Source organism: Megalobrama amblycephala, linkage group LG15, assembly GCF_018812025.1.
Source record: "Megalobrama amblycephala isolate DHTTF-2021 linkage group LG15, ASM1881202v1, whole genome shotgun sequence".
NCBI lineage: Eukaryota > Metazoa > Chordata > Actinopteri > Cypriniformes > Xenocyprididae > Megalobrama > Megalobrama amblycephala.
The window spans coordinates 13,645,744-13,759,907 of record NC_063058.1 but is presented as its reverse complement, the minus strand read 5'-3'; the positions used below and the strand labels follow the sequence as shown (position 1 = coordinate 13,759,907).

The following is a 114,164-nucleotide window of genomic DNA, read 5'->3' as shown; positions in this document are numbered from 1 at the left end:
GGAAACTCGTATTTACGATAATTCCGAGACCACGTGAAGAGCCACATTAGAAAGAATGGCAACTAGTTAGCATGCTAAGCTAACAAGCATAAGACAACAAACATAGGCAAGGTCAAATTTTGAGAGATATTTGTCAAGAATGGTAGTGAATAAAAAAAAAAACATTCAGTCATTTCTGTGCAACTTGGTCCAAAGCGAGCCGATTTTGGACAAAATTGGGCAAAATTTGTAGGAGTAGCGAAAAAAACTTTTTCATTTGCATCAATATGGCGGACAGTCACATTGTTGGAAAATGACAAATTACTCAAAACATTATTCAAAACAAATTTTGAACTATGTTTTCAAAAGTTGTGTTTTTGCAAAAAAAAAACGTATATCTCTGAAACACTAGGTGGCGCAGTGAATCATCATTCAGGATATGCTGATGATGATACTTACCAAATTTTGTGCCAATATGTCAAATCGTTTAAAAGATAATGGGTAACACTTTACAATAAGTTTCATTAGTTAACATTAGTTAACTACATTAGTTAACACAAACTAATAATGAACTGCACTTCTACAGCTTTTATTTATATTTGTTAATGTTAATTTCAACATTTACTAATGCATTATTAAAATCTTGTTAACATTAGTTAATGCACTGTGAACTAACATGAACAAACAATGAACAACTCTATTTTCATTAACTAACGTTAACGATGATTAGTAAATACAGTAACAAATGTATTGCTCGTGGTTAGTTCATGTTAGTTAATACATTAATGTTTAACTAATGAACCTTGGTAAAGTGTTACCAGATATTGCAATTTAAGACAAAATTCAAAATGGTGGCCCGATGGTTCATCCAATCCCGGCAAAATTGGTATCCCCAATTTGGCATGACAAAAGGTATCCATAGACACCAAGATCATGAATTTCTGACAAACAAAAGCAAAAATAGCTATTTTTTTTAGATCTCATGACCTGTATATGGTGCTGTTCCCAAATTTGCCATGGACCCTCAGATCATGGTTCTGATGAAGCGTACCAATTTTCTTTTCAATTGCTCAAAGTTTGGCTGAAATACAGCCTATGAACCAATTTTGAGTCAACTTAGTTAAGTCCGCGACATCGCAACTTGTGAACAAAGAAGAATTAAAAAAAAAAAAAAAAAAAATCTGTTCAGTCATTTCTGTGCAGCTCAGGCCAAATATCATCTGAGCCAATTTTCATAACAACTGGAGAAGATTTGAAGGATGAATAGCAAAAAAGTAAAGAGACTCAATGATTTCATAATTTTCCTATGTTCCATTTCTTATGTTCCGTTGATAGGGCTGCCATAGACTCCTATTGGGGAGGAAGAATAATAATAATAATAAAGCAAACTGATTAATAGAATAGGGGCTTGGCCCCCAATAATAAGAGAATACTAACGGATACAATAGGGGCTACAGCCCCTTCGGGGCTTGGCCCATAATAAGAAAACTAACAATTACAATAGGGGCTATAGCACCTTCAGTGCTTGGTCTCTAATTTCATTCTTAAATCCTGCCCTGGACACTTGCAGTGCATCAGAAATCATATACTGTCTGAGTAGGTACTACATTTAAATTTGAACTTACTTTGTGACCGTACATTCTATATAGTGTGAATGTGTGTGGTATAAATGTAATCTGGGCATAATACATCCGCCATGCTGTCATTATCACGTGACCTACCAGCGTCAGTTGCATCGCTTCAACTACATTCATGGCCTCATGGGATAGTAAAGCATCCATTGAATGCACACTTAAGAATCTCCCTGGAAGTAGTAGGTCATCTGGGGAATCTTCACCTACTGTTTGTCAAATACTATATATACTATGTATATGCAAATACTACTCTTTTGGCATACTGTTTTTCACATACTATATAGTAGGAAAGTATTCGGGCACAGTGTTTGTCTTGGAACATTTTGGCATCTGTTATGCAATACCCTGGCAACCAACCAGAGCACCACAACAAACACCTTAGTAACTTCTTTGCGATACCATGGAAGTAACACCCTAGCAACATGCTATCAGTAGCGACCATAGATATATACAGTATGTATACATAGATGCTTCATTAGCAGCTGTTTCTATGTAAGCCATCCGCCACATTGGAACAGTCAAAGCCAGTCTGTCAACACTCAGGAGAAAGTTGACAGTGCGTCTGCAACCTAGTTATAAGTATGTATGAATATCTATATCTTTAATAGACTTCAGTGGATGCTTTTGCTAAACTACCATAATACAACAAGATCACTTTTTGGCACTTTTCAACTGCATGGGATGGCTCCATACGGAACGGTGTGGCTCGCTTAAATAGTACCACCTCGGTGGAGGTTCCAAGCGAGCCAAACCGATACTAAATGTGATGTGTAAACACTGCAGATTACTGATTGGTCAACGTCATTGGATTTGAAACACGAGACAACAAACCCTCTAGATTTAAATAGTCAGTAACAGCCACCGCAGTATCATTTGTTTGCACAACTGTTTTTATACGACTTGCTTTAAACGACCGTCGCACGCAACCAAAAGAAATGGCTGTATCATGGTCAGTAGAGGGGGTGCAGACTCGTTGGTAGCCGAGGAGTGGATCCACGGCAGTAAAGGCGGTGCAACTATAATTCCACCCATTTTGAATGGTACTAAACTGCAATAGAAAAGCAAACTGAAAGTAAGCAAGCCGAGCCAAGTCGTTCCACCCAGTGGAAAAGCTCCGTTTGATTAGGTATTACATTTGATGAGGAATAAACTTTGCAATCACCCTATACAGCATATGCTGGTTAGGTATGTTTTGAAGCATGGTAGCTGGTTTGAGCTGGTTTATGCTGATCCTTAGTTGGTCATGAGCTGGTTTAAGATAGTCCTGAGCTGGAGCTAGTTGCTTTGGACCACCTTAGGACCAGCACTTGACCAGCTTAAACCAGCTCATGACCAAAAAATCATACCTAACAGGGTAGCAACCCTAGCAATCACCTATCAACTACCCACAAACCCCAATTGCTTTGTGATGGTGAGTTTTGTGCATGAGTTGGGCAAAAAGTTCAAGTTCAAGTTCATTTTCTGCTTCAAATGCTTTTGTGGTTGGACTTTCCTTTTTTGTTGTCACAGCAGGCAGTGCTACAGCTTGTTGGGACATGGTAAAAAGTGTGTACTGTCTGGAAAACCCCCTTCCTTTCTCAACTTCCCTGAGTAACTGCAAGCCTGTAGAATAAAAGTGCCTTAATTATGGTCTGCTGTCTTATCTGGTCAAAGAAAATAGAAGAAATGAGACCTGCCTCAACCTACCTGCAGTTATGTAGGTAAGATTTTCATGGAAACTATGAATGTAGAAAAGGCCTCCAGGCAGAAGTTGGGTGTGGTTTTTTGGGAGCAAATGAGTCAGCGATCCACTTTTAAGCAATACACCATCAAATAAAGCCATAGGTTAGGAGACAAGTTCTATTTTAGTACATCTCATGCATGATTGCTTGATTTAAGGTTATTGCAACATCAAGTTTATGCTGTATCCGGCACAGAAACGCATAAAGATAATTTACTGTTAGCCAACAATTTTTGCATTGAGAAATTTGATAAATGTTTAATTGGTAACTTGGTCTTCATGGTGATCATTCAGATCATTGAGCCATATGTCAACCCATCACACTTGATGGACAAGTTCAGATGGGACAACAGTAGTTGCAACAGTGCCAAGGCCTACAGGCTACATATCTGTGAGTGGGCGCATACACTGGACCTTTGTGCTTGCACACATGCGGGGGAAGACGGAAGCGCTCCTAAAAGTCAAGGCCTAATTAGGTCACATGTGTGCTGGACTCACATCGCACAAAAGAATTCCTTCCTCCTACAGCTGTGTAATGAGCTTTCTGGGACTATAATACATGAACATAAGATTTGATGCCTGAGGACATATGTGTCTATCAAATGGTCAAACCTCAATAGATGCTTTTAGGTGGAAGCAACCCATGCATGATTGACAGTAGAGCGGGCGTGGGTGTTCTGACAGTACAGTATGTAAGACAAGACCCTCGGAAGGATGGTGGTCCTCTTGGGTTCTTACTGTCACACCTTTCTTTGTTAGCGGTTTCTGGATACTCTTGGCATGCCTCCAAGGCCTGCAAAGAGTCTTTGTTCAGCTGTAATGTTCCCAGTGTAGTCATACATTTGGAGATTTGCTTCTTTGGAATGTGACTTTCCACAAGGTGGTCTGTGTTGTCTTCTTCATGTTGCTATGCGTGTACACATTAGGTACACAGTGTCCCATTCAAAGATTGTTGGTGAAGGGACTTGCTCGTGACAGTCGGTAAGACAATATTTAGGGTTGCTAGCTTTGGTAAATGCTATGAAAGGGTACTGTCTGGTAACTCTTCTGGCTGAATTTCTACATGGTGTAAGCCATTTGGGTCTTTGAAAAGTACCATCATTTCAAAAATAACTTTTCAGTTTTTTGGACAACTAGTCAGATTTAAGAAACTCACAAAGCCAAGGCCTTGTAACCCGATTAGGGTGCATATATGCTAGATAAAGCCGAGTTACAATTAGGCAGCGGATATTTACACAAAGTGCAAATAGCTGTAGATACTATGACAATAGGAGCATTATCTTAGCGATATGCTATTTGCTCTAAGTGATTTAAAATAGTGATTTATTATTTACACTATATAAAAAGTATATGAAAGGGTAATATAAAGTATAATATAAAAAGTATAATATAAAGTGTAAATAGTTGTTAGATGCTATTTATATTAAATAGTGGCAGATACTATTTGAACCTCAGTATTGTTGGACATTAACAGGATGCAATAATAACAGAGTGTAAATGATTATATTTATTAAAGTTATTAAATGGATGCCGCCTTATTGGGACAAGAAAGCCCTCCCTACACCTACCTCTAACCCTACCCGATATACTTTATTATTAAACACTCGTTAGGCACTTTATTTCCACTTTTCAAATATTTTCTTCATTTTTTATTGAAAATAAATACCTTTCCGATCTGATATGTGACAGGAAAAGGGAAAAAAGCGATTTTGGCAAAAGGCGGATTCAAACTCGGGTTGATTGCGTCAAAAGCTATTTACATGCGCCATACTCCTTACAGCCTACATTGAGTGGTGTAAACTTTTTTAATCTTGTGTGGCCCAACCAGACGCTGGTGGGTGGAGTTAGTGTAAATAGCCTTTGCAAACAAGACAGGCTATATACTGCGTTTTTTTTTACATATACGCTAGTGTACACAGTCGAATGCACAGCCTTACAAAGTATACTTCATTTGACACTTACGTGTACATAGGCGTTTGACGCATGCGCAGTTTTGAGCAATCTCTCGCCACGAGTTGAGTGTACTTTCTAACCTCTTCACATAATCTCTTGTCTATGCATTTAAGCCTCCATTGTTGCTGTAGCTTGCACGCGTTCCGTTCTGTTCTGTTTATGCAGTTTTTCTTCGACACCCCAGGGCACAATTGCCACCTTGTGGATAAACTAATTACTGCAAAAACATTAAATGTGCATGTGCGACCTGAGAGTACAAAGTATGCGCAGTTACAAAAATCTGACGGTGTACTCTTCTAATGACGAAATTCGCGCAACGGCCACTGTACGCTGACCCTCACATTCGCATAAAAAGTGAAGTATACTTTGGGCTTTAGTGCAAATAGACACTCCGTTACAAGGATCTAGACCTCTTAGTCCTGCACAGTGGTTTAATGGGTAGCACTGCTGCCTTGCAGCAAGAATGTCCTCAGTTTGAGTCCTGGCTGACTCAGGACACCTTTCTGTGTGGAGTTTGTATGTTGTCCATTTGTTGCTATTGGTTTCGTCTGGGTGGGAACTGGAGACTGTTAATTGTTCATAGGTATGCGTCATGTGATGGACTAGCCATTTGTTCAGGGTGTTTTCCTGTGACCCTATATAGGACAAGTGGTTTGGAAGAAGGATGAATGGTTGTTAGTCAAAAAGAAAAAAAAACAGAAGAAAAAAAAAAAACAGCTAAGATTTAGGGATGGGACAATACAACGATGCATCGCAAATCAAAAAAATTATTCTGGATCGATTCTGATATTTTCTGTACAAATCACGATGCATGGATAATATTGTCCCAGCCCTGCTAATAGGATTTCAGTCAGACTAAAACATTGATATGAAATTTTAAAATGACAAATTACACTTCTGCTTCCGAATGAAATGAATCTTTTGAAGCTTATGTGCATGTACTTATACCATGCTAAAACACAGTATGCTGGCAAGCTAAAACCCTCATAGAAGTAGAACTCACTTTGTCAACTCATGGACTACTTGATTGTTGGACAACTGACTACTGAATCACTAGACTAAACATTTAATAATCACACTGTTAGTTTCTCTGGATAAAAGCATCCACTACTTTGTTGGAGTAGTGACCTAGTGTAGCAGAAGTGCACATGTTTTGACAAGTTGAGCCATGGTGCTTCTGCAAGTGATGTGAGTTTGAAGCTGATTTTGTAATTTCCCGATTCCATCCCCCCCTTTTCTCACCAGTATTTGTCTTTCCTTTAATAGAAAGTGTCATAAAAAATTATGTACCTCAACCATGGCTAATAAAGTGAGAGGGTAGGTTACTAATGGTAGACTTAGGTGTGTTGTGAGGACAAAGTGTTGACTAGTTTGGGTTGTTCTTGCGGATGTTTGCCCAGTAATTACCACTCCTGAGCTTCCCCTCAGCTATCTCAGATTACAGAGCAAAGGGAGACGACAAAGTCATGTCTTGACATGTCTACTAGGTCAGAGCAAAGATCGTTTTAATACAGACATGCACAGCTCTGTTATGAATCACAATTTCAGACACATTCATTATATTGCAGACTACAGAAGCCATAAAATAAGTATTGTTCGAGGGGGGACGCATTTAACCACAGTGTACAATAAGCAATACTGAAGTTTCTGTGCAGTATAATTTGGCATAAGAAAGCCATTATTCTTAGGGTTGCTACATTCCTAACCTCCAAAGTATTATACTGTGCTACATCACACAGATATAATATTTTTTTATTATCTGTACTTTTACACTCAGGGAATCAACATTAAATCAACAATATATCTGAATTACCAAATCAAAGCTGAATCAACAACGCTCATTCATTGAATCAATGCAAATCAACACTCACTCAACATTAAAACAACACAGAATCAAATACATGCAATGCTAAATTAATACTAAATCAACTCTGAAATAAAAACTAAACAAGCAGTCAACAGGACATTAAATCTGCATGTTAAAAAAAACAGAAGTGCTATTCTTTTGTGTCTGTCAAAGTGACCTTGAAGTTCTGGTTCGAACAGGCCTATTATATCATATATATTATATTATTCCTATAGTCTTGGAATGTCGCTTGACCAATCAAATTCAAGGACCAGAACTAACTGACCAGAACTAACATTTTATTATCCATTCTGATTATTTTTTAAGAGTTTACCCTTAATGAAACTTTGGTTTTACGACAATAACTATTGGCGTAGAGTGTTTATCTGAGTAGTTAGTGCCATAAATAAATACTACCTGTCACATATTTCCTGTAACTTAATAAACATTTTTTTTTTTTTTTTATCTTTTAAACTCTAAATAACGTTTCTACAAAGAAATGTCATGGCAAACATGATGAAGATGGCAGTGGATTTATTATGTAATAATTTTAATATGGTTAAAATTGCCCGTGTGACAGAAAGGAAATGATTCATTAGCAGTTGAAGGTTTGAACTCTTCTGTTTGCAGGTGTGGTGGAGCTGTTGTATTCACAGCCCAGCCAGTATTTTTTTTTCTTTTTTTTTTTTCCAAGTACAAATATCTAAACACCCTTAAAACAACACACATTTACTTAAGAAGCAAATTTTCACAGCATATATCTTGAATTACATCTATTTCCATATCAAAGAAATCAGAAAGGGAACGTCCACCTTGCTCAGCTGGGAATCTAAACTTTTTTTTTTTTTTGGCAGTGTTCCTCCAAGTCAAATTCATTGCATCATGTTGGAAACCAATTTGTCAGCTGCCCATATTTCAAAGTACAGGAAGATGAGATTCATGATAAACAGAGCCCCATTTGTGTTCTTTTGCCATGACGCCCTACCTGTCTTTTTCTGACATACTGCTGTGACCTGTTTTGAAAGAAAAACTGAGCCTCTATTAGCAGGGTGGGTCATGACTGACTGAATTGAGCTTGTCAGGTCTTGTTGACGAACAAATGACTTAAAATTCAAAGCGACCTACTGTGATGCCTGCAAGGAAAAAGCACACCCACAACGAAAAAGTACTTTTTTGTTTTGACGAGCACTTAAGGAGGGACGTGCACAGGAATTTTGAGGGGCAGTTGCTCTGACCTAAAAAAAAAAGGGCACCCCCCCAAAAAAAAACAAAAAAAAACAAAAAAACCTCATGGGCTATATGAAGGACTGAGAATAACCGCGGTATAAGCGGAATAATTGACTCCGCTTCGAGTCGTGACCGAATCACGACCTCAGGTGTGCATTATTTTTCTAATAATTCAACGGCCCGTCGTCAATTATTCCTTACTTGAATCACAGCTTAAATAGTGTTTTGACATCGACAACCCTTGCATTTTACCTGCGTCTAGTTAACTTTCTTTCGCTTCTCGGGTCGACATTAACACACTGACAAAATTATATTCAGAATTAAAAATATTTTTATACCACTTTTTAATGTGTGATTGTGTAAAGGTTTTCACGAGATACCAACCTTTCCAAACTTGCTTCCAACACTCGTTCTCATGGAGGCGCGGTGTGCACGGAGGGAGGGGCTGTGCGCGCGCAAGTATGTGAGAGAGACGCGTGAGTGAGAGACGCAGGGAAATGAAATGCAGCTGAACGTTTGCTCTATGAAAGACATTGACAAAGACGAAAACTAAGTACATTTAATCTATAATTTTATTCTATTTTAGTTAGTTTTGCCAAACACACATCACAGTTTTGGTTAGTTATCGTTTTTTGTAATGCCTCGTTTTTATTTTTATTTCAGTTAACGACGTTGTTTTTCCCCACCTAGTTTTCGTTTTTTCGTTCGTTTTCGTTAACGATTATAACCTTAATCACCTTTCCGACAACGTTAAGTCGTCTCTCCCGACAACCGCGACAATCTCCTTCTAGTGCCGCTCATGCAGGCTCAGCTCAGGTGCCGGTCGCGTGCAGCGCTGCAGCCACGTAAACAGAGTTTGCCCTTCCCCTACTGACTTTCACTTTAAGACGGGTGCCCGAATATGGAAGTGAATGAGGCTTTGCGATTTTTATATTTTTATTTTTTATTTTTTATCTAGGCCTACGTGAAATTCTGCATCCATTGTACGATTTTTTTATTTATTTTTTTCCACCTCGGAAGGGCAACGTGAGTCGAGAAAGGCATATGGGCAGTTGCCCGGGCAACCTGAGCAACCCCCCTGTGCACGTCCCTGCACTTAAGTGTACTTCAAAAATTGTTGTGAATCACATTTTGACCGAGTTCTGAGAAAACGTTTGGTGGTTTTGAAGAATTTGCGAATCCATGGCTCAAAAAAAAAAAAAAAAAAAACCTCTAGTCCTATTAATTGAAGTGTTGTAATCCATTTAAAACCTGTTGCAGATTAATTATAAATAAACTAAGGGTACGTTTACATGACACTGATGTACTAAAAATGGAAAAGTTTTTCCTTTGCTTTTTGTCGCATATGATACCACTCTAAAATGATCCCCGTTCACACAGATCCGCGAAGAATGACTAAAACGCTGTATTCTGCTGCCTGGCCAGTAGTTGGCAATGTCACTTTGTAAAGAAACTACGCACCTATAGACTGAACGCCTAATGCGCATGCACATGATGTCACCGTTTTCACAAATTCACATTGTTGTAGTTTATACGGAGACGATAACGGTATCAGTTTCAAAAACTTGCAATTTGAAACCCATTTTCAAAAGTTTGCATTTTCAGGCCCCCAAAATGGCATTATTGTGTAAATGAACGGCCAAAGCATATAGAAAGTTTATATTATATAATGTATACATTTTTGTTACTTGAATTAAAATAAATGTTAACTGAAATAAAAAATTTTAAAAATTCAAACTACTGATAAATTAACAATTATAAAATAATAGTAGTCAGTCATATATTGAATAAAAGCCTGCTATTTCATTGCCTATTTTCGAAATAGATGCCTATTCAGCAATGTGCCGCACTGAAAGAGATATCAAAGGACCGCAGAAGAAGCTGTGGAGGACTTGAAAGGGTTTCTTAGCACTTGGTCCTTGATAAGTTGACAGGATGATTTACAAATGAATGAAATTCAATACTGTTACTACTCTCTTAGGTATTCTACATAGAGCAATGCAAGGACATGCCACGGAGTCTTCAAAGAAGTGACCATTGAAAGAGCCCTGCGGGGACATCTAAAAGTCTGCTGGCATCTCTTACACTTGATAAAGTTCAGATTCTTGAATCTACCTCAAAAAGGAGTTTACCACAAGCTTCTGTAATTATACTGCTGCCTATCTATCAGGACTGCTAAAGACTTCCTGTCTGAAACCCATTCAGCATGTTCCTGTTTCAGTAGCATGTGGGGCTAGATTTCCAGAGAAATCATGAGATAATAGTGTAAAAGCTTCACTTTTCATACCAACAGAAAAACCACACCCCATTGTGGAGGAAGTTTTCATCTAGACACTTTTACCATGGTATAAAATGGGGAAAGTTATCAACTATACACTTTTACTAAAAGCAACTTACAGCACACTTATTTTACGGACAATCCAACTGGAGTAACCTGAGTGCCTTACTCAGGGACACAGTGTTGAAAGCTCAAGGATTGCATCTTGGGGGACCTTCAACCCTTTGTTGACAGCCCAGACCTGAACCCACTGCACCAGGATGTATCATGTTGTGGGACTGAGATATGATTTCCTGGGTGTATTCAAAGATGCAGCATGTCAGAACAGGCCTGTGAACTCAACATTCAGGTGATATTAGATTATATAACATAAGACAGGAATATAATAACATGATTACCTAATCAAGAATTGGCATTATCAGTTGGTCCAGCTCAGGGGTGCATTTTCCAAATGCAGCGTCAGTCAACTATGGTCGCAAGTCTTATTGAACTCTATTGGTAACGATGGAACTTGTGACCATAGTTGGGTTTGGAAAATGCACCCCAGGATAGTAGTTCTTAGACTGTGTGTATTCTTGTGGGGCCATTAGCCAATGAAGCCAATTGTCATGATGTAAATTTCCTAAAGCTCCAGAATGACATTTATGGCTCATGTGATTGACTCAAAAATTGCAGGATTTTCAATGACATAAGGCTTGTTCGACTTCATGTGGTGCTGCAAAGATCGGCTGCCACCTGACAAAAGCAATGCATTCTGGTTAGAAAATTTGTCCAGCTTTGATAGGCGCTGCAGCTGCTTTACAATCACGTGCCATCAAAGTACTGCGAGAGCAAAACGGGACCAGCTGCCTAGGTCAGGCGCCGCAGTTGCTCAGAATCGGCTGCGAAATCCTTGATGACGACACACTTTATTCTCATTGGTCAGATTCTGTGATGACAAGGACGACATGTGTTGTGTGTTTTCCTGTATTTAACCAATCTTGATATGAAATATCTGATATTCAAACAAAACGCACAAAACATTAACAAAAATTAAGAATACGCTACCTAGTAAATATATATTCTTATTTTAATTGCATCCACTTCTTCAGCTACAATCAACGCAAAAATCGATTGGTCTACCATGAATGACGTTGGTTAAGCACACTACGGGAAGCACAAAGTGTCCGACTTGACGGCTGTCTGTACTCCACCCCCACCTGCAACCGGCAGATCTTGCCAGGTGATGGCAGGCTAGTGTAGTTCATCTCAAACAAGCCTATTCTCATCATACAAATTCACGTATTGTGCTGCATTTGATGAACTTGCAATGTCAACATTCGCCATGTTGACATTGTCATGTGACCTATGAAATTAGCCATGTCATTCTTCTCTGCCATTAATGAATATGATGACTCCTCTACCATGGCTTCATGGGAAAAGTCTCTGGATGTGCACTTCAGAATCTTGGTAGATGTAGTTGGTTATCTGGGTATTTTGCGTCTACTGTTTTTTGAATGCTGCCATTGAGATTACTGGATGTGCTGACCTGGCCTTCGTCCACCATCTCAGACTTTCTTTTGTCAGAGCTGATAGCCTTGTGGGCAGCAAACTCACACATAGGGCCTCATTCATGAAACTTTCATAAATATATGAGTAAATTCGGGGTAATTTGCACGTAAATCTGACATTCCTGAAAACTTTCCTCCAGATTCACAAATGCTTCGTAAACATCAGACTTGATAGTTAAACGTGTGTATGTTAATGAATTCCAATTAGGGATGCAAAGGTGTGGAATATTTCCGGTAATTTTCCAGGATTTTTGGAAACTTTGCATGCTCATTCACAATTAGCATAATCCACGTCTATGAATTACAACTAAGCAAATTACGTGTCCAGGAACGCTGGGGAATCTTCCGGACTCCCTTATCAGGTTTGGCAAACCAGCAAACATCTCCATTGTTTTTTAGTCGTTGTACAAGTAGAATGGTTAGTCGGTGTAGTATTTGTCCCACCCCTCCTCCATTGTGATTGGACGGCTGGGTAAAAAAATGTGACAGTGACAAGCGTTGCATTTTACCCAAAGTTGAACAGTTTAAAAAAAGACAGGGCAAACAAACTTGTGAAATATTATTATGGTACATAGTGCATCAAAATGCAGTGTCATCAGTTTGCCTAAACAAACACAGAACGATCAAATGTTTTACGCACCATTTGCACATGGTAGGGAGCAGGTTAAGTTTCTTTCATACCAAATAACAGTTTGAAAATACAAACATTTTCATGAAATTTTATGCCAGATCAGCTTTACAAATGATTTACACAAAAATTTGTTCTGGTCATGTTTCATGAATGAGGCCCATAGTGTGGATGTACTTTGAACAACCCAAACTCATGTCCTGGCTTGTCGTACTTTCTGATCCTTTCCACTCTCTGTAATGTCCTGTATGAATAATGGGGGAAAAAACTTGGTCTTAGTCCCATCTAATAGGGTAATTTTGTTGAGAAAGAGAACATTTCTTGCATCCATAAGTGAGAATAAAGGAACTAGATTTCACTCTTTCATATTGCTTCCATCACATTTCCTCCTCCCTGCTACTTCTTGTCTTCTGTTTAATCCTCCGCTGGCAGTTGCCATCATGGACAGCTGCATTGGGTATGATAAACAAGACCCTGCCGCCTCAGGCACAGCTGTGGGGGTGTAGTACAAAAATGTATGTGCTGGGGGCAGGGATGGTGGACTGAGCATGTATGTGTTTGTAATACAATCTTATGTTTTTTTCTAAGACCTAAGACATGAGCGGATGGCAGCAAAGAGGTGTTAGAAAGTCAAGACTGACCCTGACATTGCCCAGCCTGTTGAAGTTGATCCCCAACCCTCTCCTGGATCCTCTCTGAGCTTCTCTTGGCTTATTAACACTGTCTTTCAAATGAGGTTGAGGATTTGACTTGATCAACTAGAGTCAACTTGCCAGCAAATAGATCATGCATGCTGGTGAAATATCCAGTGTAGGCTCCAGATGGTAGACTCATCTAGAACTGCCATTGGCTATCAACATATCTGAGGATGAAAGTGCACCTTGATGTTATTCTTGAAGTATATGTAATGGAGGCCAGATGGTAAAGGCTGTGCAGGTAAAAAAAAATACTTCTCTGGCCTAAAAAGGTGAGGTGTACTAGCGACTGATGTGAAGTCTTTAGTGTCCTTGCTAGTGGCCGCCTCCCACGCTGGCTATCACTTTTTTGAGTGGAACCGGTTGAATTGAATTCAATGTAATGAAGGTCAGCTCATAAGATCTGTGGAGATAAAACCTCATTCCCCTGGCCTCATAAGAGGTGCACTAGTGACTGATACAGAAAGCTACAGATTTTAGAATCCTTGTAAGCGCACCCGTATCCAATGCTGGTTGAAGCTGGCTTGAATCTCACTTGGATTAGGACCATTTACATATACCTAAAGGCCCAGATATACTCACGGTGAAGTTCTTTTTCATTCTTCACTTAAGGGTAAAAAGAAGCTTGAAATACATGAGCAGCGGTATACTGTTAGCAGACATCCTGATGCTGTCCACGCTGCTGAGAGCGACGTTTAGATGAATATATGAATATATACCGCACACTTTCCCCCTCAATAACAAAATAAACACATAACAAAAATGACAGCGGTGAGAAAACAGCAGTTGAGAAAGCATCTGATCATAGCTCTGCAAATCAGCAATCCAGTCAAGTCACATCGTTTATTTATATACCACTTTATACAATAGACTACTTAATAAAAGTAGCTTTATACAAACCCGATTCCAAAAATGTTGGGACACTGTACAAATTGTGAATAAAAAAAGGAATGCAATAATTTACAAATCTCATAAACATATATCTTATTCACAATAGAATATAGATAACATATCAAATGCTGAAAGTGAGACATTTTGAAATGTCATGCCAAATATTGGCTCATTTTGGATTTCATGAGAGCTACACATTCCAAAAAAAGTTGGGACAGGTAGCAATAAGAGGCCGGAAAAGTTAAATGTATATATAAGGAACAGCTGGAGGACCAATTTGCAACTTATTAGGTCAATTGGCAACATGATTGGGTATAAAAAGAGCCTCTCAGAGTGGCAGTGTCTCTCAGAAGTCAAGATGGGCAGAGGATCACCAATTCCCCCAATGCTGCGGTGAAAAATAGTGGAGCAATATCAGAAAGGAGTTTCTCAGAGAAAAATTGCAAAGAGTTTGAAGTTATCATCATCTACAGTGCATAACATCATCCAATGATTCAGAGAATCTGGAACAATCTCTGTGCGTAAGGGTCAAGGTCGGAAAACCATACTGGATGCCTGTGATCTTCGGGCCCTTAGACGGCACTGCATCACATACAGGAATACTACTGTAATGGAAAACACAACATGGGCTAAGGACTAAAGGGGACAAGGACAATCCATGTTGTTATCAGCACTCAGTTCAGAAGCCTGCATCTCTGATGGTATGGGGTTGCATGAGTGCGTGTTGCATGGGCAGCTTACACATCTGGAAAGGCACCATCAATGCTGAAAGGTATATCCAAGTTCTAGAACAACATATGCTCCCATCCAGACATTGTCTCTTTCAGGGAAGACCTTGCATTTTCCAACATGACAATGCCAGACCACATACTGCATCAATTACAACATCATGGCTGCGTAGAAGAAGGATCCGGGTACTGAAATGGCCAGCCTGCAGTCCAGATCTTTCACCCATAGAAAACATTTGGCGCATCATAAAGAGGAAGATGCGACAAAGAAGCCCTAAGACAGTTGAGCAACTAGAAGCCTGTATTAAACAAGAATGGGACAACATTCCTATTCCTAAACTTGAGCAACTTGTCTCCTCAGTCCCCAGACGTTTGCAGACTGTTATAAAAGGAACTTTTTTGAGATGTGTTGATGCCATGAAATTTAAAATCAAGTTATTTTTCCCTTAAAATTATGCATTTTCTCAGTTTAAAAATTTGATATGTCATCTATGTTGTATTCTGAATAAAATATTGAAATTTGAAACTTCCACATCATTGCATTCTGTTTTTATTCACAACTTTTTTGGAATCGGGTTTGTAGTATTAAACATGAAAAACAGTGTCAGTGTCTCTTTCAAGTAGAATTACAACTTCAATTTCTACTATAAAGCGACTCTCCGGTGTGTTCATGTTTTTACTTGAGGATGTCTGACCTCGAAGGACTGAACAGAAGAAATGAACCAGGGAAGATTTTCATGTCAAAAAAGGCGGAGTCTCAGAGCCACACCTACCAATTACATCATCACAATGGACCAATGGCAGTTCGAAGGTGTTTACCAGCTGAAGCAAACTTTTCCCGAAAGATCGCTTTGGCAGGCTGTTTCAAACTCCCAAAACAACACCAAATGAACTTCGATTTGCCCTGATTTTGTTCGAAATGACGTCACACCAGTTCGTTCTTCATCTTCACTTGAAGTATGTCGGGGCCCTAAGTCTCAGAGTTTCTTCAAAATCCATGGCATTTTGTATTTTGAAAGGGCAGTAAAAGAAAAAAGAATAGTTTCTCAAAATTCTCTGGTTTGAATTTAAATTAAATCTAAATGTGAGATCCTACAACTCAAAAACAACAACCTATTCAATGTGTGTAATATTCCTGTTAAAAGTATAGTAACCTATTTGGGAATTAAAATATCTAAAAACACTGATGTAATGATCAACTCTAACTTTATGCTGTTATTGAAAAAATGGAAAGGAAATATAACTCATGGTTAACAAGAGATCTTTCTATTCAAGGGAGAATTCTATTGAGTAAGGTAAGGCGGAAGGTCTCTCGAGAGCAGCATGCCTTTTATCTTCTCTTAGTGCTCCAAAGGATATATGCTCACAAATGGATAAATTACTCTTTAATTTCATCTGGAGAAACAAACCTCATAAAAAAATAAATAAATAAATAAATAAAAAAAAAAAAAAGTCCTTCTTAATAAATTCTCTGATGGCGGGTTAAATGTTCTTAATTTTATTATTTTCAACCAAATTCTAAAAATTAATTGGCTTAAAAACTTTTTAAAAAATCAAACAAGTATTTTCAATATATTCACATATTTTTTACTTGAAAAACTTGGGGGTTTAAATTTTTTGTTGCAATGTCCTTATATAACTGGTAAATTTCCTATTGCTTTGGCAAATTATCACAAACAAGCATTACTCTTCTGGTCACTTTTGTACAAACAATTTTTCTCCCAGCAGGTGCTTTATATGGAACAATGGTAATATTATTCATAATAAGAAGTCATTGTACATGGATAATTGGGTTCAACACAGCATTTTAATTGTTAATCAGCTTATTGACAAGAATGGGCAATTATATACATACCCTAACTTTGTTTCAAAATATGTTTTTTTTTGTTTGTTTTTTTGTGAATGAAAAAGAATTTAACATTGTAATTAAGGCTATCCCCAATGGCATAATAATGTTAACCAAATTCTCAGACATAGATGTTAATAATACAACCTAACATAATCCTTTTAACGTTTTAATAACAATTTTATTTAATGTTGGATCAATTCCTTCTTTTCAATCAAAATGGCTTAAACCTGATTGTATGTCTTGGCACATCATTTGGACCTTACCATATAAATACATAATTTCTAATAAAAGTAAAAGAAATCATTTACAAAATTATTCATAGATGTTATCCTGTAAATGCAGCCATTAGTAGATATCATATATACATACTGTTTGTGATAAATATATTTTTTTGTAACACATCATCTGAAGATATTGAACATTTATTTCTTTACTGCCTTTTTTCTTTTTGGACTGACTTTCAAAATAGACATGACAAAAAAATTAAACATAACTCTTAATTTAGAACCCCATGACATTTTACTTTGTTTCCAAAACCCATATTTTTCTCAAAAACAAAATTATGTCATTGATCTTTTAATTATTTTGGCAAAGTTTATATATATATATATATATATATATATATAGACAAAAATAACTCAAAAGAAACCCTCATATATTACCTTTTATAACACCGTTCTCACATTGTATTTTGAAACTCTTTCAAACATGAGATCACAAAACAAAAAGCTTATAAAAACAATACAAATTCTAAAGTTTTTCAAATTCATGTAACTGCCCTAATAATATGTAGCACTTTTTATCCTATTACTTCTCTTTTTTTATGATTATTGTTTTTTTTTTTGTATTTTAGTTATTGTTGTTACTCTTTGTTTTATATGCTCTGATATGTATTACAATGTCTTATATTTGTCTTGTAAAATAAAAATTAAAAAAAATTAAAAAACCAACAAAAAGTAAAAGAAAAAAGGCAGGAAATCAAGGGAATAAGATCTTACTCTAACCACCAGCTCTGTGGCCTAGTAGCTTTAGTTATAAAAATAATAAAAATGCTAATTTTAACACACCACAGGAGTTTGAAAAACTGGAAATAGTTACTGCTTCTCTGCAGTAAATAATGTTAATTGCTCCATTCAAGACAACAGGGCTGCGTTTACACTGGCACAAAAAAAAAATCCGTTCTTTTGCTCACATCTGACACAGATCAGAATTATTTGCACACCTGTAAACACAAAAACAGTTGTAACAGTCGGGGTGTACGTAACAGTCGGGGTGTACGCCCCCAATATTTGCATATGCCAGCCCATGATCAAGCCATTAGACAAGGGCAAAACGTCTGGATGTGCACAGCAGAATCATCAGACTACTGTAGGTAAGCAAGCAAGAACAATAGCGAAAAATGGCAGATGGAGCGATAATAACTGACATGATCCATGATAACATGATATTTTTAGTGATATTTGTGAATTGTCTATCTAAATGTTTCGTTAGCGTGTTGCTAATGTACTGTTAAATGTGGTTAAAGTTACCATCGTTTATTACTGTAGACTGTCGTTATTTTCATTTTATAAACACTTGCAGTCTGTATAATGCATAAACACAACTTCATTCTTTATAAATCTCTCCAACAGTGTGTAATGTTAGCTTTAGCCACGCAGCATAGCCTCAAACTCATTCAGAATCAAATGTAATACATCCAAATAAATACTATACTTACATGATCCAAAGGATGCATGCAGTATGCATGACGAACATCTTGTAAAGACCAATTTGAGGGTTATATTAGCTGTGGGGGCAGGGAGCGTGCGATTTAAAGGGGCCGCAGCCTGAATCGGTGCATAGTTAATGATGCCCCAAAATAGGCAGTTAAAAAAATTAATTAAAAAAAATCTATGGGGTATTTTGAGCTGAAACTTCACAGACACATTCAGGGGACACCTTAGACTTATATTACATCTTTTAAAAAGAAGTTCTATGGCACCTTTAAATCCGATACATATCCGAACTCTGAACATTCGACCTATGTCTAAACACGCATATCTGATTCCCATTGGAATTCCAGGCCATCACACGGCGAGAGCGGCACGTTTGCTCACTAAAAGATAGCTTCAATGTTGTATTATGAAGCAGACATGCTTGTATGCACTCACACTGAAAATTCGCAGCTTTATTATTGAGGAGGGAACTTTAGAAGTCTAACGTCATCTATTTTTCGCGAAAGAAATTGCGCGCGCGCACACACACACACACACACACATACATACACACAGCAGCTGAATTTCAACCTTTGCCCGGTTAATTTAAAAGAGACCGCCGTGTTGTTGTTTTTCTTATAAGCAAAAAGCTTCACTGTAGCTGCTCTCTCCTTATAGCTCGCTCGAACTCATTAAAAAAATGGAATTCTGAAACTGATAACTAGATAAAATATCAAACGCAAATTACCTTTATTTTCCAGTCTATATCCGTTCAGTCAGAATTCGCGCTGCATTACATCCATGTCACTGACAGCTGTTAACTTCATCTATCCATTCTGGCAGGTAATCATGACCACCCGACGTGAAATATAAGTAATTTTAATAGCACGGACATTCAAAACCCGAAGGTCTGCTATGTGCATGTAAAACTATCAATGCCAATCATTTTGGGGCAGGAAGTAATGTAAACAAAGATATCGGATACCAGTCGCGTCTAAAGCAGGCCCGGTACTAGGCTTGCTGGACTGGGGGGGCAATCACAAATTTTGGTAGGGCAGCATTTTCTAGGCTAATATTCATAGCTAACTTATTGTAACTGTTTTTTTGATTCATCAAGAATCGTCTTGTGGCTAACATATTATAGGCTATAGCCTAATTTGTACTGGCTATTGCTTAGTAGGCTATGTGACATGGACATAATCAGGGGTGGAGCCAGACAGTGTAAACTTTCGTGGCTTAGCCAAAATCTATATTTGTCCAATGACATTTTAATTTACTGACATGAAAGGAGCTTTTTTGTAGTATTCTTGGTTAAAGTTCATAAAATGTACATTATTTCCCACTGGAATTAGTAAAACTATGTTTGGTGTAACTCATCTAGGGGGTCTGGGGGCATGACCCCCCCCGGAAGAAATTTTTGTATATTTTAAGGTTAAATGCATCAATCTGGTGCACTCTGGAAGCTCAAAACTGAGAGCTTCAACCCATGTACAGAGTGCAAATTGACCAAAGAAACAGCATTGTACCTGGTCATGAAAGAGGGCTCAAACATCTTTTTAATTGTGATATAGAGTCTCAGTCTACATTGTATTTTAGGATGCCAAACAATTATTACAATAATATAATGTTTTAGGCCTATATAATTATTCATATGACAGTATTGTAACAAATGCACTCTAAAATAAATTACAATTTTTATTAGTTACTTTACACAACAGGGAAATTACAAAACTTTTGTCCTAATTTCTAAGATAAAGCCCTGTGCTTTTATTTTGATCACACAGATCACCAGCTGATCGTGTGAGTAAATGTGCGCACTTCTCTTTAAAACACACATCACAGAAACCTCAAACCTGAAAGATTCGGGGCTCCAGCCCCTTTAGCCCACCCCTAGCGCCGCCCCTGGACATAATGTACGAATTATTCATTGTTAACGAAATTACTGAGGAAATGTTTGCTGACAGCTATCTCAGCATGCAGAAAATATGTTCGGCTGATGCAGATGTGATCCTCATCGTGACATTTTTTTAGGCTACTTGCTTGAAGATTATGTGTACACTGACGTATTTTCTGATTAATGTTCGTTACTTCCCAGTTCGCATGTTTTTGGATTTTAAGTCCATTTTTGTGAGATTAAATATCATTATAAGCATAATATTCACTTTTTTTCTGTGAATAAAGTGGCCGATCCTTATTCAATAGATAAGACGTTTTTAATGTTTATGTATGCCTATTCATTTTTATTGTTGGCTGCACATTTCTGGGGGGGCACAAGGAAATTCTGGGGGGGCAATGCCCCTCCTAGCCCCCCCCTAAACCCGGCCCTGGTCTAAAGTGAATGTAAACACACTGGCCAAAAAATCGGGTATGGTCAAAAGATCGAATCTGTGCATTAAGACTTGCAGTGTAAATACAGCCCACTACTCTTCTAAAATTAATCCACTGGGCAGCTTTTCTCTGGGTTACCCTCGAAGTCCACAGTCCTGCAGAGTTTAGCTCCAACCCTAATCAAACGCAGCTGAACAAGCTAATCAAGGTCTAATAGAAAGTTACAGGCAGGTGAGCTTTATTAGGGTTGAAGTTAAACTCCACTGCAGGACAGTGGAGCATGAGGGTCAGAGTTTCACTAGACACAGTACATTTTGTTTAAGGTAAGTGAACATTGTATAGTACATTAATTGGTAACACTTTATTTTGATGGTCCTTTTTGAACATTCTGATAACTTTGCAACTACATGTCAACTAACTCTCAGAGTATTAGTAGACTGTCTGCTTAATATCTGCTAACTCTTTATTGTGATGTTCCCCCAACAGACATTCTACCGACTATAAGTAACTTTGCAAGTACATGTCAACTTATTCTAACCCTACCAGTCCATTAATACTCTACTAACACTCTAATGGGAGTTGGTAGACATGTAGGTGTAACGTTACTTATAGTCAACAGAATGTGTTAAAGGGACCATCAAAACAAAGTGAAACCCATTATTTGGAATGCAAGTATTATAATTGTATGAATAACAGTACTTGCTTAGCACATACAGACTCTTTCATCTTTCAGTTAGAGCTGTGAGAACATATCTGTCTGAGTCTACTGGCATAGAGAACAAATAAGTGAGTGATTTTGTGTTCGACCTTAAAATTTGACAGAATTTACAGTCTGGTGAGGTCGTGTGGTCTTAACGCCCATACAGACCTCACAGTGATAACTATATTTAAGAACAGAGGTCTTCAAACTCAGTCCTGGAGGGCAGCTGTCCTGCAAAATTTAGCTTCAGCCCCAATTAAACACACCTAAACCAGCTAATCAATGTCTCAATATAGGCATACAAGAAACATTCAAGCAGGTGTGTTGGAGATGGTTGGAGCTACACTTTGCAGGACAGTGGCTCTCCAGTAATGAGTTTGGAAACCCCTGCTCAAGAGCTTTTAAGTTTTTTTTCTCCATTCCTTTCAATCACCTTCAGGTACACCAGAGAATGTGTATGTCCTGGATTCCATTAAATCTGGGTGGAATATGAACTTTTAAATGCTTGATTTTTCCGGGTTTGATTTTACTATTGACCATGGGAAGGATCCCTTTTCTGTTTCCCATGCAGTCCCTTATATCACATAACAGTCTGTTTTTGAAAAGTCTCCCATAGGAGGAATTTCATTGTCTGCAAACTACAGTGATTGTAGCAACCGAACAGCGCCAAAAAACCCATTATAGTCTCTTTGGGGAGTTTCACAGATAGCCATGTGGAAAAGAGACATCTATACTCGTATAATCCTAAACGTCCATCTGAGCTGCATTTTAATAGATCTTGAGATCATGTATATTGATTTACAGATCCAGGATCACTTGACATTTCAATTTAACAACCTTTCCAGACCTTCATTCATTTTCAATTCATCCTGCCAAAGAATAGAGATAAATAGACGGGCTATTGTATCACGGATACAATGGAGCACATCCTCTGCGGCTGGACCCCTAATGTGCAACTCCTCCTACGCTTTCACTGTTACAGCCCAGCCGAGCCCAAGTTAAACACTGGCAACATAAATCATGGATTCATAAGAAAAGGCACAGCTGCTCCTATCACAGGTGCATGAAATTCCCAAACTCAGAACAGGACAAAGTGTCGGAAAAGGAAATGAGGTAGTGGTTTGCTTTCTTTTTGCATGTGGGTGAGTCCACATGTGCATTAGTCTGCGAAATAGACAATTGCTGCCCCAGGTAATAATACATAACCAAAATCTGTGCACAACCAACTCATTTTCTGCAATATCATTGCATTTTTCTCAAGACTAGAGTCATCAGTCTTCAAAGCCATGATTATTTGTGACATTATGTCTCAAGCAATTGATCAGAGGTTTTCCATGACTAGGTAACACCCTAAGATTTTCCTTTGAAGGTTTGCTTTACTTAATTTACAGAAAGCAGGACACCGAACCGGTGGTGGAGAGATGTGAATGAGTAATAAGAGGTCAAACATATTGAAAAAAGCTTGTGCCAGGGACTTTCCACCCAGAGTTTTAATGTGTTTCTCAAAAAACTTGAGCTAGGCTGTGAAAGTGCAAATGTATTTAACTTTACCTTAGAGAGATTCTGGTTTACTTTCATTCCCTCTCTGTGGCTTTCTAGACAGCTGCAGAATATGATACATTTATGCTGTAGTTTTCAAACAGATGTTATTAAAAATGTCCACATTTTCAGACACAGGATAGAAACTGTAAAAACTAATATCCATATATCTAATATAAATATATATATTCTATATCGTGTCACGAGATCTCGCAAGATTAAATTGTGACGAGATTTCTCGTCGAGGCGAAAAGCAGTATGGTGATAGTGTGAGGGTGAAATTAGGAAAGAATATGCCACCGCTACGTTTACATTACGCCTTGTTTTGCTTTTTAAAGAAATAAAAAAACATTTCAGTTGGATAACGGTCGCCGCCTCTCCCTATTCACAGAGTATGCGCAAAAGTAAAAGTAAACGCAAGCGCGTTCATTCACGATGTCAATACCCTGCATTTGAAAGCGGCTCCCTGATGCATGCAAATATCTTCCAATATGAAAGCTATCTTAGGCTGGGATGTGTAGTTGTAACCATCTCTCAGCTCTGTATCATGCTTAAAGAAAAATTTGGTCTCTATTTGCACTTTTAATATTGAGAGAGTGCTTTGATTATGTTTGCACTTAAGTCTAAAAGAAAACTGTTATTTATTTTTATGGTAACACTGTACAATAAGGTTTCATTAGTTAATGTTAGTTAACTTTACATGAACTAAGGAAGAAAAATACTTCTACACCATTTTAGTTAATGTTAATTTCAACATGTACTAATACATTGTTAAAATCAAAAGTTGTATTTGTTAACATTACTTAATGCACTATCATGAACTAACCATGAATGACTATTTTTATGTTTAACTAACATTACAAAGATTAATAAATACTGTAGCAAAGATATTGCTCATTGCTGATGTGGGTTAATACATTAATGATAATAAATGAGACCTTATTGTAAAGTTTTACCATTTTTATTTATACTCTTTATTTCTATGGTCAATTTGTGGAAAGGAGTTCAGTTAGGAGGTCAAAAGTTGTAGAAGCTCATAAATCATGTACAGCAAGGTCTGAAGAGACTCGTATGAAATCATACAGGAGAGAAGCCAGTTTGCGGCAAAACGTTTTACAGTGCTTGAATATTGTTGTCTTTTACTGCATATGATAATTCACACTCAGAATTGTTGCTGTTTGAGCATAAACAACATCTGCAAAGTTACAACACTCAAAGTTCAATGTAAAGGGAGAAATTTCTGTTTAAGGACTACAACAATTGGCTGGTAGGGACTACAAGCTTCTTCCTGGGTTAGTGACATCACTAACCCTAAAATTTACATTAACCCTGCCCCGAAAACAAGCAACAAAGGGAACGAGGCCATGTTGGGCTGCTGTAGAAATGAGAAAGTTGTTGTAGTAGAGTGTTGTTCTCATGCCGTCATTTTACGCCGGACTGATTCACAAATGAGTGTCAATTCAACACTGAATTAGCACAAAAGATTAACATGACGGCGTATGCTAGTCGATGAGTTGAATCAACTCCACAGCAGCTCTTACTGTTCAGAAATGTTCAGTTTCGTTCTAAAAGTTGTAACTTCTTCCTGAGTCTCTCCATCAGTGTCTGACTCCGGTTTGAACAATGTAAGGCTGAACACCATTACTGACAATTGTCATTTTGGCTGTGTGAGATTCTCCAGTTTTGTTGTTGTTGAAAAACTGAAGCGCAAGCTGTTAAAGCTCCGCCCTCTTCTGGAAAGCGGACTGGGAGCATCAGCTCATTTGCATTTAAAGGGACACACAAAAACGGTGTTTTTGCTCACATCCAAATAGGGGAAAATGTTGTGAAAGGGGCATTATAGGCCCCTTTAATAAATAGAAACTCAAAATATTATGTTATCTGAACCACATTATCTAAGTTAATTTGACAAAAGAAAAATAAAGTTGTGATAAATCATGAAAATTATTTTTATGAAAGTGATAAAAAGTGTATGTGTGTGTGTATATATAATATTGTAACACAGTTCGTATGTACGGGAAGAAGGAGGCGGGAACCGGCGAACGTTGAAACAAACTTTAATATAAAATAAACAAAGAACAAAACGAAAGTAATGCCGGCAGACCCTCGCGGACGTCTGCCGGCCACACAAACATAATAAAACATAACGTAAAGTCCAGGCCTGGTCCTCTCTCATCCTTCACGGTCGTCGCTCCTCCTTTTATGCTCCCGGAGCTCCTCCGTGAGAGACTCAAGGCCGGTGCGCCTCCCAGGTGATGCTCGTTATCACTTGCGTCACCGGCCTCGCGCCGTTCCCTCACGGCTCTCGCCCGCCCTGCTCGTCACAAATATATACTTTTTATAACTTTCATAAAAATTATTTTTTCAATACACACATTTTTATAATACACACACATACACACACATACACTCATGTTAGGTTTTTGTGAATTGTGGGGACTTTCCATAGGCCGCAATGCATTTTATACTGTACAAACCGTACTTCCTATCCCCCTACCCTACCCACACACACACACACACGCACACACACGCACACACACGTTTGTGTGAGAAAAATAATATAATTATTTAAAAAACTTCCTGATTTCTTTTAAATTTGATCTCACAGGAAAGAACTTGTCAAGTCTTTGTCAAACCGAATTTAATTATCAGGTGGCATCTGATTGTGTTTTTAAATGTTTTAAATGTTTGAAGCCAAACATTCAGGTTATTTATTCACAGACATGTACGCCCACAAAGAATTGAAGGGCTGCTAAAAAAAATAAATGGACATAGAGCATTATAACTAAAGGAAACAATACCTCAATACACACAAACATTTCACAAATACAATAGATGACTGACTCCATTTGTCAGCACATTTGAATGCCACTTTAGGAGTGACATTCTTTCACGGGGTCTCTGATTGGCTCTTTTTTTACTTTGTGCGGTCACAGAAAAAAATATGTGAGGTATGACTCAGGTGAGCTCACCTGACTGTGAGGCCAAATTCCAAAAAATGATCAAATATGATACTGACACAGACATAAGGTATTTTACAAGTGGGATTGTTAATGAAAAAGTACAACTATTTACAAGTAATTGCCTAAAAATTGTGAAATAATATTTTTTCAACTTTACTTTTTTTTTTTTTAAACCCTAGATGTTTGTGCTCAATTTGGTATTGGTATTCTGAGAATATTCTTGGACATTATTTTATTTTGTAATTTAATAGTGAGTTCTAAACTAATGTTGTGAGGACTGTTGTAGAGATAATGAATACCAATGTAATATTTTTGTAAAAATGAAATTAAAACGTTGGAAGTTAAAATGATTATCAAAACTAATGGAAGGTAAAGTCTCAGGAATCAGTCATATGTTTGAGCACAATGACTGTGAACCTTTTTTGTTTAGTACAGTAATGATTCATAAGGCAGTGATGATTCATAAGGGTATGTCAATTTTAAGATCAAACAAGTGACTTGGTGGGTGCAGCTTATCTTTTAGATATGGGACGAAAGACATATTTCCTCTATAAACCCAACCCTAAGTATACAACATTCTCAGGTTCCACCTGCATGACTGTGAAGTTTGATGAGCTCTCACTACTTCAGAAGTGTAGTTTGAGACATAAAGTAAATACTGTCGATTCCATTGTGTCTCTATATAAAACAAACATAACATCTTACTGAAGGATTACACTTCATGAAATCCTTAAAATATATTGTGTCCTGTTTTTATTTTTTTTATTTTATTTAAATAATCTTAATAAAAAAAACTATTTATAAAAAATGAAAATTTGGTATTTAAAAGTTTAAAAAAAATTATTATACTTAATAAAATGCTTAAGAAATAATAATTAAAAAAAAAAATTTAAATGTCCTAAATATGTTTTAATAAATGCACGTAATGAAATACTGTCCTAATTTTCCTACATATGCTAAAAAAAAGCTTAAAAAATTTAACAGAAAAAAGTCTAAAAAAGTTCAACTAAATTTATTAAACTAAGTGCTAAATAAATACATTTTTAAGAAATATGTAAATAAAAAACATGTGTACTGAATATTTGTAATTAAATCTTAATAAAATTCTTAATAAAAAGAATTTCCTTCCATTAAAAGGAAATATTTTTTAAATACACTAAACTGCTTGATAAATAATAAAAAAACATTTAAAGGAATTTTTTTTGTCCTAAATTTTCCTAAAATGAAATGCTTAAAAAAAAACATTTAACTGAAAAATTGGTCCAATTTTGCTTTATTAATCTAAATGCTTAATAAATTAATAATAATAAAAAACATAAATGAAAATTTGTTTCCTAAATATATTTTTTTTTAAGTTCACGTTAATTAGGCCTAAATACTTCATAAAAATTGGGTCCTAAAATATGCTAAATGAAATGATTAATAAAAAAATTGTCCAGTTTTGTTTTATAAAATATACTTAATGACCTAAAAAAAATAAAAAAAATAAAAAAAAACGTTTAAATGAAAATGTGTGTCCTAAAGATTAAAAGCAATACGAAACTTGAGGCCAAGCTCTATTGTGAATGTAATTGTGGCTTATAATAATTGTGGCCTAGTTTATGAGTGATTAAGCCTAATCTGAAATCAGTGAATTTATATTTCATAAAAAGTATCATAAAAAATATTTCATAATCTCAAGTCTTAGTTGATATAAACAAAATTCATTGGCATATCAAGCCAAAAATTTGAATCTTCAATATTCAAAACCTGTCATGAGAAAGAAAAAAATATATAAATCTTTTTTCAAAAATGACTCATAAACAATAAAACTCAATAAAATGACAGGGAACTTTAAATAGATATGATAAACGCAGGGTGTATGGTATACGGAGTTATAAATGTCTCCATCCAGATATCCGGACACTTCCAGACCTCCAGGCCCCAGAAGAGAATACAAAGTGAAACTGAGCCGCCAAGCCTGTCAGGAGCCCATAGCTGAGGGGGCAGAAATGAGCCAGACATATTTCTTGACTGGATGCTGCTCCTTAGATCAGCTTGTCCTTTGATCCATATAGCAGCTAAATACAACTTCAAAGCCCAGCGCTCAATAATCTATAAAGCTGTGTAATACCACCGAGAGCTTTAGTTTTCACACTTGCTCCGACACATGCACTGACTTCAACCAAACCTAGTTTGACACCTGAAGGCATTATATTGAACAAGAATCAATGAAAATATATTTTTGGCTATAGACGGTTTCAATGGCAATAACATAAACAAACGTTTTGTGGCCCAAACTTAACTTCCGGTTGATTTCCACAAAGAATCAATAACAGAGTCGCTAGACTATTATTTCTGATAACAAGCAAAATAAATAAAAAGTAAGCTTACTTCAGCTAACCAGTATTATTTTGGGTTACCAGTCGAAGAAAATAGCCGTTACTGGGCCAAAAATGAATGCGACATAGTTACTACCAGAACGGAAGTTAACGTGTAACCGTGGCAACGCGCGTGCGTTCGATAAAAAGGTCTATACAAACATACGTTTTTAATGCTGATTGAACAAATGACACACATTTATAACGTGTAATGATGAGCGGTTTCATCACATGATTTTTGCTTGATAAGGCGGCAGCATTTATTGTATAGGGTGGATCACATAGTTTACAATCTTATCTATACACCTACACCTGTTCAAAGGGCAAATGTGAAGATTATAGCCTCAATAAAACACCCAAATTATTGTCTCTTATCTTGTTTTAAATTAAAATATTGCAGTAAAATAAACGTTTTTTAGCATTCTCATTGGGTGTGGCTCATAACATAAGCGTAAAGCAATGCTATACAACAGGTCTATTGAGCTATTTATCTGACGTACAATCAATGACACCACATTTCTGAATGAACAAGTCACTTCCACTATAAGGGACTTTCCACTCCCTCAAGAAATGCCTGGTTTTCTTTTAGACAAAAGCCACTATAATAACGGCAATTAAAACTTCTAGAAACGCTGAAATGCCATATTGTTTTTTTTTAAAATTAGGCCTAGCCTGATGTAATGACTACAAAACCACATTATGATATGAAAAATTGTGAGATATTATAAATGATTTTTGGTAACACTTTATAATAAGGTCAGTTTGCTAGTATTACAACTGGTTTAGGTCCATTATATAATATTAACAGATATAACTTTTGATTTTAGCAATTGAAATGAATATAAATGCTTTACAAGTGTTTTATTCAATGTTAAAAAACCTAATTGTAAAGTGTTACCTGATTTTTTTATACTAATAAAAATAATTAATTCATTATAAATGAAGTCCAAATGCAAACTCAGTTTTATGTAAATTTATTTAAATAAATACATACATCATGAAATAACTTAATACAACATTGGTATTTGCAGCATTCCTTTGGAAAAATAAATAGATACATTTACATGTACATATCCAGAGCCTTATGGAGGCCGTTAAGAAAGTTCAAGGATTCAGTCTTTTTTGAGGGTTTTGCTTGTTGAAATCATTGCAGGTTTATTCCGAAGACCTTCACAGACCAGCTCAACCACAGTCCTTATTCTGAGCACATGGGCTCCTTTCAGACATGCTGACATGCTTCGCTTTGGTCCAAACTTCAAGATTCAGTTCGCTGTATCTCTAAATGAAACAAAAGGGGAGAATAAGTTTTCCTACATTCAAACCATAACATTACTCAACCGTTAAGTCTACTATTCAATTGATAGCTTGTATTCAGATCAACTTATGTCAAACAATGTACTCGCTAAGTATAGCATAATTTATTTCTCACCATGTATGGCTTGAATTTGCAACATCTCAAGGTGCTCTAGCCTTGCATCTCTCTTGCTGTCCCAGAGAAGAGTTCTCCGATTCCTGTCGTGTTTTAAAGTCCTGAATGGCTTTTCTGTTCTGAAAGTCAATCAGAGCCATTGTGATCACGGCATTCCAGCAGTTCTCCTCGCCCGAGCACCTAAAGTCAATCTCCTTATTGTCTGTAGTCACAATAGTGAAGTACACGAACTTCCCGGTGCGCTCCACACAATCCACTTTCTTAATGGACTGCAGCTTGAGCTCTTTGGTCTTGTTCTTCTTCTGAGTGTCGGTGTAGATGTTCAGGCTGTCCGTGGTGAGAACGCACGTCTTCCTCTTCCAGAACTGGAGGAGATTGTCGCTCCTCTTTTCCAGCTCTCCTTCCTTCAGGACGTGGGAAATATCAGAGCCCGTCATTTTGCTAGCGTTGTGAGTAATTTTTGGGTTATTGACGAAAAGACAAGAATACGAATGTCCCAGAGCTTCGTATAATCTCCGCTGAAGTCGCCGACCGACGCTGTGTTTCTTCATGCGTGCGTAAAATCCAGCCAGATTTGAGTAGGTTGCGACGGAGATCGACACCTTTTTTAAGACTGTATGTAGCCCCTCCCACGTGACGTCATGTCAACTGTTGCTTGAGTATCAATGGAAGCGAGTGGGTGGCATTCTGGCACTGGGATCTGTGGAGGACGAAGGAAACTTTATGGCTCTAACATGTCAGAACTCAACGAAACGATTAAAACGATTTCTGTAGAATCTGAATCAAACTTATTGTCAAAAATATTATATTTTAAAGGATTAGTTTACTTTAAAGTGAAAATTACTCCAAGATTTACTCACCCTCAAGCCACAATCAGAGTTGTATTAATAAATATCCTGACGCATCCAAGCTTTATAATGGAAGTGAACGGGACCAACAAGAATGAAACTCAAGAACGTGCATTCATCAATTATAAACGTACTCCACATGGCTCTGGGGGGTTAATAAAGTCCTTCCGAAGCGTAGAGATAAAAATATCCATATTTAACAAGTTATAAAGTACAATATCTAGCTTCCGCCAGACCGCCTTCCGTATTCAGCTTAAGAAAAAAGCGTAAACTGATGTTGCGTCAGTTAAGTTTTTTTGTAAGTTGCATAAGGAAGGCGTAGGACGTAGCGGAAGCATTTTGAACTGCGAGAGGCGTTACACTTTCTTCGTAAGTTGAATACAGAAGGCGGAAGCTAAATATTTTACTTTATAACTTGTTAAATATGGATATTTTTCTTACACAAATGCATCACATCGCTTCAGAAGGCCTTTATTAACCCCTCGGAGTCCTGTGGAGTACGTTTATAATGGATGAATACACTTTCTTGAGCTTCAAACTCACTGGTCCCATTCACTGCCATTATAAAGCTTTGATGCATGAGGATATTTATTAATATAAGATTAAGATTATGTTCATCAGAAAGAAAAAAGTCATATACACCTATGGCTTGAGGGTGAGTAAAGCTTGGGGTAATTTTCATTTAAAAGTGAACTAATCCATTAATAAATAATAAATCATTATTTGTATAGTTATTATTTACAATATTATAATACATTTATTTTATTTTATTATTTTATAGATAGATAGATAGTCATGAGATTTTATTTTTAATTTTATTTGGGTTAAATGTTTATGGGTCAAAGTATTGCTTATTGCATATAATGATGGTTATAAATATGCATATTATGAGCATAGTTTTGTAAGGGATTTAAGGGCGTGATACATTGACATTTACAACTAGTGAAGTTGAGTAACTTATAAATGAAGTAATATAAAGTGTGACTGTTCATTTTGATGAAGTGTGTATTATATTAAGTCCTTTTGTCTTTGAAAACAGCAGTTCAAAAATCCAATGTGGTTTAATAGACTGATAGTGCTATCAGACATCCTTTGATGAACCATCTTACCCTTTCCTTTCATTTCCTCCAAAGTGGGATGTATTATGGTAACGGCCAGGGTGTGTTTGTGTGTGTGAAGTGTCATCAAGGAGAGCAGTAAAGAGATGGGCATGTCTGCTGGATGACTCATATTAGTGATTACAGAGGGAGGAGTTCTGCCAAATAAGGAGTTCTGGGATTTTGATCTGATCTTAGCCATATAAAAGCCTGACCTTAACCACATATTCTAGTATGATCCATCATAACTGATCTAAGATCAGAGGAAAACATATTCCTTAGGTGGAAAACTTGGGGCTTTTTTTCTGGTTTATCATCTAACCTCATATTCCAAGAAAGGCATTTTGTCCTCTATAACCCAATCTGGTTGCCAGTGGGTGTATTTTGATTCCAGGCAGTGACCTCATTATCTGTGGGAAGTCATATCAAGGTTTTGGGACATCAGTGGGATGATGGTTGGGATCTGAGAAAGGAAGTTTAGACTGGTTTAGAAGAAGAAATACATTTCCAAAGAAATGAAAGAAGGATTATTTTGTTGCCTCTAGACTTTGACAGAATGATTTGCACTTTGGTTTAATCAATCAAATCTGTTGAAGTCTAGTCCAAGGCTGTCCGGTATATGAATAACCATAATGATGTGATTCATACTGTAATCAGCCTCCACCTTCACTTCACAAAAGCTTCTTAAGTTGTTTTAATTTAATAAATCAAACCACTGTTGCAAAACTATGTCACTGTGTAAAGTGCGAAAAAAAACAATCTAGTTTAACCCTATGCATAAAGGGGGTCAAATTGACCCGGCAAGCTGTGTGTGTGTGTGTTTTTTTTTTTTTTTTTTTTTTTTAAGTATCATTGAAAACATTTATTTATTTGATATTCCATGAATTCTTATATATATATATATATATATATATATATATATATATATATATATATATATATATATATATTATCACTACCCCAAGAATGCATAAAGGAGGTCAAATTGACCTGTATTCATTTCCTATGGAATTTTGACTCAACATAATATTTTTGGATACATTTTTGTCAATAATAATATTTATTTTCTATAAACTTTATGGATTATTTAAAAATCTGTTGACTTTATTTGCTCTGAGCCAAGAATTTGACACCATCCCACTGTCTAAATATGCATTTCTCCTTGCTATGGTGAAAATCAGCATATGAAAATAGTATAGGCAAAAAAAAAAAAAAAAAAAAAAAAGTATCCCGGATGACCTACTACTTCAGCCATGATTCTGAAGAATCACATCCACTGGACACTACTGTTCATAAACCATGGTAGAGGAGTCATGAATGGCAGGGAAATTACACAGTGACACATTGATAATATTCATAATTTACACATAGCAGTCATGATGTTCTTCATCAAATGTACAGTATAGACTACTCAGACAATATATGTGATTTCATATGCAGTAGATGAATAGAGATAGACTATAGGAAACAGCTGAAGGCTCAAACAAAGGAAGAGATGCAAACTCTGCTGAAAAGGCCATTTGTGAGAAATGTGGGAAGTGAAGTTTAAACTTGAATAAAATCTACAGTACAGTAGATCTAAATTAGTTTATAGTTTAAGAAAAAGTACAACCAGTGTTGCCAAGTCTGCGGTTTTCCTGTGGAATTGGACTACATTTACACTGTTGCCGCGGGTTGTTTTTCATGTCCGCGGGTTGAATTGACCCAAAATAACGTAGTCCCTGGAATGCAGATTTTACCAGGGGAGCCCCACCAAAAAACACGTATTTTACCCCCCGGAACACAATTTTTAAGTTTTTAGCCTAGTTTTGGGCTAGTTTTGGGCTAGTTTTAAGAATATATACAAGGAAAGTGGACAAATAAACATGTTTGATATATTAAAATTTGTGTATCATTAATTATTTGAATTATTTCATTAATAGGAGAATTATTTCATTATTTAGTTTTTGAAGAAAATCATTAATTCCAATGATTAAATCCTTTAATCAAACTCAAAAGAAGACAAAACAAAGTCTTTTTTCTTTTAGGGGTTCAAGTGTGTAGCGGTCTAAAGTACGAAATGGCTCATAACTCCTGAAGTGTCTTATATAACTCCTGAAGTGTCTTATGTCATTAGAATCCTTGGCTCAAGATGGACAAAATGTATGGGATTCAATCGTCGATGGAATTTTCGGGTATTTTGGATTTTTTGAAAAACCTACTTTTGCGAACTAGTCCTAGGTTTTTGGCCCGATTGGAACCGAACCAGTGCAGTGAGATTCTCCGGAGTCTGATTGTCAATAATTATCAAAAAAAAAAAAAAAAAAAGTTGAAATTTCAATTCACGGCCCCTAAGGGGCGCCAAAACTTTCGAAGTGGCCGGAGCCACTTTTACGAAAATGGCTAGAACTCGATAATGAAATGAGATTGGATTGGACACTTGGTGGCACTATAATGTAAAAACACACGAAAACAGCTACAAATATGCAACCATTAGTCCGATTGACTAGAAAATGTGCATGCAGTGTCTTGGTCCAAGGTGCCATTATAGTCATTTGAGGACATTGACGTATCTTGACAAACATGGCCGCCATCAGCCAATGAAGTTTGAGCACCTATTAGACAAGGTTAACGGAGGCCGATCGGAACGAAACTCGGTGGGCATTTTTGACTCATGGTCCTAGATGGCTGTAAGAATTGTGAGAGAAATCATCCACTAGCTGGCGCTAATTCACACAATATTCATATCATTTGATAAATCTCGTTATGCTGAACAACTTTGCCTTAAGAACCACTGCTGTCAATCAAATCGTTCATTAAATATTTTGGGTGTAAATGGTCTTTTCCTTCTATGATTTAAGTGGTCACATGCTTGCTAAATAAAACATAATATCTTTTGCTTGAACCCCGATAATTGCTGCTCGCAGCTATATTTTGTTTTTGTTTTTATAATATAAAAGAGATCATCGTTAAATATGCAGAAATTTGTATATATAATAAATGTGAAATAGACAGACACCAGAAAAGGTTTTGTTGTTGTTGTTGTTGTTGTTGTTTTTATAAAATATTTTAGATAATTTAATGCAATGTTAAATATTTAAATATAAAAATATATGCAATTGTAAAATGTATATAATATATTATTTAAAAGTAAATAATTTATTAATTAAAATTAAAAAACTAACAGGAATAATAATAATAATAATAATAATAATAATAATAAACCTTCTTACAAGCAAAGTAATTTAAGAGGCAAAATCCAAAATATTGTAAATATTATATGAGCAAAAATGCTAATTATCGAAATTCTTGGTGAAGGTAATATAAAAACATTAAAACATTTATACATTTCACCAGATGTTTTCAGAATGTTTGGCACTTGGTGTTGCAAAATATAGAATTATGTCCAACACAACACAAAAAAAGTACATCTACAATAGTTTATATCAAAATATACCATTACCATTTGATACATTACTGTACTACAGTATCATTGCAGTAATTGTCTTAAAAGAACCAAAATTAGAAAATATGCCAGTGAAACCAAGCTGAATGGAATGAGAATATAGGTTGGACACAGTTATGAGATGGTATTATTTATGATGAAACCAGGCTGCAGTGAAAGGCCTGACCACCACAGTGCCACAACAACACTGCAGCTGTTACCTGACGTTTCTCCAGCAGGATTCCATGCCTGTCAAACCCCTATCTCTGTCAAGAGCTCTCCTCTCCAATTGTTTGGGAGACCTATTTTTGGCACCTTGATCTCCAAGCTCTCACAAAAAAAGCTTCAGCTCTTTCCTCACACTCATAAACGTATGTAGCCCTCTTGGCCAGAATGCACAGCGATGAGTCCCCATAGTTATTTGAAGCATTGTTCAGATAAGCCAGGTCTGACGAGGCCAAAGCAAGTGCTACCATATCGTGGGAAAAAGAACAAATGGCACAAACGTCTAAGAGAGGCATGAGAAACTATTGTGAAACAATGCACAGGGATGAGAAGTGCTGACACATATGTGTCAAGAAGCCAAGTTCCATAACAAAGCCTGATACCCTTTAATATAACCTAATTCACCATAAACAATCCAGGAAAATGACTGAATAAATGATAATAGCACTTTTAAAAAATCTATACATTGAAATTTCATAGGTTGGACCTACTGAATAGATACGACCTTTATTGAACAAATTGCTTGTTTGTGAATGAACTTAATGAATGAGGCATCTCGTTCTGAACAGGGATCTACTAACTGAGTGAACAAGAGTGGACATGTCATTTGTTTAGATCAGCATGTGAGTCAATTTAATAATTAAAATGATATAAAAACATTATGGAAAATCATTGTTTATTTGTGACCCATGCTGGAAAAATTTTGAGCTACAGGCTACAAAAATTAGTTCATAAAGCTCTCGTCTAGCGATCCCAATGATCCAAACAGCAATTAAACATCTAAAAGTATTAGGTCTGGGACAATAAATTGATTCATCTCGATTTGTGGATCACAATTCTTACTATTATCTAGACTAGAGTCTTGGGTAGGTCTAAAAGAAAACGCTCTGAAATGGTTTCATTCCTACCTATCTGACAGAAAATTTTTAGTGAAACTGGGTAATTTTTCCTCTTCCCCTGCTCCTCTGACCTGTGGCCTTCCTCAAGGCTCTATTTTAGCTCTGTCTCTATTCTCTCTGTACATGCTCCCTCTGGCATCTATTCTACGAAAGCATGGTGTGTCCTTTCATTTCTATGCAGATGACACTCAAATCTATCTTTCAGTCAAGAAAAACAATTCCACTGCGATCACCTCTCTTCTCCAATGTTTAGAGGAGGTTAAATTATGGCTAGCCCAAAACGTCCTCTTCTTAAACGAGGACAAGACTGAGGTAATTGTTTTCAGTCCTAATGAGAACTTTCAGTGTATAAGCCCTGAGCTAGAAAGTTTATCTGCTTTTAGATCGACACGGGTGCAGAACCTATTATTTTTGACCAGCATTTAAAATTTGACAGACATATATCCTCTGTTATTGGACCCGCTTTTATCAGCTTCGTTTACTGTCTAAAATTAAAAACTTTCTCACCCCCAAAACTCTCGAAATGGCTGTTCATGCATTTGTTACGTCGCGTCTAGATTACTGTAACTCCTTATATTGCGATATATATAAATCTCAAATTGCGCAACTTCAACTTGTCCAAAATGCTGCTGCCAGACTTCTTTTAAAGTGTCGTAAACATGAACACATCACTCCTATTCTTAGATCCCTTCACTGGTTGCCGATTTGTCAGAGAATAGACTTTAAAATTCTCCTCTTCGTTTATAAATCCCTACATAAAAAAGCTCCCGAACTCCTGAACTCCTTCACTCCTATACTCCACCCAGAAGCCTCCGTTCTTGTGATCAGGCTTTGTTGGTCGTTCCACGCGCTAGACTAAAGCGTAGAGGGGAGCGTGCATTTGCAGTGGCAGGGCCACAACTTTGGAATACCCTACCTTTAGAGATTAGGCTGGCCCCTTCCTTATCTATTTTTAAGTCCTTGCTAAAAACGTTTTTATTTTCCTTAGTGTACTGATTACCGTGATATGTTAAACTCTTAAATAGGTGGTTTTATATTTTCTTCTGGTTTATTTTTATGTATGTGTGATATTCTTGCTCTTCTGTAAAGCACTTTGGTCAGCCTGGGGCTGTTGGAAATGTGCTATACAAATGAAAATTGAAATTGAACTTGAACTTGAATTCTCTCCTGAATTGATTCTGAGCTTAGTTTTTAACAGCAGATGGCACTCTAGGCTAGTTTGGCACTCTAGGCTAGCACACTCTAATGCTCATGAAGAAGAACGCTCGTGCATTCGGTCGAGTCTGAGAATGTACTTGCACCTCAGAATGCTTTTATGACGTGAGATTAATGTAAACAGCCCACTACAAACACCCTTGTAATACGCTTAAACCTTTTCGAACTTTATGAATGATTATTTTATAGAAGGCTCAAGTGGTGTGTTTAAGGAACTGGAAGCAAGCAGAGTACAGCTTTTTCTAAAGCACACAGTGCCACCTGCTGTTAAAAACTAAGCTCAGAATCGATTCGAGAGAGAATCACAATGCATTCGGAAAATCTCAGAATTGATCAAGAATCATTTCTCGATTCACGATGCAACGATTTTTTTGTCCCAGCCCTAAAAAGAATCTTTATTTGTACGTCTTGTGAGAGGAGTAGGCTACCTTTCCATGCTGTTTTTCTCTGCTCGCTTCTCGACCCACTGGTGCTTCCCCTCCCCTTCTAAAACGAAGTTTGGGATCATTTTAAAGCTCAACATTCCAACTTTGTGAATATTAACAGCAAATTCTCGATGGCATGAGTCTGAACCAATGAAATGTGATTTTCAAACTCATGCAGACTTAAAACAACTTTAAAAACGATCCCGGACGAGCCCCCATTAAATGTTACGAACTTTAAAGGTCTAGGGGTTAGAATGTAACATTTAGTTGTTAATATTGCTGGGTTGGTGGAGGCAGTGGAGAAGACCAGGCACAAAGAGCATTTAAGCCAATTGAATTATTTATTTCCTTCAAGCTGAAGCCACTAAACAGTGTGCTATTTACAATGCATGATTTAGAAAACAATAATAAAGGAAATACAATAAACTAATGGGGAAAAGAAATGATGGTGGCAGCAAATTAAAGAAAGAAAAAAAAACTAAATAGTTCAAAAACTAAATCCCTAAAACCCTTTAACCTTACCAACCAAAGAAAAATGTGAAAAACAAACACAAAATCTTTGGCGCATACGACGCCACAAACAATCTACACTGAATACAAACAAATTAAAAAGAGGGCACTCACCCCTTACCTAGTGTGTCTAACACTTGATAACTGTGGGCAATATGTATATCGTGCGACCTGCTTACCTGTTCTCTTTTTCCAAAAAAAATAAAGAACAGTTAACTCTTATCAACTCTCAGCATAGAGTCTGGATAGTACAAAATCAAGTGTTGGATTCACACGTTCACAACAAAAGCATACAAACTCTAAACACAGGTTTCAACTCAAAACACCTGAGCACACATACTGAGCTACTCAGAGCGGTACGCCGAGAGATCTTTAACCAGCAAGGCGGCACCGGATTGGTTGCAGAGACGACACCCCTAATGATGACCTAGAGAGCAAAATGGTAAAGACAGAAGAGGAAAGAAATCTAAAACACACGTAGCACATAACACACGCTGACTGACATCCCTCCTGGCTTCCTCTGCTCTAGCCCTGAAGCCCCCAGAGTCTGCTCCGGCCACGGAGGCTGTCCTAGAGCCCCCCACTCTCCCTGTCAAGGCCACGGAGACCATCACAGAGTCCGCTCCAGCTCGCCATAGTCTGCTCCAGCCCGGGAGCCACCAGAGTCCCAAGTCCGGTGGTCCCTCCAGTGTGTCTGGTCCATATACACATCCCTCATGGCTTCCTCTGCTCCAGCCCCAAAATCCCCAGAGTCTGCTCCGGTCACAGAGGTCATCCAAAGAGTCCGCTCCAGCCCGGAAGCCACCAGAGTCCGCTGCAGCTTAGGAGCCACCAGAGTCCACTCCAGCCCCGGAACAAAACAGGTGAGATCACTAACCCTAAAATTTACATAAACCCTGCCCCCGAGAACACGCAACAAAGGAGGCAAGGCCATGTTGGGTTGCTTTAGAAAAGAGGAAGAATTGTTGTAGTAAAGTATTGTTAGCATGCCGTCATTTTACGCCAGACTGCTTCACAAACGAGTGTCAAAACAACACTGGATTTGCACAAAAGATTAACATGATGGCACATAGTTGATGAGTTGAATCAACTCCACAGCAACTATATAAATTTATCCTCTAACCATCCAGAAACATCCAGTTTCATTCTATAAGTTGTAACTTCTTCTTGAGTCTCTCCATCAGTGTCCGACTCAATGTCTGAACAATGTAAGGCTGAACACCATTACTGACAATCGTCATTTTGTCTGCGTGAGATTCTCCAGTTTTGTTGTTGTTGAGCTACCAAAGTGCAAGCTGTTAAAGCTTCACCCTCTTTTGGAGCAGCAGCTCATTTGCATTTAAAGGGGCAAACACAAAAACGGCATGTTTTTGCTCACACCCAAATAGGGGCAAATTTGACAAGCTATAATAAATGATCTGTGGGGTATTTTGAGCTGAACTTCACAGACACATTCTGGGGAAACCAGAGACTTATATTACATCTTGTAAAAAGTGGCATTATAGGTCCCCTTTAAAAAACATGGGGAAAAAATGGACATATTGAACATTCAGAAAAAAAAATAAAAATCATAAATTAATGGAAATGTTTTGAATATTCTTAGAACATATTTTTGTTGGGAATAACCACCCCAAACTTGCATCTGTTTGTGCATATGCTATTGTTTTCGCAAAACCAGTTCAATAGGAAAAATTGTTGTAAAGGTGTTATTATGCAAAATGCAGAGTAAAAAAGGAATGTCTCCATTTGCAACCAAGCATTACTTAACTTAGGCCTGCTCTAAGACTCATGCATGAATCAGATAAAGTCTGCTCATTCACACACTCCCTGCTCATTCATTTCATGCATGCTCACTGTAACGTTCAGAAAGATTTAAATAGGTGTGTCTCAGTATCCTGCACAAAATTTGACTATACCATGCATAAACTTTAATGTCATTAAAATAAATCAGAGTGCTGCTCATTACATTAAAAAAAGACAATTAGATTAGTTGTACGTGGCAGTTATTATAACAGCATATGTTTATGAAGCTGCATATCTGTTCCTTTTTATCTCTCTTCATCTTTCTGTTCTCCTTTTTCACAATCCAAACAAGGTTCGCATATTTCGCATTTTACATAACAAACAGCAATGACATTGCATGGTGGTTAAAGAAACATTAATTAGTGAAAATATCTGGGTTGATGGTGATTTTTTTTATTTTATTCCCAGGTAAGAGTGATTTATGAACTAGTGTGGAAAACACTTAATCCCTATAAAGCCTCAAAGGCCTGTTCTTTGAATTGTATTGTATGCTGCTTTGTATATAGACCTTGACAAGCAAGTAATACTTAACTATTGTTTCAATATGATCATATAATAAGCCCTGTCATTTTCATGAATGAGCTAACATGACAAACTGACTCAACATTTATATCTGAGATTAGCTGTGCCGGTTTTCTTGCAAGTCATTCTAGCTTCAGTTTTCATTTAAGTCTTTTCAGATATTATGTAAGTCTAATTAATTATATGCCTTTCTAATCCATTTAGGAAAAAGAAAAGGAAAAAAAAGACTGATTAACTAAAGGGAAGATTCACCCAAAAATGAATGCATGTCATTCCAATCCTGTGATTTTTTTTTTTTTTTTTTTTTTTTTTTTTTTTTTATTCTTCTGCAATACACAAAATAGATATTTTTAAAAAAATTTTCAACTGTTTTTGTCCATACATTCTAGAATAATTAGGGTGATTTAGTTGGGAAGTAAATAAAAAAGCTGAAAAATGACTTTTAACTCTGAAGACTTTGTCTATGTGTGTGTATAATTACAAATAACTAACCGTAAACTAAACCCTAACCCTAACTCTATAGTAAGTACATGTAGTTAATTAATATTACTCAGTACTTATCACCTTAAAATAAAGTGTCACCCATTTTGTAAAGTTCTGTTCTAGTTGTGTTTTCATAGGCCACATTCCCAGCATTTTTTTATTTAATTGAATCACAGCCTTCATTACTATATTGCGATATTCATTTCGATATACCATATTGTGCATCCCTACATCAGAATTCAATTGTATGGACAAAAAACAGCCTGAAACTGCCTCCATTGCCAACACAATGTAAACTTTATAATCAATTTCAATATGTCAAACACCCTGGGCTTAATCCAAGGTAAGCTTATGCATTAATGTGGCCCTGGATGGAGACCAAAAAGCACTGAAATAATCAGACAGATGGTTTTTTTTGTGTGTGTGTGTGTGTGTGTGTGTGTGTGTGTGTGTGTGTGTGTGTGTGTGTGTGTGTGTGTGTGTGTGTGTGTGTGTGTGTGTGTGTGTGTGTGTGTGTGTGTGTGTGTGTGTGTGTGTGTGTGTGTGTGTGTGTGTGTGTGTGTGTGTTTAGATCTGTGGGAACATACTGTACACAGTAGTAATGTATTTTTATACCCAGTGACGGTAACTGTCAACAGAGATAAAACAGCGTCATCCGTGGCAGCTGTGTGCGGTAATACAGTGGGATAAAGATTTAAGTAAACTACAAGATGGAGACAACCCGAATAACTGGTATATCATTTTCCATAACAGAGATCTTAATAGCACTTCTTCATTGTGTTCTGTATAACAGTATTGTAGTCATTTCCCATTAATTATTAGTGCAGTTGGAGTTATGGCGCCTCCTTGCATTATCAGACATCTACATGGCACAATAAAGCACTTATTTTAGTGCCGCCCATCCGAGACAGAACACAAATCTCTCTGTTGAGCTCTTAGTGACGGTTGTTTCCGTTGTGGGACATTAAAGGACCTCACACAAGAGGTTCTGTGGTTGTACTGAGGGCTGGACAAGCAAACCGGGCAGCCATAAAAGGCAAAGGCAGTATGACTACAAGAGCAGCTGGGGAAGAACGTAAGGGTTCTTGTAAAGTGTGACTTGAAGGAAGGATTTAGGACTTCAAACTTGAAGCTCTTGAATTTGTGGTGTTAAGTGGTGTTGATCCACTGAGTACAAACACACATAACTCAAAGACAAACACAAAAGCATTGTGGGTCTTGACAATACAAAGGGTTCTACTTTTCATCAATAGGTATAAATTGGAGTTCTATAAATTTGAAGCAATAAAAAACACAAGTAGTGGTGTTTAGAGTTAAATATTAAATGTTAGAGAATTAACATAAAACTAACATAGTATGAAAAATAATCACATAACAATGTTAAAAATCAACCCTGTTACTGCATGGTTCTTCCACCCCTTAATAAAAAATGGATAATTCTGTAAAATTGTGACACACAGGAAGTTTCATAATTTGGATAAACAATTAAAATGAACAGCATCTAAAAGTGTCAACAATAATATAACAATGTTAAAATCAACCCTGTTACTACATGGTTCTTCCACCCCTTAATAAAAAATGGATAATTCTGTAAAATTGTGACACAGGAAGTTTCATAATTTGGATAAACAATTAAAATGAACAGCATCTAAAAGTGTCAACAATAATATAAAATCAACCCTGTTACTGCATGGTTCTTCCACCCCTTAATAAAAAATGGATAATTCTGTAAAATTGTGACACAGGAAGTTTCATAATTTGGATAAACAATTAAAATGAACAGCATGTAAAAGTGTCAACAATAATATAACAATGTTAAAATCAACCCTGTTACTGCATGGTTCTTCCACCCCTTAATAAAAAATGGATAATTCTGTAAAATTGTGACATAGGAAGTTTCATAATTTGGATAAACAATTAAAATGAACAGCATCTAAAAGTGTCAACAATAATATAACAATGTTGAAATCCTTAATTCTATAAAATTGTGACATCCAGAAAGAAACATAATTTGCATAAACAATTAATGTATAAATGAATACAGCATGAAAAGTGGCTTTATCATACTAATAACCGTATTGAATTCAACCCAGTTACTGCACAATTTCCCACTTATTAAAATTTATAATTCCACAAAATTTTGACAGCCAGAAGTAACATAATTTGAATAAACAATTATCTAACATAAAATTTACATAAAAGTGGCAACAATAATTTCACACTGTTAAAATCAACCGTTACTGCATGATTTCCCCCTTAATTCTATAAAATTGTGACATCCAGAAAGAAACAATTTGCATAAACAATTAATGTATAAATGAACACAGCATGAAAAGTGGCTTTATCATACTAATAACCGTATTGAATTCAACCCAGTTACTGCACAATTTCCCACTTATTAAAATGTATAATTCCACAATTTTTTGACAGCTGGAAGTAACATAATTTGAATAAACAATTATCTAACATAAAATTTACATAAAAGTGGCAACAATAATTTAACACTGTTGAAATCAACCCTGTTACTGCATGATTTTCCCCCTTAATTCTATAAAATTGTGACATCCAAAAAGTAACATAATTTGCATAAACAATTAATTCATGTATAAATGAACACAGCATGAAAAGTGGCTTTATCATATTACACTAATAACAGTACTGAATTCAACCCAGTTACTGCATAATTTCCCCTTTATTAAAAATATATCATTCCACAAAATTTTGACAGCCAGGAATTAACATCATTTGAATAAACAATTATCTAACATACAATTTACATAAAAGTGGCAACAGTATTAAAATCAATCCTGTTTCCACATGATTCCCTCCTCCCCCGCCTAATTCTGTAAAAATGCAACACTCAGAAAGTAGCACTTTGGATTAACATTTGTATAAATGATCAAAGCAGGAAAAATAGCTTTAATCATCTTTAATCATCCAGTTACCACATAATTTTCCACCTAATTAAAAAAAATGGGTCATTCCATAAAATGTTGAATGAACCTAGGATAAACAATTATATAAAATGAAACTGACATACATTTAAAGTGGCAACAATAATCTGAGTGCTAAAATCAACCCTGTTACTGAATTCTGTAATATCCAAAAATAAAGTTGTATAAACAATTACTTAACATAACATCAAACACAGCGTGAACATATTTTAATCATATAACAGTATTAAAATCAACCCAGTTACAACATGATTTCAATCTGTTTGAAATAGATAATTCCATAAAATTATCTAAGTAATATAATTTGGACCCCTTCTACAGCATGGGAAGAAGGGGAAGAAAAAAAAAAAAAAATCTTACACAAATGGTTAACTAAGTCCAGCCATTCAAACCTGTTATACCAAAGTTATAATAAGTAATAATTAATACTTTTCTTTAATTAAGGGAAATCAATTGCATCCCAAAAAAAAAAAAAAAAAAAAAAAAAAAAAAAGCCCTTCAACGACAATAGTCATTTTAAAATAACCACACAAATCTAATAAAATAAAATGTTCTTACAGGATTGTTAAAAGAACAACCCCTATATAATAAACAGAAAATAAAACAGCTCAGATAATATTTAGTCTGCTCGTCTGAACTGGATAAAAAACACTTTCTGAAGGCACCTCCTTGTACTGACATGTTGTTATATCACATTATTTAACATATACAGTTGCAAGAAAAAGTATGTAAACCACTTGCAGAATCTCTGAAAATGTGAATAATTTTAATAAAATAAGAGAGATCATACAAATTGCATGTTATTTTTTAATTAGTACTGTCCTGAGTAAGATATTTTACATAAAAGATGTTTGCATTTAGTTCACAAGACAAAAAAAAAAAATAGCTGAATTTATTAAAATAACCCCATTCATAAGTATGTGAACCACTGATTCTTAATACTGTGTTACCTGGATGATCTACGACAGTTTTTTTGTTTTGTGATGGTTGTTCATGAGTCTCTTGTTTGTTCTGAGCAGTTAAACTGAGCTCTGTTCTTCAGAAAATTCCTCCAGGTTCACCAGATTCGTCACATTTCCAGCATCTTTTGCATATTTGAACCCTTTCCAGCAGTGATTGTATGATTTTTGAGATCCGTCTTTTCACAATGAGGACGGTTGAGGGATTCAAACTCAACTATTAAAAAAGGTTCAAACATTCACTGATGCTCCAGAAGGAAAAACAATGCATTAAGAGCCGGGGGGTGAAAACTTTTGAATTCGAAGATCAAGGTTTGTCTGTTGCTTCCGGAGGGCAGTACTAAATGAAAAACAATGATATTTAAACAAAATAAGAAAAATTGTGACGTCTTCATCCTGTTAAAAAGTTTTCATCCCCCGACTCTCAATGCATCGTGTTTTCTTCTGGAGCAATAATAGCTGAGTTTGAGTCCCTCAATTGTCCTCAGTGTGAAAAGACGGATCTCAAAATCATTCAGTCACTGCTGGAAAGGGTTCAAATATGCAAAAGATGATGGAAAACTGAAGAATCTGCATGAGGTGGAGGATTTTTCTGAAGAACAGAGCTCAGATTAACTGTTCAGAACAAACAAGAGACTCATGAACAACCATCACAAAAGAAACAAACAAAAAACAACAACAAAAAAAGTCGTAGATCATCCAGGTAACCACACACAGTATTAAGAATTAGTGGTTCACATACTTATGAACTGGGTCATTTTAATAAATACAGCTATTGTTTTGTCTTGTGAACTAAATGTAAACATCTTTTATGTAAAATATCTTACTCAGGACAGTACTAAACAAAAAATAACATGTACTTTGTATGATCTCTCTTATTTTGTTCAAATTCTTCACATTTTCACAGATTCTGCAAGTGGTTCACATACTTTTTCTTGCACTGTATTCTATTTTGTACAGTTCCATCTACAGTGAAAGTGACATTATAATTTGAGAGAATTTGGGAGGTTGAGAAAGAAAGAGTGTTTACATGTGTGTAATGGGAGGGAGACGAGACTACAATGGATGTGACATTTGAAACTGTGGGGGTGTTTGAACTTTCTCCAAGTCAACAGAGCACACTGGATAACAGATTCTTTGTTCTGTCTTTAATACGGAGTTGTTCGGTCTGTTTTTAAAACATTTATAGATATAAAAATGGAGAAAAGTCAATTTAGTGTAGTGCAAAGTACTACTTCCTTTATGCCCTTACAAACCATAAAATATCATTTTGTAGCTAAACATCCAAAGTCACAAAAATGTAACCCCCATAAAAGTGCAATGCGCAATTTTTATTGTTTATTTCAGTGGTATGATGGGGTCTTACGCCATGTCCTAACTACACTTTTCCATGTTAATCAGAGTTTTTGTCCTAACCAGCCACGACTACGAAACGCAACGATTCTATTTTAGAAAGGGTTTCTATTTCTCCACGACGTTGCGGCAGGAACAGTAACACAAAGTATGGTAATGATAGTATCAGGTACTGTTTATGTGCTTTATTCATTGTTAAAAGCGTCTAATGTGAGTTTGAATATCATTCTGTGTTCCCAGCTTTTTAGCTGTAATGGAAACAACAATGGCTAATTCACCTCAGATCTTAAAAGTAAATAAATGGGAAACGTTCAAACTGTGAACTCATTGCGAACAAACAAGTATTGTTTCAAAGATTGTCTCAGTCACTAGTATGTACATTAAATAATGTTTAAATGGTGAAATATTTATGAATTTGACCACATCCATTTCATTGTGACTGCTGTGCTCTTGCTAGGAAAGCCCGCCCACATGCTCTTCTGATTGGCTGTGGTTTTTGATTGATTTTGTCGAGTCTAGTGTGGACAGTAAAATTGCTTGTCGCTGGAATCTTATCGCATCGTGTGTAGTTAGGACACGCCGTTAGATTTTACACTGACACCTATCAAAAGTTTTAGAAAATAAGAGTATTTACAGCTAGATAAAAACGAATAGTATTCAGCTGGTCATGTGATCCCAACATGGCCGCCACCAAGAGACGGACCACCCCTATATAAAGCAGCCTCCTAAAAGAACTTGAGTCTTCATCAAATGTGAGTTTACATAATTTAAATACATTTACAAAAAGTACTATTCATTTATTTTTTATTATTATTTTTTTATCAGACATGCTGATATTTGCATATTACACCGTGAGAAGATTTTTAACTGCTTTCATGCCCTTAAATATCACAAAACTAGAATGACAATAATGTCATTCCAATCATACCTTGAAGATAAAAAACTGCAGTGAACCATAGAGACAAATGCTGCTCATACCACTCTGAAGTATAGCAACATTTTAAGATAACTTTGTGCAACATCCCCAAACTGCCGAAAGAAACCAGAGCATGAGGTGCAAAAGTGGGAATGATACCACACAGAACCTATCCCGCCTTATGGAATCTAAACCAGTGGATTACACACTTGAGAAAGTACTAAGAGAATGCCAGGAAGTATTTGACACAAAGCCGCCTCACATTGGTGAAGCAGTCGCGCCAGCGCTCGTGACCGCTGTACTAGAGTTGTCAGTGTTGAGATTCCACACATAGCTGAAGCTTCATGGAATCTGGTCTGGTGGGGGATCAGCTTCCCACTCTAATTTCCACCTAATTGCGCTCACATAGTAATTATAGCGCTCCATGGTCAGTTCGAGCATTATATTTCTCTTAAAAGGACAAAATATGGTGTAAAATGAGCTTGTGGAAAATATGTTGCATTCAACATACTTATGTAGAACACGTAGTCGTCTCTTTCTGAAGGAAATGTGAACAGTTTGCCTTTGCAAAAACTGGCGCCATGGTCAAAGCATTGATATTTGGTTGCTAGGGCATTCTGAGTGATTTTAAAAGGTTAGTTCAGCCAAAAATGAAATCTCTGTCATTAAGTACTCACCCTCATGTCGGTCCAAACCTACAAGAGCTTTGTTCGTCTTCAGAAAACAAATTAAGATATTTTTTATGAAATCCCAGAATTTTTTCCTATCTCCCAAAGAAAGCAATGGAATTACCACATTCAAGGTCCAGAAAGGTACAAAAGACATCACTAAAATAGTCAACGTGACTACAGTGGTTCAACCTTAATGTTATGAAGCGACAAGAATACTTGTTGTGTGCAAAAACAAAACCAAAATTACTTTATTCAAAAATTTCTTCTCTACCCTGTCATTCTCCTACACAGTTTACGTTGATGACACATTGCAGAGCTTCCATGTTCTACACCAGAATGCTTCATAACATTAAGGTTGAACCATTTTAGTCACGTTGACTATTTTAAAGGGTTAGTTCACCCAAAAATGAAAATTGTGTTATTATTTACTCACCCTCATGTCGTTCCACACCCATTCGTTCATCTTCAGAACACAAATTAAGATATTTTTGATAAAATCCGATGGCTCAGTGAGGCATCCATTGCCAGCAAGATAATTAATACTTTCGATGCCCAGAAAGCTACTAAAGACATGTTTAAAACAGTTCATGCTACTACAGTGGTTCAACCTTAATGTTATGAAGCGACGAGAATATTTTATAAAACAAAATAAAGTCTTTATTCAACGATTTCGAAACACTGCTTTGTGAAGCTTCAAAGCTTTACAAATCTTTTGTTTCAAATCAGTGGTTCAGAGCATGTATCAAACTGCCAAAGTCACGTGATTTCAGTAAACGAAGCTTCGTTACAACATATGTGTTTCGAAATTTCATTGGTTCACCACTGGGGGGCGTGACTTTGGCAGTTTGATAAGCGCTCAGAACCACTGATTCGAAACAAAAGATTCGTAAAGCTTCATGATGCAGTGTTTTGAAATCACTAGATATTGTTGAATAAAGTCATTATTTTGGTTTATTTTGGCACACAAAAAGTATTCTTGTCACTTCATAACATTAAGGTTGAACCACTGTAGTCACATGAACTGTTTTAAATATGTATTTAGTAGCTATCTGGGCATCTGAAAGTGTTAATTATCTTGCTGGCAATGCCGGGCTCACTGAGCCATCGGATTTTATCAAAAATATCCTAATTTGTGTTCTGAAGATGAACAAAGGTCTTACGGGTGTGGAACGTCATGAGGGTGAGTAATTAATGACAGAATGTTCACTTTTTGGGTGAACTAACCCTTTAACGATGTCTTTACTACTTTTCTAGATCTTGAATGTGGTAATTTTGTTGTTTTCTATGGGAGATAAACATGGATTTCATCAAAAATATCTTAATTTGTGTTCTGAAGATAAATGAAGGTCTTACAGGTTTGGAATGACATGAGGGTGACTAATGACAGAAATTTCATTTTTTGGGTGAACTAACCCTTTAAGCATGCTGCTATGTATTTGCTAAGATGCTTACTGAGAGCCTACCTGCAGGTTTCTATGATTTTCTGGTCCTTAGTTATAGGTTCCCACTTTATCCACCAAGTGAAAATGGTAAGTCAGATTTCAGTTATTTTTAAAAAAAGAGCAAGACTTTGCGGCATCATGTCGCACAACATTTAATAGAATCTTTTTGTCTATTTTGTACAAAAATGGAAACAATGCTGCATTACAAACCAAAGAAGTTCCAGATAAGGCTACGGCTTGCACAGTTAAAACGGAGGGTGAACCTGCAATGGCTTTAAGATCTGCTTATTAACATTCTCAATACTGTAACTGATGCAATTCTGTGCATGAATGCAAGCAACTCGACACATAACCACATGGTGAAATAAAATATGGTTGAAATCCCATGTCAACGTGCATGGCATGGACATGCGTTACGTCACGCAAGCATTGGGAATTCGATGATGCCCAACCCTGGAGACAAATCATGAGTATTTATTACCACAATCCACATCGTTCAGCTACCAATGAGCAGGACGATCCACATCAAAACACTTTAGTAACTACATTGTAACAGCGTTGTCGGACATTTCAGTTATGTCAAATTCCAGAAGACAGCAGGTTCATTTTGTTGGCAAAAAACCCTGAGTGATGCTACACTGGACGTTCATATCATCTGGGGAGTGTCCATAAACCTGCTATGTTGCAAAAAAGGCCATGGTTGCATACAGACGTTAAGAATTCAAAACACATATGGCATCTTTGCTAGATCTCACACACACTAGGCAAACATTTTGAATATAGAAAAGGTTTCTTAGTCAAAAGAAAAATGTAGTACTTTATACATTACGCTAAATTTTGGGGCGCGATATCACACGACTTATGAATGAGAACACTTGAGGTCATCTCTGTAAAAGTAAACAGTAGAGAAATAAACAAACATGCATTTCCTAAACAGCGTTTGGTTTCCTATTGCATTAGTGTAGCGAGTCCACGAGGAAATTAGGTCTGCATCCACATCGTCTAATTGTCTGACGGACAGCCGAGTTGTGCCGTGGCTGTCTGTTCACGAGTCTTACTGCTGTTTGCACTCTGCAGGAGGAGGCTCTTTCTGTAAGAACAAGATGGAGATAAAAGATTGAGAGTATTATTTCAGGCACTGGGGAACAGGAAGTAATGATTTGCCTGATGATAGTTAGATTCATAATACATGCTTTGTTTGGTAAAGGTGAAGTATGAAATTTCTGCGCCATCAAAGTAATTGCAAAAATATTTTTTCCAAAAAGTTTGGGCACCGCCCCTGTATGTCATTGGTTGGAAAGTTAGTCCTGCCCCCAAATCACTCTATTAAAGGATTAGTTCACTTTAAAATGGAAATGAGCCCAAGCTTTACTCACCCTCAAGCCATCCTAGGTGTATATGACTTTCTTCTTTCTGATGAACACAATCTGAGTTATATTAATAAATATCCTGACGCATCTAAGCTTTAATGGGACCAACGAAAAAAAAAGTGAAAAAAAAAGTGCATCCATTCATCATAAACGTACTCCACACAGCTCCGCTGGGTTAATAAAGGCCTTCTGAAGTGAAGCGATGTATGTGTGTAGGGCTGCAACAACTATTCGATAAAATCGATAATAATCGATAATGAAAATCGATAACGATTCTCATTATCGATTATTTGGCTCCGCCCCCCGTGCACGGAAGACTTCCGCCAGTCGCGTCAAATTATAGCACTGAATAACGCATTTCTATGGATCAAAATGCATCTAAAAATAGGAGGAAACAGGGAAAGGTACGAGATCAAAGCTGATCAAAACATTAGAATTATTTATTTTAAGCTTCAAGCTAATGCATTAGCGTAATGGCTTGCCCTGTCAGGCGCTTTGACAGATGCATGTGCGTCCTCAGCGCAAAACGTTCATTCTATGGCTATATCCTTATCTGTAAATGTTACAAACTTCAAACTTTACTGAATGAGCGCCGGCGCGTGCACCTGCATCAGACAGACGGAACGTGGGAGAGAGGGAGACAATTATTATTATCAGCGCAAAAATATTAATTTTGCTGAAATATTGTTGTTTAAAGTTAAATTTAGATTTAAAAGTCAACATGTCATTCAAGAATTTTATGATAGTAGTAACTGTAAAGGGAGAACTAATTGAAAGTAAATGTAAGACGTTTCTTATAGCCTATTTACAGGATAAAGAAATGACAGTAAGAGGTTGTTTTTTTTTTTTTTTTTTTTTTTTTTTTTTTCAGATGCCCAGTTACAGTCTATACAAACTGTTAAGTTTTTTTTTTTTTGGATATTATGTGTGAATATTATTTAGAAACTACTTAGTTGTTTCAGTTTGTTATTTTCCTAATAAAGGGCAAAACCATTTTTGGTTTCAAACAAGTTTTTGATTGATTCCTAAAATATTTGTGTTCTCTCTTTATTATGACAGGTAGTGTAATAAATGACTGTATGTTTTCATGTTTTTTATGTTTTTTTTTTTGTCAGTAAAATAAAAATAAATAAAATTAGGATTTTTTTTAATCCGATTAATCGATTAATCGGAAACAAACAAAACAAACAAAAAATCAGCCAACTAATCGATTATCAAAATAATCGTTAGTTGCAGCCCTACATTTGTGTATATATACTAACCATATTTAACAAGTTGTAAAGTAAAATATCTAGATTCCATCAGACCACCTTCCCTATTCAACTTACGAAGAAAGTGTAATGCCTCTCGCAGTTCATAATGTTTACGCTACGTCTTACGCCTTTCGTATTTGACTTACGCAAAAAAGTGCAACTGACGTGAGTTACACTTTCTTCATTAGTTGAATATGGAAGGCAGTTCGGCGGAAGCTAGATATTTTACTTTATAACTTGTTAAATATGGATAGTTTTTCTTACAAAAACGCATCGCTTTGCTTCAGAAGGCTGTTATTAACCCCCCGGAGCCGTGTGGAGTACGTTTATGATGGATGGATGTCCTTTCTTCAGTTTCATATTTATTGGTCCCGTTCAACCCCATTATAAAGCCTGGATGTGTCAGGATATTTATTAATATAACTCTGATTGTGTTCATCAGAAAGAAGAAAGACATACACACCTATGGCTTGAGGGTGGTAAGGCTTGGGGTAATTTTCATTTTAAAGCGAACTAATCCTTTAAGCCAGAGGTTAATATGTCAAGCTATGTATTTTACTGTGGAAAAATGACGTACTTCACCTTTAAGGTTATTTTAGTGAGCGTGACTTGAAAAGTTTAGTCTTCAATGTCTAAGAAAAACTTCACAAATGTCATTTTCACACTTTTGTTTGTCCAATCCCAAGTATGATTGTCCTACCGGCTGATCTGCTTTCAAACTTTTTACGTTTACAGGGTATTATTGCGAAATACTTTCACCATCAAAGTACTATTAAAGAGTAGGGATGTGCGAGACTATTCGACTAAACGGTATTTCTAGTCATTTACATTACTTTTTTTTGCACATTTATGTTTTGCTTGATATTTTTACAAAGGCTATGTTCAATTAGGCTATGTTCAGGCTGTCAGTTTTTTCGAGTCACAACTGCATTTACTAACAGGTGAGAGTCTTAAAATGTCCAGTTCAAACAGTAGCTTACAGTAGCGTCTTGAATACTGTCTGTATGAACGTGCAATGGGAGTCAAGCCCATATTCTCTTACTAGTAACTGTGGCATTGACCAAAGTAATATCAAAAATGGCGACATCCATAAAACTGACAGGTCTTATCACTTTTGATGCGACAAAGTCTAATCGAGCCATACATTCAACCAATGAATCTTCATATCTGGGTGGAGAGTGGAGCATTGGACTATTTTAACAATGTCTTTACTACTTTACTGGACCTTGAAAGGTGAAAGGACATTGCTATCTATGTGTGGTTCAGAAACCTCTCGGATTTCATCAAAATATCTTAATTTGTGTTCCGAAGATGAACTAAGGTCTTACAGGTGTGGAACGACATGAGGGTGAGTAATTAATGACAGAAATTTCATTTTTGTGTGAACAAACCCTTTAACCCTTGGTCCAAACACAACCCTCTCATGTGAAAGTGACATAAGAGTGAAAGCAGAGGAGAAAGACTATAATAATAAAGGGAAGACTGATCAAAAGATTAATGGGAAAAAGAGCCACATCCCTTCTGGTATCTCTTACCTAGAAATGCATGAAGTGAGAAATGAATTATGCCTGTAAAGGGGAAGTGGAGGGACAAACACACAGGTTTACACATCAGACATGCAACTGATTATGAAGCATCATACAAGTTAATGCTTTCAATCCAGACCACCTCAATCAAACACAGATCAGCAATAAAAGTCTATTTAATGATTCAGAGACAGAATACTACAACTACTACTATTTTGCAGTATGTACTGCAACTGAGCACACTGTATACTGTATCCTACAATGCAAATATCTCAAATTGCTAAAATTTTCACGGAAAAATGGATTACAAATATGAAGTAAACAGTAAGTCATGTATAGCATACTTAGTTTGTGGATGCATATTTTATACTGTTTCCTATCTATCTATCTGTGATTCTATAATTGCAGGTACATTTGGTGTCCAAAGTTATTATTTTTTTCTGCTTTTTTAAAATGGTTATATTTGTAATTTTAATAATTTGTTACTCATTGTCATGGATCACAAGATCGTACAGGCCATAACAATATAATATTTTCTGTAAAAAGTGTCATATATATATATATATATATATATATATATATATATATATATATAGCTGAAAATATTTTTTTGTCGTCAATTTTGATTTCTTGTTGTCTGAATTACTCAGTGTATTTCTTTCTGTGTGATCAAAATATTTTATTTACTTTTCTTTTAGTAGTATTTCAATTATTTTATTCATAAAAGCCTTAAACAGTTATTTTCCTAATAATACAACATTAAATTGTTTGATCTTAAAAATAACTTTGATCTTATAAAAATGTGTCCATAAATCTTGTGCCAATTCTGTTACTGTACCATACTTTTCCTTTAAATTGGTGGAATTATCTCCCGCAACTATGTAAGTTACAGGAAATGATGTCACTTTCCCTCACTGATAAGCACTGTAAGGTGTGTGCAGTCTCTCTGAGAAAATATTTTCATCTAATAAGTTCTTACACTAAGTTATTTTGTAAAACGTCAACATAGTTACCACAATATCAAAAGGAAAACAGAATTTATCACTGATCACACAGTGGGTTGTTTAAGTCTTTTAATCATAATTTTATTAGTGCCATGTGCTCTTAACATTAGTGGAGTTTTTGGCTAAAAAGTTTAAAATTGTCAATTCTGTTATCGTCAAACTCTGTTACCGAGGTTGACAGTAACAGAGTTGACAAACAATATAAAGAAATCTGTTTTTTCGTTAAAAGGGGAAAAAAATGGAACCAACTTGTGTTTGGCAAGCACTGAATTATTAAAATTGAATATGTTTTCAATAAGATACTGGAAAGAATTTCTGTTAATGAACATTTGACCGTTCCGGTACAGGGCTTTCAGTACGGTGCACATGTGTACCGAATGCATTACATTGCAACATTAAGGTCTCCTGTTTGGGAACACTTTCTTAGTGAATTACGACAATGTACAAAGACAGGTGGATAAGACGAAAGCAGTGCATGACGAATACAGCGTTGTAGCCTAGCCACCAATAATCGCAATAAGCTCTGTGTTTTGTTACTTTTGATAAAAATTAAATAAAAATGCCGTTTTGACATGCTTTGATGTGGCGTGACAGATCACTGTATAGGCGCCTCAGTTCAATCGGCAGCACGAGCGCGAGTGAGTGCGATCATCTCTTCCTCTTTAAAGGATTAGTTCACTTTCAAATAAAATTTTCCTGATAATTTACTCACCCCCATGTCATCCAAGATGTTCATGTCTTTCTTTCTTCAATCGAAAAGAAATTAAGGTTTTTGATGAAAACATTCCAGGATTATTCTCCATATAGTGGACTTCAATGGCCTCCAAATGGTTGAAGGTCAAAATTACAGTTTCAGTGCAGCTTCAAAGAGCTTTAAACGATACCAGACAAGGAACAAGGGTCTTATCTAGCGAAACGATCGGTCATTTAAAAAAAAAAAAAATACAAATATGCTTTATAAACACAAATGATCGCCTTGCAAGTGGACAGAATTTGAAAGATGACACTTTGTTTCTTATCAAAAGTAACAAAACATAGCATATAACGTGCTTCCGCTTTCCGTATTCTTCAAAAAGCTTACGCCGTATGTCCTACGCCTTCCCTATTCTACTTATGGAAAAAACTAAACTGGCGCCGCATTCGTTCCTTAAGTTGAATAGGGAAGGTGTAGTACATACGGCATAAGCTTTTTGAAGAATACGGAAAACGGAAGTACGTGCAAGGCGATAATTTGTGTTTATAAAGCATATACAATTGTATCTTTTTCAAAAATGACCGATCGTTTCGCTAGATAAGACCCTTATTCCTCGTCTGGTAATGTTATCAGGAAAATTTTATTTGACAGTGGACTAATCCTTTAATACTAGTTACAGAATAAACATGAATGAACATATGTAGGTATATTGAAAGATAAGAGTACAACTTACTGAAACGGTCATATCTCGTGTAATCGCCTAATCAGTGTTTAATGGCGGAAAGTAATCAATAAAACAGCTTGTAAACAATGTCACGTAGCATTTACCTCAGAAAAGCCATTCAGTGTCCAAAGCTTGTTAGTTCGCTAGAGAAATTAACTCTTTCGCTTAATATATGCACTGTATTAGCCTATATATTCATTATATTTTACTTTGTTATTTGAGCGTTGATTATTATATCTAAAAATAAGTAGCGATTGAATTTAGGCTAATAGTTTAGGCTCTGTTGTTTACCTTTAATATTATAGTAGACTAAAGTTCAAGTAAAGGCTCACTATATAGTTTATAGCATTAGCAGAGATCGTTTTTTTTTTATCCTTAAGAAACTTGTAGTTATAATATAATTTAATATATTTAAAGACAGAGACCCAATTTGTTCAGTAAACCATTATTTAATAATAATAATAAAAAAAGTTATTGAAAAACAGCCTAACATCCTAGCAGAACTTTCCAATTACATGCCGCTTTCAAATTAGAATCTGCACAAAGTCACATTGCTTTTTAATCAATTAATCAATTGCAAACAAATTGGGAAAAGGATTTAAATTCTCACCGTGGGGTCAAAATCTCCCTCATCCTCTTCTTCACCTTCCTCATCCAGGTCCTGAATGACAATAATATTTTTGCTGTTAAATTGCTATTGCCCATAAATAAATGATAAGGCTGTCTATCAATGGATCCTCACCTCCTCCTCTCCCTCTTCAAGATCCTCCTCTTCAAACTGCAAAACAGCATGGAATTACAGAAATATTATAAATCAAATGTACTATTCGATTTCACATGGAAGCTGGGCGATATAGAAAATATTGTAAATATTGAATGTAATATTTTGCTGCCATAGTTTGTTAATGCACTTTTTATTTGTCCATTTATTTGTGATAAAAATCTACTAAATAAAAATAAAAAAGGTGACCAGTACCAGGATCCAAGTCTAAAATAATATTCAAAAATAAATTAAAATAAAATAAAATACTTTATAACCCTTTAAGCCAATGCAGAGCAAATACATACATCAAGATATACAGGTGCATCTCAATAAATTAGAATGTCATGGAAAAGTTCATTTATTTCAGTAATTCAACTCAAATTGTGGAACTCGTGTATTAAATAAATTCAATGCACACAGACTGAAGTATTTTAAGTCTTTGGTTCTTTTAATTGTGATGATTTTGGCTCACATTTAACAAAAACCCACTAATTCACTATCTCAATAAATTAGAATACTTTATATTTTAAACAGAAATGTCAGGCTTCTGAAAAGTATGTTTATTTCTATGCACTCAATACTTGGTTGGGGCTCCTTTTGCATGAATTACTGCATCAGTGCGGCGTGGCATGGAGGCAATCAGCCTGTGGCACTGCTCAGTGTAATGGAAGCCCAGGTTGCTTTGATAGCGGCCTTCGGGTCATCTGCATTGTTGGGTCTGGTGTCTCTCATCTTCCTCTTGACAATACCCCATAGATTCTCTATGGGGTTCAGGTCAGGCGAGTTTGCTGGCCAATCAAGCACAGTAACACCATGGTTATTGAACCAGATTTTGGTACCTTTGGCAGTGTGAGCAGGTGCCAAATCCTGCTGGAAAATGAAATCAGCATCTCCATAAAGCTTGTCAGCAGAAGGAAGCATGAAGCGCTCTAATATTTCCTGGTAGATGGCTGCGTTGACTGTGGACCTCAGAAAACACAGTGGACCAACACCAGCAGATGACATGGCAGCCCAAATCATCACTGACTGTGGAAACTTCACACTCCACTCTTCCTCCAGACTCTGGGACCCTGATTTCCAAATGAAATGCAAAATTTACTTACATCTGAAAAGAGGACTTTGGACTACTGAGCAACAGTCCAGTTCTTTTTCTCCTTAGCCCAGGTAAGACGCTTCTGGCATTGTTTTTGGTTCAGAAGTGTCTTGGTACGTGGGATGTGACAGTTGTAGCCCAATTCCTGAAGGCGTCTGTGTGTGGTGGCTCTTGATGCACTGACTTCAGCTTCAGTCCACTCCTTTTGAAGCTCTCCTAAGTTCTTAAATCAGCTTCGCCTGACAATCTTCTCAAGACTGCGGTCATTCCTTTCACTTGTACACCTTTTCCTACCACACTTTTTCCTTCCAGTCAACTTTCCATGAATATGCTTTGGCAGATCACTCTGCGAACAGCCAGCTCTTTCAGCAATGACCCTCTGTGGCTTACCCTCATTGTAGAGGGTCTTGATGATCATCTTCTGGACAACTGTCAAGTCAGCAGACTTCCCCATGACTGCTGTTGGGATTACTGACCTAAACCCAGTGTTTATACCCTGAGAATGGTAATTTAATAGAACTTGAAATTAAATATTCTAATAATTTCAGATACTGATTTTTTTTATTTTGATGAGCAGCAAACTGTAATCATCAAAATGAAAACAAAAAAGTCTGGAAATATTTTACTTTGTCTAATAAATCTAATATACTTAAGTTTTACTTTTTGAATTAAATTACAAAAAAAAAAAAAAAAAAACTTTTTCATGATATTCTAATTTATTGAGATGCACCTGTATATGGAATATTTTCAGTTTTTTTTTCACAATAGTCAGTCCGAGTTTTTACATTATTAATAGTCAAAAGTGTAGACGTACACTCTCGTCGTCTTCTAAGGCCTCTCCTGTGAAATAAAGCACGGCTCTGGGAATGACCCTCTCCCGGAAGAAATGTCCGACCTCAAAATCTGAAGCTAGAGTGAAGTCCAAGTCTTCATCCTGGACACAAACACATGAACAGTGAGCATATAACGGATTATATTTTACATATATATTTTTTAGACCAAATCATTGAATTACAGGATTGAAAACAGCATCTCCTAATTTCATATTAATGCAATACTTTCAGAATGGGTGGTTTAGAGATGCTAACTGACAAATCATTGTGAAATGACTGTACTTATTTTTAAGTAGCTACGTTACAATATGAAGAGTTGACCGTTACTGACGCAAGAACTCTTGAAATGTTTCTTGTTTGTGACGTGTTTTCTAAACTTGCAGAGGAGGGTTGTACTACAGTATGTGTTTGTGTAGGCCGCTAAAAGACGTGTACTGCATACTTCAATGATTCAGATGTTTACAAACACAACAAAAACACTGAGAACGCAAGGAAGACTCACTCACCATTCCATCAGGCGAAGCTAGAAAAGAAAACAAAAAAGTATTAATATTAGAATGGAACAAGATTTATGTACAGAAGCATGAATACCAAATATTTCAGCTTTGCCATCACAGGAATAAATTACATTTTAAAACATTGAAATGATAAAAAGATCATTTAAATAATAATAATATTTCACATTATTACTTGATATGGTATTTTTGATCAAATAAATGGTGCCTTAGTGAGCATAAGATGGTCTGAGCATTTCAGAAACTGCTGATCTAGTGGGATTTACACTCCACCACCTCTATGGTTTACAGAGAATGATCCGAAAAAGAGAAAATATCCAGTGAGTGGCAGTTCTGTTGGTAAAAATGCCTTGTTGATGCCAGAGGTCAGAGGAGAATGGCCAGACTGGTTCGAGCTGATAAAAAGGCAACAGTAACTCAAATAACCACACGTAACAACCGAGGTCTGAAGAAGAGCGTTTCTAAACGCACAACATGACCAAACTTGAAGCAGATGGATTACAGCAGCAGAAGTTCACACCTGTCAGCTAAGAACAGGAAACTGAGGATACAATTCACACGGGCTCAGCAAAATTGGACAACAGAAGACTGGAAAAGCGTTGCCTGGTCTGATCAGATAGGGGCGGAATTTGCCGTAAACATCATGAAAGCATGGATCCATCCTTGGATGTGCAGCCAACAAATCTGCAGAAACCAATATTGCCACGGGAACCATTTCACAGTTTGAATCACTCCGCTGTCAGCATTCTCACACTGATCATGGCAGACGAGCAAACCCACCATATTTTTAGTTAAGAGTTTTTTTTTTTAGGCAAGAATATAGTTGTTTAGACCTCAGATGTGCAATTTATATGTAAACATATCACCTACTTGAAAATATGTTTAGACATTTTCAGAGATGTGAGCTCCAGGCTGTCAGCGACCGTTCAGTGCTCATGTACCCGCTGAGAACAGCTTCATCTCGGACAGTCCTTCAGGAATTTGCCACTGGCTCTTATGTAGATAGCGTTTAATCATGATGTATAATTTGTTTTGGGTCTATCAAATGGGCAATCTTTGGTCTTATTAATATATTACTTGTTCCAGAGCTAATAGATTTGGCTTAAGGGCTATATTAAGTTTCATAACTTTATATTTACATGAAATTAAATTCTGTACTAACTAGAGCACTCTTTTGTACGTTTGCTTGTGTATACTTCATATTTTACTTCTCATCACTCACTTATCGCTTTCCTCAGCGGACATTCAAACTGATCACGGGATCATGAATATAAGATTGATCTGAAGAATATCAGCTAGATGCAGGTAATGCACTCGCTCAGGTGATCTCTCTCTCATAATACTCTAGATATTACGAGTTTCTATGAAGCCACTAAATTATATCATTTTGTGTAATTAAAACTCAGAGTAGTAAATGCAACCATGATGTATTAATACGTTTTATTTAAATAATAGTTTTTGAATAATGATAATAAGCCATTTTTGCATTGTGTTAATGAGAATTTGGGGTGAAAATGTTCATTTGTTATGATCATAAGGTAATAATGTAAAACAGTCCCAAAACAGGCTTCATTTTCTTTCTATTTCAGGGTGAAATAGAAAGAAAGACATGTTCCTGACAGGTTTTGTGATTTGTGTCAGCCATTCAGATGCAAGACATTTTTTTTAAAAAGACCTGATCAAAGTCAGGCCTAAAGGAGACATTTCTTTTTAGAACTTCATTGAAACACAGAAAGCATTACATCATTCAGTTACACTGAAATGACAGCATTGAGGCTGTAAGTGCCACTCCTAAGACAGGAATGTTGTGGAAATCACCTCAGTAACAGATATATTACAGACATCCGGCGACAAGGTTATTGACAGTAATAGTGGCGCTTTCCCACAGTCTGTGTGCAGGACGGGCGGCATTCTTTACCTGTTGCACAACCAGAGGGGTTGACGAAAAGCATGGCGCTTAAAAATGCAAAGCATTCAATGCTCAGCATTTTTGGAAGGCTGATTGAGGTGAAGGAAACACAACAATGTCATGGCGGTTGAAGATACAAATTCAACTGACATTCCTTGGCTATATTTATACATTTCAATTGCATATTCAATTTCCAATAATTTGAATGGCACTTGTAACAAACTTAATGTGACTCATGTTTGTTAGTTATACATACTTAAGTGAAATAGGTAAGATTTCTGTACTCACAAATGTTTTTATTTAAATAATCATATTTCTGAAATGTATTCATTCAAATTGCTAAGAATTGAACAATGTAAGTCTGAACACCGTTACTGACAATCCTCATTTTGGCTGCGTGAGATTCTCCAACTTTGTTGTTGTTGAGCAACCGAAGTGTGGGCTGTTAAAGCTCCGCCCTCTTTTGGAAAGCAGGTCAAAAGCAGCAGCTCATTTGCATTTAAAGGGACACACACACAAATAGCGTGTTTTTTGCTCAGACCCAAATGGGGCAAATTTGACAAGCTATAATAAATGATCGGTGGCGTATTTTGAGCTGAAACTTCACAGACACATTCTGGAGACACCAGAGACTTATATTACATCTTGTGAAAGCGGCATAATAGGTCCACTTTAAATCTACACTGAATTATCAAACACAACTAGTTTACCATGTAAAGCACTTTGAGAAGCTTCTTTTAAATACGGTATATAAAATAAAGTTTTTTATTATTATGTTGTTTTTGCGGTCCCTAATTGCTCAGGAATTCTGAATGTCAATAATAATTCTCCTGCTTTAACCGTTCACATGTTCAATTCAATGACTATAAAAAATTTGGTCACACTTTATATCAGGTGTCTGATTTACAATGTATTTATTGTGTTTATGTTGCACTGCAAAACACTTTTTCTGCTATTGAGGTGGGATAGAAATAGGTTTCCTGGTATAGTTAGGTTAAGGGTGGGTTAAGGGGTAAGGGATGGGCCAACAGTTTAATTATAGATGTAATTATAGAAATTAATTGCAGCTGTTATTACATTCAGTTATATCTTAAATATAAGTGCAATGTAAAAAGTTCATATACACAAACAAGTGCATTGTATCAAATGATTGATTTAAATGTTAGTACATAGCAGTTCAAGACACCTAATATAAAGTGTGACCAAAAAATTGATTCAGGTGTATTTTTTTTTCCAGACCACTGATGAAGATACATAGATGGTACATGATTACATAGCACTGAATGTTAAAAATCATTTTAAAGAAACTGCTCGGATGGATTTCCATTTCTTTGTCAGAATATCTGTAGAACTGATTAAAATGATTGTACTTTTCAGTGTCCAAGTGTTTCCAGTGAGACAGATTTTAATGGAGCTCAATGCGAGATTCAGCTTTCTGAGCTGTGAAGCGCCCTCTGGAGGTAGTTTGTGTTCCATACAAAATAGTTCTGAGGTGGAAACATTTGCCATCCAGTGGATGGTCCATCTATTCAGACAAACATAATTGTGTGATGCCACCTGCTGTCCAGAAGACACTAAAAAATAAATTTGTACAGAAATATATTCCAGTAGCATCTAATTAAACAGGCGTATCCCATCAAAAATAGAATTTCAGAGAAATTTCAGTTTTTAAGTTTGATATTCCTCATGACATGTACCCCAAACACAAGGTGTGTTCACACTTGGCAGGTTTTTTTTTCAAATAAAACAAACTGTAAGTGTGATTCATTTGAATAAGTGTGAATGCCACCATCAGATCAAGCAGACCGAGACGCACCTTTTCATGAGGTCTCGGTCCACTTCCAGAGGAACTCTGGTGCGGTTCGACTGAAATATGAACACAACATGGACCAAAGACATCTGAACTAACCAAAAAACAGGACATGAGGTCATAAGATGTGACCCTAAAATGGACAGCATAATGATTAATCCAATCTTATTTTACCAAATCAACAAACCAAAGCAATTCACTACCTGACATAGATCATAAGTACACTGAACGAAATTATAAATGCAACACTTTTGTTTTTGCCCCCATTTTTTCATGAGCTGAACGCAAAGACCAGGGGTCCAGGGGGGTCCGAAAACCAGTCAGTATCTGCCTCTATTTGCCTCATGGATTGCAACACATCTCCTTCGCATAGAGTTGATCAGGTTGTTGATTGTGGCCTGTGGAATGTTGGGCCACTCCTCTTCAATGGCTGAGCGAAGTTGCTGGATATTGGCAGGAACTGGAACATGCTGTCGTATACGCCGATCCAGAGCATCCCAAACATGCTCAATGGGTGACATGTCCGGTGAGTATGCTGGCCATGCAAGAACTGGGATGTTTTCAGCTTCCAGGAATTGTGTACAGATCCTTGCAACATAGGGCCGTCCATTATCATGCTGCAACATGAGGTGATGGTCGTGGATGAAGGGCACAACAATGGGCCTCAGGATCTCATCACGGTATCTCTGTGCATTCAAAATGCCATCAATAAAATGCACCTGTGTTCGTTGTCCATAACATATGCCTTCCCATACCATAACCCCACCGCCACCATGGGCCATTTGATCCACAACATTGACATCAGCAAACCGCTCACCCACACGTTGTCTGCCATCTGCCCTGTACAGTGAAAACCGGGATTCATACTTGAAAAGAAGCACCTCTCGAATGTGAGCATTTGCCCACTCAAGTCGGTTACGACGACGAACTGCAGTCAGGTCAAGACCCCGATGAGGACGACGAGCACACAGATGAGCTTCCCTGAGACGGTTTCTGATAGTTTGTGCAATTCTTTGGTTATGCAAACCGATTGTTGCAGCAGCTGTCCAGGTGGCTGGTCTCAGACGATCTTGGAGGTGAAGATGCTGGATGTGGAGGTCCTGGGCTGGTGTGGTTACACGTGGTCTGCGGTTGTGAGGCCGGTTGGATGTACTGCCAAATTCTCTGAAACGCCTTTGGAGATGGCTTATGGCAGAGAAATGAACATTCAATTCACGGGCAACAGCTCTGGTGGACATTCCTGCAGTCAGCATGCCAATTGCACGCTCCCTCAAAGATTGCGACATCTGTGGCATTGTGCCTTTTATTGTGGCCAGCCTAAGGCACACCTGTGCAATAATCATGCTGTCTAATCAGCATCTTGATATGCCACACCTGTGAAGTGGATGGATTATCTCAGCAAAGGAGAAGTGCTCACTAACACCGATTTAGACAGATTAGTGAACCATATTTTAGAGAAATAGGCCTTTTGTGTACCTAGAAAAAGTCTTAGATCTTTGAGTTCAGCTCATGAAAAATGGGTGCAAAAACAAAAGTGTTGCATTTATAATTTTGTTCAGTGTATATTTCAAGAGCCTTTTCATGAAACGCCATGACGCAAGAAATGATGCCAAACCACTCAATTATCTTAATCCCAGGATTAAATCATACCAACAGGAACACATTACTCTGTCAGTCATACTTGCATAATGCTAAACTATGAGATTTGTTTGGGTTGTTTCAAGAACTAAGATAATCTTTTGTTGTGCTGTTAATGGTGGTTCTCTATTCTTCTACACAGGAAACCAAATCCAAATAAAATAAAATAATGCCAAACTACTAAATTCAACCAAAATCGTTATGAATTTACCATTGCAGTGTAACAAACCTTTAACCGGATTGAAGAAGTTGAAGAATGAATCTTGTGGAACCTCTTTGGTGACTGTCCGAATGGTCCCTCTTCCTTTGTGTTTCTGCTTCTTTTTAACAATTTTGACTGTCACATCCTTGCCTTTTTGCCAGTCAATCTTACAACTAAAAAACAATGGAAAATGGAATCATTTCTGGTAGTCCAGATTTACGTAAAGATCTGAATCAAATCATTAGCCAAGCAAAAAAAATCGGAATTCTCTCCCAAACAGGCCACACAAATTGATGTGTAATTCATGCAAAATCAATTCTACATTACCACTGAGAAGTTTGGAATAATTACATTTTTTTTTTTTAATGTGTCTGAAGTCTTTAAAGTTCAACAAGGCTGCATTTATTTGATCAAAAATTCAGTGATATTGTGAAATATCATTTATATAATTTTTTTTATTATTTAATCTTATTTTTATTTTATTTAATTATTAATTATCAATTTAAAAGAATTGTTTTACATTAAATATTTTAAAATGTAATTTCTTCCTGTGATGCCGAAGCTGAATTTTTAAGCATCATTACTCCAGACTTCAGTGTCACATGATCCTTCAGAAATCATTCTAATATGATGATTTTCTGCTCAATTATTATTGGTGTTCAATTTTTAATAATGGTTCTTATTATTATTATCAATGTTAAAAACATTGAGCAGCAAATCAGCATATTAAAATGATTTCTGAAGGATCATGAAGACTGGAGTAATGATGCTAAAAACTCAGCTTTACAATCACAGGACTAAATTAAAATATAAATATATTTTTAAATATATTCAAACAGAAAAAACTCATTTTAATCTCTAATAATATTTCACAATATTACCGTTTTGCTGTATTGTTGATCAAATAAAAGCGGCCTTGGTGAGCATATGAGATCTTAATTTCAAACCTTTGATTGGTAGGGTATATACTTAGTTAAAGACTTATGGTTAGGATTTCTATTAGAAAGCACCATTAACTATTTCTCCATCTTACCCTTCACAGTCCACGATCTCCGGCCCCTCGAAGGAGAATGGATCTTCTGCATCTGGCTCGGATTTCATCTTGTAGACTTTAGTGAGGACCGAGTTACTGAAGAAGCTGTTGGGCTCAAAGTGGAACTCTAACGTGAAACTCTGTTTTTTGACAAACAATTGAACAATGTTAAAAATAATACCTGTATGAACGTGTTTAAATGTTAGTAGTAAGTAAAGAGAGGGTTTGACAAACCATTGGCTGTCCAGGTTCAGAAAATTTCACAGTGATGTCCTGCAAGTGTTTCAGGATTGGCTCATCATGCTCCTACAGGAAACAAAACAGGATTCCAGAATGGTTAAACTAAGCTGGCATGGATTCAACTTCATGCTTTCGGCACTGATTTTAGGTGGAAATCATTGTGTGGAATGGAGGAAACAGGGCGGATGCAGACTCTGTAGTCCAGCTGATCACTTACGTATTCAAATGAAATTTCAAAAAAACAAAAAAAAAAACATTAATTGACAATTTAATCAGATTGCATGTGAATTCAGCATGCACTAATACAAACTTGCATATCCTCTAAGGGCTTCCTGTCACAAAAACCACATCCTGTGTAAACCACATCAACCCTTTATCCAAAAGGTCAAAGCAGTCACTTCCTATAACTCATACATCATAGATTTATGCAATGTGCATAGTAATAATAGTAGAAATTTTAATGACAAATCAGCAGCTGAGGCTATTTTCATCGTAAAAGCAGAGTTACAAAGTTACACAAGAGTTGCATAAATACAAAATAAAAACTACAAATAGAGTTGATTAAAATACAGCAGTTTAAAATTACACAAGATGTTTCAAATGTACATATAAAAATTCTAAACCTTTTTCTGGTAAAATCTTACAAAACTTAAGTGAGCTTTAAAATAACTTTAAAATACAAAAAAACAAAACAAAAAAATAACACTACAATAAAAGCAGGACAGTCCAATAAAATGTTATTATAAAATGTATAGTTCTAGCTCCCTATGTGACCCTACAGTTAAAATATTTATTATTATTATTATAAAATGTATAATAATAATATTAGTATCATTGGCCAATGGTTCATGTTGTGCATAACAAACAGTGGCAAATTCTCTGTAAAGGCCCCAATATACTTCAAGCGAAATCAAATAACTAACTGGTGTGACATCTTTTCGAACAAAATCAGGCAAACCGAAGTTCTTTTGGTGTTTGTTTCGAGAGTTTGGAACAGCTGACAAAGCAAACTTTACAGAAAAATTCTGTTAACCACATTCGAACTGCCATTGGTCAATGGAGATTACGCAATAGGTAGGTGTGACTCTGAAGCTCCGCCTTCTTTGACATGGAAATCTTCTCTGGAGCATTTCTTCTGTTCAGTCCATCGAGGTCAGACAACCACAAGTAAAAACACGAACACACTGGAGAGACGCTTTATAGTAGAAAATGAAGTTGTAAATCTAATTGTAAGAGACACTGACTCTGTTTTCATGTTTAATTCTGTAAAGCTGCAGCTTTTAAACAATCTATTGTATAAAGCAGGTGTCTGTATAAACCACTGTCCTGTAGAGTTTAGCTCCAACTTGCCTCAACACACCTGCCTGGGAGTTTCTAGTACGCCTAATTAGACAGTGATTAACTGGTTCAGGTTAAGGATGGGCATTTCAAGCAAAAAGAATATTCGAAAATCGCTGGGAATTATTCGAATATTATTCGAAAATCGCACCGCTCCCCCGCATGCACGCATGTATAGGCTAATGTACACACACATAAATGGAAAGAGAGAGGGAGAGAGACCATTCACGCTTTCAATCTTTTTTTCTCGGTCATTCATAACGGTGCGGAGCAGACTGAAAACGCTTGCTCTCCGCACCATTATGAACGCCCGTGTGGCCGTGAGCCTTTTACTTTCACTTTCAAATTAGCGCCAATTCGGTAGCGGCGATTGCTTGAATGCTGCATTCATTGTCATTTTTAATGAAAAACACAACAACAAAGCAGTACAATGACAAACCCGCTTAAATGGACGCTTTTACATTTCGATTTGAAACCAAAAATTCCACCGTCGTCTTTCAGAAAAAAGTGAGGCGAAGTGAGGTGAAATCTGACTGACTGACTGTTGCTGATTTGTGCTGCGACTCTCGTTCGGTTAATAAAGGCCTAAGGCCTTCTGAAGTGAAGTGATGCTTTTTTGTAAGAAAAATATCCATAATTATAACTTTATAAAGTGTAATCACTAGCTTCCGGTAACGACTGTACGCGATTCTAGTTCTGGCGGAAGAGTGAACTTTGATCTGACGCATGACGTTTTGACGAAAGCAGAAGCGCAGAGGATAAACAAAACGAAACACCGGTCAGGAATTAAAAGTCTAAAATGAGAATTTTTAAAGAGAAATGTCGGAGGAGCTTGAGTTTGTTGTTTGAACCACGAGAAGTGTCTAACGTTACTCTCACCTAAGCTTACGCTACTCCTACATCCTACGTCATACGGTGGAACTCGACTCGGACGTTACCGGAAGCAAGTGATTATAGTCTGTAAAGTTATAAATATGGATATTTTTCTTACAAAAAATGCATCACTTCACTTCAGAAGGCCTTTATTAACCCCTTGGATCCATATGGATTACTTTTATGATGGATGGATGTGCTTTTTTGGGCTTCAAAATATCAGTTACCATTCACTCCCATTTATATTTTTAAATATAACCGCGATTGTGTATGACAGAAAGAAGTTATTGGATGTCATTTTTGTTGTGTTTACTTTGTTTCTGAGAGCAAAGCACATATTTACATATTCATCTAAACATCGCTCTCAACAGCGTGGACAGTGTTGTGATGTTTTCTAACAGTATACTGCTGCTCACGTATTTCAAACTTATTTTTACCCTTAAGCGAAGAGCAAAAAATAACTTTGCCATGAGTATATCAGGGCCTTAATGCTTAACTTTTTCATCAAATTACTGTTAAAGGTGCTAAAGAGGATCTTTTTGTCGACTGAGAAACCAAAGACTGTTTTTGAAATGAGCGCATGCGTAAGAACACCCCCCTCCTTCACAGCTCATTTCAAGAGAACGCCTCCCAAAAGTTGTGCACGAGTATTGAAACACGAGTGTTTACCACCGGCATTCGCTGTGTCGTGTTAGTGGATTCATTATGTCGGACTCACCGCAGGTAACTCAACTCGCGATGATCGCGTAAACGATTGGCTGATGTTTTTAAGGCCCTACCTCGTGCACAGATGATGTATATTAATATTACTACTTTCAGTGCACCTAATAAATAGTCTTTTATCAGTTAGTAAAGACAGTTTCAAGTAATATTGCAAAAATGTATAAAACAAAACATCCTCTGTAGCACCTTTAAATTCTATATAAAATACAAATTAAAAGCCAATATTTTTCCACACTATTCAATTTCAAAAATACAGAAAAGGACCCCAATCGTAAAACAAATCCAAATGTCATCTGCGAAAGCTTTCGCGAAGATATTAAGGAAAAGTAATGTGAAAGTTCACCTGCAGCATTTCTCCAAGCATATCCACATGTCTAAAGATGGTGAGCCAGAACTCCGGGATTCCTTTCGGATCAACGGCGCTGGCTGAATCTGCCTGCTTCTCCTCCAGAGCAGCTTTTTTCTGCAATTCTTCCTGTGGGCATAAATCAGTTTATAAAATCTACCATTAGCACACAATCTCTAAACGATAAGTTCAGAAGCTCAGGGCTCCCATAGAAAGGTTTGGCAAGAAAACTTGCATGTGTAATTGATATGTTGTAATTTCAGGATTCTCACAAGTATCCACTTACAGCAAGCTCGTCTTCCTCCTTGTCACTTTGCCATTCGCATTCCTCATCTGTGGGTTCAACAGCACCAGTCACAATCTTCCGTCTCTGAACACATGAGCATTGTGTTAGGTGACATCATCATTTCAAGGGCACAACACTTATAGGCCTTTATCACAGTCCGCTGGCGTCACATCTGCTCCTATTAGTAGTGTAAAGGAATTTTCGCCTGCATTGTTGTCAATGGATGCAAGTTTTGAGATGAAAATTCAACTAATTTAGTTGAACTTAACAATAAACGACTGTTTAGACTTACACAGTACCCTACTAGTGTTGTCAAAAGTGCCGACTTTGATACCAAGCTGGTACTGAAATTATAAAAATATGACGCTTTGAGCGCTGTTTAGCGGATTCATAAATGCCTCTGATTGGCCATTGTGTTCACAAGCTCAACAGATATGTCTGTGATTGGCTACAATGATCAACGCTTCAAAAACATGTTGTAAATGGACATCAATGATGCTCTTCACCGAGCGCTTACACAGATACACACGGGAGCGTTTTAAAGCAGGCATTTCAAAACGCTTTCAAATTCAAACACTTCCGTGTGCTTTCAAACGCTCCCATGTGTTGATCATTGTAGCCAATCACAGACATATCTGTTGAGCACAATGGCCAATCAGAGGTGTTTACGAATCCACTTATGTTGACTTATGAATTTGCATGTGGTTTGTCTTAAAGCATATTAAAAACACCACATTGACATATAAACAACATAAAAAATAGATGAGGGGACTTTAAGTAAACCAGCTCCGACCTAACTTGGATACACTGAACATGTTTAAACTGGATGCTTGGTATTACAGAGATTCATTTGCATACCTTGTCAAAGATAGGCTGGTAAAGCCCAGCATACTTCCTCTCTAGCTCATGGACCTCTTCGTAGAACTTCGCCTCTATGTTGGCACTCTGGAGCTGGAGCCTCTTTAGGGCATAAACTCTTCTCTTTACGGTCTTGGGCAGGAGGTTGAAATTCGGTATTCTAGACAGACAAAAGTTAGGCAATAGTTTTACAAAACATTATTAGATGTTTGAGAAACTTCAGAGATGTTTATGAAACACATTTACAAAACTTTACAGACGTTACTTAAGAGTCTCAAGTTTACAAAACACAAGTTATATAAATGTGACATATTTATGGCCTTGTTTACACCTGGCATTAAGATGCGTTTTGTTTGATCTGATCACAAGTAGATGAGGGAGACTCATTCTCGTTTACACCTGGTGTTTTAATCCGTCTCTTTTGTCCACTTTCAACCACTTCTATCCTGAGGGTCTATGAGTGGGTAAATGTATGGGTTTTTTCAGATCTGTCGATCTAATGGATGAAATAAGCTCATGCAATTTACATATGAACGCGCCTGGAGATGACAGAAAAACATATGAGAATATCAGCTTTTGTTTCTGCTCTGACAGCCGCAAGACCAGCTGAACTCTGTGAGTGTGTGTTAGAAATCAAGACTGGTGAGAGAACATTATGATTGGTACATTTTTCATCTTCAAACCAAACTTGGGTCTTCAGTCTACAGTTTACATCCCATGTGGAGAGCGCGCTTTTTACGCGTTAGTTCAGTAAGAGGAGAGTAGACATCTTTTGTGGCTGTTCGAACACATTTGACCACATGACCGTTTACACTACGAAAGCAATCCAGTCAAATGTGTTTTCAACTACCTCTGGAAGTGGTCGAAAGTGGACAAGCTCAAAGCGTTTTAGACCCCGTTTACACCCGTTTTAGTGTCGTTCACTTGTGATCCGTTCGACAAAAACACATCTTAACACCAGGTGTAAACAAGACCTATGAAACAAGTTCATGAAACTTTACATTTTGTTTATTAAAACAGAAATTAAACGAAACAAGTGTATGACACTTTACAGATATTTACAAAACAAAAGTTTGCTAAATTTGACAGTTTTATGAAACAAGTTTACGAAACAAACATTTACTAAAACACGTTTTGGAATTTAAATGACAAAGGATTATAACACTTTATAGATGTTTACAAAACACAAGTTACAAATGTTTAGTAAGTTTTTTTTTTTAAACTTTACAGACATTGTACAAAAGTAATTTAATGAAATGTTAAGTTTTAGAAAATACAGAATTTAAGCCACCAATTAGAAATCTGTGATTTTATTTATCATCTTTGTTTTCTAAAGTCATGAAGATAAAATTGCTTCATACCTTTCTACTTGTAAATAGCCCTCTGGTTTGTCAGACTGAAAAGGTTTATTTCCTCCTTTGCCTTGAAAAAAATGAAAGCAATTATCTCATATTTACAATGGTAATTTCTGGGTATTACTGATTAAAAACGTAAAGGGGTGGTTCACTTTTTTAACTTCAGTTAGTGTGTAATGTTGCTGCTTGAGCATAAACAGTATCTGCAAAGTTACAGCGCTGAAAGTTCAATGGAAACAGAGATATTGTCTTTTAAAGTTATGGCAGTTTAATGCCTACAAAAACAACCGGTTTGGACTACAACAAGCTTCTTCCCGGGTTGGTGACATCATAAACCCTGCAAAACACGCCCCCGGGAACACGCAACAAAGGGGGCGAGGCCATGTGGCGCAGCATAATGGAAGCGGAAGAGTTGTGTACACCGGACGCGAGCGGCGCGACGCATCAAAAGATAACAGAACCCATTATAATCTGTGATATTTTCTACACTGGATGCGGCGCTGAAGACAGCTTCCAGAATATACACGAGTTCAATGCTGGATTTAAACAAAGGCTTTTACTGAAAGATGAAGCAGTTCCCACTTTAAAAGCAGAAGCTGCTGTTTATTGGCTTCAAACTGTAAGTATATTTTATTGTTTGTACATGTATTTTAAACGTATAGTTCTGTTGCTATTTTTGGTTGCATCAAGGACATAAACAAAGACCAACGCGGTTTTGCTTCGCTAGCCAGTTAGCTAAATTCTACAAACGCCAACAAACTTCCATGTTCATAGACAAACAGTTGTTCATGCTATAAATTAAACGCTACCTTTACAAAAATGCGACTACTCAGTCATGTATTCGGCTACAGAAAAGCTTTAATCAGGATAAAACCGTATATTGAAAGCTAACAAACAGCAGTGACAGCATGTCTAAACACTTTGACACAAATACTAAATGAAATACCATTCATAAACGTCCTTTAAAAGCAGCGATTGAAGAGGTTCTGCATGACTCTCTTTATCTGGGTCTGATTTGGGCTTACTTTGATACAGCAATATAGACGCCATTATTTACATTCCCACTGAAGCAACGACTGGTAAGGGGCAGAAGCTTCAGCGAATCCAGAGCCATGAGCGAATCACAAGCCCACTAACCAATCTGAGCACATTGCGTATTTCGGAGGGAGTGGCTTCATAGAAGCAGGAAGTCAAACAAGCCATTCATATGACTGAAGTAAGAAACAGAAGTGTAGAATAAAGATAAAATATATGAAAAATACAGCTTTTTTTTTAAAAAAAATGAAGCATTAAGGGCCACAAAAACACAATCAAGCCTAGAAAAAAAAAAACACTGAACCACCCCTTTAATAAATTATTGTAAATTCTTTTAATTTTTTTTTTTTGGTGAAGAAAAGTTAGCATTTAATAAAAAACATATTTCTTTTTGGGAAACATAAAAATAAAATGATAAAAAAAAAAGATTAATAATTTAATAAATATTTTATATATCTAAATATCTTACTTTTAGAAATTTATTTTTATGTTTCAAAGAAAGAAGTACGTTTTTCATTAAACACTATTTATATATCCCATATATATGAGACCTTGGACCACAAAAGCAGTCATAAGTCACACGGGTATATTTGTAGCAATAGCCAACAATAAATTGTATGGGTCAAAAATATTGATTTTTCTTTTATGCCAAAAACACAAACACCTACCTTTGGCTTCACTCTTTTCATTTTTTCTATCCATTTTCACTCCTCAGCTATTTAGCAAAGAAAAAAAATGAAGACAAGTAAATGTCATGCTCACATAGAAAAGGCATTTACTGTGTACCAGATTATTATGCAAATGACATATCAGTAGGACTTTAGTACAATAAACATCCAGGTTTTTCAAATAAAGTGTTTGTTTGTTTTATTTCTCATATCTTTTCTAAATGGGAAACATACTTAAAGATGTTGCTCCACATTATTAAGCAAGGCACAGTTCTCATGCAATATGAGGAGGAAGAAAGATCTTTCTGAAGATGAAAAGGATGAAATGGAGCAATATCGTGAAAAAGGCGTGAAAACAACTAATATTGTGTGAAAACTGAAAAGATCTTATTGAACTATCATAAGATTTGTGAGTGATTTAGAGCACAGAAGAACTTGTTCAGACTTATTAAGGGAAGTTTCTGTCAAACAATTTAATTGTATTAAAAAGGCAGCTATAAAAAAGGGCAACAAACAGATATTTGGAGCTGTTGGTGTCTCTGGAGTCTCAAGAACCTCTCCACGCATAATAATAATAAACAATTGAACATGTCCTTTCCGTTTCTGTATTTGTAAAACGTAGTAATAACGTCAAAGTATGACTAACACCAGTAGCTGTGGCTAGAATTACTAAAGTAGGCGATGAAGATGATTATGATGAGTGTTTTGCAAAACAAGTGGACCGGTTAGTCACAGCTGTCAATCATCTGACACAAAGTGTGTATCATAGCTAGACATATCTTATGAGTGAGTGACTTAAAATCACCTTTAAATGTATTTATCATTCCTTATGACAAACTGAAATATATATAAATATATATACAAATTTAAATATAATACACTAGAGGAGCTGCATGTCTTGTTGCTGTCACTGTGCTGTCATGCATGTGTTAATGGCAGTTAAATGTCCCATGCACACGTGCAGCATGCTGTCAACACCTCAGCTTATAAAGTCTTGGGACGAAGTCGTTATAGCCATTTAAAACCACATAGATTATTTCCAAGCCACGACACACGAGGCTTCGGCTCTAATCGCGATAAAAATTGTTTTCTTTGACTTACCCCCACGTTACGCTCCAGACCGTCCTCACGCTTCTAGCAGACAGAGAGAAGTGCGATAGCATGTCGCATCATCCGCAACTCTCATTGGACCAGGGGCTGTCATCGGTCACGTTCGCTGGCCAATCAGAGGCGCGCCTCTGTATTCCGAATCTTCATTGGTTGCGAGTTCGTCAGAAGGGCGCATGTTGCAGTATGTACTGTGTAGCGTACTTATTTCGAATAGTATTTTATTACGCATTTTTAGATTCTTGTTAACTTTATGAACTTTAACTTCATAAACTCTTTAGCTTATATATGCATACTAACAGAAATTCGAACAGAATGATTACATGGTTAGTTAGTGTACTGCTGTCATGTAAAGCGGTAGTCAAGTCGAAGTCACTTTATAAATCTTCTTCCTAAAAGTGAACGTCGAATCTGTTTCTGCACTTGTTCTACATTACTCCCACTTGAACAAAGATGTTGTTTGGCTTCTCTATGATTTCGGCACCATGGGGACAGGGTGTGTGCTATTCCCATAAGTAAAAACACTGCATAGCGACCATGTTTTTGAATGCATATAAGGCAAGTTGTCGTCCAATTTTATTTTTTGCTCATATAAAAGTATTTTATACACACGTTTTATAGGCTTGTTGACACACACACACACACACACACACACACATATATATATATATATATATATATATATATATATATATATATATATATATATGTATGTATGCATGTATGGGTCAATGACGTGACAGGTCATTTTTTTTTTTTTGTCCAAAGGCCTTAATAATAATAAAAAAAACAAAGATATAACAGCCAAAGTATGTAAGGCAGTACAACTATATCTCTTTTATTGAATCCAAAAGGTTTTAATTTTATTATATATAAAGGTATTTTAAAGATTTTAAAGTGTCAAAAGGCCAATACAGCCATTTAATTTGTGATTAAAATATCTAAAAATGTAATAAATGTATATATTTTTTATTCTGGCATGATTTTATAACATATATCAACAAAATTATGTGTAGAAGTCGTTGCTTTGTTATGAGAAAGAATGTCTGAAAAAATGAATTTCATTGATGTCATTCAGAGTAACTAATATAAAGGGACCATTTTGGATCAAGTCATGCAGTCAATATCATGTGACAGGATGTGACATCATTCAGACACCTGCGAAGGACCACATGATCATGAAGTAACTAACTCTCTTTTAACTATTTGAAAAATTCATGTTTTCACTTGTTCATACGCATGTCTCGAAACATCAGGTCATTCGGTACAACCGCTATAAAACATGGAAAATGTTGTAATATTTAAAAAAAAAAGTGTACTAAATATAGTGTTTATCAATAATTGTCCTCTTGCTAGCTAGATATCAGACTGTTAGCATTGTTTGAAAATACCGTCATTCGGTATAACCAAAAGTGTCATTTGGTATAACTGAAATTTTGGTTAAACCGAATGACTTTTTTGGTGCAAATTTTGTCCATCTTGGAATAAATGACAAAAGCAGCATTAATTGATTAAAAACACATAATGTCATTGTTAACACTTAATAAAACTTCAAAATTATATCTACATTATATATACATTATATCTATATTATTCGTTGTATATATATATATATATATATATATATATATATATATATATATATATATATATATATATATATAGGCTATATATATAGGCTATATATATATATATATATATATATATATATATATATATATATCTGTCTTTCTATAAATAAATAACATATAGATAAGAGGCTATTAAGTGTAAGCTATATATATATATATATATATATATCTGTCTTTCTATAAATAAATAAAATATAGATAAGAGGCTATTAAGTGTAAGCTATATATATATATAGCTTACACTTAATAGCCTCTTATCTATATTTTATATATATATATATATATATATATATATATATATATATATATATATTAAAAAAGATCTGATATTTCTACGTTTCCCTGTTAATAATTAATAATAGTTCATAATTTGCTGCCACATTTACAATCAGGATCAAAGACTTCATTCCTACAAAGCGTCGCGTGTGCACTGTTGAGCGCGCCGCCGATATCTATACAGCGTGACGTCACGTCGAGGGGCGGGTTTAGTAAATTACCCTTATTACATTCATTCATAGCTTACGCTTTAAGCAGGCGGCGGCAAAACGGTGCGTCTCCTACAGTGAAACAGTAATCCACATCCTTCATATTTCAGGAAGAGACGTAGAGGTAAGAATCCAGAATAAATCAACTGTATATTTAAGCTGCAGCATGAGATTGAATGTGGAGCTCGTTCACCGGTTAAGTAGGTGAAAGTGCACCAGCGCACAGCCTGGTATATTCTTGTCCTATGGTATGGCAAAGACGTGCTACTTAAAACACAAGGTGATACAGGACAGCAACGCAGTTTTTCTTTGAATAAAACAACATTTATGAAGTGCAATATTTGTATTATTATTATTGTTTATAAATGCATGTGTGTTGACATTCTGACACCCAAGAGCACCTGGTGAATGTTGCACAATGAGGTCAGTAGGTGCCCGGGTATGTGAGGGTATTCTCTCGAAGCCAAGGGCGCGCGGCTATTGCGCGCGCGAAACAACTGCTCCGTTGGAATGCGTTTGATTTATTTATTATTTATTTTATTTTTTTGGTCATTGATTGCAATATAATCAGCGGAACTTGTCAAAGTGATGCTCCTCTTGCTTCATAGTTTTGATTTGAGCCAAAACATTTTGTTTACTATTGTGAAATGTGCAAATTATCACAACAAATCTTCAGGCGCAGACAAATTTTTAATGTTGGCTAGATGTATTAATAATACACATATGTCACTGATATAAATAAGGAACAGTACATTCAAAAATTATCATTTACTCACCCTCAGATATTAGGAGATATTAGAATGACAGCAGTCACCATTTACTGTCATTGATGCGATTAAAGTGAATGAAAATCCCTAAACTCTGCCTAATATCTCCTTTTGTGTCCCACTCAAGAAAAAGTCTAAGATTAGCTAGTATGAGTAAATAATGCATTTTCATATTTTGGTGCAGTGTCCCTTTAAGAAGTTAGCTAATAGTTCGATCATAGAGTAGGAACTATGCAAATAGATGCAAATATTTAAATAGCCGATAGTTCCCCTTTCTATTGTAGCCTACTATAATGTAATTCGGTACCCGTTGTAGCAGAATATATAATAAAAGCTTATTAAAACATAGACTGCAGTGTCTGTGCCCCGTAATGTCGTTCAGGGTGACCATCATCAACACAGTCCTGTGATATGAAGCAGCGCGTGACCTTTCCCCTAGTTTCCATCTGCACCGGCACGTCACGTGATCACCGCTGCTGGGGGCTTGAAATATGACTTGCTAATACCAAAGACTGACTTTGCTAATACATAACATACAAAACATGACCTTCATGGTATTTTTTTTTTCTTAGATTCGCGTTATATGATACGGTAGTATCACTGTTATAAACAATTATAACAATGACCTTATGAAAATATGATTGCCTTTATGTGATTGAGCAAGGAAGTCTGTGTATTTGTGCTTTAACACTGTAATATATCAGTCATTTATCATGTTAATTTATTTTGATTATTTTAATATGTTTAAAACATTACACTACACATTTAAACTACACTGTAAAAAGTAATATGCTGTATCTACTATGCAAAATTTTGGCAACAGATTACAAGCAATATTATTAATTAAATTCGACAAATAGAATTGAGTTAGAATAAATTAAATTAATTCCTTAAATTTCAAAATCATCAAAATTTAAACAAAATTTCTGAATAACAGACAGACGAACAAGAAACACAAGAATTAACAGAGTTTTAGATGTTGATGTTGATTTTATTGAAAATGTTCGGTCTAGGGATGTGCAACGATTAATCACGATTAATCGTTTGCAAAATAAAAGTCTGTGTTTACGTAATATATGTGTGTGCTCTGTGTATAATAGTTATGTATATATAAATACAGACACATACATGTATATATTTAAGAAAAATGTTAGATTTATACATAAAATATTTATATTTACATGTACTATAAAATATATGTAAATATATAAATTTATTTAAACATGCATATATTTCTTAAATTTGTGTGTATTTATATATACATAATTATTAAACACAGACCACACCCATATATTACATAAACACAGACTTTTATTTTGCTAACGATTAATCACGATTAATAGTTGCACATCCCTAGTTTGGTCACCATTATGTTGATCAGTGTTTCATCTGGTTGGGTAGTTTGACTCTTTGCCTTTTATGTCAGTTTGTGGTTTTTGTAATGGTGTTTGCTAATTTTACACATTTTAAATGGTTGACTTTTAAGGAATTCATTTGATTAATTTTAACTCAATTCTTATATGTTGAATTTAATTAATCACATTGCTTGTACTCTGATGCCACAATTTTATTGAGTAGCTAGAGTGTATTACTTTTTACATTGTAGCACGCTGAACAGTTAATTAGTTACTGTGCTTTCAAATTAAACTTTTGATTCATGCCTTTTGATATATATTCATATTTGTTTTCCCGAACAGTCCATCGATTGGACAAACAGATAGACCCGCCCCTAATTCACATAAGTGGTTAAAGGGTTAGTTCACCCAAAAATTCAGTCATTAATTACTCACCCACGCTCACCCTCAATGCCCAGAAAGCTATATTTAAAAACATATTTAAAACACCTCATGTGACTACAGTGGTTCAACCTTAAAGGTGCCCTTGAATTAAAAATTTAATTTACGTTGGCATAGTTAAATAACAAGAGTTCAGTACATGGAAATGACATACAGTGAGTCTCAAACACCGTTGTTTCCTCCTTCTTATATAAATCTCATTTGTTTAAAAGACCTCAGAAGAACAGGCGAATCTCAACATAACACTGACTGTTACGTAACAGTCGGGATCATTAATATGTACGCCCCCAATATTTGCATATGCCAGCCCATGTTCAAGGCATTAGACAAGGGCAGCCGGTATTAACGTCTGGATCTGTGCACAGCTGAATCAACAGACTAGGTAAGCAAGCAAGAACAACAGCGAAAAATGGCAGATGGAGCGATAATAACTGACATGATCCATGATAACATGATATTTTTAGTGATATTTGTAAATTGTCTTTCTAAATGTTTCGTTAGCATGTTGCTAATGTACTGTTAAATGTGGTTAAAGTTACCATCGTTATTACTGTATTCACGGAGACAAGAGAGTCGTCGCTATTTTCATTTTTAAACACTTGCAGTCTGTATAATTCACAAACACAACTTCATTCTTTATAAATCTCTCCAACAGTGTGTAATGTTAGCTTTAGCCACGGAGCACCATCAAACTCATTCAGAATCAAATGTAAACATCCAAATAAATACCATACTTGCGCGATTAGACATGCTGCATGACAAACACTTTGTAAAGATCCATTTTGAGGGTTATATTAGCTGCGTGGACTTTGTTTATGCTGTTTGAGGCAAGCGCGAGCTCTGTGGGCGGGGAGCAGGAGAATTTAAAGGGGCCGCAGCCTGAATCGGCGCATATTTAATGATGCCCCAAAATAGGCAGTTAAAAAAATTAATAAAAAAAAAAAAATCTATGGGGTATTTTGAGCTGAAACTTCACAGACACATTCAGGGGACACCTTAGACTTATGTTACATCTTTTAAAAAGACGTTCTATGGCACCTTTAATGTTATGAAGCGAATAAATACTTTTTTGTGCGCCAAAAATAAAAAATAACGACTTTATTCAACAATATCTAGTGATGGTGATTTCAAAACACTGCTTCATAAAGCTTTATGAATCATTTGTTTCGAATCAGTGGTTCGGAGCGTGAATCAAACTGCCAGAGTAACGTGAACTATTGAAGTTTCAAAACACAAATGACGTAACAAAGCCTCTTTTCCTGAAATCATGTGATTTTGGTGCTCTGAACCACTGATTCGAAACAAATAAAGCTTCAAAGCTTCAGTTGTGTTGCTGTGTTGTGTTGTGCTGGTCAGGATGTTAATACAAAACAAACAATGTTTTAATAGCTAAGTATTTTTACTTATAGTAAAGTATTGTTGTTTTTATCACTAGAAAAAATGACACACATTATGTTTAAAGAGTTCAACCAAAAATGAAAATTATCCCATAATTTACTCACCCTCAAGCCATCCTAGGTGTATATGACTTTCTTCTTTCAGTCAAACACAATAAGAGTTATATTAAAAAATATTCTGGCTCTTCCAAGCTTTATAATTGGAGTGAATAGTAACGGCTCCAGGGGGTTAATAAAGGAAAATTATATTTTTCTTGCAAAAACGCATCACTTCGCATCAGAAGGCTTTTTTTTTTTTTTTGAAGCTTGATTAAATAAATGCTTTGTTTATAATGAGGATGTTTTAAGCTTTGGAACTTGCAATATGTTTTAATGCAATATGATTTGTCAATTCATGACCCCTTTATATTTTCACTTTATAATAATTTCTCCAAAAAGTCAGACGCCATTGTGACCTATCAAGCATCCTTGCAGCTTTATTTACATCAGAGTGATGTTTACAATACAAACGCTTGTGAAAGAGTCACAGAGGTCATGAATAAAGCACATTCTGTTATCTGTTCAGTCATGCAGTTAAATGCTTGAGGTCACATTGAACAGTAGAACATGTGCGATTAGATTACGACTAATGTTTAATTACAGCAACATATTGTGTGAGGTTAACATTAGATGGCTTTATGTTACATAATACAATGTTTGTTCCTGTACTTTCTTTAATTAATGATCATTTTTCAATTTAGCTTTCTACTCAAATTGTGACAAACTCATACAATTTGTAATTAATGTTTTGTATTACATTAGAGAAATGCATTTTTTTTTTTTACTAGAGGTCTCATTTAGTACTAAAATCCTTTAAAGGGAGTAATTTCAAGTCAAGTCACCTTTATTTATATAGTGTTTTATACAATACAGATTGTTTCAAAGCAGCTTTACAGTGATAACATGAAAATGATTCAGTGGTGCAAACAAGAGTTCATTTTGGCTGTACAGCAACATAAAAGAAAGAAAATAGTGTCATTGTTCAGCTGAAGTCAGTTCAGTGTTGATTCAGTTTTCGTTGTAAAGATAATTATTTTATCTATAAAGCAGCTCTGCAGAAAACAGCTCATCCAGCTCATCCAATAGTGTCAGTGCAGTCAAATCAATAATATTTAAAGGGTTAGTTCACCCAAATATGAAAATGATCCCATAATTTACTCACCCTCAAGCCATCCTATATGTATATGACTTCTTTCAGCCAAACACAATCGGAGTTCTATTAAAGGTGCCCTAGAACGCTTTTTCACAAGATGTAATATAAGTCTAAGGTGTCCCCTGAATGTGTCTGTGAAGTTTCAGCTCAAAATACCCCATAGATTTTTTTTTTATTCAGTTTTTTAACTTCTTATTTTGGGGCATAATTATAAATGCGCTTGTCCCCTTTAAATGCTCGCGCTCCCCGCCCCTAAGCTCGCAACTCTATAATACATTGCATAAACAAAGTTCACACAGCTAATATAACCCTCAAAATGGATCTTTACAAAGTGTTTGTCATGCAGCCTATCAGATTGTGTAAGTATGGTATTTATTTGGATGTTTACATTTGATTCTGAATGAGTTTGATAGTGCTCCGTGGCTAAAGCTAACATTACACACTGTTGGAGAGATTTATAAAGAATGGAGTTGTGTTTATGAATTATACAGACTGTAAGTGTTTAATAATGAAAATAACGACGGCTCTCTTGTCTCCGTGAATACAGTAAGAAACAATGGTTACTTTAATCACATTTAACAGTACATTAGCAACATGCTAACGAAACATTTAGAAAGACAATTTACAAATATCACTAAAAATATCATGATATCATGGATCATGTCAGTTATTATTGCTCCATCTGCCATTTTTGCTATTCGTTCTTGCTTGCTTACCTGCATAATATCTGATTATTCGGCTGTCCATCTCCAGACGTTAATACTGGCTTGTGTAATGCCTTGAACATGAGCTGGCATATGCAAATATTGGGGGCGTACATATTAATGATCCCGACTGTTACGCAACAGTCGGTGTTATGTTGAGATTCGCTTGTTCTTCAGAGGTCATTTGCACAAATCAAATTTACATAAGAAGGAGGAAACAATGGTGTTTGACACTCAATGTATGTAATTTCCATGTACAGGACTCTAATTATTTAACTGTGCCGAGGTAAATTCAATTTTCAAATCTAGGGCACCTTGAAAAAATATTCTGGCTCTTCCAAGTTTTATAATGGGAGTGAATAGTAACCAAGATTTTGAAGCCCCAAAAAAGCACATCCATCCATCATAAAAGTAATCCATACAAATCCAGGGGGTTAATAAAGGCCTTCTGAAGTGAAGCAATGCATTTTTCTCATGATTTTAGCATTTAGAAACCAAATTTATGAGACAGTTGTTGTCAGATTTTATTGCTGATTTCAAATATGAAATTTAATCGTAAGCTTGAAGAACAGCTTTGAAGAATTTGATGTTTCCCCATTCAGGGAGATAGGAGCTGCACTTGCATGACTGAAATAGATGCCCGAGAGGCGTTTCAAAGATGGCCGCCAAGTTAAAGGGTTGGTTCACCCAAAAATGAAAATTATAGTCTATAAAGTTATAATTATGGATATTTTTCCTACAAAAATGCATCACTTCGCTTCAGAAGGACCCCCTGGAGCCATATGGATTATTTTTTTGATGGATGGATGTGCTGTTTTGGGCTTCAAAATCGCGGTTACTATTCACTCCCATTATTAAGCTTGGAACAGCCAGAATATTTTATAATATAACTCTGATTGTGTTTGACTGAAATAAGAAAGTCATATACACCTAGGAATGCTTGAGGGTGGGTAAATTATGGGATAATTTCCATTTTTTTCACATTAATAATAGCGATTTAGAAAGTTTCAGCTCAATTTTCCAAGTCATTTAGCTAATCTGTTCAATAAAAACAATTTATGACTCTTTTCTAAAGGCTCTTTTACTCTTCACCGTCGTAGTGACAGTGTGTAGTCAGCATGGCAGAAGCGCATCAGGCGGTGGCCTTCCAGTTCACCGTCACTCCTGATGGCATCGACCTGCATCTGTGTCACGAGGCCCTGCGCCAGATCTACCTGTCAGGCCTTCACTCCTGGAAGAAGAGGTTCATCAGGTTCAAGGTGACCTCACAGCTGACTTTCCAATGGAACTGATTAAAGAGTTACTATACATGAATAATGCTATCTAATCAGCTCTGGGTTTGTCACTTTGAAAAATCAAAGTTGAATTGATTTCTTGAGGATAGTTTGTGCTCTGAAAATGATTGCTAAGCCCTTTTTTAAAGTTGAATTTGAACTGTGATGTGTGTGTGTAAGTGTGTGTATATGATATATATGCAGTGTATATATATATATATATATATATATATATATATATTTTATAAATATATGTTATATTATATTATATTATATTATATTATATTATATTATATTATATTATATTATATTTGTTTAATATAACATTATTCTGTGTTTCTGTAGAATGGTGTCATGACTGGAGTCTATCCAGGAAGTCCTTCGGGGCTCCTGGTTGTTTTGGTGGGTTACATGTCCACCACCAAATATGCCAAAATAGACCCATCCCTTGGGATATTCACTAAACTGTCAACACATATACCAATCAGGTATGTCACAAGAACAGTCATCTGTTAGTTATTAACAATGTATTTGGAATCTGTTAATGGGAAAATGTACAGCTGTTGAAGGTTCAAAGTCATGTGCAAACATGAAGGTTTGATAGTTTGCTTTGTAGTACTTTTATTGTTTTTGTTTGTTTGTTTTTTTTGCTTTGTTTTGTTTGGGAACAGTAATTAGTAACTGTTTATAGCAGATGCTGTGGTTATGATGATAAAAACTGCATATTTTATATTTTTAAATTTACGATGCTGATAGCAGGAGAGGATCGAAATCCGTTGGTAATGAAAACACAAGCATCAAACGTTTCTGTTTGTAGTTTTTTAATCTTCAAAACAGATTACAATGTTATATAAGTAACTTCCTGAACAGTTTTTATTACTGTATCACACGCAGTCTGCCAGCTTACTTTATGAGCAGTTACACAACAAACAATCCCATATCTCTGAAATTCTTATAAAAATGTATTATTTTAATAAAATATATTAACTGTAAAATGAATTAATTAAATATATTAACTGTGAATTAATGAATGAATTAAAATTCTAGCTAAAGGGTTAGTTCACCATAAATGAAAATTCTGTCATTTATTACTCATCTTTATGTCATTCGAAACCGTAAGACTTGTTCATCTTCAGAACACAAATGAAGATATTTTTAATAAAATCAGAGTGTAACACACGAGAATGAACCTCATTGGTTCTTACTGAAGCTCAAACGTGCTGCGTAACACGAGAATGAACCTCATTGGTTCTTGCTGAAGCTCAAACATGCTGCGTAACACATGAGAATGAACCTCATTGGTTCTTGCTGAAGCTCAAACATGCTGCGTAACACATGAGAATGAACCTCATTGGTTCTTGCAGAAGCTCAAACATGCTGCGTAACACACAAGAATGAACCTCATTGGTTCTTGCTGAAGCTCAAACATGCTGCGTAACACATGAGAATGAACCTCATTGGTTCTTGCTGAAGCTCAAACATGCTGCGTAACACATGAGAATGAACCTCATTGGTTCTTGCGGAAGCTCAAACATGCTGCGTAACACGAGAATGAACCCCGTTGGTTCTTGCTGAAGCTCAGACGTGCTGCGTAACACATAAGAATGAACCTAATTGGTTCTTGCTGAAGCTCAAACGTGCTGCGTAACACGAGAATGAACCTCAATGGTTCTTGCTGAAGCTCAAACATGCTGCGTAACACATGAGAATGAACCTCATTGGTTCTTGCTGAAGCTCAAACGTGCTGCGTAACACATAAGAATGAACCTCATTGGTTCTTGCGGAAGCTCAAACATGCTGCGTAACACGAGAATGAACCTCATTGGTTCTTGCTGAAGCTCAGACGTGCTGCGTAACACATAAGAATGAACCTAATTGGTTCTTGCTGAAGCTCAAACGTGCTGCGTAACACGAGAATGAACCTCAATGGTTCTTGCTGAAGCTCAAACATGCTGCGTAACACATAAGAATGAACCTCATTGGTTCTTGCTGAAGCTCAAACATGCTGCGTAACACATAAGAATGAACCTCATTGGTTCTTGCTGAAGCTCAAACATGCTGCGTAACACGAGAATGAACCTCATTGGTTCTTGCTGAAGCTCAAACGTGCTGCGTAACACATGAGAATGAACCTCATTGGTTCTTGCTGAAGCTCAAACATGCTGCGTAACACATAAGAATGAACCTCATTGGTTCTTGCGGAAGCTCAAACATGCTGCGTAACATACGAGAATGAACCTCATTGGTTCTTGCTGAAGCTCAGACGTGCTGCGTAACACATAAGAATGAACCTAATTGGTTCTTGCTGAAGCTCAAACGTGCTGCGTAACACGAGAATGAACCTCAATGGTTCTTGCTGAAGCTCAAACATGCTGCGTAACACGAGAATGAACCTCATTGGTTCTTGCAGAAGCTCAAACATGCTGCGTAACACATGAGAATGAACCTCATTGGTTCTTGCTGAAGCTCAAACGTGCTGCATAACACATGAGAATGAACCTCATTGGTTCTTGCTGAAGCTCATACGTGCTGCGTAACACGAGAATGAACCTCATTGGTTCTTGCTGAAGCTCTATCGTGCTGCGTAACACGAGAATGAGCCTCATTGGTTCTTGCTGAAGCTCAAACGTGCTGCGTAACACGAGAATGAACCTCAATGGTTCTTGCTGAAGCTCAAACATGCTGCGTAACACGAGAATGAACCTCATTGGTTCTTGCAGAAGCTCAAACATGCTGCGTAACACATGAGAATGAACTTCATTGGTTCTTGCTGAAGCTCAAACGTGCTGCATAACACATGAGAATGAACCTCATTGGTTCTTGCTGAAGCTCATACGTGCTGCGTAACACGAGAATGAATCTCATTGGTTCTTGCTGAAGCTCAAACGTGCTGCATAACACATGAGAATGAACCTCATTGGTTCTTGCTGAAGCTCAACGTGCTGCGTAACACGAGAATGAGCCTCATTGGTTCTTGCTGAAGCTCAAACGTGCTGCGTAACACGAGAATGAACCTCATTGGTTCTTGCTGAAGCTCAAACGTGCTGCGTAACACACAAGAATGAGCCTCATTGGTTCTTGCTGAAGCTCAAACGTGCTGCGTAACACGAGAATGAACCTCATTGGTTCTTGCTGAAGCTCAAACGTGCTGCGTAACATGAGAATGAACCTCATTGGTTCTTGCTGAAGCTCAAACACGCTGCGTAACACGAGAATGAACCTCATTGGTTCTTGCTGAAGCTCAAACACGCTGCGTAACACGAGAATGAACCTCATTGGTAATTGCTGAAGCTCAAACGTGCTGCGTAACACATGAGAATGAACCTCATTGGTTCTTGCTGAAGCTCAAACATGCTGCGTAACACACAAGAATGAACCTCATTGGTTCTTGCTGAAGCTCAAACATGCTGCGTAACACGAGAATGAACCTCATTGGTTCTTGCTGAAACTCAAACACGCTGCATAACACGAGAATGAACCTCATTGGTTCTTGTGGAAGCTCAAACATGCTGCGTACCACGAGAATGAACCTCATTGGTTCTTGCTGAAGCTCAAACGTGCTGCGTAACACGAGAATGAACCTCATTGGTTCTTGCTGAAGCTCAAACACGCTGCATAACACGAGAATGAACCTCATTGGTTCTTGCTGAAGCTCAAACGTGCTGCGTAACACGAGAATGAACCTCATTGGTTCTTGCTGAAGCTCAAACGTGCTGCGTAACACGAGAATGAACCTCATTGGTTCTTGCTGAAGCTCAAACGTGCTGCGTAACACACAAGTATGAACCTCATTGGTTCTTGCTGAAGCTCAAACACGCTGCATAACACGAGAATAAACCTCATTGGTTCTTGCTGAAGCTCAAACGTGCTGCGTACCACGAGAATGAACCTCATTGGTTCTTGCGGAAGCTCAAACGTGCTGCGTAACACACAAGAATGAACCTCATTGGTTCTTGCAGAAGCTCAAACGTGCTGCGTAACACACAAGAATGAACCTCATTGGTTCTTTCTGAAGCTCAAACGTGCTGCGTAACATGAGAATGAACCTCATTGGTTCTTGCAGAAGCTCAAACGTGCTGCGTAACACACAAGAATGAACCTCATTGGTTCTTTCTGAAGCTCAAACGTGCTGCGTAACATGAGAATGAACCTCATTGGTTCTTTCTGAAGCTCAAACGTGCTGCGTAACATGAGAATGAACCTCATTGGTTCTTGCTGAAGCTCAAACGTGCTGCGTAACACATGAGAATGAACCTCATTGGTTCTTGCACGTCAAGTGAACATGCTTGAGCTTCCATTTACCACAATTAATGTGTGAGTTGATGAATGTTTATATGTGAATAAAAGCTTAAATTAAATCTGTTCATCATATAAAGTGATCGAGTCTCTTCAGAAAATTTTGACTAAACCACTCAGTTCATATAGATTAGTTTTACAATCTCTTTATGAACTTTTTGAAGCGTTAAAGTTGTAGTTGCATAGGCTGTCTATGGAGGGACAGAAAGCTCTCAGATTTCATTAAAAAGATTTTCATTTGTGTCCTGAAGATGAATGAAAGTCTGCGGGTTTGGAATGACACGAGGGTGAGTAATTAATGACAGAATTTTCATTTAGGATGAACTAACCCTTTAAAGGACATCTGGTATTTATTATGATTTTAAAGTAGTGCACTGAAAGAAAATCTGTATTACTACAGCATTGTATAGCAACTACAGTATTTTGGTGGAAACTATGGTACTTTTTGAAAAGGGCATTGCAGATGATTTCTTACCTAATAATTTCCCTGCAGTAAGTACGTAACAGAAGAAGGGCAGCGTATTGTAGGTGGTGTGCTGGTTGGGACAGGATTGTGGATTACTGTGGCTTTCGTTATGAGGAACATCCTTAAGTGCTTGCTGTCCTGGCATGGCTGGATGTTCAATCGCCATGGATCTTTGTCCCTGAAAACAAAGATTTGGCTGGTGAGTTTGGCCTTGATGGAGAATTTCACTTAAAGGAATAATTTACCTGAAAAATATCAGACATTTTGTGATTTTAATATTTAGATGAACTATTTGTTTAACACTTCAACCCAGCTTTGAAAAAATTTCCCTTTGTATATTCAACGAGAGTCCAAAGTCTTAATGCATTTTTTTATAACATAATTTCAGCACTGTTCCAGTAAGGGCATGTTTCTTTAGAAGTGTTTTCCGAGTCATGGTTTTATTTTGGAAAGTATTCATGCTTGTCTCACGTCTGACTCTCGACCCAATGTTATCACCTCAGGTATTGGTGAAGTTATTTTCTGGGCCAAAGCCAATGCTGTACAGCTTTCAGAGTTCACTACCGCGGTTACCAGTGCCTACTGTAAAAGACACCATCAGAAGAGTAAGTCTAGCATTTTCAATTAAATGCTAGTCTTAAAATTATCCAATTTTTTAATAGATCAAATATGACATACTGAATTTTCAACCATTTAAAATTTCAACCATTTCAACCATTTTTTAGTAACCTCACTTCTTCACATCTATATTGTTCAGTATCTTGATTCAGCTCGTCCTCTGATGGACGATGAACAGTACAAACGTATGGAGGGATTGGCAAAGGACTTTGAGAAGAACTTGGGCCCCAAACTGCAGTGGTACGTGAAGCTCAAATCCTGGTGGACCTCCAATTACGTAAGTTCACACTGCACCTACTATTCAAAGGTACTCTTAACTTTTCTTGAGGGATTTAGGGAACATTTTTAAAAAATTTGCAGTCTTATTATAACTATAAAAATGCCTTAGAACCTATATTTCAAGTATGTCTTTCTTTCAAAATAACATGAAGCTTCTTAAATAATGAACCTTAATGTACCTTTATTTGAGATTTGTGCCTTAAAATATGAATATTTAACTTTGTTCTGCTGTCATCCTCTCAGGTCAGCGACTGGTGGGAGGAGTATATTTACCTCAGAGGTCGAGGGCCAATCATGGTCAACAGCAACTACTATGCAATGGTTTGTTTGTTTTTTGTTAAAAATAAATAAATTGTCAGTCAAAAACATATTCAATGATGAAATTCAAAAATAATCCATTAAAATATGAGAGAATTTAACTTTTTTTGCTTGTAGTGCAAACTATTTTCATAAATCTACCATCCGGGTCACGGCACCAATTTTGTGGTGTAGTGATTAAAGGGATAATTCACCCAAAAATTAAAATTTTCTCACGATTTACTTGTCCTCAAGCCATCCTAGGTGTATATGACTATCTTCTTTCTGATGAACACAATCAGAGTTATATTAAAAAATATCCTGACACATCCAAGCTTTATAATGGCAGTGAGTGTTACCAACGAGTATGAAGCTGAAGAAAGTGCATCCATCCATCATAAACGTACTCCACACGGCTCCGGGGGGTTAATAAAGGCTTTCTGAAGTGAAGCTATGCATTTGTGTAAGAAAAATATCCATATTTAACAAGTTATAAAGTAAAATACGCCTTCCGTATTCAACAAACTTTACTTTTTATAAGTTGAATACGAAATACGTATTTTTCTTACACAAATGCATCACTTTGCTTTAAAAGGCCTTATTAACCCCCATGTGGAGTATGTTTTGCTTTGGATGGATACACTTTCTTGAGCTTCAAACTTATTGGTCCCGTTCACTGCCATTATAAAGCTTGGATTCGTCAGGATATTTATTAATATAACTCTGATTGTGTTCATCAGAAAGAAGAAAGTCCTACACACTTGAGGGTGAGTAAAGCTTGAGGTAATTTTAAATTTAAAGTGAACTAATCCTTTAAAAAAATATCCTGGCTCTTCCAAGCTTTATAATGGTAGTGAAGGGGGTGTGAGATTTTGAAGCCCAAAAAAGCACATCCATCCATCATAAAAGTAATCCATACGGCTCCAGGGGGTTAATGAAGGCCTTCCGAAGCGCAGCAATGGGTTGTAAGAAAAATATCCTTATTTAACACATTATAAACTATTATAACTAGCTTTCGGCAGACGGCCGTACACATCGATTTACAGCGAAAGAGTAACTTCTGAACCAACACATGACGTATTGACAAATGTGGAAGCGCAGACAATAGAGCAAAACAAAAAACCCGGTCACGAATTTATTTTTTAAAAGAGAAATGTCAGAGGATTTCGATACAAGAGAAGAGGAGCTTGAGTTTGTTGCCCAGCGCTATTCGTTTGAACCGCGAGAGGCGTTTAAGCTTACTCTACTCCTACATCATGCGTCACTTCAGAGGTTACTCTTGTGGCGCAAGTCGACTTGCGCAGTATCCATACGGTTGTCTCCCGGAAGCTAGTTATTTTAGTTTATAAAGTTTAAATATGGTTATTTTTCTTACAAAAACTCATCGCTTTGCTTCAGAAGGCCTTTATTAACCTCCTGGAGTCATATGGATTACTTTTATGATGGATGGATATACTTTTATGGGCTTCAAAACAAAATGGTACCATTCACTCCCATTATAAAGCTTGGAAGATTTGGGATAGTTTTTAATATAACCCTGATTGTGTTCGTCTAAAAAGAAGATGAGGCTTGAGAGTGAGTAAATCATGGGATAATTTTCATTTTTGGGTGAAATATCCCTTTAAGGCTTAGAGCTGGTGACTGGAAAGTTGCTTGTAACTAATTTAACTCTAGGTTGCTCAAGGGAGATTAGGTGTTAGATTAGATGTTCCTGTAATAAGTTCATAACACTGTTCAACGGTAACATCTCAGGAAAGTCAATCAATGTCACTTTCTCTTTCCTTATCAGGACTTCCTCTATGTGATCCCCACTTCCCTCCAAGCCGCCCGTGCCGGCAATGCCATCCACGCCATCATGCTGTACAGAAGAAAACTGGACAGAGCACAGATCAAACCAGTGAGTCTGTAACATAAACATATTTGTCTGTAGGATAATGGCTTAGTTTTACCACTGATTACCACACAATTACCACACCAGAATATCCACCTTAAAGGCCTGTTCATGCCAAGAACAATGTTTTTATCATTCATCAGCTGGAAAAAATTGCGAAAGCGATTCCTACAGTTTCTCTGTGCCATTATTGTAATAGTTGTGGTGTGGATTCTGCAATTATTTATTGTTACTGTTATAAGGATAAATGTTATTGTTATACTTATCATCCTTGGTGTGCCTACATAATATAGATATTAGACTTAAAGAAACATAGTTTGCCCTAAAAGTAAAACATTTTGCTATCATGTCACCTGCATGAACCATGGAACACAAAGATATTTTGCCGAATGACCCAGCAACTGTTAATAACAAAAACTAGCCAATTTGACTCGTGTCCTTTTGAAGTCAGACAATAGCTTTCTGTGAAACAGGCCACAAAAACTCTCAAATCTTATTCTCACTGGTGTAATGGTGTTAAATGACAGTGGTTTTACTGACCGGCCAGGATTGAATGTCAGTCTGTTCCTCACACAAAGTACTGACTCTTTTGGATGAACTTTTCCTTTAGGTATATTACGTTCTCCTGGATTGTTAACGTTTTATAGGTGTTACATAATGTTACATGGTAATGTATGGGTCAGTGGTGGTAAAGTACTACTCAGAAGTTCAGATGAAACATTAACTTCTGTCAATTGAGCTTCAGTGATCACGAGGTCTTTGATTTCACAGAAGGAAATGAAGAGGCTTGGGCTTGTTGGTTAGTTTATTGCTTTTATTTGTAGATACATTATGTAAAAAGCAATATTGCAGTAGAGGTAGTCACCATGAATAAAATTTTGGTGTGAGTCACTATATATTGCGATAACTGTATATATGTCACAATGTAGTTTTTACATGATCATTACATTATATATTGTATCACATTTTTGCTTGCCCCCTTCCTGATTTATTTTTTGGCATGTTTGTCACACTTGAATGTTTCAGATCATCAAACAAATTTAAATATTAATTAAAGATAACACAAGTAAACACAACATGCAAGGGAAAACAAAATCCAAACCCACATGGCCCTGTGTGAAAAAGTGCTTGCCCCCTAAACCTAATAACTGGTTGGGCCACCCTTAGCAGCAACAACTGCGATCAAGCATTTGCGATAAATTGCAATGAATCTGTTACAACGCTGTGGAGAATTTTGGCCCACTCCCATCTTTGCAGAATTGTTGTAATGGAGGGTTTTCGAGCATGAACCGCCTTTTTAAGATCATGCCACAGCATCTCAATAGGATTGAGGTCAGGACTTTGACTAGGCCACTCCAAAGTCTTCATTTTGTTTTTCTTCAGCCATTCAGAGGTGGACTTGCTGGTGTGTTTTGGATCATTGTCCTGCTGCAGAACCCAAGTTTGCTTCAGCTTGAGGTCACGAACAGATGGCCAGACATTGTCCTTCAGGATTTTTTGGTAGACAGCAGAATTCATGGTTCCATTTATCACAGCAAGTCTTCCAGGGCCTGAAGCAGCAAAACAGCCCCAGACCACCACACTACCACTACCATATTTTACTGTTGGTATGGTTCTTTTTCTGAAATGCTGTGTTACTTTTACGCCAGACGTAATGGGACACACACCTTCCAAAAATTTCAACTTTTGTCACGTCAGTGCACAGAGTATTTTCCCAAAAGCCTTGGGGATCATCAAGATGTTTTCTGGCAAAACTGAGACAAACCTTTATGTTCTTTTTGCTCAGCAGCGGTTTTCGTCTTGGAACTCTGCCATGCAGGCCATTTTTGCCCAGTCTCTTTCTTATGGTGGAGTCATGAACACTGACCTTAACTGAGGCAAGTGAGGCCTGCAATTCTTTGGATGTTGTTGTGGGGTCTTTTGTGACCTCTCGGATGAGTCGTCGCTGCGCTCTTGGGGTAATTTAGGTCAGCCGGCCACTCCTGGAAAGGTTCACCACTGTTCCATGTTTTCTCACTGTGGTTCGCTGGAGTCCCAAAGCTTTAGAAATGGCTTTATAACCTTTTCCAGATTGATAGATCTCAATTACTTTCTTTCTCATTTGTTCCTGAATTTCTTTGGCTCTCAACATGATGTGTAGCTTTTGAGGATCTTTTGGTCTACTTCACTTTGTCAGGCAGGTCCTATTTAAGTGATTTCTTGATTGTGAACAGGTGTGGCAGTAATCAGGCCTGGGTGTGGCTAGAGAAACTGAACTCAGGTGTGATAAACCACAGTTAAGTTATGTTTTATCAGCACTTTTTCACACAGGGCCATGTGAGTTTGGATTTTGTTTTCCCTTCATAATAAAAACCTTCATTTAAAAATTGCATGTTGTGTTTACTTGTGTTATCTTTGATTCATATTTAAATTAGTTTGATCTGAAACATTAAAGTGTGACAAACATGCAAAAAGATAAAAAAAATCAGGAAGAGGGCAAGAACTTTTTCACACCACTGTGATTAATATAAATATATAACCCCCTCTACTCTATCTGCATGACTGTGAAAGAGCCCCCCTCATAAACGATCTTCTGTTTTGTTCCTCGCACCCGGACGTTGCTGCTTTTGCTATGTGCACTCACACACCACATGCACAGTTATACTTGCTGGAGAACCGAGTGCCGCTGTGCTCTGCACAGTGGGAGCGGATGTTTAACACGTCCCGCATTCCTGGGCTTGAGACAGGTAAGAGGAGGGACTCGTCCGCCACGACCCACTGATAACCCACACTCCTTCCTCAGCTCCGGCAGCCTCCGCCTCAGGACAACAGCACAGTAGACAGTAGAACAGTAGTGCGTATTGATTTACAGTGGTCGACTGATACAGGCTTTTCACTGGCTGATTTCTAAAGAGCAGGGTGGACAATGATGGCTAATTCAATGTTATTATGAAATCATACAATTTAATGATCAAAAAGTTGAGACCAAATCTCTCTTGGACATGTCTAGCAGTAGCAGAATACTTCTGGATTCCTTCAATCTAAACATTTATACAGATTTCAGTAGGTTTTGAAACTGACAGGTTACTGGTGGTAACGCCTTTAGGGCAAGTGAGAATGATCATTAGCCAATATCGATAATAATGATACATATAATGAATTAGCCAATTAAAAAAAAAAGTTAAAGGATTAGTTCACTTCAGAATTAAAATTTCCTGATAATTTCAAGATGAGAATTTGTGGTTAAAATTTTTTTTTAGAAAATGACCCTTATTCCTCGGCTTGGATCGTGTAGAGCCCTTTGAAGCTGCACTGAAACTGACATTTTGACCTTTAACCCATCGGTCCCCACTGAAGTCCACTATTGTCACAGAAGGCACTGAGACTAGTAGGTAAGATCCAAGTGCAGCTTTAATAGGGCAATCCAAAAACGTAGTACATCCAGGCAAGAGTCAAAATCCACAGAATCGGTCCACACAAAACAAGAAAACATAAACCAAACAAGAAAATAAGAAACCAGGAGTGCATGTGACCATAGCTTAAGACTCGACAACAAATGACTGAAACAACAGGGTATAAATAGACAGACACTAATAACATGAGTGGAGGACAGCTGGGTGCAATGAAGTGATAATGAGTCCGGGAAGTGGGTTATGGGAAATGAAGTCCGAAGAGGTGAGGCAATAGTCCGGGGTGGAGTGCCCTCTGGTGGCTAACCAAGGCACTCCAACTGGTGATCATGACAACTATATGGAGAAAAATCCTGGAATGTTTTCCTCAAAAACCTTAATTTCTTTCCGACTGAAGAAAGAAAGACAAACATCTTGAATGACATGGGGGTGAGTAAATTATCAGCAAATTTTAATTCTGAAGTGAACTAATCCTTTAAATAGCTGTAAAAAATGCATAATGATAATAATCATTATTATAATAAATAATATATTCATTTGTTCATATTGCTATTATTATTATTTATGAATAAATAATATTGTATTTTTTATTGTATTATATTATTTTATTTTAATAATATAATACTTATTTTTATATAATTTATAATTTTAAATATTATTTTATTATTATTTTAATTTATTCACCCTTGTGTAATTCGTAACTTGTATGACTTCCTTAATTTGCGTTTTGGGTACAATTTCTTTATATATAATTTTTAATTATAGATCATTATTAATTATTTTAATCATATAATAATTTTAATATGACAGGTAATTTTTAATCAATGGTCGTTAGCCAATTACGATAATAGTGATACACCAGAATATCATAAAAATACATTATTTTATGTTATATTATTATTGTTTTATTTATATTATAAATAATAATGTATTCGTTTGTATATTTTAAATATTGTATGAAATAACAAGTATTGTTTCAGCAATTTTTTGAATGTTTTATTTTACAATCTTTTTTTTAATGTTGATCAGTCACCCTATTAATTGGCCTAGACCATTGCAAAACACATATTAGGCGACCACTAATAATCTTAAAATAGCAGATATCATACATTTTATCTGCCTGACCAATATATTGGTCACCACTGTTGTGAAATTGTTCTTAGACAATCTCATTTGCTTATCAGTTGTACTGTGCTGTTATCCAGAGGCTAATTCGTCTCTCCTGATGATCCTTCACTTCACTCCTTCACTTTCTTTCTAGTTTTCCATTACTCTGTTTTCCTCTCCAGGTTTCCATAGTGGTATTTTGGGTTTCTTCCTTGTTTCTCCTGTTCGTGTTTGACCTTCCCTTTCTGCTTCACAGCTCATGGTTCTAAACACTATCCCCATGTGCTCATCTCAGTACGAGCGTATGTTCAACACCAGTCGAGTTCCAGGTGTAGAAGCAGGTAGAGCTTCTCTCATGTGCCTTCATTTTGCAATATTAACCCGCTTTTTAGATGCTAGTGAGTGTCTGCGGTGGGCCTAGAATGCGGTTTGGTTCACAACACTGTGATTTGGGTTTGCTTTTAATACTGCACTCTAAATAGCTGATGTTTCTAGAGGAAGCAGATGGCGAGGGATTTGGTTTATGTGCTCAACTTGTGCTTAACAGTTTCATAACTTGATAACCTATTTGTGTGATTTAATGATTAACCTGTTATCTTAAACAGGATGAATGAGGAACAGGAAATCACATGTTTTTACACCCCTCTGGTCATGTAGTATTTCCAATGAAAGATATCTGTTGTTTTTATTGCCACTAATTTATAACATAAACTCAAGTGGGACACAAGCGTGTAAGTGGTTTTAAATGCTGAACTGATTCTAGTTCAGTAAACTATACTTTCTTTTATGACTTAATAAACAGTATTGATTAGAAAATGAATGTAATATTTAATATTCAAGTGGGAAATTTTTTAAATGTCGAATTAGTTTTTTGTACTAACTAATGTACTTGACTTTTTTATGACATTTAGAAAATTAATATAATAATGTAATAATAATAAAATATATTGTCAGTGAAATCTATGGAATTTAGTCACTAATTATTACAATTTAAAATCTAATAATAAATTATTACTAAACTAATATATATATATATATATATATATATATATATATATATATATATATATATATATATATATTCAGAATAACTATAATTCAGAGTGCATAATAATAAATGTCATGTATCTCCTCCATCAGACCACATAATAATAATAATAATAAATATAATAATGTATTACTAATTTATTACTATTAATTATTGGAATTTTAGAAACTGGTACCACATAAAAATATCTAAATAATATTAAAATAATTTGTAATTACATATTTTATATAATAAAATAAAATATAACTTTTATTAGATTCATAAAAATAATTTTTATTATTATTTTATTTATTTTTCGAATCCAAATATTTTTGTGTAATTGACTATTTGTCACGAGCGGCCAATTTTCTACATAAATCCTTTTTATTCAAATCAATATTTCATATATTTGTTTTTATATTTGATTAGCAGTCATGTAATAAGTTGCACAATGTATATAAAAAAACAAGCATTTGTCCTTTCTTCTCATTTACTTTCACCTGCTTTTCTCATCATTGTCTACTAACTGCCACTAATCATTTAACCCATAACAAATACAGCCTAAATATGACACAATTTCAGTTGCACAAATAATTGTTGAATGAACCACAGAATAATGTCACATTTATTATGGATGGATGTATCATGTTCATATTCTCCATCAGACGTCCTTCAGCATGTGAATGAGAGCAGACACATCGCCGTATTTCACAAGGGCCGCTTTTACAAGGTGTGGATGTTTTACGACGGACGGTTGCTGTTGCCTCGAGAAATTGAGCAGCAGATTGAAAGGATCTTGGCGGACAAGTCCAAACCTCAGCCAGGAGAGGAGCTGCTGGCTGCTTTGACAGCGGGCGACAGGTGACTGCATATTTTATAATTATTATTTAATTTAATTAAAAATATTTCTACTTTTGGCAGCCTGGTAAAATAAAAATGGTCAATGAGACTACATTAAAGAGGACCACTTATGCTTTTTTACACTTTCAGCTTTCTTTAGTGAAAACATATACAAAAAAAGAGGGCAAGGCCTGGTTGAGTTGCGTTAGTAGTGTGTTAGGCTACGTTCACACTGTGAGTCCAAATCAGATTTTTGCACATATCCAATTGAAATCTGATCAGATTTAGCAAGTGTGAGAATGGCAAAAAATCTCATGAAATGCGTTTTTGACAAATCTGTTTCTAGCTACATTCGTATGTGGTTTTAAATCTGCATTTCTGGAAATCATTTTAAGTCTGACCGCTCTGGGGTGCGTTTCCCAAAAGCATCGTTAGCCATCTAACATTGCTAAGTTCCGTCGTTACTTACATAGTTCAACGATTTGGTGTTTCCCAAAGCCACAGTTCAAACGAACATTCGCAAACTGCATCACAAACTTGTGTGGTTGGAACGACAGCTCTTCAGCTGAGGTTAGAGATATAGTTTCTTGTTTTTATGACATGTGGACTTAATAAATCGTTATCTTGAGAAAAATAAGCAAGCTGACATTATGTGCAATGTATATCTTTTATTTAGAATATATACAAATGTCATTTATATATTTTAGTTTGTCAAGAGATTTAAAGCACCGTTTTTGAAGAGTGCGCATGTGCGTACGTGCTGTAGTACGTCAGAACAAGAATTTGATTTAATCTGGAAATAAAGCAAAATAACTGAGGAAAATGAGAATTAGTCCTCTAATGCCATGTCCATAATTTATAGTAGAAATTCTAGCAAGTTATAATATTATTATGCGGGTAATTCAGGTCATTATGATGTGGATCTTTTGTCTTCTCAGGTGTGAATCACAGCATTATTCATGAAGATTCACGCCTCCACGCATACTGTGTTTCTTGACAAAAAATGTCTTACAAAATCTAAATAAATATGTCGTTTTATATGAACAAGTAGGCAGGATAATTTTTACATAATTTTTAAGCAAAAACTCTAGTCTTCAACCTCAAGAAGTCTTGTGAACACATATATAATTATTATTTTTTTGGCCTTATTTCAGTGACTTAAGTTTTTTGTTTTTTCAATAACCACGCATAAACGTTATTCCTTCAAAAATTCAAACATGTACATACATGTTGCTCACATATTATTGTAGCCTAGTTTGTGCTGAATACAGTGTAATGACACTTTTGTCATTTATATGTTTATGAACAACTGAAAAAAGCACAAAATGTCAGGGCATGTCAAAACTACAAGAACGACAAGTTTGCAACAATACTGTTTCGGGGAACAGTCGTGACTAGCTAGTTAATTTGTTCAACGATGCATCGTACTATAGTAGTTCAGCAGTAAGTAACATCGTTATTTGGGAAACGCACCTCTGGGCTGCATTTGTCGTACAACAACTTAACTCGCTGCTTCACTACCATAGTACGATACTGTTTCCCAAAACCGTATTGTCGCTAACCTGTCGTTCAGCCATGTTGGTGAATGATGTCACGCAGGTGGTGGAGTAATAACTTCTTCAAATTAATACCAAAATACCCCACAGATCATTTATTATACCATGTTGTAAATGCCCATTTTTGAGTGGAAGGAAAAACATGCTGTTTTCATGCATGTATCTTTAAATGCAAATGAGCTGCTGCTCCCCGCCCCGCCTTCCAGAAGAGAACATAGCAGTTTTTCATCATCATGAAAGTTTATTTTCTGCATGCGTTTTAAAGCCATATCAGTCTAAACTTCTGATATTTGGTTTTCTGAGCGCACACAGATGAAGCACGCGCACAGAAAGCTGACAGACGGCGCGTCGCAAAGTTCTCTTTCACGTGTTATTGCGCTTAAACTGTCAAATACACACAAGGTTAATGTCAAAAACACACAAAGTTCACATAAACAGTCTGTGAACGTAGGTAGCAAGTAAAGAATTTGCATGTGTGTATTAGATCTGTGTATTAAAGTGAAAGCAGTACCTAATGCTGGCGAGAAGATAAACATGGTGGACTGTGTACAGCTCACTCAGGGCGGGGTCTATGCTAATAGGACAAAGTCCGTCAGCAGTCGTGGGTGGGGACTAAGCATATGTGATGTCACAAAAGCTACACAAAAAGAGAAGTGGGTGGATTTTTACCATTATAGGGTGATTGTGTACACACTGCTGAGATATTTATGTTCAAACACCATGTAAAAGTGAATTTTGCATAATAGGTCCTCTTTAAAACCTAATCTAGTAGACCCCAAAAACAAAATCAAGACTTTGTAAAAGGGCATAATATGGCCTCTTTAATTAAGTTTTGTTGTTGCATTTCCCTGGAGTTTAGCAGGGAATATTCTGAGGGTGCTATATCTACAAAATTCAGCTTTCATTCAGGAAACTAGATGTGTATTTCCTCTCTTTCTGTTCAATAAAATGTGATCAAAGCAAATAAAAGGACATGCAATGAGCCAAGTGATTATATCTATGCATTTGTTTCCCATTACCCAGAGTTCCCTGGGCCAAAGCCCGCTCTCAGTTCTTTAGTCGTGGGAAGAACAAGCAGTCTCTGGATGCTGTGGAAAAGGCCGCTTTCTTTGTTACTTTGGACGATACCGAACAGCGTTATGAGCCGGACAATCCGGTTCGGTCGCTGGACAGCTATGCCAAATCTCTGCTTCACGGAAAGTGCTATGACAGGTGACTGAGATCTCTCTTGATTATAATAAAATTAGATTATAAAATCACATACTGAGAAGCATAATATATTTAGCATTTTTATATAATTTTATATCAATATAATTTTTTATTTAATGTACAGCAAAATCCCCAGAGTTAAATCAACTCTGCTCAGATTACATATGGTCCCTCTCTATATAGTGTTAAAGTAACACTGAAGTAGAGTTAAAGTTAATTAAGTGATTAAGTTATGATTGAGCATTAGTGATGAACACCTGCTATTAACAAGCATAATCACTGAAGAGAAACACAATAACCACAAAGGACTTCCAGCCACAGCCTTATATGAAATCAACTGAAGATAAAAGACATTAAATCTCTCAAGATCTGATTAAACAACTCCACAAACAGCATGTTATCTCATTAACTTTAACTCTGCTTCAGTGCTATTTGAACTCTATGTAGAGAGGGATTCATATGTTCTCTGAGTAGTTGATTTAACTCTGGGGATTTTGCTGTGTGTACACTTTTGTTCAAAATTTTGGGGTCAGTAAGATTTTTTTTTTTATTTTGAAAGAAATTAATACTTTTATTCAGCAAGGGTGCATTTAATTAATTAAAAGTAACAGTAAAGACATATAATGTTACAAAAGATTTCTATTTCAATAAATACTGTTCTTTTGAACTTTCTCTTCATCAAAAAATTGTAAAAAAAAAAGTTTCATGATTTCCACAAACATATTAGGCAGCACAACATTGATAATAATAGCAGCAAATCAGGATATTAGAATGATTTCTGAAGGATCACGTGTCACTGAAGGCTGAAGACTGGAGACATTTTAATAATATTTCACAATATTACTGTTTAGCTGTATTTTTGATCAAATAAATGCAGCCTTGGTAAACAGAAGAGACTTTCAAAAACATAAAAAAAATCTTACCAACCTCAAACACAGTAGTTTTTTAAATGATAATTTGTGTTATGTGTGTTTTTCTTTTTTCTCCAGATGGTTTGATAAATCTTTCAACCTTATTGTGTTCAAGAACGGCACTATGGGATTGAATGCAGAACACTCCTGGGCCGATGCACCTATCATTGGCCATTTATGGGAGGTGAAGAAACCAATTTATTGAAATATTGAGATATGTGAACTGTTTTAGCAAGAAAGACCTTCTTAAAATTCATATTTGATACAATCACATTTTTATATAATGGCAATATTGTACTTTGTTTTTGGGAGAAGATCTGCACAATATCTGAGTCACTTATTGCACAAATTTCATCTATTTTTACATATACAGAATTAGCTTCAGAACAGTAATATAAAATCTTAGTATTCTGCCTATAGAGGGCACCCTAAGATTCTTATGTGACCTTAAATGGACAGTTTGCCAAAAAAGTATATTCTGTCATCATTTACTCATGCTTTGTCATTCCAACCCTGTGTGGCCCTGTTCAATCCTGTGCACAACACAAAAGGAGAGACTTAGAAGAATGTTCTGGTTGCTCTTGTTCACACAATAGAAGTGGATGACAATTCAGACTGTCATGCTCTAAAAAGAACCATAAAAGTTGTCCATATGACTCTTGTGCTATAAGAATTTCTTAAAGGTGATCTAAGTGATATCACGCGTTTTTAGGCCAAAACATTTTTTGTCACATACAGCAAACATCTCCTCACTATCCGCTAGCTGCCTGTTCCCTGAACACACTGTAAAAAACGCGGTCTCTGTAGTCGCCACAAGCTCTGAAAACGGCAATAAAAACAAACGGGTGCAGTCTGGACCACAAAACATAATAAACATGCTCCAGCCAATAACCGACAAGAATGATTTTAAATGCGCGTTCATGACTGTTTCAGGAAGCATGGAGGGGAGGGGGAGGAGGAGGAGGAGGAGGAGGAGGAGGCGGAGGGAGGGTCTAGCTAGCCTCTGTTTTGTTTGACAACACTTCGAACGTCAACAGGAAGTTACTCCACCCAGGATCACTTAGAGCACCTTTAAAGGTGCAGTATGTAATATTGACAGCTAGTGGTTGAAATGGGTACTGCAGTCCAAATTCAAAACATTAGAGAGGGCTGTTACTCCCGCCCCCTCCTCCTCAGACTCGACTCTCACGCTGGTTGCCAGATTGAGGACACGCAACAGGAATTAGCGCAATTGACAAATGAAGGCAACAAGCCATAGGGCCCTATCTTGCACCCAGCGCAATTGACTTTGTACACCGACGCATGTGTCATTCCTATTTTGCACCCGCGCAAAGCGCGCTTTTCCCTCCACAGAAGCACGTCGCTAAACTAGTGAATGAACTTGCGCTCCCTGGGCGGTTCAGCGCAAAAAAGGAGGTGTGTTCAGGCGCATAGCCCGCGCATTGCTATTTTAAGGAGCTGAAAATAGACTGCGCCATAGACCAACTCAAACCTGGTCTAAAGTCAATGGCGCAATATTTTTTTGTTAGAGCGCGTTGGTAGAAACTGCGCCTCTGGGCGCGTCCACAGTGCGCGTTGACTTTGCTTATTACACACAGGGATGCGCATCACACAAACATGCCAAATATTAAAAACAAAAGGATTACAGTGTAAAAGAATATTATTGTGTACATAAATATAAAAATGTAATGATGAATAGTCATTGCGTGTATTAGAATTAGGCTACCTATTTTCAATTCAGCCTATTACTACTTATAATGATGAACGAAATTGGCTAATTAATTGAACAATCGTGCCAATACACACACACACATATATATTAACTGACTCATCACGTGTACGCCATGTAAATAGCAATCCGCCATGGCGCGAGCGCATCTCGCTCTTAAAGGGAATGGGAGCTGACACTCTGATTGGTTTATTTCACATTACGCCCAAACCACACCTATGAATAATGAAGCTACTTCAGACCCATTTTAGATTTGCGCTGGGCGCAAGAGCCATTTATCCTGCCGGGAAAATAGCAACAGCGTCGAGACCCGCCCACAAAGTTACTTGCGCTTCGCGCTTTGACACTTGCGTTTCAGATAGTTAAAATAGGGCCCTTACAGTGTAAGTTGTTTTATTCATGTTTTAATACACCTCTGGTCATAGCGATTTTTAGATGGATGCTGAGGCTTTTTAGGTTGGGTAGAATCTGTGATCTCTGACCCAGGTTGTTTGGTGGCTTCCATGGCTACAATATGCTGTGTTTTCTGCCAACTGTGAACTAGGGGTGTCGAAATACTATTGGGTAAATTGGCAGCATGTGGGATCACAGAGACCAAGACAGAAAAAGTAGTGATGTGCGATTTTGAAACACTGCTTCACGAAGCTTCGAAACCTTTACAGATCTTTTGTTTTGAATCAGTGGTTCGGAGTGTGTATCAAACGTCATGTGATTTCAGCAAACAAGGCATTGCTGCATCTTAAAGAGGACCTATTATGTCCCTTTTCACAAGATGTAATATAAGTCTCTGGTGTCCGCAGGATGTGTTTGTGAAGCTTCAGCTCAAAATACCCCACAGATCATTTATTATAGCTTGTCAAATTTGACTCTATTTGGGTGTGAGCAAAAACACGCCTTTTTTGTGTGTGTCCCTTTAAATGCAAATGAGCTGCTGCTCCCGGCCCGCTTTCCAGAAGAGGGTGGAGCTTTAACATCTCGCGCTTCGGTTGCTCAACAACAACAAAGCTGGAGAATCTCACACAGCCAAAATGACGATTGTCAGTAACGGTGTTCAGCCTTACATTGTTCAAACTGTGCAGATTAAGGGGCGGTAATATTATAATAAGATCCCCTTCCTACGTCACAAGCGGAGCGAAGTCTGAGTGGCTTGTTTTTTCCAAATGCTTGCAGAGAACGGCTTGCCAAAACAAAGTTACTGGGTTGTCCTTTTTCACGTTTTCAGGGTGAGTAGATGCACCGGGGACCTGATTATAGCACTTAAACACAGAAAAAGTCAGATTTTCTTGATATATCCCCTTTAACTGTTTCGAAACATTTCGAAATTTCAGTGGTTCACTGCTGGGGGTAATCTCTGTGAACCCATGAATCATGCGGATTCACTGAGATCGCCCCACAGCGGTAAACCATTGAACAAGTGTCTATGGGTTTTACCTGATCTCTGATCAGTTTAATACATTTGTAGATGTTTTAATTAGACATAAGTATATTTAAAAGGAATATTAGTCCTTAATATTCTCTTATTGGCCTGTTTAGCTGAGCCATCCATGGAGCAAACAAAACAATCCCTGAAAATTGGTAAAAGAACACATATTATACAAACACTTTATATTTAGTCATATTAGATGATTTGATAGATTTTACTTTAAATAAAACATATGCAATGGGTTTGTAAAAGGTGTTTTCATGCATGTTTTTGTTGCATTTCCACTGTTCTGACCAGCAGGGGTCACCAGCGTGTGGGGTTTCGAATGCTTTGAAACAGTGAACCATTTTGCGAAGCAATTGGTTTAATTGATTCGAAGCTTTGAAAAGCTTAATTTGTCCCATCACTAAAAAAAAACCAAGACATTCCGACACAGAACATGTTTCCTAAATCTCTGCAAACATATGGTATTTTTGTGCTTTAGTACAGTCAAATTACATACAGCACCTTTAAATAATATCATAGCTTTGTATGTGAACGTCAAATTTGGGAAGTTTAGGAAGAAAATTTTTTAAAACACTTTTAAAACAAGTTTGGGGTTGATGAGATTCTTATGCTCACCAAGGCTGCATTTATTTGATCCAAAACAATAAAAACTATAATTTTGTAAAATATTATTACAATTTAATACAACTGTTTTCTATTTTAGTATATTTCACATTTTTATTTTTTCCTCTGATGCCAAAGCTGAATTTTCAGCATCATTACACTAGTCTTCAGTGTCACATGATCCTTCAGAAATCGTTCTAATATGTTGAAAACAGTTGTGCTGCTTAATATTTTTGTGGAAACCCTGATACATTTTTTCAGGGTTCTTGATGAAGAGTTCAAAAGAACAGCATTTGTTTGAAATAGAAATCTTTTGTAATATTATAAATGTCTTTACTGTCACTTTTGATCAATTTAATGCATCCCTGCTGAATAAAAATATAAATTTCTTTGCCCCCAAAATCTTACTGAACTCAAATTTTTGAACAGTAGTGTATGTAATGTAATGTTTACAAATGTTTTGTGTGTGTTTAGCATGTCTTGTCATCGGATCCAGTGCGACTGGGCTATGCTGAGGACGGTCACTGCAAAGGAAACCCCCATCCCACCCTCCCAGGACCCCAGAGACTCCAGTGGGACATCCCAGAAGAGGTCAATTAAAATGTTTATTGTGCACTTTAGACACGCTCTACTTTCATTTGATTCAGTTTAATATGAAAATACTTCTTTCCTTCACAGTGCCAGACAGTGATCAACAGCTCTCTGAAAATGGCCCAATCTCTAGCGGACGACGTGGACATGCATATATTCCCCTTCAGCGACTTTGGCAAAGGCCTGATTAAGAAATGCAAGACAAGCCCTGATGGCTTTATTCAGATCGCCCTCCAGCTGGCACACTTCAGAGTACGAGAGATTCTCTGAGGGTGTGTTCACACTTGGCAGGTTTGGTTAGATTAAAACGGACTCTGGTGAGATTGCTCTGTTAGCGCGGTTCATTTGAATAAGTGTGAGCTCCACCAACCGAACCCTGGTGCACACCAAATAAGGTGTGGTGTGGTTTCACTGAAATATGAACACAACATGAACCAAAGACATCTAAACGAACCAAAAACAGGACATGATGTCACAAGATGCGACCCTAAAAGGGACAGAATGCTCAAGCATACCTGATTTTTCTCATCAATTACAGATCGGTACAGCAGATCTTCGTTTGCTTGGAATTCCTGTTGCTGTTTTGACTCCTTATCTCATTTTTTAAGCTCTTCACGAGTTCTCAGCTGGTAAAGATACCATTAACCTGTACACACATACAACGAGCGCATTTAGCCAAGTACACAGCATTGTTTTGGGTGTTCAGAAAGTTTGCAAACTATACATCATAAAAGCCGTTTTTTTGTTTTGTATCTTTAGGTTCGGTGTTAAAGGGATAGTTCACCCAAAAATGAAAATTTGATGTTCATCTGCTTACCTCCAGGGCATCCAAAACTTTGTTTCTTCAGTAGAACACAAATGATGATTTTTAATTCCAACCGTTGACGTCTGTCAGTCGTATAATGCGTGTCAATGGTAACAAAACCTTTGAGATTAAAAAATAACATGCACAGACAAATCCAAATTAAACCCTGCGGCTCGTGACATAGGACATCATTGTGTTGTCACGAGTCGCAGGGTTTAATTTGGATTTGTCTGTTCATGTTTTTTTACTCTCATAGATGAAGTTCCCATTGACATGCATTATACGACTGACAGACGGCAACGGTTGGAGTTAAAAATCATCATTTGTGTTCTACTGAAGTCACCTACATCTTGGATGCCCTGGGGGTAAGCAGATAAACATCAAATTTCCATTTTTGGGTGAACTATCCATTTAAAAATGAACACTAAGTGAACCAAGACTAAATGTATAATTTTCTTTTTTCGTCCGGACCAAGAGAACCAAGAGAACTGAAATACAAGTGTGAACACACCTTTTAGATGTTTGTGGATTCTTCCTCAGATCATTCCTTCCATGTAATATGTTAAAATTGTTCCTGCTGTAGGATAAAGGCAAGTTCTGCTTGACGTACGAAGCATCCATGACGCGTCTGTTCAGAGAGGGCCGCACTGAGACCGTGCGTTCCTGCACCACTCAGACCTGCGATTTTGTCCGTGCCATGATGAATGAAAAAGCAACGGTGGGATTAATTTAAATGGTTTGCTAGTTTCAGTGTGAGTGTTTGTGTCGGCTAATTTCAACATGTTTTTGTTATTTTCTCAGAGAGAAGAGAAGTTGAAGCTGCTGAAAGTGGCAGCAGAAAAACACCAGGATTTATACAGACTTGCCATGACAGGAGGTGGCATCGACCGCCATCTTTTCTGCCTCTACTTAGTGTCCAAGTACCTCGGTGAAGATTCGGCTTTCCTCAAAGAGGTTTGAGACCTGTCACAAAATGAAGTGCTCTATTTCATAGGGGTGCAACGGTACACGTATTCGTACCGTGCATTTTCAGTTCGGTACGCATGTGTAACGAATGAATACAGTGTTGTTTTAAGACCCGTTCACACCAAGAACGATAACTATATTTACGTCCACATCAAGAACGATAACTATAACGATAACCATATTTGCGTCCACACCAACGAACGATAACGGTCTGTTTTTTTCTTGTGCGCTGCAGTTTCAAAGTGTGTACATTGAACATGTTTTTGCCGTTCTTGTTGCATTTACACGGCTTTAACCAGCAGATGTCATCAGTAATCTATGTTTCGAGTGAGACTAGCTAGTGTAATCGATCTAATCTAACATTGAATTTAGCAGAAGTCAATATAGTGGAATAAAAACAACACTTAGTCTTTTTCACTGCAACTTCAAAGGAAAAAAGACACTGTTGCCGAAACTAGCGCTGGATACCTGGGGTAATTTTATGTTACACTGCTAGCTTGGCTCATCGTTAATACTTCTCACCGTTTATTCCGAGGGTATGACCGATTGTTTTCTATACATGTATATCCATTTTCTTTAAAGTATCCTTGAAAAGGGGGGTTGACTTGTCAAACATTGGTGGATTTTTATGGACCTCTGTGATTAACTTCTATTATTCCATTTTAAATTTGCAAGTCCTTAAATTCGAATGGATTCTGATTGGCTCAGTTTTTTATCATTCAACAGCTGGGAAAAAAAAATTCTGAAAGTGATCCCAATGACATCGTTCCTCTATATTGTTATTGTTATAGCTGTGGTGTGGACTCTGATATTCTTTTACATTTAGAGCGATTTTTAGAATTAAATATTTATTGTTGTCTTTATAGTTATCGTCCTTGGTGTGAACAAGCCTTTAAACTTCTCTGTGGGCAGAACGTAATTTTAAACTCAGATTTACAACATTGTTTATATCGATATACTTTGATGTTTCAAACACATGTAAAAAAAAAAAGTAATAATAATAACAAAGGACACTGAGTGAGCTGCTGCCGGATAAGTAAACCATCAAAGTTGTCTTCAACATGAGACATACTTTATATTAAGCACTTATAAACCCACATGGCTTGCCCTAATGTTAGATGCATGTGCTGTTTAATGCGTTTAAGACGTGTTTTCCTCAACGCATAACTTAGATCTTACAGTTGTGTACTTAACTGTAAATGTTACAAATTCACACATTTATTTCCATTTCGCATAAGTATAATCCTGACAGCAAGCGAGTCTATGCCTGGATCCGAAATCACATACTTCTATACTATATGTATTAGGCGAAAAATTTGAGACACGGCAAAAAGTACTTACTACTTCCTGCGAGATTCTGAAGTGTACATCCACTGGACACTTTACTATCCCTTGAGGCCAGGGGAGAGGATTTGTGAATGGCAGTGACTCTGGTAGGTCACATGACAGTGATAACTTGGCGAATGTAGTACGTCCGGACAGTGTTACCAAGTCCGCAGTTTTCCTGTGGAATTGGGCTACTTTTACACCGTTGCCGCAAGTTTTTTTTTAGTCCATGGGTTGAAACGACCCCCCGGAACTTGAGTTTTACCCAGTTTATTTTTATTTACAAACAGTTTGTTCTAGGGTTGTCAAAAGTACCGACTTCAGTACCAACTTCAGTGATGAGCGATGGACTTCTCAGTCCCATCTTTCTTGGGAATATCCCGGACGAGCCCCCAGCTGTTAGACGTCTGCTTTCAAACGCTCCCGTATGTATCTGCGTAAGCACTCGGTGAAGAGCGTCAAAGATGTTTATTTACAGCATGTTTGTGAAGCGTTGATCATTGTAGCCAATCACAGACATATCTGTTGAGCTTGTGAACACAATGGCCAATCAGAGGTGTTTAAGTATCCGCTCAACAGCGCTCAAAATGTATTGTCACATTTTTAAAATTTCGGTACAGTTTCATACATTTGACAACCCTAGTTGGTTCAGTAAATCACTGTTTAATAAAAAAGTTTTTTCCCCCTGTTGTACTGAAAACATACCGAACTATGACTTCAAAACCGAGGTATGTACCATACCGTCATTTTTGTGTACTGTTACACCCCTACTATTTAATAGATTTTGTAACCTAAAAATGTTTCTGTTTTGATATAAGAGCTATTTGGAAGCTGTATGGTTTGTGACGGGTCGGGTTTCTTCCAGGTATTGTCCGAGCCCTGGAGGTTGTCCACCAGTCAGACTCCTCTCCAACAGGTCGATATGTTTGATTTAAAGAAGCATCCAGAATACGTCACCAGCGGAGGGGGATTTGGACCTGTAAGTTCAACATCTTGTTTCTAACACTTTGTCCTATCTAGAAATGATGAAAACCCAACCATTGGTATACATTACTGTTCAAAACTTTGGGGTTGGTGTGTTTTTTGTTTTGTTTTGTTTTTTAAGTCTCTTCTGCTCAATGATGTATTTATTTGATCAAAATTACAGTAAAAACAGTTAATATTAAGAAATGTTATTACAATTTAAAATAATCTGTTTTTCCATTTTAATAAGTGTAATTGATTCCTGTGATCAAATCTGAATTTTCAGCGTCATTACTCCTCTTTTCAGTGTCACATGATCCTTCAGAAATCATTCTAATATGCTGATTTGCTGCTCAAAAAACATGTCTTATTATTAACAATGTTGAAAATGGTTGTGCTGCTTTATTTTTTCGCAAACCATACATTTCTTTACTGTTACTTTTGATTAATTTAATGCATCCTTGGTGAATAAAAGTATTAATTTCTTTCTTTTTTAAACTTACTAATGGTAATATATATTAGGCACCATTTTAGGTTTTTTTTTTTTTTTTTTTACAGAACTTAACATGTTTTCAGGGTTAGAAAATACTGTTTATTACATAATTTAATTGATTTTCTTTTAACAATATGTGACCAATATGTGTTTTGTTTAGGTTGCTGATGATGGTTATGGTGTATCATATATTATTCTTGGAGAAGACCTCATCAACTTCCACATATCCAGCAAACACTCCAGCCCAGAAACTGTGAGTTCACTTTATTCTATCTCAAATTTAATAATAATAATAATACAATAAATATAATATACACTGTCCAGCCAAAAAAAGGTCGCTGTTTGGATTTAAATAGGCAAATACTTAAGAGTCTATGATTGGATCATTATTATTGCAGTGATTTTTGTGTTTCTAGCATGCTATATTTGATAGACCTAACTTTTAAACCTAATTGATGGAGTGTGTAGCTTTTCATTTCTTAAACAACCATGTAGGAAGACGTACAGTATCATGGCAATATTCCAGGATGACAATGCCAAGATTCACCAGGGTTAAAATTGTGAAAGAATGGTTGGGAGAGAGCATGAAGAATCATTTTGAATTGGCACCTCTAAGTCAAGACCTTAAATTCAATGAAAGTTTTTGGGATGTGCTGGAGGAGACAAAAATTGATGCACCTCTTGATGGAATTAACATCACAATATTTATTTCCATCAAGAGGTTCATCAATTTTTGGTCAAGATCTTAATAGTGAGGACTGAATCCTTATCTATATATGTATGTGTGTGTGTGTGTGTAATAATCCCTTTTGCTTGTTATTTTTAGGATTCTCACCGCTTTGGAAGTAACATTAAACAGGCGATGCTTGATATCAAGGAGCTTTTCCAGCTTGACAACAAACCCAACAACAAGTGATCTGTCTCTTCTTGTTTTCTCATCTTTGAAAAAGGAAATCATTTTAAAATATTTTGAACAGAGGGCTGATCCTCCGTAGGCATGTACAGAGTAATTGTTGGTTTTAATTTAAATTATAATTCAAAGAATGGTAATTTATATAGGATGTAGCATGTTATCTGGGCATTTGATTAAAGCGCATTCTATGGTTTTTGAGTGTAAAAGAGAAGGAATATTTCTGTGGATGGGGAATTATATCACAGATTGTATGAGATTGATTTGTTTGTTCTGGGATGTATTCATACACCGTTGCCTTAATCTCTGGAATGGATGTGAATGGACTAGAAGGTCCATCAGAGAGCTGTTGCCTTGCTGTACTGCTGTACATTCAGACTTTCACTTTTTGTGTTCAAACATTGAACTTGCTCTCTTTTTTAGATGAATTTCTCAGGTTTGCAACTAATTTATTCAATTTGTTGTGAGTTGAATTGTTTCTGAAGTAGCACTTGGACAGGTTACAGGGATACAGGGAAGCTGTACAGGGAAGACAGGCCAAATATTTCAAAATAGGGCAACAATACATATTTTTCATTTTTTTTGTTTTGTTTGTATATTTGATTTTGTATTTGCACATGGTCACAGATAGCTTATTTATAGGACTCACAACACTCAAACAACACTCCGAATAATGTAAGAATTTACCTCACTTCATGGCTTTTAGTCATTCTGCACTTGAGTACAGTAACAGCAAAACCAAAATGAAAAGAAACAGATATCATTCACAGGTATAAGGGATAAAAAGATTTATTTCTGTATATGTTGTTTCTCAGTAACAGAAACGTGTGCTATTTATTTATCGGTTCCTCATCAAGTATTTTTGAAAGTGTGCTTATTAAAAAAATTATTTTAAATGAATACAATTTAAAGGGATAATGTCACTAGATGTGTTCAAATATTTGTATCACATTTTCCACAATAGACCTCATGTTTGCAGTAAAGTGTGATATAGGAACTGTTTGGCATTGTTACTGTAATTCAAAACATTTCAACTCAATAAAAGTTGACTTTTAAGACTGAGATTTCATTGTTTGCTTTATATATGTGTGTGTGTGTATATATATATTGTTTTGATTATGTAAAGTGGGTACTGAAAGTATAGGCTATTTTCGATTGTATAGGCTATTTTATTTTCCTGAAATTCCATTTTTTATATTGTGATGTGGCTTATGGAGTGTGGTCTTAACAAATTCATATGAATATATCATATATATTTAAGTAATATTACATGTACAGAAACTCGGCTTGACTAAGCTATCTTTGATGCCCCCACTAGATGGCGATATAAACTAGTGATTACCATTTCAAAATGGACAGTTTTTGGACAGTTTTTGTTACACGTTTGTTGTGGTGCAACTTTTCAACAGCATTTTTGAACAGTCGCTTACTGCACCTTTAAGTGTGATTGATGAATATGACCCTTTGATTACAGTGTCAACTGAGCTGCAAAGAGAATAACATCAGATTAGAGGACGAAATATGATGGTATTAGAAATGTAAATATAAAACACATATAAAGAATTTTTTGAAAGAGATCATAAATCATGCTATCATAACAATATCCTGTCAGAATGGATTGAATCTTCAGGTTTAATATCAGTTTTCAATAAACACTATTGTATCCTATTCAAGTGGCAACCTTCCGGATTCTCTCTTGAATCCAACACAGAAGTGATTTAAACTGCAATTCATCGACTGGCTGCTAGAGACAAAAGAGAGTCAATCCCATAGACCCCCATGTCAAAATGCCCAACTTTACAGCAGAAAATATATATATATATATATATATATATATATATATATATATATATATATATATGTTTACAGCCTGGTACAAAAAGTGGTTTTGGTCTATATAGCTAATTTTGCACTTAATGACAACTATGAGGGGGATGAATTTTTTTACAACTCATCCGTTTAAATTATGCACCCCCATATTATCAGAGATGCTGGCTTTTGAACTGAACGCTGATGACACGCTGGAAGGTCTCCCTCTTTAGCCCAGAGGACATAGTGTCCGTGATTTCCAACAAGAATGTCAAATTTGGACAAGACGGCACTTATGAACCATTTTCACATATGGCTTTCTATTGCATGATAGAGCTTTAGTTGGCATCTGCAGATGGCACAGCGGATTGTGTTTACCGACAGTGGTTTCTGGAAGTATTCCTGGGCCCATTTAGTAATGTCATTGACACAATCATGCCAATGAGTGATGCAGTGACATCTGAGGGCCCGAAGA

The 114,164-nt window shown here is 36.4% G+C and overlaps 3 protein-coding genes across 6 annotated transcripts; 1 reads left to right on the top strand and 2 right to left on the bottom strand.

Annotated features, from left to right (window-relative positions):
* Nucleotides 1-29,520: 29,520 nt before the first annotated feature.
* phlda2 (pleckstrin homology-like domain, family A, member 2) lies at nucleotides 29,521-30,596 on the bottom strand. Its single transcript, XM_048159076.1, has 2 exons — nucleotides 29,992-30,596; nucleotides 29,521-29,840 (listed from the first exon to the last, which is right to left on the bottom strand). The coding sequence occupies exon 1, from the start codon at nucleotides 30,540-30,542 to the stop codon at nucleotides 30,018-30,020; it is 525 nt and encodes a 174-aa protein (XP_048015033.1). The 5' UTR covers nucleotides 30,543-30,596; the 3' UTR covers nucleotides 29,521-29,840; nucleotides 29,992-30,017.
* A 19,277-nt stretch (nucleotides 30,597-49,873) lies between these two features.
* Nucleotides 49,874-75,040, bottom strand: nap1l4a (nucleosome assembly protein 1-like 4a). Of its 2 annotated transcripts, XM_048158438.1 has the most exons (15): nucleotides 74,928-75,040; nucleotides 73,827-73,873; nucleotides 72,130-72,190; nucleotides 70,769-70,928; nucleotides 69,911-69,994; nucleotides 69,622-69,753; nucleotides 66,339-66,410; nucleotides 66,105-66,244; nucleotides 65,099-65,244; nucleotides 59,504-59,520; nucleotides 58,979-59,098; nucleotides 57,051-57,086; nucleotides 56,919-56,969; nucleotides 53,896-53,928; nucleotides 49,874-50,827 (listed from the first exon to the last, which is right to left on the bottom strand). In XM_048158438.1, exons 2-14 carry the CDS (start codon nucleotides 73,858-73,860, stop codon nucleotides 53,923-53,925), a joined length of 1,059 nt encoding a protein of 352 aa, XP_048014395.1. In that variant the 5' UTR covers nucleotides 73,861-73,873; nucleotides 74,928-75,040; the 3' UTR covers nucleotides 49,874-50,827; nucleotides 53,896-53,922. The 2 variants fall into 2 exon arrangements, with proteins under 2 accessions (XP_048014395.1, XP_048014394.1); XM_048158437.1 differs by lacking the exon at nucleotides 53,896-53,928.
* Nucleotides 75,041-77,019: 1,979 nt separating this feature from the next.
* Nucleotides 77,020-112,942, top strand: cpt1ab (carnitine palmitoyltransferase 1Ab (liver)). Of its 3 annotated transcripts, none has more exons than XM_048158344.1 (19): nucleotides 77,020-77,173; nucleotides 83,981-84,164; nucleotides 84,525-84,667; nucleotides 88,969-89,140; nucleotides 89,445-89,546; nucleotides 89,699-89,836; nucleotides 90,082-90,159; nucleotides 91,925-92,032; nucleotides 94,665-94,752; nucleotides 98,215-98,410; nucleotides 100,969-101,157; nucleotides 102,144-102,249; nucleotides 106,301-106,417; nucleotides 106,505-106,669; nucleotides 107,806-107,940; nucleotides 108,024-108,176; nucleotides 110,380-110,493; nucleotides 111,131-111,223; nucleotides 111,797-112,942. In XM_048158344.1, the coding sequence occupies exons 2-19, from the start codon at nucleotides 84,024-84,026 to the stop codon at nucleotides 111,884-111,886; spliced, it is 2,328 nt and encodes a 775-aa protein (XP_048014301.1). In that variant the 5' UTR covers nucleotides 77,020-77,173; nucleotides 83,981-84,023; the 3' UTR covers nucleotides 111,887-112,942. The 3 variants fall into 3 exon arrangements, with proteins under 3 accessions (XP_048014301.1, XP_048014302.1, XP_048014300.1); XM_048158345.1 differs by lacking the exon at nucleotides 94,665-94,752 and adding an exon at nucleotides 96,779-96,863 and having other exon boundaries at nucleotides 77,027-77,173; nucleotides 84,006-84,164; XM_048158343.1 differs by having other exon boundaries at nucleotides 77,027-77,173; nucleotides 84,006-84,164.
* The last annotated feature ends 1,222 nt before the right edge of the window (nucleotides 112,943-114,164 follow it).

Excerpts from the sequence above, each read along its gene's own strand:
- nap1l4a (XM_048158437.1), bottom strand. The coding sequence starts at position 73,860 with ATGGATAGAAAAAATGAAAAGAGTGAAGCCAAAG. Across the intron at positions 56,970-57,050 it reads TTGAAGAGGGAGAGGAGGAG|GACCTGGATGAGGAAGGTGA; the intron begins GTGAGGATCCAT and ends ATTGTCATTCAG. Across the intron at positions 50,828-56,918 it reads AGGGAGATTTTGACCCCACG|AAAGAGCCTCCTCCTGCAGA; the intron begins GTGAGAATTTAA and ends TTGTTCTTACAG.
- phlda2 (XM_048159076.1), bottom strand. The coding sequence starts at position 30,542 with ATGAAGAAACACAGCGTCGGTCGGCGACTTCAGCGGAGATTATACGAA.
- cpt1ab (XM_048158344.1), top strand. The coding sequence starts at position 84,024 with ATGGCAGAAGCGCATCAGGCGGTGGCCTTCCAGTTCACCGTCACTCCT. Across the intron at positions 94,753-98,214 it reads CATTCCTGGGCTTGAGACAG|ACGTCCTTCAGCATGTGAAT; the intron begins GTAAGAGGAGGG and ends ATTCTCCATCAG. Across the intron at positions 102,250-106,300 it reads TCATTGGCCATTTATGGGAG|CATGTCTTGTCATCGGATCC; the intron begins GTGAAGAAACCA and ends GTGTGTGTTTAG.